This window comes from Anopheles stephensi, chromosome 2, assembly GCF_013141755.1.
Source record: "Anopheles stephensi strain Indian chromosome 2, UCI_ANSTEP_V1.0, whole genome shotgun sequence".
Classification (NCBI taxonomy): domain Eukaryota; kingdom Metazoa; phylum Arthropoda; class Insecta; order Diptera; family Culicidae; genus Anopheles; species Anopheles stephensi.
In genome coordinates, this window is record NC_050202.1 from 70,674,214 (window position 1) to 70,796,109 (window position 121,896).

Genomic DNA, 121,896 nt, shown 5'->3' on the forward strand with positions numbered 1-121,896 from the left:
CAGATCGCACGACGACCTGCATAGTCGAGGTGGCGCGCTCTCGACTCTGTTTCATTACGCACACACACACACACACACTCTGTGCCGTGCGGCGACGTGGGCCGTATATGATAAGGCAACCCTTTACCAGTTCCACTCAACAACGACGGTTAAGCAAAACAACCGGCCGAATGCTCACTGTTGCCAGGCGCGCTAATTTGATGCTCGCCGAAGTTGCCTACGAGGAGGCCTTTGGGGGTTCGCGACGAGATGCTGGCTGTGAGGAACGTACGGTGTATGATTGGTTCGCAAAACAGCTGATATAGGGTGTGAGCAACAGCACATTGGGGGATCGTCGAGCGGGTTCGCCGCTGGGGCTGGATGGGGTGGCCACGCAGTGAGGGTTGAAAAACATAAAAACTGAACGTTCTTGTGTGCTCGGCGTTGGAGGCTTGTCTCGCTGGCAACGGCACGTGATTGGTCCATTTGGTCAGGGTCGAATCGTTCCTTTGGCTGACGCAAGCTACCGGTTGTGTTCGTCAGCTTCCAAGTGCGTCCCGTACGTCTCACTTCACCGTGGGCTGACAAAAATACGACCCGCCGCGTATGGCTTGGCGTTCGTCGATCTTTCGGCGCATCGTGGGCAAAGCAGGGGACGGGCATCCCGCGGGCGTGTTGTTGATGGGAATGCCGGTTTGTTATTGTTTTGGTACGGGTTTTGCTTAATGATGAAAATGAGAGCGCGCCAGTCGGGCTTGGGAAGAAGAAAGGAAGCATAGAATCTTCTCTATGAATGCGTGTTGCGCTGTGGGGATGGATCGGGTCGCGATCACATGACAACTGGTACAATAGATTCGCCTGTTTTATACGACAACATGTTGACGATGTGCGAATGCTGTTGATCGTGCGTTTCAGCGGCCTATGAATGCTCGTTGAAGACGGGTGTACGTCAACAGGTCGAGGATCGAGTGTTACACGCGTTTCCGGTATTACGGATTGGGCTGAATATATTGTTTTTTATGCGATAACTCTGTGTTGTGATTATGCTACAAGAAATTAAGAATTGGTTAGCTAAGTACAAAACAAGGGATGTCATTGATATTGCGATTCCCACCAATATCAATTCTATTAAAAGGCTTCATTTTATTTATTCTTCCTTGGGACTCAAACGTTGCTTGTTTTGGCCTGCAATTTGAAACACCCTCGACTTTTTAACATGCTTACACGTTAAGATTTAGGATCGGAAGAAGTGGTAATACTTCTTATTCTTTGGTACTACAACCTCGAAAGGTCTGCCTGATATCGTTGTCAAGTCGGCCAAGGTCGGTCTATCAAGGTCGGTCTGCCAGTCCTACATACGCAGAGGTGTCTTCTAGTTGGGATTTGATCCCCGGTCCTGCCGTGTGAAGATCACCGTCTCGACAACCGGACCGCCCCATGTGTGTGCTGGTACTATAGAGTAAGTCTGGAATCTTACACTTATGTTTGAGTTCTGGTGATACATTCACTTTTCTAAACGTCCCTTTTCTTCAGCATGACTTTCATCATTAAATATGTCCAAAGAACACAAGAAGTCTCCAGAATAAGACTAGTTTTAGACTTAGTAATCGTTTCGTAAGCTAATATGCTACATAAGACTAGACAGCGTAGTTTTGTTTACTTTTACTTGGAAGTTCCTCCAAATCAAGAAGTTCCCCCAGCGTGCCTTTCCAGCTGCGACTGCATGTTGTTGTCGCAAGCAAGAAAGCACACAGCACAGAGCTACAGCCTCCGACGCCTCAATTACTGCTAGGGTCAAATGGTTTCGTTTGAATCTTTTTCCATGCAAAAAAGGGCATCATCAATTATTTCGAAACTCGCCGTTTGCCCGGCCCCAGTAAACAACGTGCAACTATCAGGCTATCGGGCAGTAGTTTGTTTACCGATCTGCGGGAGTCGGGAGCTACGAGTTTGTTGTTTTTCAACCGTTTAACGATGTTATCAATTTTTAACTTTTGTTTTGTTGCGAAAATAAAGAGCACAGCAATACGGCCAGGCCGTTCTTTATGAATAAAAAAAAAAAAAAAAATAAAGAGCACTCCCCACAGTCCCTCCAACTGCAATTCCTTCGAGTGAGTTCTACCGTGTGATCCCTGCACTTGATCCCGGAATTTGCTCGGAATAGCGGGCACGAGCACCATCGTCAACAGGATCGCCGCTGTTTACTGCAGCGATCGTGGGCCCTTTATCGATGGTCGGCAGGAATGCATAATACTGCGCGTGGAAGCACAAGTTGTGTATTTAAAGGTTTGGCTTAGGGTAGAAACTGTGCACACTTACACACACGTTTCGTGAAAAAACCATCGATGAAAGCGCGGCATTGAGGGTGGTCGTCGATGACTTAAGTAGCCGTAATTCTGTTCGAGCTGCACTTGTGAATCAATTTAGCGTCATATTATGCACTTCAGGGGTAATTCTTACGCTCACGGAAGATCCGTACCGATTATCTGAAGTGTCGATTGACTCAGACGAGTTATATTTACTACTTTCTTGTACCAGTTGTTGCTATTTACATTACGGGGATGGGTTGCATTACTTAGCTTGTTATTAAGGAACTGAATGATTTATATTTCCTTAAGTAAAAAATGGAAGCTCTCTATTAAAAACAACATGACATGAAGGAAGGAAATTATTCATCAGTGTTAACTATCTCAGCTGGGAAGTCACTTCTGGATGTTAAGCTGTAGAGGTGTTATACAATGACTGTTTACAGTGAAGATGAGATTTAACCCCAGGGATAGGTTCATTATTAAGTCATACACTACGCCTTCATAGATGCAAATCCACGTGTTTCTATATTTAGCTATCAAATACAATCAATAATCAATACTCGATCGGTAGTGTGATCAAGCTCCTCGAGACCCTTCGGTAACAAGTTTTTATGCCTCAGTTGCAAATTAGTTGTCCAGGAAGCGTTTAGCCACCTCGAAACTTAGTACGCTGTGCGTCACATACGCTCGAGAGATTCATCATCCGGCTAGTACTTTCCCTTTCGCTTATAAACGATTCGAAAAAAAACTCCTTGTCCAGCAACAACGACTACAACGTCATCCAGCGACGTCATTTGGAGCCGGCACGTCGGATTACCAAGCCTATGTCTCCTGACGTACAGACGATGCGCATCGGTAGTGATAAAGATTGTTGACTGTAATAATGGCACGGTTTAACTTTACGCAAATTATGCTCATATCAGCTCAATGACGTTGGTCAAGTATGTTTTAAGTGCGTTCATGACGTTCGTCTGAGTTCATGGGCTTGGCAAAAATCAAACTACAAAAAATTGGACCAATGTGAAGATGAGTTGAACGGGTGTTTTTTTTGCCTATTTTCTATATTTTAATGAGCATGTGCTATTCTACAGTCAGGGCTCATTGTACTGAAAGAATTGGGATTGTTTTGAATTAAATTTCAAGACCCACCGATTGCATGATCAAACTACGACTAACTCAAAGTCCAAAAATAGGCCTTTGAGCCTTACCCTCTCTGCAAGAGGCTCGTAAAGTGAGGCGGTGTAAAAATCCCAAAACAAAGCAATTTCATTCAAACGGTGTAATTGAGTGGGTATATTTATGGATGGTCTGTGTCGCGTATGTGTAGAGCATGCGATAGATAACTACCAAGCGTGTTATTGGTTAAGCTCATCTTCGTGTGCGCGATTGCTTATCGTGCCTTTAGTGAGTCTGTAATTGTTTTCCGGCCATCCACAAGGCTTTACGTTTTTATCACTGTTCAATTGCATTTTTATTGGCATTTTTTCCCCTGTTTGTACTTTACCTATTTTTTCCCCGTCGCGATTGTGACGCTCGAACCAAGTGGGTGTGTACCAGGTCCAACGGTCTAACATGAGCCGCAATCGGAGATGTCATCATCTATCGCCCGTTCAGGTGATGACATGGTATATGAAGATATTTCATCATGCTTGTTCGTTTGATAACAAAAGCAGACATTTTTTATAGCTTATAGATAAATTAAAATAAGCTGATACGAGATTTCGGTCACACTTGCTTACGTTTCAATAGGGAAGAATCAATTAATTGTGGTAAGCGGAAAGGGTTGATAGAAGAATTCATAATTTTAAATTTCCATAACACAAAATCACCTCTACCTGATGTTCAAAACAATCCAAAGCGAAACTGTTGGCTGCAATAGATGGACAGGATTCTTCATCGTTCAAAACAATTTTGCCCAGGCATGGACATTTGCCGGCTGATTGATTAGTTTCGTTCCGCTCGGAAAAAAGGCGTCCATTGCATCCATCCGAGGCCTTGGGGCCATTTGTTTTGTTGCAATGTCGTGAAATGTGGAAGTCTTTCTCATCCACACGAATGTCACACCAAGGACTAGGAACGATCGGCGACTACCGGTCGATCGATAAATGCACCGTTCTCGACGCTTTCGACGTGAAGCTGTAAACTGAAATCGATAAAAAGTGGGATGTGGGTGTGTTCTCGTGTGTGTTTCGCCGGACTGTTTGGTGACAAAGATTAAAAATCGCTGCTTTTCAACCGAACCCGAGCTCGAAACAATAGGGGGTGCCGCGTATATATTTATTTTCCCTATTTCTTCTGGCAGTTATTCCAGTCGACCATGACCCATCAAGGCGAATTGCAACGGGCGAAACTAACAGAAATAAAAAGCACCGTGATGCAGCATCGGTCGGACAACGATGCTCGTTAGTGCAGGGAGGGTAGGTTGGCGGTTGCCAAATGACGAGGCGCTTATATCGTGGAAAACCATTAAACCTTAATGATACTTCCTACCGCAGCTGGGCCTGTGATTACGAGGTTAAGAGTAGTTTGCAGATGATTGGTGAGGTTGATTGAAAAGCAACTGCTGGCTTCGGGTTTTGACCCGATCGAAAATGAATTTCCACAGTTGGTGTGATTGTTTTCTCACATGTGTGTCGCCAACAGATGGGTGGGGTTGGAAAATATTTGACTCCGAACTGCACGGTGAAGCGGTGCATCCCATGTAACGAAGCCACTCAACGTGTGTCAATTGACCTGTATATCATGGGAAATAATTTGCTTATTGTTGATAGGCGATACTTCAATCTGAGACTGAACTTTGGCACAAGAAGCAGTCAATCAAGGATTGGAAGGGAATGGATGTCCACATACAGGGTGTTCAGTAAGTTTGAGTGCGACTTTTCATGAGGTTGTAGTGCGCACCGTGTGCAATCTGGGGATTGTTATTGGTTACAGATATGGCCTCAAATATTGCCTGGACCATTTTAATCTAATAATTTACCGGCATGCAGGTCAGGAGTCCGGTGGCCGAGGCGATAACGGCGCCGGTCTTCACACGGCAGTTCCGAGGTTCATATCCCATCCAGACCGCCTCCTCGTACGTAGGGCTGAATACTTTACTACGGGTAAAATTAAGTCACAGGAAGCCAGATATGGCAGGCAGAGACCTCTCGAGGTTGTAGTTTTGAATAAAGTTTAAATGGAAACCTTAATTTAGACGTCCAATTTACATGATGCGGCACCGGCATTTACATGAGGGCTAGATACAACAGCGGCGCCTGTACTAACATGGCATTACCGGGGTTTAAGTGTCATCCGGGCGATTCTTCTATAGCGATGACTGACTATCCAACTTTGCGGTAACAACAAGTCTAGTAAGCCAACAATGGGAGGCATGGCCTTAAAAGGTCGTAAGGCCAAGAAAGAAGAAGAGATATTTTGAAGACTAAAAGTTCCAAAATATTAACAGTTTCCATCTTGAAGAACTTCATTTGGAGAGCATTACAATTATTATTGTTCATTTTAGGTAGATAGGTTTGAGACACGTAAGCGTAGTTCAGCTCTGCTCAACTAGGTAGGGAGATACCTGTAGTCTACATCAAGAGGTGATTTAAAAAAAACCTGCAATATCCTTTTTATTGTAGTTGTGTTAACAAGCACAGCTGATCGTGTTAGATTGATAAACAATGGCGGAAAAATTACCGAGCCAAACGTATTTACAAGACGGCTTTTGACAGGTTAATGGGCGTCGTTACCTTTGCAAATCTCCATTGGTGAGCAGTTATTACGCCAAATTCGAATAGCACTGTGGATAATATGACAAATTCAAAAAAAGACTGCAAATCTTGATGGATGAGATATGAGTCAGTAAGGATACCCGGGTGGTAGTTCGGATGCCAACAAATAAATCCTTATGCTGCTTAGACAAAAACTCCACGGGATGAAGAATCCCGGGTCAAGACTCCCCGCTTGCTGCGGTGATTCATCAGATCAGAATTTCGACGATTCTTTGACGATGACGAGTGGTTGACGAGAATAATTATTACATCCGCCATCAAAACCAAAATCAAGGCAAGTCCTCTTCTTCAACATAAATAAAAGCAATTTGACTAATAAAGACAATTTCTTTGCGGCACATCCTACACATTCCGATAACAGTTACTGTTCAGTCGTGTTTTCGGGCTCCTCCACGAGCAATCCATCGGGTTACCTTTCATACTAAGTTCACTGATTTTTGGTGAAGTTGCATTAATGTCGAAAGATGCAATCTGATTCTCTTCTGCACTCACTTTCATCGTAACACCCGGCACAAACAGCAAACGGAGTTCGGTCATATTGTTTCGATCAATGTGCAGTGCGCGCAACTTCATCGGAAAGTCGGAACTGTTCAGCGTTAGGGATCGAATTTTGTTACCGGACAGATAAAGATGCTCCAGGTGATCCAACCAAGCCATCTCCACAAAATCAACCACTGTTAGCCGATTGTTGTCCAGCGTCAGGTCGGTAAGGGTTTTAAGATTGTCCAAGCAAGCAGGAAGTTGCGACAGTTGGTTTTCTTTAAGCGAAAGTGTGGTAAGAAACGGAATTCTCCATTGACACAGTGAGAACGTTTTCAACCTATTGGAGGAAATGTCTAGCGTCTGTAGCATATCCGACGCGAAGCTTCCCGCAAACAGTCGAATTAAGTTTTGCTGCAGTTTCAAAACGCTCAACATCGCAAACGGTTGAAACAGGGTCATGCTTATGGTTTTTAACAAATTGTCTAACAAATACAATTCCTCCAACGAATCGTACACTTTGCACGGCGTCGAACGACTGTTCACCAGGGTGCGTATTTTGTTGGCGGTGAAAGTCAACGTTCGAAGCCGCGATAAATTACAGAACAGCGCCATATCGACCGCCCGGATAGCGGAATGGGTAAGTTCGATCTTTGTTAGTGCCGTTCCTCGGTATATTGTGGGCGGTACGGTCACCAAAATGCTGCTCGAAACTGCCAACACTTGCACCGGAGTCTGTGGTTCCAAATCAATTTCTCTTATACTGGTCCACGAGACACGCACCTCTAGCCGTGTAGTAGCCGCCGAAATGGTCAATGCAGACAGTGCATCGGATTCCTGTACTTTGATACTTCGCACTGCCGGTAGTGCGTGATTTAGTACCGATGTGTCGAGATGTGCCATCTGAACGTTTACGATGTCAACAAAGTGACATTTATCCGGGATGTAACTGAGAATGAAGAAGCTTTCGGCGGTGGTCAAATCAGAGATAGTGCACTTGTATCCTACGCGTCGAAATTTGGTTGCACTGATACGTGGTGCGTTTAGGAGCAGGGATAGCAAACTGCAACGATAGTAACTGTGTTTAACAGTGATTCTAGTGAGGTTTGTATGAGAAACATGCAGAGTACGAACCATACGCCAATCACACCATTAATATCCATCGAAAGCTATTCCACAAAACTGTATGACTGTTGATGTGGACCAGTCAACTAAACCGCGTGCTCACTGAGCCTTTGGATGGGTGGCAATAAACTAAGCTCAGGTGTAGTTTAAATTGTCCGATGGGATCAATTTAGTGAACTCTCCAACCTTTTTATGTATAATAAATTGCTATTCATTACTGGGTACCTCGTGCACAAATCTCGTGCTTGCGACTGGCGTTACATTATTTCTATCACATTAAATTCCAGTTCATTCTCCTATTGTTAGAATCTGGTTTAAATTTATGTAATTATCATTCTTTTCCATCATAAATATTCATGCACAAATTTGTTATTCTAGCTGTATCACTGCTTCACAGCACGGTGTCCGTCAACCAAAGTAAGGGAGGTGAAAATTAATTACTTGTGATAAGTAGGTTTCAACTTCGTTTGTTTTAGTTTCACTTCACACAAGTCGTTAGCTGTTTTGGACGTTTTGCTTTGCCTTTGCACTCGATCTTGTTGCGGGGAACTGTTTTTCGGGAAGATGTTGAACTGTTGAAAAAGTGAGATTTACAAGTACAGTGTTCGGTCTGTCCCTTCGGTCCGTTGTTGATGCTTCAATTTTGCACCTTGCTCAGTGGCGCATTAAACTGCATTGTCCGGGCTGGGTTAAGTTGTTTGGTGCAAGATACGAAACTTTACAGTGCACTTTGCTATACTTTAAGAGGAAGTATTTTTTGGTGACTTTCGTCTCTTCTCGCTGTGTATTTTCTTATCTTAATAGAGTATTTCAAAGAACTTACGTTTGCGGGTATAGAATACCGTAGTTGAGATTATTGAATTATATCCAAGCTTAATAAAAGTAAGTTTTATTATTTATGTTAATATGTAAAGCTTTTCAGTAGCTCTCATAGACCACTACAATCGAGCACCCATTAGCACACGAATAACAGGAGAAAATAAAATGCATTAAAAAAATCCAAAAAGCTGTCGTCATCACATTTTTGGCCGGTCCTTGACACTGCCTTGGATAAATCGTTGCATTCCACGAAAGAAAACAAACTTCACGCTAAAGAATGAAACTTTGCAAAAGAGTGAAAACCCTCCTCGTTTGGATAGGTGCCAACATGATGTGGTGTGGTAGTGTACGTTCTCGATGATTCCTAAACCAACCACACCCGGAAGTGAATAAGAATCTCTTTACTCAGTTATCGGTGTGGGTAGCTTCACAAGTCTTCTGCCGGAGTTTGGCATTAAGTTGATGGGTGTTGGGATAGGGTTCGGGTGCGGTTTCTAGCACATACTTTACCCAGCTAGTTGGAAAACTATCGGGATCAATGATGTATCACGTGTGTGAAAAGAAAAATTGAACAAACTAATTTGTTAAACACTAGCCTTAATAGAGCTACGTTAGGAAAAGCGAATAAAAGTCTCACACAAAGTTAAAGCTCAGCTACATGATGACTACATTTGACATGTAAATGTAAGCATGTAAATTATGTACCAAAGAAATATGCGTATTGCATGATCGTTGCATCCCCTTTCGCCACCTTGTCATGGGAACATTTGGCAGTCGGGAACAGATGCTCTACCAGCCAAGGAAACCAAGCGTCCATCTTGGACGGTGTACGCAGTCGGGCTTTAAACTCGAAAGTCTACGTCATTATTTATGGGAGCAGCGAACAAAGTGTTTGTAACATACGCGGGGGACACATTTTTCTGTGCTGGAATGTTTGAAGCTTCCTTTCATCTCGTCTTTCGGGTCTCCGCTTTGGCCCGAGAAGAACTTTCATGTTGTCTTGTGATTTTGATCTAGGAGTTTTCCCCCACACCATGGATGGTATAAATCTTATGCATTATATTCGCATGCTTGCGGATGTATGCCGGCTCTTTCGTACAATGAGGAACTACCAGATTTAGAGCTCTCTAAGGCGAGGATCGTTTGTATTCACTGATTTTTTTTTTTCGTTGGTTGCATTTACCAGTGGATATGGTTATGCTCTTTCGTTACGAAGTACAATCATAAATATGTCCTGGATGTTATATTCACTAGTTTCCCGATACCCGTTCCCATCAGGACAGATTCAAGCAGAGGAAAAATATTAAGCGGCATTTATCAACCGTCGAGCAAGTTAAGACAGGATCGTTTTTCTTTCGCCTCTGTATGGGCTCCATCTTACAAAGCTCTGTCGCCATGTATACAGATATATAGAAGCTAGTTTTGTTGAGCGGAAGGTGTGAGTAGATTTCATTCCAGGATCGTTTTGGTAATTTTTTTGAGGTCAGCAAATAGCTAATCCCAAATGTCCAACATCAATATTTATTCTAAATCAAAAATAATTTATCTTGAAGTCACTAGAACAAAACAGACTAAAATGAGCTTTATACTTCCCTTCATAATTGCCAATCAACTAACCACAGGTGCAATTAATCATTGACAGTTTAGAAGGAAGACCAATGCTGTCAATTAAAGGATTTTTTTTAACTGAAAGGATATGAAAGGATCTTCTCAAAGTATTTGCGGCGTGGAAAAGTTTCCATGATTAAAGATTGATTGCTTTCGTAAGCATCCCCGTATGTACAACAAAACAGGTGACCAACAAAAAAAGGGTGATATCTGCTGCGCGTACCTTTTGACTTTTATTTGATTGACATTTTAGATAACCTGATATGATTATGGGATGAGTAGGGGATCCATCTTTGCGGAAGGATTTTCCTTTCGTTTACTGTTTGATCCTAAGGAAGTTCTAGGCTTACCGGACATTAGACTCTAATCAAATTCCATTTAAAGAAGAGCGTGCTCCCTAGCGAGTCTTATTTCACGTACAAAAGCCTAAGCTCTGCTAGTTGTTTTGTGTAAAAATAAGCTTTCGTTTATTGTCCTATTTTACTGACTCCAAAACATATGAAAAATAAAGCTAGACGAAATGTGCAGGCAGTAGAATTGTCTGAGTTTTATGAGTGTTGCAACTTACAGCAAACCACCGTCGAATGTGCAGAGGGCAACAGGATGTTTAGTTTTCCTGCTGCAACCAAACAGCGAAGGCACGTGAGTGTTTGGTTTCGGGCACTACACACAGTTCAGATACGTGGCCATTGATAGGAAACTCTGCTCTGCTACTAGCGGCGCTAGTAGTTGGCTGGGACCGAGGCCGATAGCGCGAAAGTTTTTGATAGTTTTTCTACCATTGTTTTGTTTACTGTTTTTGCAAAACGTGCTTTTAGGTAATTCTACCGGGAGTGTCTATGTTGGTTTCGTATACCACTTTTCCGCTGAATTAGCTTGGTACGGTGCCAGCGTTTCGCGTCGTTACGGATCGTCGGCAGGCGTAGGATAAATGCAGGAAACGAACAAAAATAATAAAATTGCATCTGTCACTCCGTTTCAATCTAGTGGAGTTGTCACACGGGAAGGATACAGGATACGTCCGCATAGATTTAGCTGCCAGCCAAAACACACACCGAAGCTAGTTGCTAGTTGCCGAAAATCTCGTTCGATATAGTGATACAGGGTCCCGACTGGGGACGAGTTTGCTGGAGAGCGCCAATTGGTGAGGACAAAAATTTGATAAAGCATTCAGTTTTTCGGTTTGGTTCCATCCCACTCAGGCTCTGAAGCAATGTGTGTGTCATTTTGCAGCGGAAGCAATTATAGCTTGGGCGAAGAAGCTCCTAGTGTCCGAGCGGATCAGTTACCAGACAGGAAGTAAATTAAGTTTTACAAATTATACACGTACTTATGGCTGGTTGTGCCCTTTTGCCTGGTTTCAACACCTTCCTGCGTGCCAAAGAAAACTTTCTCAATGACAGAGTGTCACAAATGTCCGTCTACTATAATTTGCATCCGGTGGGTGTGCATGGACAAAAAAACTGCATAAATCCCACACACGATTCACCCATCAGCCTCATCAGCATCGTTTGGGTGGAAACTTTCCCATTTCCATGCTCCTGCCAACGGAAGCGGCCGCTTTGATTCAATTGGGAAAAGTTTTTCGGCACGAACGGAACTGTGTCTCTTCATTTGCACTTCCACGGCTGTGTTGTGCCCGAGTTGGTCCAAGATGATCGTAAACTTTGATCCTACCATTACTGGCCCCCGGTTGCGGTTAAAACAGGCGCACAATTTTGCAGCCGGTGACTTTGGCTGACGTGCGCTCAACCACACGAAGCACACTAAATAATGGTGTGAAAAGTTTTACGCCCGCTCCATTACTTATAATTTCTGGGGTCATAATTTCCATCGCTTTGATATCGTGCTCAGGTAGGCATCCGAGCAGGCATCCCGAGGGGCGTGCTTAATGAATTATATTATTGAACTTTTCTATTCTGGCTGTCGTTCAACTGTAGGCTTGGAATAACTCATTTTTGCTGCATGGCTCAAGATTGCGCCAAATTCTTTGTTGCCGGGAAAGAATGAAACCTAAAGCACAAAGTTTGAAACGTTTTCAATCGTTTACGTTCCACGCGTGGGGTTTTGAATATCAATATGTCTACCGTCACCAGCTAATCCCTTGCTTTCTGAGCACAATTTCACCCTTCCTTCAATCCGCAAACGTTTCGCTCTGTAGCATACACCAACACGAACTTTTCCGAACAGCGGGACAGAAATTCAAATTTTTAACCACACACGTCGGTTTGTTGCCGTTGCCAAGGCGCTGGCGGGAAATCGTGCAAACGTGTGTCTCGGCTAAACTCACCACGGCACAGACGAACCGAGGGTGGTGAGTCGTCGCAATTTCTCCCAACCAGCGTTCGGGAGTTTCGGTCGACCGAGCTGGTGAGTTACTGTGTACGACCGTTCCGTATCGTTTCAGTACTGTGCCAAATTCCATGCCGTTAAGTAACCGGACCCGTTGCGCTGGAGTATCATCCCCGGTGTCCGATCAACCGGGACGTGGGATCAATGAGCTTGCACTGGAACAATTGCTTGCTGACTGTAGGTGTGTGTGTGTGCGCGTGTTCGTGTGTGTGTGACGTTTTAGTGGGTGTGTGTATGTGTTTGTTGTAAGGATTTGCAGGATCTTTGCCTCCAATGTACGATGCTACGCAGGAAAGCGGTGCTCGTGGTGCACTTGGTGTGATAATTTGAAGTTGCCTAATTTACCAGCAAAAATTGATAAAGAGAAAGGATGGAAATATAGTGATTCTTGTACGGTTAGTGGAATTCAGAATGATTCTAGTGGTGAAAGACGCCAACGCAAGTGTGCGAAGCAATGCAGCCAAGTTTAAAAAGTGATCTTTCAATGTTCCAAAGTGAGTATCCAAGGTGTGGTTGTGTTCATAGTTGTTGATTCATTAGCACGTTTGTAAGGTTAAGGTTGAATGAGAATGTGTCAACTGTCCATCCTGTAAAGTATATTATTTGCATGTAACCCATCTAATATGTGTGATGTTTCTACTCGGAAAATCTCTTCCCGTTGAGATCATGCCCGTGGGAGAATGTCCAAAGGGTGATCGTTCCACCAGTTCAAGATCGGTCATTGATCAACGGTTCGATAGTGTTGGTGCTGGCCAGGCAAAAGGGCAATCGAGGTGGACGGCTATCGAATTTCAAGTACTTCCTGTCCGTCGATCATTCGTCCGCCGTTCGAGATGATGAATTTTCCGCATTACCTCGTGTCCTTGTGTGCTGTATAGTGGTGCTGGTGTTTTTTTCTTCTTCTTTACCACCCGTATTGAGTTCTTAATAAAAATAGCTCTCGAAAATCGAACCAGTGTTTGTGTGTGGATATGGTGCAGCGTGATGGTGTTCATAAATTAAATTAGTGGTAATTATTCGAGCGAAGGTTTGAAACTCTTTTGTGCCTAGCTTCACACGTCCGCACGGTATGTTTCATGTAATTCACCAGCTTACGGTGATGAAGACATCCGTTTTTGTTTCTTCGCGTCAAGCGGAGTCCGAAAACACAGCCATTTCCAAAAGCTCCTGTTTATTTGAAATCGATACATAAATTGCTTCAGAAATGTGTGCATAAATGCAAAATGGTGGTCAGTTGACAATTGCGCAAGGTTATGTAGCGCTGTGGGCCTTCGCCATCGCACCGATCATTGCGCAAGTGTGTGAGGAAAAACAAAATTATGTGTCGGGGTGTCGGAAAACTCTTGACTAATGCACTAAGAAAATGCTGTTTGTCATGATCGATTGTGGCGAGTGTCTAGTTACAAAACATCTCGATCATGAATATTCTCCGATCGGGTTTTAAAGGTAACGCGTGTGTGTGTGTGTGTTTTTATTTTAGTGTCGAGTGTCTGGTACGTTACGTAAACTTCAAACCCTTGTGAGCAACGAAGGCTGTAAATTTTTTCCTGCTAAACGCACAAATAACTTGTAATGAAACCGCCAGTTCCAGGAAGTGATCAGTGCCAGTACCGAACAGCCGAACCTGCCCAGTGCATTCTTCCGTTGGCCATAAAACGTGGTTGACATTGGTGACATTCTGTCGGTTTTGCTCCGGGTCGTTGTCACTTCCTGCTCGTCATCGTCGTCGCCGTCATCCGTCGTCTACGGACATGTGCAGTAAATGGATAAGATGGGAGTCGTTGCCGCAGGTGACCAAACCAACCATTCCTGCATGCTTCACAGAAGAAAGATAAATTGGATTAGTGTGAAAGTGCTGCTGCTGCCAGTGGTGTGATTGCGTACGGTGGACGCGAACAGTTGAGGATGTTTTCATTACCGTCGGTTTGACAAAAAAAAGCGATTCGCGGTCTGAATGCTTCCCGGAGGTTTCTTATAATAGCCCAATTTGTTGCACAGTTTCAGGGAGGTTTGATGTGGCTGTATTCGTGATGACGATAACACTCATTAAAAAGTTCCCTGGTAACATTAGCAGATATCAATGTAGTGACATCGAAAACCGTCTTCAGCAGCCCTCAGGACACATGTTGCAAATGCGTTGCTTTCAACCCCTAAGCTCAGCCCTACGTTGTCTACGTACACCATTCATAATACGTCAGACAAAATGATTCGCCTAGTTTAGCTTACGAGGCATGTAAAAGAAAATCGATAAGTAATTGAACCGAACGAAAAGCCACGCCGTGCGAATGCATACGTTCTCCGAGGGATAGAATGCAAATCTACCAAGCAGGACATGCATCAGGTATCTGGTGTGTGAAACCAATCGTTAGGATTGAGTATGATCAACAGTTGAACGCTAGCAATTGCACCGTAGAACCTCCCCCCCCCCCCCCCCCCCCCGGGGCGTGCAACTGTGTATGAATTTCGTAGCAACCAGCCTGCCCGCCCCGGCCGGCAGCAGTCAATCGATTGGCCTCATTTGCAGGATTAGTCCTGTCCTTCGTATGAATTTTGTATCGGAGATTTTTATTTCGCTTAAAACTCACAACTTAGCGTAAACCAAACCAACCGATGACGGGAACCGATATGAAAAGATATTAAAAATTGATATTGCTATGAGGGTGCACAGTAAAATATCAGTGTCCGATACCGATGTCAGAATTAACGAGTGTATGAATATTTTCTTGTAACAATATTCGAATGTTGAATCGTTTGTCAAACAAGAGATTCATGTGAGTTATCTCCATCTAGTTCTGGTTATCGTCCTCGATATGGGACTAATTTATCTCGTACCAGTTGCTATACACCAGCAGGATTGCATTGAACCACTTGACGAAGTATTGCCTCCTGGGTATTTCCGTTTTGATGTGAATTAATTGCCATCAAAGTGGGTATTCCAGCAAAGATAATGATCTAAAACGTACCAGAAACCGTAGCAGAAAAGATTGCTTCTGAGAAAAGAACTGAAGAAAAAAAGGAGAATCGAATCCACCCTACGGATCATATACAATATTTGAAAAATAAATAAAATACTCGTGAAGAGTACTCAGACATTTTGAAGAATTGTGTACTGCATTATAGCGCTTGAGGGTAGCTTCAAAAGAGTCGTGTAACTAACTTTAGGTTGTTACAATACCGGTTTCTGTTTCCAAATTTTATCTTAATGTTGACCAAAAAAGGGCCGATCAAAAAAAAAAACGTTAAGTGAATAACAAGTCAAATATTATCGTTTAAAATATGTCGCATTTTTCAAGACATTTTTTATATAGAAAATATGGTCTGCTTGTTGCTGGACGAGTTTGAACCCCGGTCCTGCCGTGTTAAGACCGGACCCATTATCGCCGCGGCCACCAGACCGCTCCATTCTATCTTTTTCCCAACCTTTTTACCCCATTCGAAATTAATGTTTTAACCTCCACACAAGCACAGCATCCCAATGAAGAATATTTATTTTATATTACGATTTACACGTCATATGCTAAAAGTTAAATAACTCCCAAACAAATTAAAGACAACGTTTCAATTAAACCCATAAGTTACCGCCCAGCCTTTCATCTTCCAGCCAGCTCTCGTACACTTGATTGACTAGCGCCAAAGTATACCGATTTGCAGCAAAGTATGAAATCAAAGTATGATATATGTAAACACATACATCTCGCTTGAAGCAACAACACCTTCCAAACCGAGCAAAGCGCCGAAAAAAAGGGGTTGGGATGTGCTTCGAGGTGCGAATATTTGTTTGTCTAGAAAGTTTGCTTTTGCTGGAGCGTGTATCTGGTTTTGTATTTCAGAACCCACCCCAAAAAGTATAAAAAAGGGAAAACCCCCCACAACCCAAAGGCTCCGGTTGGCAGTCGGAAAGGTGAGAGCTAGCGTCGTAAATCATCAACCTGAACCGGCGGTGAGGGCGTTTGCCAGAGAGTGGCGAAATAATCCAGAGAAGGCGTGTGTTTTTCCCCGGTGCGAAGAACAGTTTTGAACATCTTCACTGATTAATCCGGAGATGGGAAGGAGCCAGGAAATTTGACCAAGAAATTGAAATGAAGCGTAGCGTGTGGTGTGCTCTGGAACACGAAGACCAGGTCGGGTTTTTTACCTCTCAGTTTCTACCGGGTCGGTCGGTGATTCGTGCGTTGGTTGGGTTCACAATTAAGTCGCCGCTATTTCTGTGCAATTATGTTAATCGCATTAATCACTTTGAGACATCCATTTCAATTACGTTGGCTCGTTTCGAGGTACCGGAGGCCTTCCGAAACGTGCCGGTGCAGGTCATGTAACGCGACAAGGCACGATTCAGTAACGGAAGGCTTCTCGTTTTCCATTTTTTTACTTGCGTTAAGGAGTAGTAATAAAGAGTAGTGGAAAAACTGGAGGATCCTGTGTGGATAGTGATAGCATCCAAGGACCAACGCGTTATCAGCACGAACCACAAACCGCAGGCGTACTATGAGAAGTGTACAACCAGAGAGAGCTTTCATTTTATTTAATTTAAAGAAAAAATTATCACAATTTATTGCATCTTGCTCCCGTAACAGTCGGTTGAAAATGTCATACTACTACTACTACGCCACGCTCTGCATACACAATGGCCGTCGTTTTCCATTGAAGTCACGAGAGACTGTTTACATTACAACTGTCAGATTTTGCAGCGATACGTAGCGTCGTGTGGTGTCGTTTTTTTTATGCCACGCCAAATAAAGCTAACACACGGGATAGTTTACAAACCGGCACCGAATAGACGCTGTCACAATATTCAGTACGGTTGTTTGGTGCAGTAGGATTTGCATGTGCTCGCCATTGCTTGATGCAGCTCAGCAGGATGAAAGTAACGAGGCGGCGATTGGGTACAAGCAAACAACATGCACATAAATAATGTGAACACTATTTCACTATGGGCGCTACCTAAACCGTTGCCTAGACGCGGGCGTAAGTCAAATACCACCTCTTCACCAGCCCGACCATCCAGTGCCAGATTGCGGAGCCGAATGTTTTTCTTCGATTCGCGGTTGATTATATTATAATATTTCCGTTCCGTTTCCGCAAGGGCAACACATTATCTCGGCGGTAGTTGGGTGGTTCCGGGTTTGCTGCCACGATATGTTACACAGACTCTTCCAGCACTTCGGCTCGTACGCTTTTAGCTGTGCCCGGAACGTTCCGTACGGCAGAGTCACCGACGACATGGCGATGAAAAACGACCGTGTTGGTGGTGTTCGGCACCGAAGTTCCCGGTGTGTGCCGGCAAAATCGGAAAAGATGTAATAAAATCAATAACGTAATGATTATGGAAAACCCTCGCGCTACTTCCGATTGATATTGCTACCTTGCTTCCGCTGCCTGGTACCATCATCATTATCTGGCTTCCTTTCGGCTCACGGGAGATTAAGCGAATCAGCGAGCAATCGATAGCGATGCCTGGTAGATGATGGTAGGACTCGTACGATTGTTACAAGGCTTGCCAGTTGGATTGAATTTTTTATTTTTGGAAACCCGGGAGCGTTGTGTCTTGTGGTTAATATCATTAGAATTTCAGGCGTACGGCACAAATACCGGAGAAAATTCCTTACCCGTGCACGGCGATTCCAGGCCCGCCGGGAATCGATTGTTTGCAAATGTTATCAAAAGCTAATCTGTTCGTGATGTGAAAACATTGATTTTTTGGTGCGTGTGTACACGTGTGTAATTGTTTGCTCGTTTATCTGGATCAGGATGGTTTAATAAGGTTTTCCGTTCTGTAAAACAATAAATTGAAATTCAAAAAAACAATATCAATCGATCGATTTGTCTTCTGAAGTATTGAAATGTTTGCCAGTAGGTTTTAGATTGGATGGTGTAGCTAATTCAAATAAGATCAAATTTCAAATTAAACTCAAAATATAGATATGGTTCAATTGCCCACATCATCAGACATTGACTGGTGTCCCCGTGGCATTTCGCCAAACTTTGTATTTCTTTCCTTTCATTACACATTCATAGAAAAAAAAACCCGTGCGTTTTGTGAATTCTTTTGCCAAAAATCTTCGTTCGCTTCTCAGAACCATCTTCATTTGTTATTCATTGGCAGTTGGTTAGGATGCTTTTACTAAGGGTATTTAAAAAGGTAAACCACACACTCAAAGCGAAGCCAATGGTGCCGTTGCCACTTTGCTATCTTTTATCTGCATTTATGAATATGGAACCAGTGTTTGGTGGGGTGAATTTCGTTTTCCGATAAACCTTTAATTGTTGAGCGAAGCTGTATCGAGTTTAGCATAACTACCAAACCCCCTTATCTAAACCACACAGACCCGTAAGTACGGGCCAGATGGTATAATGTGTTTATACAACCAGATTGAGAAATTAAATGAAACCATCGAAGTAAGAAAACCAAACACCCCCAAGCAAAAGATCCATACCGGCCGTGGTCATGAATCGCCAGTGTTTCTTGATCCTTTAATTTCACTATACTTTCAATTTGTTCGCTGCTCAAATACATTTATTTCGTGGTCCTTTCATGCTTCGGATCTTCTTTTTTTTGTTCCTTAATTTCTAACGCCCTTCTTGCCTTATACACTAAGAACATACGATAGCTAGTGGACGGTAGTAAGCGAAAGCAAATACATCTGAAAATATGAGTCGTCCGCACGTTATCATATTTCGTTTTCGGGCCGAGATTTTGTCTGTGTCCCTAATAAACCTGACAAACGGGAAGCCACGGTTTCTAGTGTGAAGGAACGGACGGTGGGCAGATAAAGCCGCTCAAAGTGATCACCTTGGGCAAAACAGCCGCCGGTTGGCACACCGGAAAGCAAAGTAAAAACAGAGAGGCCTGCCAAGGGCAAAAAACCTTCCGAGAGGGGCTAAAATATTATCATCGCTCGCTCGTCAGGCATCGTTAGGCTGGGCCCGCTCTTTATGAACGCTCTGGAGGCAACACAAAAAGTCAAATTTTCCACCCATTTTTACATGCGATTTTTGCAATCTGGTGTCTGCGAACACCGTTTATGCGCGCGGTAGCATTGATTTGGGATTTAAAAGTATGGATATGACCACCACGGTAGGCAATGTTGAATGGTGGTAGCACTTAAGCAATATTGGTATTAGTTGTGATGCGCGAGATACGGTTTGCACGCTGGTAAAATTGAATTACCCAAAACCCGGAAGCGAGCCAAAGGGAATTTGTTTAAACGGGTGAAAAACATGCAATCAAATTACTTTGTGTAATTTGTTGTTACAGCTTATTATTCGTATAGTAAGGAAGGTCAGGATGTATTGTTGAAGAGTCTCGATTGTGACAGTTGATAATACAAACCATTCACGTCGCTAGGGAGTCCTTCTAAAATCACTAAATATTACTGCTGCGATATCTCTTTACACAAAAACTGGATCTACGATTGTAAAAAGATTAAGTAGAAATTAGAAAAACTGAAAAGAGTTGGGGAGAGAGAAGCAAAGAACAATAGAAAAGACACAGTACTGATTATTCGGCTATTGGTAAAATCAAGTCAAGGAAACCAGAATTGGCAGTCTAAGAGATATCTCGAAGTTGTAGAGAGAAAGAAGAAGAAGGACAAACAATAAGCTTCTTCTTCTTCTTCTGTGGCACTACAGCCTCGAGAGGTCTCGGCCTACCATTTCTGGCTTTCTGTGACTTAATTTTACCCGTAGAAAAGTAGTCAGCCTTTCTTACGGGGAGGCGGTCTGGATGGGATTTGAACCCCGGCCCTGCCGTGTGAAGACCGGCGCCGCTGTCGCCTCGTCCACCGGACCGCCAAACAATAAGCAGTTACCCAAATAAGAAAGAGCTAAAATGTTGATGAAATCTGGGTTTTCGGAGTTTTAAACATCTTTAAAAAAATAGTCTACGAATTTCATGAACTCTTAATATTCAAAAAGTGCCTCAGTGATGCAGCCGGCTAGCTATTATTAAGATCGTAGTTTTTATTAAGTTAAACCTCTATTTCTACTAAGTTTAGTAGGCTATTTTTGCTGGTCGGATTTTGAACATGAGATCGATTCCAGATAAAACAAGGCTCGCTATATCCTAACTGGTTTCTAATACAATTCTCCATAGAATTCCTACGAAATCCCATCAGTTTTACGCCAGTTAAAAATGCAAAAATAATTATTATTTTGTTCACACGCGTGTACCATGGCCGTACCACAACGACTAAGCTATAACTCTTGTGCTCGTGCCACTCATTAAATCGCATCGAGCGACGCCAATGGCATGCACCGAGGCTTCACGGTCGATTTGTTGTTGGCCAGGTCATATACAACAAGGTGCGATCATTATCGTCATGTTATCCGTCCGACTGGGTATGATAAATTTGAGCCCACACCCGGGTTGTGAGCCAATGCCACCTGACCGTAGCCAAGCCAATTGAGATCGTTTCGCTGCATCCGTTGGCGTTCAGCCGGCTAGCCTGAGTTAGTTTTCACTTCTTTCCTACAGAGCAAGCAGACAAATAAAAACCAGAACGCTGTACGGGGCGTCCTTATTTTCTACCCATAGATTGTCACGTTTGTGGTGGTTGTCGTCTTTTTTTTTATCGTATGCCGTTGTTGCTTTCTATGGACCATTTGATCGCCGATGTGGAGTTTTCCGCACGAATCATCGCATTCCATTTTCTCAGTGTTTTCACACAATCGTACAATCATACATCACCGGGCCCATCATCACCGCCGCGGTGTCAGCAGCCCCATGTTCGTGTGAAAAACGATTGCTCATTTGATCATATTTTTCGCCTGTCACCTGTGCCGAGCTCCACAAAGAACAGACCCAGAGTAGATATTAGTACATGGGACTGTCTGCGTAGCTAAAACTCTCCATCGTCCATCGTTAGTCCACTTTACTTCAATAAAATGGGCAGCCAGGTTGCTGCTAGCAACGAGCCAGCAACGGTTTTTTATCCTGATTGATGATGCTCGACGCGTTCACATCACGTGTTACGGATTTGTTTTCCGGACCGGACCCATTGCTGTTGAGGAGTTGGAGAGGACTCTCTCGGTTGGGGAGTTGACACCCCCGTGGGTATGATGTTGTCGGGTGAGATTTTATTTTACCTTTTCCTCACGTTGACCACAGCATAATTTGGATAAACAACCCTCCCTGAAGGTCATGTTTGTGTTCGCAGGTGAAAAAAAGAAGTTTGTAATGTTGGCCTCCCGGTGGGAAAATCGCACCCGTGATTGGAGGTTGTGCCTACGAATCTCAGATCAACTAAAACCCTGCCCAACTTGGTGGGCCAGTCCCCAGAGACGTCTGTCACCAAAAAAACTGGGCAAGTTTTGCATGCTGACGAAGGGTACGCAAGTACATTAATTCACCATATTTCATGAGCAGACACGTCGATAGAAGACTTTGACGTACTTGAACGAGGGTCAAACATCGTTGAGCGAAAAATTGAGGAACTCTTTATAAAATCTGTTAAATTAACACATCATTTACAACAAAGAATGGCATAACTGGAAGTTTTCCATAGCTCACGAACTCTTTTCCACCATTATCGTTGATAATTGAGAAAGTACACAGCGAAAAGTTTTGCAGTACCGCTTCCAACAGGTGCCAGTGGCTAATTGTTTGACACTATTCAACGACTAACAATTACTGCAGGATAATGATAAAAACTCACACACACACACACACTTTACCCTGGTAGTATGTCAATTGTTGCGGTAACTTTTTCTTTTGCCCTTTTTCCGTATACTGTACCGATCGTTCACAAGCCTGGAGGTGATTTTCACATGTCGCAAATGACGTACTTTGCGCCGCTAACTTCACCCATTTGTCGCCCAAGTTATGGATAGTTAATTAAAAACTTTCCTTTTTCACCGAGAGTTTCCGTGTTTTGTTTCCACGGGATGGGAAAGCGTATGAAAAAAAAAACAAAACAAGAGCTCGAAGTTGAAAAAAAAAACGCACTAACCGGCGAGATATTCATGGAAAAGCTGATAAACTAAGGACTAGTAGTGGCGGTAGGACAAAGTTTTGTGTTCCCAGGCGCCCTCGCCCTCGTTTGTGTCATATAAGTTGATGAAATATTCAGCAGCAAAATGCTGATGCTGATCGCATGATGAGGTACTGCCCCCAAGAGATTGTGACACCCACCGCTGTGGGGGACCGCTTTACGTGGGTAGAATTTTCACGGCACCAAGGTATCCGCACGGTATAATAAGTTAAATTAAATTTTCCCCATTCCGCATCCGAATCCGGATCGATTGATTAGTAATACGACCCCGGGGGGAGGATACTGTTGGGCATTACATATGCTTGGTGGAAAATTACAGGGGTCACATTTTCCATCCGCCCTCTCGGGGTGGTTTCTTTTTTTATCCGCGCAGTGTAGTCTTACCGAGTGCCGTTCTTAGTATCGATCGATTAATGAAGAAAGGCCATTGGAGAGGTAAAAAAATACACACAGGTAAGACGAAGAACACGCCCGTTTGGTTTGTATTTTTACGTTTCCAGCGCCCGGCTACGATTAAGCGAAACTGAACTTGATACGGCTTAATCATTGGGCCTCGGGAATTCGGGAAGCGTTGGCGGGTGTTTCGCTTCCTCCGTCATTCGTCGTCTTACTCGATATTCCTCGGTCCTATTGAAAGTCAAATCAAAGTCAGCAAAAGGACATGTATTTTTCTTTTTTAGACATGACCACCAGTGAAACTGTTCACGAGAAGTCACGACAAGATGCCCTCGGTTTGGCTGATGTTGGGTTTGTCTGTCGTAAAGGTATCCGTGACGGTTCTTGTATAACCTTTCGGTTTGCTCCATATAATTAGGTTAGGTAACGCCGGTGAAAACATTTGAACCTTTCGCTATTACATTTCCGGCGTCTCAGGTTACCGGTTTTCCGGGTTTCTAACGCCAACGTACTTGCAACAAGGGATAATGGCCACTGGCCATGCTGCTGTGCTGCACTTAAACGGAGATTATTTTTATCATTTAATCAATAAACCTATTAAGCCGGAAGACGTTTTCATCCCGGTGAATAATTCATCCAATGTTGCCAATATTTACGTACCGTCAACGTACCACGAAGGAAGATCGTTTCGCTTCAAGGAAAGTGGAAGAGGGTGGAAAAAAAGTATGACAAGGACGACGAAAGAGAACGAAAAACTGGGTATAACTAAATTTAACTAGGTGAAAATGGCACTTCAAAGAAAGGTGCGAAACAAAGATGAACTTATTTCACCGAATCCGACCAGGTCCTTCATTAGAGCTGGCAGGGAACGAGTACGGCAAAAAAGGACATCGTTACAAGACCAAGTCCACCTACAGAACCGATGGAATGCATAATAAGGTATAGGATGTAGAGATAAAAAAATGATACAATAATTGAAGGTACATTACGTGCAGGGAAGTAATTTTTAGGATTTTCTACTTGCATCAAAAGCGCTCCCCAATCTCCCTGGCTGAAGCTGGTTTGGGGGAGCCCAAAATGACAGCAGATAATAGCTACGGATGTTCGCGAAATTCCAGCGAGCTTCTCACGATAAACAAACACCCAACAGGAGCAAAAAACCGCCTACATCAGACCACAGGCTCGGCTCGGAGCCCAATAGAAAAAGTTGATCCTGATTTGTGACAGTCTGCAAAAGTTTTCCTGTGCTGCCCTTTTTTTTGCTTCTTTGCTGCTCCGCCTATAATTCCTTTTTCACTTAGCCGACTGTGCCGACCGTTGGAGGAAAAATACCAAAGATTCTCAAACAACGATTAGCGGCGGGTTTGTACGGGTGCGAGATGAAAGCACCTTCCGGCACGGCAGTTCAGTCGCACTGAAGTGCTGGAATTCGTTGCAAAATGAAATAACTTTGAAGTGCTTCCTTCTAGGCAAGGTTTCGGAAGGTTCATCCAAATTTGACATCTGTCAGTTGGAGTGATTTCTCAACACGCTTCTTCCCGTTGCGGACGCGTTTTGTCGGTTGATTCGCGTTAGGAACGGGTGGAAGCGTCGGAAGAGTTAGCTTTAAATCATCAATATTTCATGGTACATGTTACACAGGCTAATAATCGGTTTGAGGTTATGTAGAACTTGGGATTTAAGAGTTGTTTATGGGAAAGAGGATATATTCGTTATGCGTGTGGGACTTTAACTTGAAAATTTTGTGTGATGAAATTGAAGAGACTTTACCCGAATTGCTCATCCCTATTCAACCTTATGTAAGCTTCCTGATTCTTAAAAATCTTCACAAATTTAAAATTGAAAATCTTAAATCCTCACTCTTTCTTCCATTCCAGTCAACCGGAACCGATAGCAGCAGATTCGTGACGCATAAAGAGGTAAGATTTATGCATCTTTACAACATAATATTTTGCTCACAAGACAAAAGTTTTTAATCATCCACCAGAAACCGAGCTAAAGGCGATAGCAGAAAATTGGAAAACATTCTGTCGCTCGGTTTTTACAACAAGTTAATATCAGCACGTAAAATATGTCGAGGGTGTATGTACACTCCGGATCGGAACGGGAGTGTGCGTCTGCATTTTTAAATACTGCTACCTTTCCTTCACTCACACATTTCACAGCACATTTTGCGATGCTGTTGAATCCCTTCACCGAACCCTTTTTATTTTTGAGCTCGGGTAATTAATTTTCGCATTTTTATAAGAATCCTTCCATCCGTTGTCAGAGCATACAATAAGATGGGTACGGTGAAGAAGCAAAATAATAAAAAAAACACCGGAACATTTGTCGGAAACGAGTGATGTTACAAGGTTCACATTTACAAGTAGCGGAAAATGTTTATTTTGTTGGGTTGGGTGCTTTCCGATACGGACATCGCTCTATCGCTCGCTCAAAATATTGTTTCATTCCTTTAGCATGGCAAATTAATTTTGTGTTTGTTTTTTGTGTGTAAAGGAAAGGAACAACTTTGTGTTTGTCTTTTTGTTTAGATCATTCGGTAACTCAATGCTCAAACATTTACGCATCATTGAGTCGTTAAGCAATCGCGCAAAGGAACATAAGAGATTCAGCTTTCTCAGAGAATCATAAAATAATTCCATGAACTGAGAAAGTGGAAGCAAGACGTTCATTAATATTTATTGAATACAGGTTCGAGATATTTCCTAGCAAAACCTATCAGTTATTAACAAATTTTAGATCATTTCCTTAAAATGCGTTCTTCAATAATGTTTTGTCATAGTTAGTGCTACAAATAAAAGAAGATTTTGCTAAGGGTGATTTTGTAAATAACGATAGCGTAAATAACGATGGCTTCCACATGACAAATTCTCACATATCCTGAGGGATGAGCACTATGAGATATTACTTATATTATACAGGTCGAAACAGAACAAAAAGGTAACTAGTGTGTTTAAGAATAACAATACAAGTTGAAGAGATAGGTCATAATTATATTTTACTAATTATAAGAGAGTAAAAAATACTGGGCGGTCCGTTGGCAGGGATGATAACGGCGCTGATCTTCGCCCGAAAGGACCACCGTGAGATTTTCGACGAAAGGAAATCCCATCCAGACCGCCTCCCCGTACGTAAGGCTGACTACTTTACTACGGGTAAAATTAAGTCACAGAAAGACAGAAATGGCAGGCCGATACCTTTCAAAGTTGTGATGTCAAGGAAGATGAAGAAAAAGAATCGTTACTCAGTCGAAAGGTTAGTACTCCAAATTCCGCGGATTGGACTGAAAAGAAGCGAATCATGCGATATCTGATAGCTGCAACAAACTTTCGTTTGAATCCCGGTGACAAGACTGATGATCTCAAGACTTTCGCAGATGCAGATTGGGCAGGTGATCATCGGGATCGAAAGTCTAACGCTTATTGTTCTGTTAGGCACTGTAACTTCAAGTGAATATCCCTATAAACCTTTATTAGCTTGACCTTACTTATAATATTTTTTAAAAACTTGATTTTAAGATAACCACACTTTATCGGAACAACAAAAAAAACAATGGAAAAGTTACAATAGGATTTAAAAAATATATTTTTAAACCAAACTTTAAAAGTCATTTTATAGTATCATTCACTCGACAGCCGATTAATTTTTTTTCCTCAAGAGGTTGGTTGACGTATCTTCATAATAAAGGGAATGATTAGTAAAACGCAACAGAATTCATTTGAAGCTCGTTATTTACATAAATGAGTGTCAAATTAGTACCTTATCATAGGAGGACCGAATGAAAATTCGTCGAATTGAAACCATGCTTAACATCAATAAATGATGTTGGTAATCAATCAATCTATAGACAGCAACTATTTTTCATTTAGCAATATTGGCCATATTGACTGTTCCTCATGAATAAAAAAAGAAGAAAAATACTTTAATCATTGGACAAACATTTCTCTTCTATCATTCTTCTACCATAGTTTTCAAAAAAATGAATACAAATGAGTATCAAATAAGTCTGGTAAGCCATTTTATGATCAACATTTCACCAAAAAAAAATCTTGGAAAACCTTTAATTTGTAGTCTAGGGATATGCTTTAAACCGTTTCAGTTAGCCACCAAAAGCACCATGCAAACGAAAGATTTTACAGCAGCCATTTTACTTCTAACAAGCGAGAAAAAAAGATTCAGAATCCACTTGAATTGGTTGCTTGGATGTTTGTCTTTTTGCAATGTAAATAATGAATAATAAACTAGAGTTTCAATTGGACGGTTTTCCCCGCTATGCTTTAAAAATCACGAAAGAAGTTATGTTTCAACCGCGATTCAAAGTGTGTTTTTGTTTTCAAACCATTTAATTTAAAGCAACGTATTGTTCAACGATTGGTATAAATACATTTCAAAAAATCAAGAGCTTTTAATTAAACCTTTCCCAAACAAAACTGATTGAAAAGCAGTTTAAATGCTGTTCGCCAGTGGTTCTGCATATATTTACCCGGAAAAAGTCCTTTAAGCGGGAAAGTAACGAAACAGCAACAACCAGCCGCTGGTTGGGCGTAGTGGTTGTTATGATTGATGATCCAAACCGCAATACGACCAATAAGCAACAAACAAAAATGTTAATAATTTATGCACCACCGAGACGGTGCGGCACAATCAGTGCCTCGATAGAGTAGTAAAGTTGACTTTCGCTAGCACAACCACTTCAAACTGCAATCAGGTGCAGCAGCCAGCGATCGCTTGTATGAATGGTAGGTGATGAACTGATATTAATTGAATTTTAATTAGGGGCTCAATTTACTGCCACACTGCCAGCCCACTCGACAGCAACAACAAACAAAAACCATGAGAACCTTCCATCGACATCGGTTATTGATTGCAAATTTATTAGTAGTGGTATGGGTACGCGTTTATCTTCTTTTGCCTTCATCGGAGCGACTCGTATATCCTTTGTGCAATCGTGTGAAAATTCGATAACCAGATGTTAATTCCAATCATTCCGTTTATCCGTTGTGGTGAAACGGGTTTTTCCTGATGTTAGAGCCAAAAAACTGTGTGTCACTCAAATTGGTATGGCCACTAGCACTAGCTGGAATTAAATGATTGGCTTAATTTTCTATTCATTATGCACACTTCTAACAGCCTGACGTATTTCGACACATCACCATCATCATCGGGGATGATTTTGAACATACCGACAACACCGGGAGCTATGTTGTGCCTGCTAATATGCTACCCCGTCTGTAAGCAGCCAATGTTTATTCGCGTTCAAAGATGACTCGTATGAGAAGTTCTTGGTGTGCGGTTCGTCGAAAGCAAGGCATCACAGCAGTAGAAGCAGCCTGTAATCTCATGCAAACTGTTTTCACAACTGTCTTTCGATCGGGTGTCGGTAAAAGGTGTCTAGTAGATTGGTGAACCTCGGAGGCCCCCGATGTTTGTCTAGCCCTTTTTTTCCCCAAACACACACACACACACACACACACACACACACACACACACACACACACACAAATAAACAGCCGTGCGTTGATGTACGCCGGGCATAGTTTTAAACTCCGGCGACAACGAATATTTATAGGTGAAGCGGATAAACAGTTGCTGATGGGGGTTGCTGAAAAAACCCCCGGCCACGAATTCTATCACGCGACCGAGCCATCCTTAAGCAAAACATTGTTCTCGGCAGCTGTGTAAATGATGGAGCGTGCGAATCGAGCTGCTGGAGCGGCTGCTGTTGTTGTGTGAATTTTCTTCCCATTCGGCATAATTTTCACTTCAATGTTTATGCGCTGTTTGACTGTTTGCTGCCATGATGCTGATGATGGTACGTACAACCGAATTCGAATGAAAAACAAATTCCAGCCGCCAGACTATAAAATTTCGGGTGACAGAGAAAAGCGGGTTCGCTGTTATTTCATTGTGCGAGGTCGTCGTTTCTCTCGAGCCGCGGCTAGACGCGTAGGCTGGTGAAATAAAAGGAAAACTGTTTTCCCGAGGTCACCGAGAAGGCATTGATTGACTTGGTACTGTTTGTGCTAGCAAACTTGCGAGCCAAATTGTGTTTGTTTTTAGTTCCCGGGGAAGTGGTTTCGGCTGCAAGCACACACACACGCACGCATACTTGCACACGCGAGTCGAGTCGTAAAACTGCACTAAAATGGAATGGAAACGGTGGTGAATGTACTAGTCTGTGTGTGAGTGTAGCAAAACATTATTCATATGGTAGCGAACGAACCGAATGCAGTGTGTTTTGGAAGCTACGGAGGGTTCGAGGTTTTAATTCAAATCTGGATGCTCTCACAGACCGATAAACAAAACTATTTCATTATAATGTTTATATTTTCTTAAGCGGTCGTAACTGGGTGTACTAAAAACTGCGCTGCTGTTTTTTTGTTGTTCAGTAGAATAAAACCAATATTAAGGGAAGGAGTGCGGAAAATATTTCCTTTTAATAAAAGTATCTGAGGAATATATAACTTTTCATGTACCAAGAGATTCACAGGTATATAGAAGATCAGTTAACTGAAAAACTATTTACTACCAAAAACACAACCAATAGCGTTCATTGTCCAGGGTGTGATGATATATCGAAAGGATTTTTTGTACATACTTTTCATTTAACTCTCAAAGAATTATACCTCGTAAAGAAGGACATTCTGCGCATTATGATCCCAAATAAGTTTCTTGAAGGAATAATAGTCTAAACTAAAAGAAATAACCTAGATGGAAGCAACATTGATTCATTTAGTTTAACTTTTCTTTTAAATACAGTTTTTAAGCTCCTTTCTTCTTATTCGTCCTTGACACTTCAACCTTGAAATGTCTCGGCCTGCCATTTCTAACTTTCTGTGACTTGATTTTACCCGTCGCAAAGTAGTCAGCCCTGCGTACTGCGTACGTTTTAATATTTTACAATTAAATACATGATTACAATAATTAATTAAATATATGATTACAAAGATTTCCCCCTTGCTATCTATCTTTTCATCCATCTATCTTTTTCTCCTTTGCTGAACAAACTTAAAACCATTTTTAAAAGTTCTAACAAATAAAAAATGCATTTTATTACATTTAAACTCTCATTAAAAATACTTAAACAATAAGTATAGATCAATTGGCGCTTCCTAAAGCATAGAGAGGTTTAAGCTTACTGAATTCGAGATTTTAAATTTGTCATATTTAATGTTGTTGTTGATGATGATGATGATGATACACTATACAAAAAATGCTCTAAAATCAAAATAACACAATATTAATGACTCAGGAAGTGTAATGTATCATAGTAATGAATTAAATTGACACCCAAGCTTAAATCGACTAACAAGCGCACAACACTCATTGGCCACATACTGGTTACAAAATTCCAAATTTCTGACACGAAACTGAGCGCTATGATTTATTCTCCGAACGTGTCCAGTCAGGCACAAAGCACGAGGGGAGAAAAAGGTGTAAGTGACATACACGCTCGTTTAGAGTTTGGATTTAACTGTGGAAAACCAGCAAGCCTTACACCGATAGCACACTGCTGGACCAACCATCATGGACGTGTTCGGAATGGATTTAGAAGCTTAAGACGTGAAGGGCGGGTTGGAAAATAATTAAACCCAAACCATGCTCAATACCACCGATGTGTGCTGCCATATCGGTCGCTTGCGTATGTGTGTGTGTATGTTGTGTTTTTTTTTAACCCGAATTAATTAAATAATAAGCCAGCGCTTATTTTTCATTCAAATCGAGAACGCAACCCGGTTGTGTCGCCCGCAGGCTTTACCGTCACCGCAGATGAGCGTGGAAAGAGGTACTTGGAATCAGTGCCCGCTCAAGAGGGGTGGAAAAATATTGAAACAAACGCAGTCCCTTTGACACTGGCCGTACTGCCATCTGTGAGAAAAGTGTCTGTGACGATCCGGTCGTTTTTGGCTTAAGGGTACGTTTCGAAATCGAAATGGAGGCGCCCAGTACCGCATGGAAGCTGTCTTGAACGGGTAGCTGTCCGCCACGGTACGGTGTGAGTGTGTGTGTGTGTGAGTGTGAAGGCGGTCTGGTAAAAGTTTGAACCGCACGAGTGCTATCGAGCGGGCAGCACTCCTTACCTTGTAGGCGATCCCGGACGAAACCGTACCATTAGTGAAAGTGGCCCAGACGACCTCAAGCACAGACGAGCGTTTGTTGGTGAAGTTGATACAGGGCGTGGAGGGCAAAATTTTACCAGCGGGTCGCGTGGATTTCCAACGCTCAAATCCGGAGTGAGCAAGACTCAATCGACCTGTCGGAAAAGCACATCCTGCGCGCACACTCTTTCCTTCTCCCCGGCTTTGCATTTAGCCCTCGGGGCTCTGCGACGACAAAAGGATGAAGTTTTAATTGAATATGGGATTATGATGGGTTGCCTGTGTTGCGAGTCAAGCGTAAGCGGTCTACCAACATGTCCGTTCGACTTTTGCGCTGACTCGAAACGGCAACACCCGCTGTGCATGAAACCCGCCCAAAAAAGGCCGGGAGCCTTCGGTACAACAGTTGGTTCCCTAGGTCACTGTTGCTCCGGGCTGCTCCACAGCGAGTGATGGCTCACTCAGCTTGAAAGCGCAAACTTGATGATCTATTGTGTGCTGCCGAAAAATATGGATTTCAGCTACTTAAGCTTAGAAAAACAAAGGCACTAAAATAACATCACTCGTCCCAGTTCCAGTGGCCGGAGCAATTCGGAACAATAACACTTTTGACAGTTTGGCTACCGGTTTTCGTTACAATTGTGGATCAGGCTTTAAATGCCGGTAGATTAGGATTAGGATCAGCTGTGTGATTACCGTGAATAATGTACGCTCCATTATTATCCGGCCAGACTCAGATTGTATGTTTATCTTTTCCTGGAGATACAGGCATCTGTGAGGGGACCTGTGTTTTAGGTGATTAATTTCACCCGTGCTCTCACTATTATGAACATTACGATTTATGAATACTACTCAAAACAGGTTATTTATTCTAAATATTTAACGTTCCATCCATCATACCAAATTCTCCCGTAAAAGAGCTACACTATTTTACGAAAACTCTCCAACAAACTGTAACCAAATCCACGATTCCAATTAACGCCAAAGCGGACCCATAATCAACCGTTTCATGCTGTCGTTGGGCACGTGTAGTGCAATAAATCTATTAGCACGGCACAGGAAATCGGAACAGCCACTTCACAATAACTACCAGCCGGCCCAAATCCAACCCAGAGACACACACACACACACAGAGTGCCTGGGAAAACAGAGAGCGGGATATAAATTTTCAGTTCGATACTAATTGATTCTTAAAAACTAATGGCAAATCCCATCAAATCTAGCCATAAACATCGTTCCGGGTCTGGACGTACGGTTGTACAAACGGCCCTACTGCACACTTTCTACCAACGGTCACAAACAGCCACGGTTAGACAGGTTTACCAGCGGCTTGGATGGTCCAAAACCAACGGGGGTTGCTAATTTTAGCATCCACAATCAGCTTTTCTTTAAATCCTGCATCCTGCTTTTCCGTTGTTTTATGCTTCTTGCTCTTTCATCCACAAAATAGTAATCCGTCGCCATCGAACACGCTCCCGGTGACCCAAATGTATTTGTTTGAGTGCAATCGCTCAGATCGCTCGCTGGCGACAACTTAAACTTTGTTTCGGACTGTTTATCACCGATTGTTCAGTAAAGTTTTTATTATTCGTTTGTTTTTTGTTGTTGTTAATTGATACTTTTATCGGATTGCTATCAGTCAAAATGCTGCAAACATCGCACACACAACATAATAAATCCGCTTACAATCGATCTTTCCGATAGCTGTTTTGGTCAGGAAATAAATCCCAAACTACTAAATTTATCATCCTTCTTTAGAACTTGTAAAAAAACACCGCAATTTAACATAAAAAAATAGTTTGTTTATAGTTTGAAGAACAGTTTATTACATTAGGCATGGATAAACTATCGATTGATCCCGTAGGAAAGGATCGAATTATTCGCGCCTGCAGATAGGCAATACTCAACACAAAGAATATGTTAATGATAAGCGTTTAGATCAGATTAGAGTGAACCCTATTCTGAGAGAAAAAAGGTATAGAGAAACCTGAATAAATAGTTGTAAGTAAGTCTTAAAGTGAGCCCTGACCAGAGTTCAGATATAGAAAAATGATTCTTAAATAAACTGAGCTACGAACCGCATATTTTGTATTTGTTGTTTATTTTCATCTAATTATATGCTGTATCTAACATAATAAGCATAGTCAAATCTATCGCTTTATCCGCTCGCTAGTTAAAGTCAATACCCAATTGACCCCGAAATTCTGGAACACAGTGTGCAATGGCAGAACAGTTTAAAAATAATTGCGGTCCTTGCCGAGTGCCGCATGCCAATTAAATTATTGCTCCCGGACATTGGCGAGCACTTAGTCGCCCTTTTCGGTCACCAGCAACAACAACCACAAATAATGCATCGTTATTTATAGCTTTATTGAGCGAAGTAAACCGAACCTAACATCACCCCGAATGTACGATGCTTCGCGTTTCGCAGGAGAATCAAGTGGCCACTCTTGGCTCGAATTAAAAAAGATCCGATTTCAAGCAAAACGATTCTATGCATCATCCATTTTCATGATCACGAAGGTCATGAAAGGGGGTTTGCGTTATTTGGAATAGTTTGAAGGAAAACCTAGATTCGAATCGTGTGGAAAGCAGTATGTGTATTTGAAAGTGAAGCAAAAAGTAAGGGTTGATAAGGTATTCGATTTGGCATTGAGCATTATTGAATCTTAATCAAATATAGATACATCGCGACGTGGGTAAACATATACCGTCGGTTATTCGATCCGATTCCGGTACTGCAACAGAGAAGCACTGTATGCAGCACTGAAGGTGAAAGAGTAGATTCCAATCTTCTACCAAGGGTGGCCTCCAAAACCTCTTAGCGTTGACCAAACTTTGAACAAGATTTATACCATTGCTACTCTGTATCATCACCGCTATCTGCATCTTGATAGCATAGTGCCATAGAAAAAAAGTACATAACCTCACTATCAACTACGATGCCATTGAGGGACAAAACGTTACATTTTCTTGGGTTAGAAATTTGTCCCCCCAAATACCATGCAAGCCAGACTTCCCGTTTTTTTCCTGCAAGGTGTGTGTGTGTGTCTGGCGGAGTCTTCAGGACGGACGACCGGATCGATGCAACTGTCGTCGTGCTGACTGAATGCTGAGGGCAAAAATATAGATGAAGATCCCGCGAACTGCATACAGCGGAACCGTCGACAGGAATCCATTAGTAACGAACATATATTTTACATTTGCCTTCCAAATAACACACCTCTTTCGCTCTCGTACCAGTCACCCCCCTGATTTTGGGAAATGGGAAACCACTTCCCTCACTGGCAAACTCTTCAACCTCCCTCCCGTAAAAACGGGAAAGACCAACATACCGACGTGCGAACCGGCTTACCGTTATAGGTAAATGGCAAACAGTAACACGTATCGGAACCGTCGATGGACGAACGACGGAAATGGGATGGAATTTCGGCAACTCGTGTTCGGTGTTTGCATGCAATTAGCGCCCGGGCGACAACACCGTTGATGGACAGCTGGAATTTGACGCGAAATTTCGCTGACGATGGCCTCCTGAACACAAGTGAGTAAGCGGTCCAGGCAAAATCTGGCGCACACGCGAAACCAGGGGTTCGCGACGTCCTGGAAATTATGAATATTAAACTGTTTAAACACGCATCAGACTGGTGAGGACACGTTGATGGGATCGGTGAAGCGAGTTTCCTACTTCCATCTTTCAACGGCAAAAGGTTGAAAATTAAGTGATCACGCTTGTAATTGGAGTTCATGATGGTGTGAGCGTTGCGTGAGAAACGTTCCTGCTGGAGTTTGGAAAGTTTAAATGAGCTGGTTGACCTTCTTGCAAGGGTAACAAATTGTGAACAAGCTTACAATTTGTATCTTGCTGGTAAACGGTTATCAAAATCATCATTGCAATTAAAACTGTTAGTTTCTGAATCGACAAGCGTCTCCTGAAAACAAGTTTAAGTGTTTGCGCCTAACGGTAGGCAACTAGCGGAACACGACCTTAGGATTAGGAATTAGATCGAGTACAGAACTCGACTAATGTAAAATAAACGTTCAGAACTAACACTAGTGAAACAAGGATAGCTGTGTAATGATTATACGAAACCAACAAAAGCTAAGGAAACATCTAGTAAACAACATACTTCAGTTACTTTCGTTTATAGCATCTGGAAACCAAGTGTCGAAAGGCGCCATTACCATAAAGTTGCTAAACAAATGGGAACAAATTAATGGCCAAAAATTGAGCCTTCGGGGCCTTCGTTCGTTATTTTATGAAAATTTTCGCGCAATATTAACGATTGACTCTTTCACCGTGCTTGGGTTCATGCTGGCCACGCTACCATCGTCGGACGGTTGCCCAAGGACTCGACAATCCTTGACGGTAATCGATGGAGCCGATAAAAGTGCTCAGATAATCGGACCAGATTGTAGCTCCGAGTGTGCAACGGCTGCTCTTTCTCTTAGCCTGCTGGTTGGATTTTCTTGCCAAGCGTGGGATCGTTTACTGCTGCTGGTGAAGTTTCTTTTCCTTTGGTTTGTCCGCTCGAGCAAAAAAGCTTTCTGCTGGGGAGTTTTTTTTTGCCCACCAACCAAAGCGCTAATTCTCGTACAGCTGTACCAGCTGCGTTTTCACCGGCTCGTCCATCTAGCAATCGGACCCACTTTCGATCGATCATGGGGACCGCGAAAAAAACCTCAAGCACGCACAAAAACTGAGCTTCAATCATGAATAAGGCATTTTTGTGCTCGCTATAAAAAGGAAACTTCAACATTGTCGATGAGTGGCGAGCGGGCTCTGGGATGAATCGTTTGCATGATACAGTTCAGTATGTGATGTAACAGTTTCAAAACGTTTTTGAGAGGCAATTCTTTGGATAGATATCAAATAAAATTGATGTTAAAAATTATAGCAAAATTTAATTGTAGTATATATTTTGAATTCTGCCACCATTAAAAATATTGTAAAAATCTGAACTGCAAAGTCAAGAGATATCCTTCCAAACGTTCCATTCTGCCAGCAAATAAGTTTAATCAAGAACCATTTCTTTCGTCATTCGCCATCGTTTTACGTCATCGTAGCAAATGCCACGTACATCTTCTGCTGTCGCTTCCCAACGGAAGCATCAACAGTACGAGTGCATCAACGTGCCTTTCGAACCCAGCGAATCCTTTCGGTCGCGTCACGAACGATCGTGTTTGCTCGCGAAGAGCCATTATCTATGGCTGGGGCCAACCATCTACGGTTGTCATTAACCTCAAATTGGCGGAATGAAATAACGGAAGAATGCAAAGTATTTCTTCACCCGGCGCATGCCACTTCTACAGCATTTGCTTTATCCACTTAATTCACTGACGGGTTTCGCAAAAGGCATCAAACCACGGCGGGGCAGGAAGAAGTGCTAGAAATAGCTGAGTGATGAGCGTTAGGAAAAAATGTTCATCTACAATATCTGTGGCTCTCTGTCTACAGTTCAGCTATTCCTTCACATCGCCCAGAATTGGTTCAATTTTGCTCGTTAAACACATTGAATGATTCATTAGTTGAGTAATAATTCGCAAAATTGCAAATCTAGTTTAACGCTTTGTGATAAAATTAAGATTTTATAATTCCATCATGTTGCCTTGTAAATGAGATGGCTACCTTATCCAGCACGCGACATCACTAATGCATGGCTTTCAGCACACTCAAACTCACTTTAAAACTACGTGATGGGAAAGTACAAGCGATAGAGCGTTTTAAAATATGCGATGATGAAATACAAACACGGAAGAAATTATGCAGAATGAAAAAAGGGATGGACAGAACAGGTTAGGAATAATTTATATAGCGTCGGTTCACCAAGAGTCTGTACGGCATGTTCTTCTGTGGCAATTTTGCCTTGTGAAATACACGCATTTAAGAGGATCCATTTTTGTAATGCAAACACTTTTGCAGTTGAAACATATGTAAGATGGTTTGTATGAATTATTCGTTCCAAGTACTAGCCTTTGAATATCTTGTCGGGAGCTCATCCGAGGTAAATAGCTGTAGTAATCTCTTAAGAATTCTTCCAACAATTTTATCTCTGGTTTTCTTTTCAGATAGGTTTTCAGTCATTTAATCCATCGCAAAACTCACTAGTTAAAATCTAGAAACTGTGCTTCAATCATAATGTGATATTAAAAAATAAATTCTCGAAAAAAATTGTTTACATGGAAAATTATTTGTAGAGCGGCCCAAAGGTAATGGTGACAACGTCACTGGTCTTTCAAATACCACCCGGCTTTCAAATACAATCCGGACCGAGAAATGAGGATCCTCTTTCTTGGTCTAAAGACCTCTAAGGTCATGCCTGCCATTTCTGGCTTACTAGACTTATTGATACCGCAAATTGTGATACTCAGTCCTCACTATGGGGGAACGGCTCAGGTGGGATTTGAACCCCCGTCCTGCCGTGTGATGACCGGTGCCAATATTGCTCACCCACCAGACCACCCCATTACCGAAATGAGGCCTAAGTGGCATCAATAAGTCTAGTAAGTAAGAAATGCCAGACAGGACCTAAGAGTTCGTTATGTTAAGAAGATACTGAAGGTTTAAAGAAGTCAGACACCTTCAACATAAATTCGTTGGTTGTGAGGCTTGAAATTGGATCTTCAGAAATATTTGTACCTCAAACCAAATATCATAAAAAGGAATAACTAGATGGCTGCACTTACTTACCAATTTTTTCGTCGCAATGCGTTGATTGTTCATTGCAAGATTTTCTCAAAGTCCGAGCTTTTCCCTGATTTGGTCTAAGATGAAATGGGTTATTTAGTGTTCAAATTGATAAGATATCTTTTAAACAATTATATTTTTTTATACAAATATTCCAAATCATTTGGAAAGGTGTTGAGAGGAAATACAATAGCGCGTCCATTACTTCTTTGCGTATCGTAGATTGTACATCACTTTAGTATTGGAAAGCTCAGCAAACTAATCTCCCTGGCCAAACCGGATTGGATCCTTACGCAAAGAATAATCAATTTGTTGTCCATAAAATGAGACAGAGTTCAATTCTATCTGTGAATTGTCCGCTTTATCTTGAAAATTTGCGATTTCATGTTTGTCCTATCAAAACGAAAGCTTTGAACTTACTTAGAAGACTTCCCAAAGTTGATTTTGATGAGGCTTCTCAAAAATCCATACTAAATATTTCCACAGGCACAAGATTTCAACCACACCTCCGAGAATTGCCAATTTGTTGCTGTTGAGTAGTATTGTGCATGGGTGACAATGGTTCTCAATCAATAGTACCACTTGTGCAGACAGTCGCAGGGATGCAACTGCAACCCTATCCAATTTCACATAGATATCAAACCATCTGAACTAACATATCGTTTACGTTTCATGGGTTCATAGCGTTGAATCATGCTTCAAGCTGCTATTGCTGCTCCCATCCTGCTGTCCATGAAAACTTGTTATTCGACTTTGGGACGAGGACCTCAAAAAACAGCAAACCTTAACTCGTAACGTACGTACGTATTACTGGTCCATGTTACGCAAGAATTGGCTAAAGTACCATGATTTTGTGAGTGTTAAGTAACGTTTATAGGCTCACAGTAGCACCCGGTGTATGTCATGTGGTAAAAGAGAAAAGAAACCCCCTTTTCCTCCCAAGCTGCCACAAACTAACGATTCGACAACACTTGAAAGTGAACTGTAGTGAATGCAGAACAGCTTCTTGGCAGCTTTGATTGCTCGTTAAGGCTGAGGGGTAAAAAAAACCCGATCCCTTCTACAGCGCCGTAGAAACGCTGACCAAAAACCGAAATGCATTCAGCAGAAAAGATTCAACCCACAACGTCTCATCCCGAGAGCAGAGGATGCAGTAATCTTTTATGAATACATCAGCATCATTCCCACTTGCTTCCTTCGGCAGAAGGGTATGATGTTATGGGCAAAAATGTTGGACGCCGAACGAACTGCCCCGGGAACCGGGAGTTTTTGGAAAGCTTTGGCAAACTGCCTAGAACAACTTACATCAGTTGGGACAGTCAGCTGGAAGGACGAAGCAATGACCGTATAGTTGACCTGATTTCGGATGCTACCATGATGTGGATGCTGTGTCAGAAATTTTCACCCATGTCCACTGTTTGCGTGCCATTGTCATAGCAGATCCTAGCGGACGTATGGATGTAAATTGAATTCACAGTTTTTTTTTTGTGGAATGTTGTTTCGAACTCTTGAAGCAATAAAGCATCTTCCACTTTTGGAGAGTTGAAGCTTTAGGCAAGGTACGTTTGATTGAAATTTACATTCTTCTCCATATCCGGATGATGTGAGTGAACTTGGAGTTTGGGGAAAAGCTTTTTGTTATGTAAAATCAATTTTAAAGCTGGTTTTACTGCAGACATTCAAACCACTCTTCAGAAAAGAAATATTAAAATTGATGGAACCTCCAATAAAAATATACGATCGTAATGACATGTCTCGACAAGGAAGCAGTTTAACAACCTCTCGGTGATGAACAATAAAATCGATTTTGACAGAAATAGCACTCAAACAAAATGGAGTTGGGCAAGACGTCGCTTCAAGCTCAGCTTAAGCTTCTGTGTTGCCAAAGGACACAGCAACCACAATGGCTGGCCATTAAAATCATCAGCCGTTGGGCGACCCTCATTATATGGTCGTCTAGCTACTGCCAAACGGAACCATTTGTTGCTGGCATTTGAATGGAAGAATGGCTTTTTTCCCTGTTTAACAAGAGTTCTTAAAAGAACATGTCTCATTCTTGATTGAATGGATAAACTTTTAATTAATTTGTTCGTTTGAACCCAAGCCCCATACCGACCAATCTCTAGTGCGAAAACACGAACAAGCCACGTGTTTTTCCTCACTTCCGAGAGCTTTAGAACGGAAGAACGAATGTGTTTCCTTATTTGCTTAAATCTATTAACACCCCTTTTATCCCAAAACGACAAAGGCGGATCGGAAAAACAGTGCGCCGTGTTCCTTTCGCTACAGGGTATCCGCTTCCTTTTTTTTTTGAGCAGCACGCTCGTATAAACTCGGGTCGAACGACGCTCATCTAAGTCTGGTACGGTCGGTCGGTGGGTTCGTCATTTTTGCTTTCCAACGCCGTATGGGGCCACCGAGACTTGCACCGATCGGGCAGGAATCGGAAGCCGGGTAGGTCAGGATTAACAGCTCGTTAGCATAATTTAGCCACGCCACGTCTACAACGCGCTGCGTCAGCGAAGCGAATCTCGGCGGCAAATATGCACAAGAACCTGCCAGTAAAGTGACGACAATTCTTTGCAAAACCTCCACAAGGACATTTTCGTCCCCCCGTTATCCCGTGTTCCCCTTCTCCTTCTCTCCGGTTCCCAGTAACGGGTAATGATGTTTTCCGAGACTGTTTTCGAACGAGATCCATCACTCACGCCTATCGAAGGCTGTGTCGAAAATGGAACAGACTCACGGATGACGATGGCGACCATTGGGAGTGAGCCATGCTGTCGGTTTGAAAAAGATTGTTTAGGACGTAAGTGTATTTTGCTCTTTTATATATTTATGTCAACATCCTTTAAGCAGCACAGATTTTGGCTCAGCCGGCATGCCGCGAAACATTCTACCAAACGTACGCCGGAAATCAATCACTACCTCGTTCGCGGATGTTTTTGTTCAGCGAGCGCTTACCGGTTGGTGGATTTGGACGAGTTTGAACGATAAGTTTGATTACGTACGCAGGATTTTTTCCATCGACACGAATTCAAATAATACACCCCTCACACACACACAGACAAACAAAACCCGTACGTACAGGCGCAGGATGTTCAATCAATTTTTCCGGAGACGATTACACGATTGATTGATGGAGTTGCTGTGGGTAGCGATTTACCACGTTTTACCACGTGTCATCGTGAAAATTCGAAATGGTGAATTTTGCAAACATGGCACTGGACGGCGAAGAGAGAGAGATAGAGAGAGAGAGGGGAGAAAGAAAGGGAGAGAAAAACAAGACTTTATCTTCAATCTCGTTTCGGTGGTAGCTCACTAAGATAAAGTAGAAACATGTACCACACCAGACGACGTTCGGTTCGACAAGGCGGATGTCAAAAGTTGAGCGATATGCTACCGGATGCGTTGACAAGCATATGAGAAGCAGTTTGTCTAGCGGAACAGCGTACGCTCCCGGTCGTGATGGATCAAACCATGCTCTGTTAGCTGTCATTGAGACAGTTGCGCTCGACTGGACTAAAGGAAAACTTTCCTCGGAGGTCAATCAAGGAGCGATCGTGTGTGAAGCCCTGCAATGTTGCTTAAATAATCTTGATGAAACTTTGATTTGTTCGTACACGCATACCGGGGTGATTGTTATATTCGGAAACTAATCCTTGACGTGCGTTGGTAAAACGCAATTGAAACCGCACAACTAAACCCACCATAATTACCTTTCCAACTCTCGCGTACAGCTCTGGATCAAAATTTGCTTCTCATCTGTCAATCTGTTGTGGTTCAGCCTAGCCTCAGATAGTTAGGCTCAGTGTGGTGTTCTTGAGTGGGTTCTTCAGCATCCTTCCATCGACCTGCAATGTCAGACGTCTCTCCGGCGGAGGGAAGACATTCCGCTCCACCGTCCATCATTAAAAGGTCAACCATTTTGAACCGCTCGTTGTCGGCGGCAGACACTTGATTTGAAGGACCCTAGCGCAATTTTGCGCTCCTTTCACTAACCAGTGTCAGAACACCTCATTAACGGTGCACTTACGTTCTGTTCGTGGCGTCACATGGGACTTGCTTTCCCGCACGAACTTTCCGTAACAGAGAGCAGGCCGTTTTCCGTGCGATAATGTGTTAGTGAGCATGTAAATGAAGGGTGAAGAGAAGCTGCGAGAGTATGGGTGACTTTCTTTTCCAACGCAGGATATTAAGTGTCAACCTTGCCTGCAGAATGTATACAAATTTTTCATGAACCACGAAATAAAGTACAACGACAATTTGACTTGTCACAAAAATCTAATTAAGTCAGGTAGAGCCTTTGGAAGAAAATTGTCAGACATGCAAAAATGCAGAACAAAAAGCTTCCAAAAGCTTCAAAGGTGCCTTATGGTACGACTTGGAATCGTCTCATTTTATCGCTACCCTTTCAAAGACGTGTGTTTCTGTGTGTGTATGGGTGTCCACGTTTGACAATGTCGACTCTCTATTCATGGTCAGGATTGCCCGGCTTTAACTCCACTAAACCGCTTGGCTGCGCTCATGTCATCAGCATTTTTCTCACATGTCGTTTACACCGTAGCACCACACAGGATCACGTCATTATGTGTCAGCTGCAATCATAGAAGGGTGTCGAGGATTCTAACCTACCCATCCGTTCTCGGCACAGGGAAATAGATAAACGTTTGCATTCGTTCTTTCATCCGGGTGCTTCTCCTTTTCCTTCGTTCGCTCAAAGTGGCACCCGGAGCTTTCCTTCAGTTTTTCCATCCAGCGCCACACTATCGCAGTCTTTCTTTACCGAACCAGCCCGTCTTTATCTGCCTTCGCTAGCGGTAACAATAGCACTAATTAATTAATTCTGACGGCAAAAGGACGACGGCTGCGTCCGGACACGCCATGACTCTGGGAAACGGAATGAATTGCAGCGTGTGTGCTGTCCCGGAACAGGAACGTCGAACGCTCGGTGCCGGTGTGGTGACCCCAAAGACAAATGTCGATTTGTTCCACCTATGACGCAAGCAATTGAATTCACCGTCATTACAAAAGGATCTGGTACCATTTTGTGATGCCATTTTGCTTTGATGATGCCCGATGTTCAGGGGATTTGAATAGGAAAAGGATTGAGAAAAAAAAACCGGTGGAAAAGCTTCCCAGTCTCAGACACCTTGGCGAAACTGATGGGATGCGATGTGCAAATTAGACTTCGTTTGTTTCCGCCCGTAATGCATTTTGCGAAGCGGGTCCTCGTAAAAGGGGTTTCTAAGGGGTGAACTAGTGACAATGTGCAGGAAATAGTTTTACATGTGCTTGATCGGAACAAACAGCTTCTTGACGGATGCTTAACTTCAAGCGAATAAATGACCTGAGCTTGAATGTTTAATCATTCTTCTCTTTCGTAGTAATCGTTTCAAGTAGATCCAAGAGATTCTTCAGAATCATTTTGGGCAAAGGTAATTACTTACTAAAATAGTTTTATTAAGGTTGCGCTCTGTCAAGCATGGAACGGTGCAGGACTTCACATGAAAGGACCTGGGATCGATGCCCATCCAGACCGTTCCCCCGTGATCTGATCTGATTATTCATCTTCGTGGTATCTAACAGTCTTTAAATCCGTTGAAGATTATGAAGGAAAATTTAAATACTTTTTTTATCGTGTTGATCATCTTCAGCGTTGACAACCTCAATAAGCCTTTCCACCTGCTAGTCAACATTGTATGTGGAGGACATGTAAATTATTCACTTCATCCTGAGCAAAGTCATTGAAATTGATGAGTTCGGTATTAGAGATTCCAATCCAGGATAAGTGTCTATAAATCCCTTGACCCTTACCACTATACCTCGGAAAACCCGGAACCTTACAACGCTAGTTCCATTGCTTTATAATACATTAGAAACTAATGCTTTCCCCTCAACACTACTAAGTGATACAATCGCATTATTTAATAAAATATCTTTAAGCTTGTTTTTTTATCTTTCGCCTTGATTGTCCCTTGAACCCACCAATACACTTTACAAGCTCGGCATTCGAACTTCAAAAAAGCATTTCACTGCACAAATGCACCAATTCACTGCCCAAATGCATCTTTTATCCACAGATGAGATGGGTGAACCAAATGGGTGACCAAATTTTTACTCTCTCTCTCTCTCTCTCTCTCTCTCTCTGCTTTTCACATCCTGCCAAGAGTTCTATTATTTATTCAGCAGTCCCATACCAACTACAACTAGTTTCGCATTGAAAGAAAAGTTGAGCATCGGGCGCTCGCTTTTCTATCCTTTTTTATCTCTTGCCTCCATTTCTTTCCCATATAAAGACAGTAAAGTCCTGCAGCAGACAGTTTGGAGGATGGAGGATCGAGATCCATCAAGCGTTCTGACGCCATATTTCGTCCCCAGCGCTCTCATTCCCACGGTGCATTCCGGGAATCTTTGCTCACCATAACCATTGATGCCGGGTCATCAATCATGTTTATCTATCGTGGACGAGCGTCCGCTTTTCGCGTCCAGCGAAGTGTTCGTTCGGAAGCGACCAAGAAAATCAAGGGCATCGAAGCAGCCACTATAGCGAGAGATCAGTAGCCTTGTAGCCGCAGTGCAGTGACGCTATCATTGGTGGTGCGGCTTTTTTTTCTCTACTGCTTTTTTCTACCTATTTTCCGGAACCTTAAAACGCTAGTTCCATGGGCAAAAGACTGAATCTGTTCCGTGGGTGTAGTCGAATCGTTCTTCGATTTGCAAGGCGTTTATGAGGAATCAACGCCCAACTTGCATGATGAATAGTCTTTTCACAGCGATGCATCGTGCGCGTGGTTACCGGGGGAAAATCTGAAACGTTTTACCCTCGACCGTATCTGCGAGTCGAGTCTGTACGGCAGCAAATTTTTCACCGAAACAAAACCGAAAAGCAAAACCTAAAATAGAGTAGCCTTTGGCAAAACCCGATCACCCGTTGACCAGTGAATGGCACCGATAGATGAGTGTGAGTGGTTGGCGAATGACTTTCGGATATCGTTGGGCAAGGATTTGATTTCAATGCACTCCACGCCACACGAGTTCAGCCCACACCCGTTTGCACCGTACTTTCTTCCCATTTCGATTAAGCAAGCCATCTATTTTTGGTCAACACTCGGAAGCTGTTGGATTGAGCGATTGAATGCAGCGGCAATGGCTTTTTATTACATCGACATCACATTGAGAAACTTTGAGTGCAGTGTAAAATTGAACCTTGGGGGTTTCATCGCGCCAATGTAGCACTTTCTCGGACTCGGGATAGCTGGCGGATGCACAGTGCCATGAAATGAATATACTGGAGTGAGTTACATAAATGCATAGGACTCACACACACGTGCTCACACGTTGAAACATGTTCTAGGTAATGTTGTACGATTATTGGGCTTAAAGTTTGTAGTTAGTTAGGAGTGTCGAACGTCGATCTTCTTGTTTCAAATCTCGTCTTTATATCTATTATATTGAAACTAATTTTCAAATGTTATCTATTAAGTTCTATACAATAATCTAGAGATTAGTAGAGAAAGTTTCTGAGATTTCAGAATTCTTTTCAAATCAAACTGACGGAGTGCCTATATCGAATATGATGATCATTTTTGCAGGCATTACTCAACTGTGAACTGTGAACTGTTTGACTTGGGCGGCCTAGTAGCAGATGCGACAGCGGTGCCGGTCTTCACACGGCAGGGCCACAGGACTGGAACACAAAACTGATTACCCTGCTAAAACTTGTCTAGGATCTCTCAAGACTCAGCTGTCTTATTAGATATTATTGTCGATCTACACGCTTCAGAGATTCAGCTGCGACGCTCTTGGGATCCAGATATTCAAGCGTTCGAGGTCCAAATTACTTGAGCTTTATTCCTTCATACAATAAACATTGTAAACGTCATTTAAAAATTCAAGTTTTAGCTAGTTTTCAAGCCTGCATCATTTGGAAAAGGCGATGTAAGAGGTGGCCATTGGGAAATGCTTGATAAGTTTTTATATCTAAATGGAGTGTTTCAGTTGTCATTTTGAGGATCGGAGCTCAGGAAGGTTCTTATATATTCTAATAAATCACAAAGAGAGTCCAGAAGAGTTGGTCCTGGTTGGCTTTTTTTCGGTTTCGTTTAGATCAAGAGAATTAAATAAGTGCAGATACTTGCTTAATGTTGGAGCAATAGAAATGCCCTCGATTATCCGCTCGATGGATAATACATGGTTTTAAACAATTCAAAGAACAATCCGCTTAGCCAACCACAATGATTTAAACCAAATAATAGGAGCAAACTCAAGAGAAGATAGCCTCCTAATTGCTGGACAGTGTCTTTGGCTGTTTTTCTACTTGAGATTATTTTAATCCAAATGTCACGCAAACACAACGCTCAGGGCTACATGTAATCCAAAAGATTTGAACGTTGAGACAGCACAAATCTTGAAAGCGTTTCTTAGTAATCCGAACTGTTTTTTAGTGACATTAAGCATATTGCATTTTATTTATGCTGTTTCAGCATACCAACCGTTACTTCGATAGCAACCACCAAAGTGTTGACTGCACCCTAACTCCTGATAACTCTGATTACGTTGCTAAGGTTAAAACAAACAGCAGCCCAACGCCACCATCCATTCACACCACAATATCGTAACACTTCAGGCAACCCCCGTCGATGGTTGCTAGCATTAAAATTCGATTGCAATGTCCATCAGGCGGAAACCGTACCACGGACGAAACCCCATCCACGCATCACCACTTGGAAGGATAAAGCCTCCCCCCGAGTCGGTTCGGAACTTCCATCTGGTGAACTAATATTCCACGCTCGAATAGAGTAGCAAATAGCAGCCCCTGCTCGGTCGGCCTCACCATTAAGGCTCAATAAATTTATGCCATCGTTCGGGTTCGTCGCGACACTCAGCCACTCTCCGTTCCCAGCGTCCCCACCGTCCGTTCCGTTCCACGGTCATGCGAGATACGATGGTTATGATTTTTCATCGTTCGTCTACGCGCCAGTATGGGGAAAAGTGGTAGCATAAAATATGTGCCATTTATATATCGCACTCAAGTGACGACCATTATGGCTTCGGTCTACTTTTCGGCTACCGTTTTGCTGGTGGCTTCGCGCAAATCCTCCCGGCCCACGACAAATCCGTGGCGCTTCCGAGGGCTCAGCAGAATGCGCCCGGCAGCAGCAGCAGCAACAACAACAGCATCAACAAAAAACCCATCTTCGAATGGCCCTCGTGTTTGTGCCCTTCGCCCCACCGTGGTCCACCACTCAAGTGGTGAAAGATTGGAATATGATTTAGCCGTGGGATGAATATGATTTTTCACCATCCATTATTGCGCCCAACTGTGTCTGCGTGTGCCATTGTCGCCGGGATAGCACAAACTGGCGGAAGCGCTTGGCACGTTGTAGGCCGGCGGATGCGAACCTACCGGAATATGTGTGTATGCTGGTTGATGATGTGTTTTCTGTGCCGTATCTGGCTGGGCACACAATCGGTAGCACTCGGTCTGCCTACTGTTGATCATATTACATTACCGAGCTAGAGGGAGCAAGAGTCTTGAAGACGGCTAACTGATTCGTGGGAGAACGATAGAGCTATGGGGACGTGCAAGTGCTTCAGTTTCGGAAGGCTTTCAGCCGAAAGCCCCTCGAACGATGATGACAGAGTTTCCGAATCGAGCGATTGATGTCCCCGGGACAAGCGTAAACGTTAAACATCGTTATAGATTTAGTTGGTTTCGATTTATGCGCCGAGCCGTAGTTTTTCTGTTGCTTCTTCTCTCGCCGGGTCTCGTTCCATCGACCGATGCGAAGTTAGAGCGGTTTGGTTGCGAAGGTATTTCCTAGTAACCAGGAAACGGCGGCTCGATACACGCCGCCCTCTTGCCGAGATGGAGTTGCATAATTTATTCAGGGCTTCCGACGGGTTGTGGAGTATAAAATAATGAATTCCAGGACATCATATAACGCATTGGATTTTATTTATGTGATTGTTTGCGATACATTTCTATCAAAATCAATCGATGATGTTGCGTATGGAGAACCCGTTGAATATCACGATGGTTTACGCGGTTATTAGCAAAAGTGGATTTCGGAAAACAAATTTCATGAATAAATATTTTTATGTACTGTTTTAATCAGCTTGCCTCACTGCTATGACGTTGGTAATTTAAGTATAAGCCTTTTTGCTTTAAATATCCAAATTTTTGCTCTACAAGTTCTTCAATTAATATTGATTAATAATGTCACACACCGTATGTGGTATTTATGGACTATCGTATTACGTCTCTCCACCAAAATTTAGAGCAAAACTAGAGTAAATGTAAGAGTAAAATTTGTAAGAAATATTACCCCTAACATAATAGGACCAATAAATGTAACGCTCCCGACCGCAACCGTACGAAGAACGAAGCTACTGCCAAAAGTAATGAGAATCAATTTGAAACCATTCCACCGTATCCTTGCGCGCTGTGGGACAATGGTAAAAATGGCACCAATGGTCCATGTCGGAGGTCATTACTTATCTAATCTCGGCGCTGGAAGCTCATTAGCCGTTTGCCGACATGCTGGTTTTCTCGGGAAAACCTGGAAGAGACCGGCAGATTTTTATTCCTCGTCTAGGGAGCCGTTTTGGAGGACGGTTGGACGGGTCGTACAGTTCTTCGTACGTATGGTTAATAAAGTGAATTTGATTACAACATTCCCCCTAACGAGAAATACTACCCTCGGAGATAATGGGAACAAGGTAATAAGGACAGACAGAATGATTTTATTACCGGGGACAGGCAAAACAGCGCGTGTGAACTTGGTTCATTGTTTTGGACATTGATTCGTCCCTGTTGGAGGATTTGCTTTTATAATTGTGGCGGAGAGAAACGATTCTCAGAAGTGTGTGTACCATCTGGGAGTCTAAGGTGTACAACAGCCAAAACAGCGCGTGTGAACTTGGTTCATTGTTTTGGACATTGATTCGTCCCTGTTGGAGGATTTGCTTTTATAATTGTGGCGGAGAGAAACGATTCTCAGAAGTGTGTGTACCATCTGGGAGTCTAAGGTGTACCACGACGTCATCCGCATTGGAGTCGGCACCGTGGAGTTTGGAGTTGACTGAATATTGAAGAAGCTTTGGCTTTGAAACATTTTCACGAGCAATAAGATATTACCATGAATATTATATAAACTCCATAAAAATTGTACACTCACTGATACATCCACCCATGGTAGTGTCCAATGTTCAAGCGAAATAATAGTCTTCAGAACACAATTCTAGTATCCTTCTCCCGACCTAGACTAGCACTCCTATTTTTAGAACTCAATGCACGACACAAAACAACCGGCTGATGTCCATCTTTTGTGGTCAATCTTTCCGAACTATTGTGTGTAGTGCCTAGAGGATAAGCTACAATAATCGTTTTTGTACTTTAGAAAGTTGACGTTATAGGCGTAAGCATGATACAAGAGACCATTCCATTGTCGTCCAGGCAAACAATTTGTTCTATTATGAGTTTAGTACACTAGCAATACGGCCAGGCCGTTCTTTATGAATAAAAAAACAATTTGTTCTATTATGAGTTTAGTATACTTTTTTCGCGTCGCTTGTTAGGCAATGGTTTTCGGTGGGTTGAATGTTTTTTTTTCCAAAGATCTTTTTACTCCACTTATAGATTGGGAAATAGGATATTCAAAACTGATAAAAAATTTACCTTACTTCTTTAAAATCACAACCTGAAAATTGCTTTTCAGTACCACGCAGATTCTCAAGACCACCCAGACCAGCAGAAATGATAGCTATAATGGTCCGGAAACTCCGGATAATGTTCATTGGAGCCTTTCGGTAACCTTTCATTTTGGGGAAAAAAGGTACCACAACGCCTAAATCAACAAAGTCTATTTCCTCCAATTTCATCATCATCCTTTGGTGAGGTTCGCAAATTTCCGGTTCTGCGGTTTTAAACCCGCCGACTGCTTAACGCAGCCACATCTTGTCTATCAGCAATGGAATCACCCAAAACGTGTGCATCAATCTGTTTGAAAGTGGGAGGAAAGATTTCCTTCAACACTCTCTGGTTTAGCTAACTTTTCCTTCATAGATAGAGCAAAAAAGTGGATGGCTCAAGACTTCCTGGGAGTGGTTTATGGTTTCTATACCACAAAAGTTGTGTTTCTCGTAGAGCTCTCGAGATCTTCGCCCTGATTTAACGGTGTTGCTGAAACAGGTAAACTTTTTATCTTCAAGCTTTTTCTTTAAACTCACCCCGAGTTAGTTATCGCACCGCAGTCGAGCATGTGGCCACCAATTTCAGTGATTAATTGGGTGTAAAACATGATTTATTTTGGTTCGGCTTTAACGTCTTACAAATTGAGTTGAATTTAAATTTTTGTTCTTGTAATTTAATCAATAAAGTAAAATTGTTTTTCCAGCTGATTTTTCATGACTTTAAACAGCTTTTCATTGGATTTTTTTTTTGTTTTACTGCAATCTAATAATAAAAACACAACACCACACTTCGCAGCATTCACACCGCACCGATCTGCATGCGTCTCGAACAGGAATGTGTTACGAAATGTCTTACCAGCCAATACAATTCACCCCAGCCCAATTTTATGCTTTCAACCGGGCGCGTTTCCAGTGAACCCAGACCGTACCAGTAAATTCGCACATATTTTCCAAAATATTGTGCGTACAAGTGGCGTGATTTGTTCTCATAAATTGAAATTAATATGCCCATGCCCATGTGTGTTTGCGGTTGAAATTGCAATAAACACGCAGCTACATGGAGGCGCCCCTAACATGTCCGTCAGTACGGTGCGGTACGGCTGGCTATATTTACGACGTATTGTCTGTGGTATTTGTTTTCGGCTTTGTTTTTCTACACTTCCACGCATACGGGTTTGATGAAAGGGAACTCATGCATAATTGCGTCGAACTCATATATTTCATGATTAGAATTTATTTTCTTCTGCTCCATTGGAATTCTTTTCCCGGGGCATAGTGCTCAATGTATATGCTCATGTGTTGGCTCTGGGATTTGATGTATGTGTGAGTGTGTATTTGAAGAGTCTAGAGGAAGTTTCAACCATTAGTGAAATTATGCTTCTCTGTGTTTCAAGGGGTAAACAATAAGCAAAGTAGGTATGCTTAAGCAACGCCGGTGTACTGAACATTCCCGTTTGCTTGTTCCACGCATCGTAATGCTTAAATTGGTTTCGTCCTGCGACCTTCTGAAAGTCTTTTTAATTTGTACAACACCCTTCAAAGTCGTTTGTGTTGCTAGCAAAACCACAGCTTTTTATTGAAACGTTAGCAACAGCTCCAGTAACGTGTACTAACCCGTAACCGCAAAGTATACGATGTTGTTCTACTAGAAATAGACGGCGTGACAAACATCACGCCAAAGTTTTTGCACAAGCTTCCATTACTTTGTCAGTGATCACTAATTGGCGTTCGAAACACCTTTATTTGTGCGTCAAGACGTAAACGTCACTGTGGATGATTATTTGATGAGCTCTCCGTAGTGTACAAAGTAAGTTCAAGAAGTTGCACTCGTGGATAATAGAGCCTGCAGTACTTGTTAAAGAAACTTTCAAGTCTAACAAGCTTTGAAAGGCGTTACTTCTACCGCGTGAATGAAATCATGCAGCAAATGACATTTTTCTTTAGTTTTACCAGTAGCAAAGTAGTCAGCCCTGCGTACGGGGTGGTGGACTGGATGGGATTTGAATCCCGGTCTTGCCGCTCCACACAGCCTCGCATCACCTGACCCCTGTAATAGGTCCTCTACTTCCTAATTGGCACTACAACCTCGAGAAGGTTTGGTCTAAGATTGATGACTTCCTTGTAGACTAAGACGTAGATGGATATCCTGTCATGCGAATGGGAGGACAGTCCGATCCGGTCTTGCCGTGTGAAGACCTTTGCTTTGCCATCGGACCTGCCTTGATCATGGATACTATTCAGCCATGGATACTAGATCATCAACTCTAGATCATCGTCAACAGGTCAAAGATACTCGAAAATTTAACCCTTAAATATCTACCTGAAACTGAATCCTTTCTCCATTAAGTGGCATAGTCAACAAATCACATTTTCAAGAAGTAAACAGCATTCAAAAACCATTATGACAGTTGACAAAAACCCTTCATCCGAACTCTACTTCCTTCATTAAATGAGGAAAAGCCAACTGTTATGAAAGTACAGCGAACGTACCGAGGTAATTGAAAACCATTGAACTTCATACGAAATGAAACAGGGAAAGAAAGATTGTATACATTCCAGCATACCGCAAAGTACACGCACATTGTGTACGGAGAAAGTTGCACCGTTGGGTAAATTTGTGCACGCGAGGTAAATTTAGGAAGCTACTAGCTCCCGTCAACTTCCACGCTCGAAAGCATTCCCAGCATTCCTATACACCACCTCCACCATCGCAGGAAATGATGGTTCCCGGGGAATGATTTTTCGCGAGTGCACAACTTTTGCACCAGTCGCCAGCCAGTCACTTCCGCTAAAGTTCAAACAACCTTTTGACCTACTTTCCAGGGCTACCTCAGATCGAGCTTGAACCGACCAGGCAACCGAAAAAATCTCGATTGCAATATTGCGTACGACACGGAAGCGCACGATATGGAACGCTGAACAATGAAAAAGGCGGGGAAGAAATCAAACACAAAAGTGCGAAAGTAATATTTTCCACAGTTTTTTCTTCTCTTTGTCGCTCACTTATTGCTCATCTTAAGCTTTCTGGGTGTCGTGGAGTGTACAGCAGCTCGCGCGATCCGCCATTGCAGCATTGCCCTCGGTAGATGTCTGTGCTTTATTAGGCACAAAGTTAGCGACAGCGCAAACCGACAACGATAACATGCATAACGTTCAAAGTTGTTTGAACTTTTCCTGCTCCTGCTAGCTCTGCCGTGGAACCGACGTTGGTGTTCCGTTGCACAGTGTTTTTGATGTGAAAAATGTGTTCACTCTCGAGCGAAAAGCAAGATGAATCACATTCCTTCCCTAACGCGGTGGGTGTTTGACCTGCACGACAAAAGGTCCAGCGCTGGAAACGCCCGCGTAATGGCTCGATAATGGGTCCACTTTTCGTTGCCATAAACTGTCGAGATTTGATGGTTGTTCCTGTTGTTCAAGTTGCTTGCTACTTATTTGGCTGTTTGGGAGAACTGTGTTTTGCGTACGACCTATCGAAGACAACAATGCTGTCCTGGTACAAGTGTCTTCTAGACCGATGGTTCGATGTCGCCGGTAGTTGTTCGTAAAACCTCTAAATATGGGCGATACTGGTGCGTAATCACCTCATTTATCTCTCTCCCGCCCATAATCGATTGACCAAAGCAGTCCCGGAAAAGCCCAACCGTTCCCGAACTCTATTACAAAGTACATGGAACCAATAAACTTGAAGTCTTTAAAGTTGAAGTTCGGGCTCGTTCAGTTAAAGAACACACAGCTTTAAAAGTGTGGACTCAGTGAGGAAGTTTTGAAGAGACCTGTAGCAAGTAATTTCGATTGCTTGTTTTAACGAACTTGTCGTGCGCATTCTTCGAAAAGGTACGAAAATTAAATTATGTTCTTACTAACAAAAACACTCGGTAAAAAAGGGTTCCCCAAAGCCATACTGACCAAACCGATACATTTAAATTGGACCTGAGCTTCTTCGGTAACTGGAAAAGGATAAGGCTGTGTTTGCTATCGACTAAAAGACCATCCTTCAATCAACATGCGTAAGGAGTTGGGTATCGGGAATGCAGTGCCTCAAGGAAAGATAATTTTATTAAACTACCAGCAGTAGTGGGAGTCTTACTCGGCCTAAGTTTGAACGATTTCGAGCCGGATTCGCAATCAAAACCGAGCGCAATATGGGACAAACTGGCTGGGATGTAGGTTAGGCAAAGTTTTGGGAGTATGAATTTAAATTGACGAAACATTTGTCACATCCGTCCGATGTTGCTTCGGTTTTGTAAGGTAAAGGATTTACTGCGACAGAAGCTTGGAGCACAAAAAAGGGACTGAAGCGACCCAAAACGGGACCGTACCTTAGCAATCCTAGTTTTCAGTCAATCTAATTTTAGCCTTCCTCGTGTAGTCCAGCTTAGCTTTTCGTTAGGGTTCAGTTTGTTCACATGGGTAATTAGATTTGAAGGGAAGTGTTTTATTGGCCCACAAAATGTCACACACAATCAATATGTTAACCACAAACAAAACTCTCACAATAATGTCTGTATGTCACCAACACAAATCTACCGAAACCAACAAAACATAATGCTTTCTAAAATCTACTTCAATTATTCTTAAATCTAGGTTACTTGTCTGCCTTGTTTCTGGTGAGGAATGACCCAAACACCGAAACGAAGACAATTTCTAAGTATTTGGGTTAGAGAAGCGTTACCGACAGTAGTGGCAGTAACAACAAAAAACCCTTCCGATTTCCCGTTACTTGGCTATGAAGGACGAGTTTTAATAAATGTCACTTCCAGCCGGGGATCAAATGTCAACGTCGCTGAGCCGGAACACTGTACGGACACGTGCTGACCCAAACGGCCCATTCTTAGTGCGGTCCAGTTGAGATTCATTTGTGAACGGTTAGGGAAATATTTGGAGAAGCTTTTGCGTTATTAAAATTCCTTTTGCAATCAGGACGCCATTTTGGTTTGCGAAATCACTCCAGTATGGGAAAGCCCATGTGTCCAAATAAACGAATCAAATTCTTTTAGGTTGGATTATAAAGAATTTCTTTCATTTTAATTCTATATTCCCATTTTCATGTTTGTATCAACAAAAATTGTATCAACACTAATGTACATGAACAATCCTCACGAATAACCATAAACCTTGGACGAATTTTGACAATAGGCAAGCGCTCAGTTCAATTTACCCACAATATCCTCCCTGGATTTGGTAGAAAGGAAAAATTCAATTAAAAATTGAGACGCTTCTAGAATCGTCTTACCAAAGGAGACCTCAGATATGTGATGCCGTGCTGGAGGATTGAGGAATTTACATGTCATTTGCAAAAAAATAGCTGCAAAAAGGTTCCAGCAGACAGGTTCTTTTCTGCCGAATCGGTACAGGTGCAGGATCGAATTTCAACTGGAAGTACGAAGCTCCTCGGTAATCATGCTGAAACACGACACTTGGGTTTAGGCAACACATACACGAAAATACCAAACTTTGAGCAGTTAGAACAGTAAGTTAAACTGCAAATCATTCAAACTTTACTTGACTAGACATTCTCATATTTTGGTAAAAGACTCGAGAAGGCCCCCCCTAGAATCTTTTGTGTTTAGCACTGTGGCCTGTCATTTTTGTTGTACAGTGGAATTTCTGTATGGTCAAAACCCATTTGATGTAAACATTGTGCATTGTTCCTTAATACTGTTAATAGACAGCGAGTAGAACTTGATACAATACATTTTAACAAGTGGTTTGAGATTATGTTTTTCTTATTTTTCCTCCTTTGCTGAATATCAATGCAAGGTAACAAGTATTCATCGAATTACTGTTTCGTTACCGTCCGAGAACGCCGTGGATGTTTTAGGCCCGATTGTTCACCCCTAGTGCGACTGAAAACTAGTACGAAGCTCCTGTAACCCAAAATGAATGGTAGGGTTAGCGGAGAGGGGATTTTAATCAAATAATAACAATATTTTATTCAACTTTCTTCAACCAATTTTGACCACACTGAAAGCACACTGAAAGCTCACTGTGAAGCTCTCGCAACGTGTACTGCGGATTGCATACCTTTAGGCGTAAATCCTACAGCGCCTAACAAATTTTGTCAGGGGGGGGCCTTCTCGAGTCTTTTACCCATATTTTTTGTATAAATATATTTATTGAATCTCTGTGTTGATATTAACATACTTGACATTAACATAAACTTAGGCGAGAAACTTTATCCTATGGAGGTACCGTTGAGCAATACATCACAATATTTGCAAACAACATCCAGTGCCGGCTAAGTTGAATGATCGTCGCAATCGGCGCCTTCGTTCCGACACCACCGTGCACCAGTTCGGCCCGAAACCTATGCCACGGTGCATCTGTCCAGACGCGTATGTAGCGTACCACCTGATCCGGCTGCTGGGAGTTACGAAAAGAAACAAACAAACATCATCGACAATTAGATACTGCGGCGCCCCCTAGTTCCAATCGCCCCTTTTTCACCATTTACCCGTGGAGGAATGAAGGACACCAGTCTCGTGACGGGACGGAAGAAGCTAAAGAATGCTTCCCAAGTGGGCTCGATAACAACCGACTGGGACAGACACACGCGATCCGTTCTGTCGTCACGGTTGCCCCAGATGAATTCATCGCCAAGACGAGGACCGGCGTTACATTGCTGCAAGCACACTGCAAACAGCGTCACGTGAAGCAACTGCCTCGACCACATTGCACCCAGCATCGATCGCAACTGACTGGCCCCCGGCAAACTTGTGTCGCTGGCACTTGGGTAGTTTGTGAATGAAAGACGTGTTTTTGTTTTGGGTTTTGTTTTCTCCAAAGCAATGCTACCTGGCTGGTGAAAGTTGCAGTTCCTCAGACAGCGAGAAGATGCGTTTTATTTTTAACATTTAGTTTTGCATATTACACCAATAAAAAGAGCGAAAAGTGTCGATGGATATTTATTATTGAAGTATGGTATTTAAAAATAAAATAAGCACACCTTTACGGGATTTTGAACAGTAACGCCCTACCGTTCCCAATTTGCATCTGCTGAACGTCAGCCCACGAAACCACGTGCAGTTCTCGTTACATTCTCTTGTGCCAATCGATCGAACCGGTCTCGTTTGGCTCGCTGAGCTTGGGACACTGATCGGTCTCAATTTGCATTCGATGCGTGCCCGTCAATCAGGGCATCCGATGTTGCAGAGCAACCAGTGTGCAAGAGAAAGTCACAGCAGCGCGTCGGTACTTTCATCTGCTGCATTGTTACCGTTTTTTTTTTGTGTCTGTTTGCCAACAGTCTCTGTGAGGCTTAAGTTCCGAATCGGAAATTAAAATTGGCATAGTAATTATTTTTCATACGTGAGTGCGATTCCGTTCGGCGATGGTTCATGATTTTTATATCAATACAGAATCGATTTTATTTTTAGTGTTAAAAGTCTTGTTGGAGCTCGTAGTGTGAAGCGTTGGAGAGGATCGAACTATTAGCGCCTGCAGATAGACAATATTCAACACAGAGAAAAGTTTGGTCATTAACGTTTATATCAGATTAAAATAGGTATTAGAATTATTGAGTAACAGGGGTGGCCCGGTGCTCGAGATGACGGTGACACCGGTCCTCATAAGGCAGGATCGGGGTTCAAATCCTATCTGGACCGTTTCTCCGTAGAGAGAACTTGAATATCCAACTACGTGGTATCATCAGGTCTAGTAGGCCAGAAATGGCAGGTATGATTTAATGAGAGGTTGTTAGGCCAAAAGAGAGAGAGAGAGAGAGAGAGAGAGAGAGAGAGAGAGAGGACATTATAACGAAAATTTCAATAAATATTTGTAAATTTCTCTTAAAGTGAACCGCGTCCAGAGTAGAGATATAGAAGAACTATTCGAAAGTGAGCTTCAAAAACATGATGAAATCTATTTATAATAAACAACTTATTTTTATCCTTTACATAACTATCAAAATAAATTCACGAACATTACAATAAAAGCTCTATTGATTGAGTATCAGCAAATAAAATATCTTACTACTCAATTCTCAAGACATTCCTTTAAACACATCATGCCCCTAAAAGAACAGAGTATAGCAAAACCTTCGTTCAATGAAGCATAAACCAGGCATAATGTCACCGAACTTTCGTCGTGCTCCATTAGACCATCCTTGACCCTTGAACACAAAACCATTCACGAAACCCTGCCTAAGAAAGTAGTGAAGCAATACTACATACCGGTCCCGCCCCGAAAAAGCGAGGAAAACTTTCTTAATTAAACAATGTGCAGGTTTTCCCAATTAGTGGCACATTTTCTGCTTCGTTATTTTCCACAAACAAAACTAGAAGCGGTCATCGTCATGTGGAGCAAGTACCCAACCAACCAACAGATTTCCACGTACGACTCTTTCGAGCGAACGAGAGTAGTACAATTAATTTGTCATTTGAAAGTATGGAAAGTATCCTTCTGATGATTTGTTCGGTACAAATTAACGTTCTACCGGACGGTCGTTCTAAGAATTTTAATTGCGCATGGAGTTATAAATAATATAAAACTTCTTATTGTATACGTACAAACGTTTCTCGTCGCTTTAGCACAAGCACACACCTATGAGACAGGAACATAATGCTCAATGCTTCAACCGCTTTTCTTCCTCCGATTAGTACGGAACAAAGAAAAGGGTTTCCTTTCCTAGCACGCACGAATTCTTTTGATATCATGCCGACCTATTTCGAGGCGAAGGAAAATCGTTAAAAATACGGATGTGATCGAATCATCTCCGCTGCCACCGCCATTAAAGCTTCTAAATCGATTGATTCGTTGTAGTTTGGGCTTTGCTTCTCCTTTCCGGCATTCCGGGTATGTGAGCTACGCCTGAAGGATCGTAAAAAAGCACCATTTTCCTAGCGTTTCCCAACTTACGGACCCTACCGTCTTGCGACGTGTCATCCACGAGTGACATTTCGATGGAGGAACTACTCGACGAGGATGGAGTCAACGGCGATACTGTATTTCTATTCGACACGCATGATTGCTTGACAGGAATCAGTGCCACTGCAGGCAACTGTTCTGTTCGGTGCACGGAACGGGGCACGCCGACAATTTTCCAAGCATAATCACTCAACGGACACGCTTTCGGGTGTGCATGTAATCGATTCGAAACAAAACGATATGGAGGATGGTGTAGGGGTACCGATTTGCCCTACAAATATCCTTCGAAACGAGATCGTGCTCGGGCGGAACTTGAAGTCGGGTAAAGCTGATGCACGTACAAGTTGAGTGAATGAAAGGACTACTGGTAGGTTCCTTTACTTCAATTGCGTGATGGAATGCAGCTGACGTGATGCTCTTGTTGCTACAAAAATACACAAAATCATACAACAAAATAGATTTTTATTTTTGTTTACAATTATTGGAAGCTCAGAACCTAGCATGCTTTGAAGAGATGAGCTCCTGCTTCTTCGATAAACCTTGTTCTCTAAAAGGATCAATTGAAACTTAGAAAAATAAATGATATATCATCTCAATAGTACAAAACCTTACTCTGCTAGTCTATAACCAGCCGACCAGAGGCACAGGAGATCAGTCGATAAATTTAGGATGACACTTTTGACGTTTGACTCTGCCACATATGGAAAACTTATTTTTCATTGTATCCTCCCAGGATGTAATATACTTGAGAATAATTTCATGGAATAATTTCACACAGGAATAACAAGAGTAGTGATATGGATTATCGTGATTAACTGATGTGTTGATAGCCAACCTATGGACCACGAAGTAGTTTTGGTCACATTAACTCTCCAATTTAAAGATTGAAGATTTCACTAACCTTGGGCGATCCAGTGGTAGAGGCGTCGGCAGCGCCGATCGTCACTTCCAGAAAGCTAGAATTGATAGGCATGACTAAGGAGGTCACTAGGCTCACAAAAGAGAGAAAGTAAGAGGGACTTCATTACCTTCACGATTACGGAATCCTCTCAAATATTGTCTCCGTTAACGATCTTTGAAGTTGTCGTAAGCTAATGAAGACAATTATAAGGATGTAAAGTAGCTACTGTTTTATCTCGCTGACTGAAGGATATATAGACAAAAAAAACGATTTTCTTGAATTCTCAGTATGATAAACATTCAGGCCTGCAAAGCCTCTATTTCGCATTATACCTGTTACTCGGAAGACTCCGCTTGGGCATTGGCGCATATTTTGGGCTGTCAATAATTGTACATGCCATCCAAAATTGGTTAATGCTTGGAATAGACCTATTGATTATGACGATCCGGGCTGTAACAAGAGATGCCAAACTCTACATATTAAAATAAGGGAGCAGCATGACGTCGACATATCTCATCCGAAGAAACCAGGTCAAACACATTCCTTTGGCAGTATGTCATAGTTATGTCTTATTGCTACACAAGGATTGTTGTATAATCAGGCTAGAACTTGTAACAAAGGCTTAACATAGCTGGGATGTCAACACTCCAGTAGCATTATCTTTCAGCATCTCTTATAAAACCAATTAAGCCTATAATATGCACAAGTAGTTTTGCGTTTCCTTATGTAACTACCCACACAAAAAAAAACTACTCAATTTGCAATGAAGGTTAGCCCACTTGTTACGAAATGCATTCCCATACACACACAAAAAAAGCAAGTAATCGACCTCTGGTGTATTTGTTTGTTATTTGTGTATGTGTGTGTGTGTGTGTGCTGAGGGTTGGATTTCATTTCGGTTTCAATTGGAAACTCCTTCGCTAAAGTTATTGACCAGGCCAGTGAATCGTAACGGACAGCAAACGGTACCCAGTCTCTATCGTCGCCTCACGAAACGAATTTTCGGAACGATTGCATTGATTCACATGGGCACATGGGGAAAAGCGAACGGACGAACACAATTCTACCAGCGAGCGGGCCACCATGGCCCGGGATCTCCGGCAAATGATAAAAAATACATACACAGACATGAGGCGACGCACATCGAAAACGCACATCCCACAAGCGAAAGGCGACATGGACTGGGACGGACATTGGCAGGAGGAGGGTTATTCTTTTCCTTTTTGTTTGTGCTGGTGTTTGGGTGTTTGCTTTGTTATTTGTGGGCGAGGATAGCTATCCGTTGAGTCACCGATGAGTTGCTTTCGCACGGATTCGGTAAACAGGGCGGAAAATGTGAACAACTCACCGAGCCAACCAAGCCAGTGATGGTGTTATGGTTGAAAAACGGTAGTGGTCAATTTGGTCAGCGAATAGGTTAGCGATGTAGGGTGAGCTGTATTACGCAACAAGGATAAACACAGGGACAGGGAGTGAAGGATTACACTTTGAAACTTGTCCTATTTATTATGCGAAAAACAAGCTTATGAGATTGGGAAGCGTGATAGGTTATAGGCGAACAAAAAATTGAATCCTTGACTGGCTCCATAACTTTGCAAACTGTTGGAAGAAACACACCCTTTCCACGTTAAATTCCAAGTCATGCATTTATGTTTACAAACCTTGCATCATTATTTTTTTTACCTCCAGGAACAGTTATCCTTAACAAAATATTTTAAAACTATGTATTGGACTCTAAATCAAACATTTTTTTCCTTTTTTGTTACCAAAAACCTTGAGAGGACTCTGCTAGCCATTTTAGCCTTCCCGTGACTTGAATGATCTACCATCTAGAAGAAATTCGATATCAGGTACTGCCGTATAAAGTCCGGTGATTTCAAAGAATCGCCTCCACACTCCAATGCATAGCCCATATTCAAAAACAAGGCATTAACTAGCCATCAATTTCAAACTAAAATCCTTACAGCCTTGTTCCGAAATATTGTTGATTAGTCATGAAAACACTTTTCGCGAGCGTTTTGCTGTCCGCATTCTTAATTTGCAAATTACGCACACGACACATTCATTTATCATTTTTCTCTCCCAAAGCACTAAGCTCCCTAAGCTGTTTTTTCCGTCAATCATTAAGCACATTAGCAAGACGATGACGATGATGAGGAGTGCAAAAGCTTTATCCAATAAAAACCATCTCGCATCAGAATTCCCTTAAAAGCACAATTTATTGAACAACATGCGGCAGGGTCCCAGGCCACAAAAACGACACATAATAGGCTTGTTTTTCGGGGGTGACACATTTGAATAACATCGTTGAGCTTGACGGGTGCCGGTTGCTTTTTTTATTGAATCATTCATTGAATAATAATAATGACATTAAGTCGAAAGACGATTCGATGAACCTAGAACCATCGGCTCGAGTTTCTTTTGATCGAGAGTTTGAGGATGGTAGTAGCAACAACAACATAAAATGCTTTGACTAAGCCCCTGGAGAAAAAACATGAAATAAGCCATCAAATTCATTGGAGAATAATATCGATGTTGCCTCCATGCCCTGTGCAGCATCTTGTCCCGCTTCGGCGTGGGAGTGATATTTAATGATCGGATGGTGAATTCAAACACCAACCAAACGTGTTTTGTGCCGGGACCTATCGGCAGGAATCGATGCCAATAATCCTCCCAGCAAAATCCCCAAACTAAACCTGTCAAAACCGCTCACACACCATCAATCTTGGCTGGTGAAAGAAGTACCACATCTGCTTCCCCAATAATGGCAATAATGATTCCAATAAAATGACGCGGCTCGCGAACACTTCGGCGGCACTCAGCACCCGAAAGAATAAAGGAACCTCGAAAGAATTTGAATTCAGCGACAACATTCTCATCGATGACATTCCCGCAGCAGTCTTTCCACTTTCTGTGTGACCTTTCCGAGTAAGGATTTCGGGAGGAGGACCTTCAACGATACCGAATCATTCACATAATTCATCGGGAAAAATAAAACAACCCCATCGAGTAGCTGCCTTTTCCCAACACTGTGAGTTTCCCCGGAGTTTCCACGGTAGTACACGCGATGAACCGAACGCACGCAACCGTTCGATTAGTGGTGTTGGCTTCTTTTCCCACTTCTTTCGAGTGTGTGTTTACCCTTATCCAGGTATACGCTTCGATGGGGGTGATCTTGCGATTATTTATGTTTGATTTATGCATTTCCTCCCTAGTTTCTGTACTCATTTGACCAAGCGTTCCCAACGAAAAAGGAAGCCGTGCCGGATGGATAGACCCGAAATGGGCTATTAAAACGAGCTCGTTCGTTCACTTTTCGATGGCAAATCGAGGAAAAGGTTATAATCCTGTCATTAAATTCGCATTTTTTTTTTCTTTTTCCCAGTGGGTAAATCCGATCCCCTACAGCCACCATAATGACGACATTGTGCGATATTTGTTGAAAACAAATTAATGCAGCTTTTAATTCTGGTCGCCCATTTTCGCTTATCACCGTCGAATGCTAAATGTCCGCTTAACAACACACACACATATGGCTTGGCGGTAAAAGTTAATTTCGTTAGCAAAAATTATATTAAGCTCAATAAAGCCTCACAACAGATAACGGTCTTATCGATGCGGGAGACGCTTGGTGGGATTGGAAATTGAATAGAACCGAGCAAAAGCAGGTCCAAGCAGGTCCAACTCTCACCATTCATCATCGTAATTATTCTGTTTCGTGTAAAGACTCATTTGGATGGATGTGTTGCCTTTGACTTCTTTTTTTGTCCATAACTCGCTTATTTACACTTTACGCCCGTGCTCGTGCGCTATCTTCCACGGAGTGTTAATAATTTCATTAATCATGACTAACGAAGCCTTGCGGAGAGGGAACGAGCCTCGCAGGATGACAAGCAGGCACCGATATTTGGGTGCCAGCGCTCACTCAAATCGCTCATGAGATTCGTCCAGCTGTTCAGCACTTGGCAACATCGAAAACTAGCCTTTTGGTCTACATCAAGTTTTTTTTCTTTACTCTTCATTCCAGCGATCCCATCACGGTACAGCCTTCGGAACCGGAACTGGTGCGCACAGCGAGTGTGTGAGGACGCACGACATGGAGCAGTTGGCTTAGGGGGTTAGCGGACGCCTACTGAACGATGGGGACAATCGACCCCACGTCAGTTGCTTGCCGGATCAGCGCGCTGTTGATGATGATGGCGATGGCTGCATGCGCTGAAGCGCCCTCTAGCGTACGGCGAAGACGGCACCCCATTGTTTGCAGACAGCGGTCCTTCGGCCAGTCCGGGCACTAGTGATGGGTTGCGTGTGGAGACGTGTCGTGTGCAGGTGATCGAAGCGAGCCAAGCGAGGCAGAGAGAAAACGAAACGAAAGTGTCAACTCTCGTCAACCTTGGCGGGGGGATCTGTGCGACCTTTCCGCTTACGAACAGTGGGCCCGTGAACACATTCTTGTAGCAAGAAGCAATAGAAAAAAAAACCACCACAACAACATACACACAGCAAGAGGAGATCACCCGAAAGACGGTCCCCCAGATGGATAGAAACAATTCTTTTGCCTAACGATTTTTTTCTCCTCCCATCTACTTCTTTCTCTTTTTCCCCTCTGGCACGGTGCCACCGACTAAAACCTGGTGAAAAAAGGGATAACAAACATATTTCGCCAAGTGTAAAGTTTCTGGATTAGCATGGTTTGCGCGGGTTGAAGGATTCGCCAGAAGACGTGCGTTAGAGTATCCAGTGAGCAAGTGAAGTGAAGTGAGTTGCGTTCGCCTAAGTGCAAAACGCTCTAGTGGTTACGAGTACGGAGAGCTGTGCATGTGTGTCCGTGTGTGTGCGTGTGCTAAAGTGTGTATGTGATCCTAGTTCCTGCGGCCAGCCCTGGGCGTCCTGGCGTCCCGTGCGATACACGATGAAACTAAGTGTCAGTGCCTATCGAGCCCATGCATCAGCACACAAGAAAATCCTCTCCAGCAGTAGCTATCAGACACAGTTCAACTACGGAAGTACGGCGGCCGCTTCCAGCTCGGCACCGACCTCGTCGGCACTGTTTTCAGTAAGTGTGCGTGGCAAAATGGCGAAAGGTGCACAGCGGTGACAGCGAGACAGGGATTTCGCTTTCGTCTACCCTGTTTTCGTTCTTCGCCAACACACATACGCCAGCGAAGAGAAAGAAGCGTACACTGCACTGCAAATGACAATCAGCACTGTGCACAGCAACGTACTTGTCGTGTGACTGTTTTGTTGTTTTGTTTTCCATTTTTGTTCTCAAGTGTCTATGTTTGTGTTAGGCTCGTGCAAGTCTACGGGAGAGTTTTGTTTATCTTCACGATTTTTTCAATGTCTTTTTTCCAGTTTCTTGTCTCAAATTCGCACTTACTCGGATTCTTGATTTTGTGTTACGAGATTTGTTTATTTGTTTACCCTTGAATATGCTTTGTTGTTTAGCTTTTGTTTCGTCTTTTGCAACACGATGTAATATTCAAAACCCTGGGTCACATCAGTTGCACCCTGTAAATGGCACTATCTGCTGACTAGCCCACCCCCACCCCGGTATTTAACCTCCTGACTTGAGCTTTGCACATTCCTTATCGCTGATTGCAAAATGCCCTCTAAAATACTCGACGACGATAGTGCCCTTGCTTGCCTACCAGGCCATCCTCCTGATCCATCGTGTATGTCCGTGTGTATGTGGCCATACCTTAGATGCCCCGATGTGTCCGACACCAAGTTCCTGCTGTACACTTCACAACATTTGTTTTGTCCGAAATTCTACCCCAAGTAGTTCAATTCTGTGATAGTTTACACCTCTAGACCACTACCTGGTAATACTTACTTACTGCAGCAAAATGGACCTCGACCTCAACTCGTGCACTTTAAACAATCCACCAACAGTGCAACCAATCTACTGCGTTGAGTCCCATTTCCGACGACATAAAAGCAGATCTTTTCAAACATTTTCTAAGAATGTGTTTGTGTTGCTATGGTCATAAGAAGCGTTTTTTTTCTACCTTCTTGTGTCTGATCCACCATCTTACTGCAATCTGCTTCAGCAAATTGTAATTCAACCGAGCACGGTACACGCAGGAGTGCTTTCAATTGCTCCGACAGTACAGCATCTTTTCTTCGACAGCTGCACTTGAGATTACGATTTGTGCAAAAGTTTTCTTTTTTTTTGTTTCAAGATTACAGTAAGAAATGTGTGTTCTTGAGACAATCCAATCCGGCGATGGCTTGTTCCTGCATGTTCTAGTACATGGGATTTACATTCCTTTTGGGTGAATGGTCGTTATAATACAGAGCAAGCATTTGCATGCTTTTACGAAAGCAAATACTACATACTTTGTTAACGGTTGGGTTCTATGTACGTTGAAATAGAATTTTTGAAGAGCTTTTCCAGTACCCTGAGGAATAGGGAAATATTGTATAGTACTTACACAATATATTCAAAGCTTTTCATGTGACTATATGTGACAAAAAACAAGAGCATTCGAGGGATGGGTTTATGTATAATTCTAGAAATTAAAGTTCTAAAGTTTGTCAATTTAATGTTTTCATTCGTATGATAGCTTCATATCCTATTCTTACCCCTAAAACTATGCAATCGTATGTTTTCTCACTGCTGGCTTTCCTGTCAGCTACAAGCCTCGTTGCTATGTTTTTGCTATTTAAAAAAGTGAAATTCATTTTTTTGGTTACAAGAAAAAGCAACTTCCATGGTTTCTGATTTATCTTCCAATGTTTTGCTTAGGTAGAAATGCAGTTTATTCGCAGATTACTGCTAGCAATAACCAAACTGTCATGTTCATAATGTGATAAAATACGGGACGATCTTTGGCCGAGGCGATAGTGGAACCAGTCTTCACACATAATCGGGAACAATCGGGGTTCAAATCCCGTTCAGACCATCTCTTCGAACGCAGACAGCGCAGACGGCACCTTCGCTTACGTTTCGAGGTTGAAGTGTTACAGAAAAAAATTGAAGCCTACAAGGATCACTATTTTAACGATAAAACAAACAACTGTTTTATTTAAGAACGCCAAATTAATTTTAAATTAACATTTTTTTCTGTCTTTTCGTCTCTTAAACAAACACAATTTTTGTGTGGAATTTAGAAACAAAACTTTTGAAAATATTATCGACCAATTCTTTTGTGACATGAAATGTCTGCAGTCAAAATTTCTGAAAGGTCGCAAAAATATTTCAAGCTTCACTTACACTTGTTAACATTATTACCTAAAGCAAGAACAAAAGTATTTTTAAATTAATTTTCCACCAGTCAAGGCTCGTCTATGTAACTACCTAATACGTGAAACTCTGTTGAACAATATTTAATGAAGTTCATGAAATAATATAGTGTATGAAAGCTATCAAGCACCAATAGTGAACATCAATTCCTTCGCCATATTTATCCGATTATTCGGCCACTGCTGTAAGTCGATTAATATGGCGTATATTTATAACACATTAATTAAATGCTTGCCTGGACAATGTTTCATAAAGCACGGCCAAGAGCGTTTATCGATTAAGGATCCGTAGGATGTCCCACAGGCTTTCTGCCACAGCAGTCCATTTTGTTGTTGCTTTTCCTGGTCACACACACAAAAACGACACACCTACACACACGCACACCCTAACGTGCTGAATAGCTCGAGATTGAAGGGCCCGTTTCAAAAGGAGACCCCTAAACGAATACGAAATCGACATCCGGTAGACATTTCCGTCCTCACCCGAACGCGCTCGTCCTTGGCAATACAATAAGATTGGATGAAAAGCTGGCGGGAAAAAAAGAAAGAAAAATAGAAAAATAAACGAGCCAGGAAGCAGTTAGGAGGCCAGCCATCGAATCCTTTTTCCCTCTTCAGCTCGCTGCCATTGCAATATGACCTCGACTGATAAACAGTTTTCCTGAAGGATTGACGGAAGAATGTAATGACCATCCAGCTGGGGGCCGATCGATTGATTTCATGCAGATAGCGAAACGCACACACCCACACACAGCGCTCTTGTCAATGAAGGTGAAGCTGCCCTGTTTGGGGCGATTTATTTGACATTCTTTTCCAACTGAGTGAGCTGATCGGTGGGAGTGAGCTCTCTGGGAGTGAAGCAAACAACAAAAAATGGTACGAACTCGTGACAAATTGCTTTCGGTGCTTCACTTTATCGTTCACGAGCGTCGGAATGTGAGGTGGAACAGATACTTGAGAACGACTACTTCCAACGCGTTGTTCCACGCCTCCGACCGTAGGGCGAATGCTTCATAACGACATGCATTACTTCGTGTACCGCCACGGTAAACGCTCGCAGCAAGAGTCAAGTCCCCATCAAGTGCACGAGACGCAGTACGATCATCGTGGCATACGAAGACGTGATCCGGCGTAAGGTTCGCTACCGACACTTTAACGCGCCTTCCAAGACAACATACCTTCAACTGCCCGTCTACGTACAATAACGATCAAAATTAACTTGCAGTAGAATAAGAAGAAAGAAAGGTCCTTACCCACTGATATCGCTGAAGCGTGTAACGAGAGATCTCACCAACACAGTTTCTCACGAAGAAAGAAAAACCTTCGTCCCATCATTGTCGGCTCTTTGCACCGTCAGTCGATAAAACGGGTGGCATAGAAATTCACTTTAAGCCCAATAAATGTCCCCCCCCCTGGTTGTGTTCCAGGCGCAGCTTCCGGAAATGACGGTCCGGGATGGGGAAGCTGGTCGGGACGGGGTTAAGCAAGTGCTAAAGCATGTTCAGTCGACTAAAAATAACTACCCGAAACCCGAAGAAGCGACCGGTGAACGTAAAGCTATGCCTTTACCCCGTCCCTCCGATGACCGGATGGTGGGACTGTCCCGTTGCGCCTGAATGTATGTATGCATACATCAAGCGCTCAGCGGAGGAAAGCTTTGATATGGCACGCCACACGCTACAACCGTGTTGAGCACGGTGTTTTTGTGTGTGTGTGCATGTGTATACTTAGCGCATTCGCCTATACCCAGTGTTCCGTCGGAGTTGTTCGGCCTTCTTAAAGCATGGAGACGCCCAGCTATCTTCACGCCAAATTAGATTTGCCAGTCCTTTCCGGCACTCGGTTCCGGTGCCCGTGTCGGTGAGCTGTTTTCTTTAGTTTTTCACCACCGTACCTACACACACACACACAACTACCAGACAAGAAGGGACATCACCTGGACCGTTTGTTTTCTCCTCGCCTTGAAGGTGTAGCAGCCTGCAGGGGGAAGATGGCGAGCCGTCGAGCCCATTTTATCGTTCGGACGCGTCCGTCTGTCAATGGTTGCCTGCTAATGGTGGCCCACGTCGAGGTTAAACAGTAAACTGTTTTTGTTTGCTTCTATCCCTCAAGTGTCATCCAATTTAGCTACCGTACGTGAATTTATCGCCATCCGCCAACAACAATGACCAAGGGTTTTGGTCCTTCAGTTTTGCTAATAGGTCACACGGTGCTTCGCGTTTGCGTGTATGTGTGAGTGTCTTTTAATGTGACCCAGCTTCATAATTTCGTTATTATTCTGCATCTTTGTGTGTTGTGTGCTAGAAAGAACAAAACATCTTACAAAAAACCCCCAGGATGTGTTCGGGGAAGTTTATCGAATTCTTTGGCTTCCCTTTCTCGTTTCCAATGCAGACGGTGCCAAAACATTTCCGCACATCTTAAGCAACTAAAATAATAATAAGCATCCTGGAAAGTCTGGCGGGAGTGTGGGGGAGGGGGAGGAAACGAAGCACTAAGACTCAACATCATATCCGCCAGCCGATCCGTGATCCTACCGAACGATGCTCGGATGGATTATAAGCTGTATCTAATAGCGAAAGTTAGAAACGGTAGAGCGGCCCCGAGAGAATCAGCCTCCAGTACCTTGTTGCCACTTCTGCTTGTTAATTGTGCTGAAACACATGCAATCGTAATAAGTTTGCGAACTCGTCTTTATGCACAGATATTTCATCCGTATACGTACGTGGCACGTGAACTGCTCCTTCTGAAGCTGAGCGTAGATATAATGATGGGCGAGCTGGTTGTAACGTGTTCCTCGGTAATGTTCCATGTGCCAAAAGAGAATATAAAAAGAAAACATCTTATCGTTCGTTGCGTGCAGTAAAAGTTTTTCCTCGGCTGCTGTTGTTGCACGATTGTTGAAGATGTGAGATCCTTTCCTTCATATAGTAATGCTTTATGTAATGCAACGTATTTGGTGACTTCCCACTACGTATTGCCTGGGGACGGAATTTAAAAGAATTAACATCTTTTTTTTCTTTTTAAGAGCAATTTTGCGAGTGTCATTTGGGTGCAGCCAAGGGAAATGGCTGTAAAGATCATAAATTAAAACACGCTTGACCTCGCGGACAGCAAAAGTTGGCTTTGATTAATGTTGCAAAATCCCCTATCGCTCTCCTTTCCGTTTCCATCCAGATTACCATTATCAATTCATTACTACCGTTGACTTGCTTCCAGTGGATAAGCATCTAATAGAATCGCGAAACTTCTTGAGTCATTAATATTTCATGTAAAATGCCATTCCAGGAAGAACTGAATTTTCTTTTAAACTCAACTGAACTCATCTTCTTATAATTCTCCGTAACTGCTTGCTCTAGGCATTGTTGTATTATTAAGGAATAAATTCAAACTTTGATATATTCTTACCGGAAACAATTGTTATTCAACAACGCCAAAGAAAAAAAACAACAACTTTAAAATACGAAACCATGTAGCTATTACCAAGAAAAGGATACCAGGCCATCCTGCATGCCAGCAGATCTTTTGTAACGAAGGGAAAGTTTCTTCAACATTTTCCCCACGCTCAGCCTTACTCCGGAAAACACACACAGAGAAAGAGGATAACGACATTCAAAGATACATAAAACCATTAACGATGAACCATTCGGCGAAAAGTGACGCGGCTCGTCTCCGGCAAACGACATATCGACAGGCTGCTCGGTGTGCGTCGTGGCGAGATCATCATCATGATGCTACCGAACCGAATTTGCATAAACCAACATAAACTTCCGTTCCATCCCATTTACGAGCATTTTAGAAAGTTTGGTTTTTTTTCTTGCTTCCAACGAGCGAGGCCACCCAAGAAACAAGGCACAACGCAGGCTTTACACAGATTGGTGCGGCACAGACTTTGGGACGCTACCCGTGCAGAAAATGGTGTTGATGTTTGATGGTCCAATGATCATGGGCCGTAATTTTCGGGCCAAAATGTGTTGGGGCGGTTTATGTAACGATCTGTTTATTAAGCTACAAATAATAACATAATTGAGGAACGATTTGTAACGACGCCTAAATCGGTCTTGGCAACTTACTTTGGGTATTTATTCGCAGTTTCCGGTGCTGTTATTCTTACTGCTGAGGTTGCGCTGTTGGATGAGGAATATTCTTGCGAAAGCTAGAGAGTGTAATGCCTGTCTTGAGGTTTTCACAAAAAAAAACTTTTGCTTGAAGTAAAATATTTATTTTTCAACAAATTTATGAAGAAAATTTAAATATCTTTTATATTCACTATGCACAGGGTGTACCAGCTAAAATTGACAGTTCCTTGAAGAAAAAGATTTTATTTGCGACAAGTAAATCATTTAAAATTCTTTTTTTAGGAAAAAAAAGCTTGCCATACTCTTTATTAGAATTAGGTGGTCTGGTGGCCGAGGTGAAAACGGCGTCGGTCTTCATACGGCAGCACCGGAGTTCAAATTCCATTCGAACCGCCTCGGAAACGATAGATTCTTTTAATGGAGCCCGTACGCAGGGCTGACTACCTTGATACGGGTAAAATCCTCACAGAAAGCCAGAAATGGCAGGCCGAGACCTTTCGAGGTTGTAGTGCCACCGAAGAAGTAGATACTCTTTATTCGAACAATTGACCACCTTTTACATCGATAACGACCTTGATCCGACATCGGAACTTGGAACAAGCCTCCTATCGGAGGCTTTCTCCATCAGTGTCTCAGGTCACTGCCTTACTGGAATAGGCCTCAAAAACGGATATTGTTTTTGTGACTACTAGCTCTTTAGTATTGCTGAATATTCTATTGGACTATCTTTTAACTCCACCGTTAACAAAAGTCCAAGGGCCTTAGTTCTGGGGAGTTCATAGGTCTATTCCTCAAAATTGGACAGGAATGCGTTGTTCTATTTTATCTCACGGTGTTCAAGGAACGTTGCGAAACCTTCATCATGTCTTGATTTGGTTGTTTGGCGATTCATTATTATACATGTGATTTGGTTCCTCAATTTACTCACTTAACAGACGTAGTTAGCTTTCGATTGGGATATTACTTGATTTGATGTGTTAAGTCAACTGCAAATTATTACAAAAACACTACTTTCTACTTTAGTCCTTACACACCCTGTGTGTCCCTAAAATAAAGAAGGTAACGAAAAAGCGAAACAATAGTGATGAACTCGTTCTTCCATTAAAAGAATATAATATTCCTACCTCCAATGCAAATTTGGTTACCATTAAAGGAGTTCTTTTTCAACAGCACTAACGAGCGTCATTGCATTTTGATAGCCAATTCCTTTCTTTTTTATACTTTTCACCCATGTTCCCCTCCACTGAAAACGTTGTAGCATATCAAAACACATGATAAAAGAAATTCACCTACACTATAATTAATTTTCCTCCCAGCACAAAGACACACTTGACAGAGTCTCACTTGTAATGTGAAGTGAAACAAAATATCCCCCTTTTGTTTGATCGAGAGCTTTCCTTGGAGGTTTTCGTCTTCCTTCCTTCTCCTCCTCGTTTCCGGCCACCTCTTGATGAGATGAAAACAAACCCAAAGACCCCACCCGGCACATGTTTTCACCCGCGCCAATACGGGGGACAAACCCATGCACAATAGAATTTGGACAAGCGGAACGTGTCCCGTTGGTCTGAAGTTGGCGGGTTTGTTTCAACACTGAAGTTCTGATAAGGACAGGAGCGCCGGGTCGGTCGTCGTCTGTTGTCTTTCAGTTTGATCCTTTAGATGTTTCTGTGTGGGTCACTGGCATGACATGATCTGTCTGTTGCCACAAAAGCCACCCTTCGGCACTAGATGTTAAAAAAAGATAGGGAGAACCCCTTTACTCAACCGAGTAGCAAGCTTTAAAGACAACAGAACGTGTTCCCACGTGGCGTTCGGCACCTCCAGCTGCTTCGTTGTGAGAAAGGCTTATCGCCTGCAAGTGTTTGCCCTCATCGTTTCAACTCGATGAGTCATAAAGTTTCGGTCGACTCAGTATTTTCTGCTTTGTTATCAGATATAAAATAAGGAGCGAGGGGTTTAAAGTTAACCGGGCCGGAATTGAAACAGACCATATGATGTAACCGACTGTTCATAACCATTACTAATGAATGAATCCAATTTGCGTTGATAGGTTCATTATAATCGTATACTTTGATTGTGATCGGTCAACTGATTGTATAGATGTATTTAACTCTACAATTGGTTTCATTCAGAAGCGTTCAGAAATTGTGGTAATTTTTCTTTTCGTTGTGTTCAAATTATTGATAATTATAAGATCAAAAAAATCATCACATGAAATTATTCGCAAACTATGCTTAAAAAATGCACCTTTAATGAGCGAGAAACGATGCTTAATTTGTTGTAGATGATTTGGTCTTCTGCCATCAAATCAAAAATATCATGATATCAAAAATATTATTTGAAAGGTATATGAAAGAATAATACTAAATGTTTTTTGTCAATATTTTCAACATTTTATTATCGTCTTATCTATTACTATCAATACCTAGTAAAAGTAACTTTGTACTGTCCGTGGTCCACAAGCCATGTGTAGCATATTCTGTCAAGCATTTAGACAGAGACAGAGACAGAGCGGTTTAGAAGTGTCGGCAAGTCCAACTTCCAGGCGGAACGTCGATTCGATATCGCTGAAAAATATATTTCATCAACAGATTAATGTAACTAATGTAACCTATTTTGATGACCTTGATGATATAAAACATTGGTAACACTTTTGGTAAGATCGTTGGAAAGAAACCGATTCTGATATGAGTTGGAACAGTGATGGTGATAAAATGATAACTTGGGGAGCTTATTCATTTCAAAGAAAGCTTTTATTTCAACGAGCCTGAAGATGAAGGATATGTGAATGTTAAAAATTACCTTATTCCACTATGGCGACTCTTCTAAGGGTCGATACTTCATTTAGCAGCCTTAGTCCATCCTTCCTCATCGTTAGCGTAGCTATTGGACAGCTTAAACATATTTGAAAATCGTACTCTTGGATACTGAGAACTGATCGTGTTGCATACTCTAGAAACGTTACATTGGCTACAATACCTTTCATTATAACATCACTCCACATGCTTAAGACATTTTCCATTTACATGCAAAACTCATTTCTTTTCAAACAGTATTATCATTCCTTTACGGGATGCCTATTTCAGGAATTCTATTCCGTTGGCTTATTCCACCTTATTTGATATCGTCAATATTCAAAGAAATTTCGTGATGTCCTCGATAAGACCATCCCATGTACCACAAATAGAAACATCATAAACACATCCAATCTTCAAACTTCCTATACGAACCCGTCATGGGCTGAAAAGAACTATTTCATCGCAACATTTCACCCACCAACAACATACAGCCTCATCCAACCCACAACCTCAGAGCCGGTCGTCGTTCTCGAACGCACCAGGTTTGAGATTCGCGAGAAAAACATCTCAGCATTTTCTGCCTTCGTCAACAAGAAAGCTGCCTGCCCACTGCTGAAAAGCCCATGAACCAACAAAGTTTATAGCGTTGTTTTGCACACTTTCTCGAGTGTCGAAGAAGCGAAGTGCCCGCGCTCAAGGACAAACCGACGGGACACATACGTGGGGCGCACAAACGGGAAGGGCAACATTTATGGTTACACAATCTGGTAAAGCAGATTAAATTTTCATCACATTTGCATTGGCCCTGCACTGTGCTGTTGTACTGCGGCACGGTTCGTTGCAGACCGTATTTAGAGGTTGACGATTGTCTCAGCGGCAAATGGAATTGTATTGCTGGTACCTCTCGGTATGATGAGCTTCGTAAACAATGCAACGAAGGTGTGCGTGTGTGTGTGCGGAGATAGATTTTGTTTCACGAGGTATTACGAAATCCTTGAAGTTGTTAAGATATTGCCAAAAAAAATCTAAAGCACTTCTTTCTTGGAAATCATAAGCGTATACATAATGGTAACATCATTGGCTGTAATCCTTTTCTATCGACCAAGAACTGCTGCCCAACTTTTAATTGCTAATCCAATAATCGTACGTCGTAGGTGCTAAATCAGTTTTGTCCAACATTTGTTGCTGAACATCGTTCATTAACTAAACTCAATTCCACTCAGTACAGTCTACGGAATCTTTTTGTTTTTTCTCCGGACCCTGCTCTGTGGATACAATAAAACCCAACAAGAAAAGCGACAGAAAGGTTGCTTAATTGCTAATTCCGCCGTGAGCAAGGTCAACCGAGTGATTCTATGTGCCGCTGACTTCCATTAGGCGTGTGCCAGGAGCAACAATTTTATTAGCACTTTTATCGTACCTCGAGCCTTTCATTCTTCTTCCAGCGCTTACGTGACAAAAAATAATACCGAGACACTCTAGACACCGTGTTTTTTTGTGTTTTCTTCTGATTTAATGGTTATAACCCACTTTAAGTAAAAAAAAGAAGTACCATTGCCTACCCGTTCTGAGTCCTTGTCGTATACAAATCAATGAAATCCTCTGTCGTATCCAGTCGTTCGCAAGAATGTATTCATTCTCCTGCTGTAAATGGAATTAATTTGTTGTTAACTGTTCTGTTCTGTTCCAACGCTTCCCTGTTGCTTGGTGCGTGTGTTTGTAACCCGCTGTTGCTACGTGTGCCTGTTGTTCCAGCGTCCTACCGTAAATGACCTTGTGATGCTTTTCTTTTTGTGTTATTTGTCAAACGTTCTCGCCGTAAAATTTCGCTCCGAAACTTTCAAAAGACAAGATGGAATGCGACACAACAATCTCTCCAGCTTCCAGCAACTATTTGCTGACGCCTCGAACCAACTCGAAGAAGAAACAATTTCCATCATCAAGATGCTCGTGGAAATGGTTGGGCGAACTCCGTTACGGTGGGAGCTTCCGCAAGCAGTCGAAGCAACAACCGGCCACCCCGGGAGGGTCATATAGCGCGTTATTGCGCAACTGTACATATTGGCTACGTGTTTTGACAACTTTAGGCTTCTTAGAAGATGTTTCCTGTGTTACTATCTCGTTACGTTCATGTTCATTGTTCTTTCTGTTGTACTGTTTTGTTGTTCAACTTCCGACACCTCTTTTTCGTTCGCCGTGCCGATTTTCCATTAATGCGTGTGTTTGTGTACATATGTTAGCATTCCGACTTATGTTCCATGTTCCAACGGCGGCATTCGTTCTCATCTCTCTAATTGCATCTCTTTCTTTCTTTCTTTCTCTTTTTTCTCTCGCGGTATACATCTTTATAGGTATGTAAATGCGCCATATTTCGCAACGTTTCATTTCCTATTCTATCATTTTCTAAGATTGCTGCAACTCATACAGCTTGCATAACTATTGCCTTCCATTCTTTCTTTCCTCTTTTCACTTCCATTCGCTCTATTTTTCTATCTCTTTTTTCTATCTTTTTTCGTTCTAGTCTTTGAAGACACCTTAACAAAAACCAAATGCTATTAATGTAACAATTTCCTGTGTTTAGGCCTGTGTATCAAAACGAACTGTGCAAAACCGTCGATCAGGCTAGCTAAAACACGACCGCTGAACTTACAGGAACTTCATGAGTGTGTTCACATACAAACTTCGCTTCAGTTTCTAATGTTGCTGTAGTGTAAATTGGTATCTGTTGGCGCATGACATATCTAGGTGCAACGGCAACGTACGAGCTTTCACCAACGCAACGGTTTGCAATAGTGGTTCAAATGGTGCAAATAGCTTCGACCGCTTGGAGCCACCGCCAAGAATGTTAACGTTAGCGAGAAGAAAAAGAAAAAAAATCATACACCGACACGCACACGAGCCGTGTCGCCGCGAACCGTAGGATCATTTCTAGATCAACATCGTTAGCATCATCCTGCAGGGAATCGTGTACGAAAGCCAAAACCGGCCAGGATCTACGGGCATCTCTGCGGGCTTCGCAACAAAACTCGCGGACAGCGGTTGCTTCTCGTCGTCTACGTCTTTGTTTCTCTGTTTGCGTATCTGTGTGTATCTATCTCTACTTCTGCATGTCATGGAGGTCAGAAGGAAAATCAAATTTCTCATACCCTCGACCATACGCGAGGTGAAGGTATGAATGAAACTTACTTTTAATACTCTCCCCGCTCCCCCGCAAAATTGTTTTCCTCAAACACGCTCACAAAACCCGATGAAAATTAAAAGCAAATTTACCATTTTTCCGCTACAAAAAAAAGCAACCCTTTCTGCTAACGTTCTCTAGCTGTTTCTCCTTCATTGTTTTCCTCTTTGTTTTTGAACAAATGTAACGTTTTCCTCAGCATAAACTCAACTAAATAAACTCCCAAGCGCACCCAACTGTTGATTCCAATTCCGTACGTGTCGTAAATTTGATGGTTCCAATGTTATCCTTTCCGTAACGTCTGGTTTCTATGTGGTCAGTGTTGTCTAACAATTTCATTTTTCCTACTCCTGACGCTTATGCTGTTCAGTTATTTCAAAACTTCGTTATGCTTGTTCGTTAAGATGTTTCACCTATTTTATACGTGTTAACGTTTTTCATGTGAAAAGTCTTTTTTTTTATTTAAAATAAATTACTTCGACTAAAACATCCAAGGTTTTTCAAGACATATTTGTTAAAAATTGCAGCTTATTGATATTGTCAATCAGTTTCATGAGAAAACTGTCCCATCCGAATGACAATTTAATAATTCTGGATTTAAATAATGCCCATCTTTTGAGTCGATGATCAAATCGCCTACTCGCGAGGATCAAAGCCAAATAGCAACTTTATAGGCCAATTCTGGACTATAGAGCGGATGAGGTTATGAACTGAACTGAAACTTGAGAATCCAATAGCATTTAATAAGGCAATTTACTTCTGCCATACATTGTGGTTAACTACCTACAAGTCATAGCTCATCGCCTTTTACTTCCACAAACACAATACTTGGCCAAATCATAAGGATCCTCTCGAAAAGGAAATGAGTCATGATTTATGAAACAGTTTTCGTTTGCGGGTTGACTCCGGCGAAAACAACATGAATCGATAGCTTATCGGAAATTGGTTACATCTGTCACTTTTGGTTCGTTTTTGTCGTGTCCTTTTGAACCCGTACATTGCGTGCGTCCAATAAGCAAACGGAAATGGGTGTTTTGTGCATGTCACATACAAAGAAAATTTCTGGTTTTTTGTTTGCCCCACTACAAACGTATGACTGATACGGAAGGCTTTGCTGGTTGTAAAAATTAGGAGGTTTGATATCATAAAGAAGTATATGATGGTCTTCCAAACGAAAAAAACAACTCCTCTTGACTCGGTTCCTAGTAGACTCAATCCCTAGACTATAATGCCTCAACCATGCGGGAGGTTTTGAGTGAAAGCTTCCGGCGTGAAAGCTAGCTTCGATTGCGCAACTTACGCATAATTCAAGGCATCGATCGTTCTCCTTCTCCCTTATCACACAGGGCCCAAATGCTTATCACGGCGCCCGCAGTAAAAAAAAAGTTAAACAACAAGTTGACACACTTTCTAAGCAACAATAGGAACATGGAAGAACCCTCAAGATAGCGTACGGTTTGTGCCGCAAGGACAAGTTACAGACAGAAAGTTTACAACGCGTACCAGCCACACTGACTTGGCTGGTCATGTATTAGTTCCGTGGTAGAGCGTGCGTACGCCCTTTTCCAACGCCAGTCTCTCGTTCTACCGTTCGTGGCCACCATGTTGCCCGTGAGACTGTGATTTATGTTTTTCTGTCCAGTATGGTGATTCATTTCCTTAAAATATACCGTCGTTGTTTATGTACTGTGGCACCGAATGCCCACCCACCCGACGACCCGCGGTTGGTAAGCGTACAGGGAAGGAAACCAGGAATAACAATTCTCAGAAGGATTTTGGCAAACTAACGTCCTCACTGTTTTGCGAAGGACAATCAACCTAGGAAAGCAACTGCTGTTTGCCGGTAGGGTTTGGGAATTTAAATCTTTACGCATGAAATTATCCTTTCCTCCCGACGGTTTACTGTTTGTGCGTGTCATTTCCGGCAGTGTGATTTTGTGAACCAAGTTTGTCAAACATCAAGCTCCTAAAATTTGTATTATACACTTAAACTGTAGGAAAACAAAATCAATGCTAATAATCCATTGGGCAGTTCTTAAACAGCTTTTGTTCATTGCTTTTTTTAAATCAAACCTAATATTAAAATCCAATCATTCTATTGACACTTATTGTAACAATCAGGAGCTGGAGCACTTGTTGGCAGACTCTGAGCCTCAGGTATGTATTATTTTTTTGTTTAGTTCTTTGATTTGTTTTCGATGCTTTCTGCCCTAGCTATGAAGTACAAGCTCCCCGATGTTGGCTGCCTTGTGCTCCTTTTTTTTTTTTTTTGGGAGGGGTTGACAAAACTCCTTGTGTGATACTAGATAGAACCGAGTGTGTGCTTGCGTGGTTTTACTGTAGGGAAGGCTCTAGTGAAAATAATTGATCCATTGTTGCTTTGTTGGCGCTCACGTATACAATAATTACGGTAGAGAGTGTGAATGTGCAAACTGTAGCTAGAATAGGGCCAGAGCAATGGTTGGTGGATGAAAATTATTGCTCAACTTCACGTATCACGTATGAAAAGCACATGTGTGAAAAATCGAGTCTCACTGTAGGCTAGGCGTTTGGATTATCAATACACATTGAAATTTTAAAGACATCGTTTAACCTCTCAAATCAAATCTGCGATTCTCTAACAGACGAACTCTCAAACAAACCATGTCTATCGGTCGAGATCTAGTCGATTGGTATTATGGCTTCTAGTAGTTAGAGAAATCAAGCTTTTGTTTCGTCTAGTGTAACAAGTCCATACACAAAAAAATCCAGCCTGGACGTACTTTAAGAAAAAAATATGAATCGAATAGCAAATAGTGGATAGATTTCCTTCATGACAGAGATTTTAAAATTTCCGATACATTCACTGCAATCTGGTTTGCTCTAAAGTCCACAAAAAAACGCTTCGACGTCTTTTTCGTAGCTCTAGACTGACGGCAGAAATTTCGTCCAAATCGAGTTTGTGTTGTGTGTGTAAAGTTTCGTTAAGTTTCAAGCTCCTTGCACTGTCTAATCGATAGCCAATTTGACAACCATAATACCAATTTCTCGATTTAGCGAACTTTTGTCGAACGATCGTGCCTGGAAATAAGGACTTATACGTGTCACTGGCCAATGTAGGAGTAATTGGCACACCTGTTCGACCATTGTACGTAATATGTTTTTGTTTACCAAACCTCTTTTGCAACATTAGCATGCAATTAAACGATAATTAAATGCTAACAATGAACTCTTCTCGTTGAACCAGTGAACAGAGACGTCAAAATCAACTTCATCTGCTTTACGCTAATTATATTAAAACATTTCCCAACCTCTTGATTTCGATGGCCATTGGTTTTTCGAGGGAGCTTCGTAGCGGAGGAATGTTGCTTTACATGTACGCTCCCGCTACATTATCTTAATTTGACCAAACATTCTCGTAAGCATCGTCCAAACTTACATCACCCGTACCGTACAGTCCAGTGGCTCACAATATGATGTTGCTTAGTTATCTTCGGTACCATCGCCATCCAAAACACACAAACACACGCTCATCTCGAGGACAAAACAAACGTCCCATCTCCTCGATCTATGTTTCACCAAAACAGTGTTGCATAAAAACAACCACCAAACACAGCCCACGTTCGATGTACCGTGTACTGTTGACCGCTGATGAATGGATCAGGGCACCATACCTGATACTGTCGGTGGTAAAATTTTGGAGACTACAGTTTGAACAAATTTTCAAATTTTCCAACACAACCCACACACGGCCTGAATACTTGAGCTCTTGAAAAGCACCACAGCGGTTTTTGGAGGAGCGATGCCGAGGCCGACAGGCTTACTGGCGACCGATCAATACACAGCACAGGACGACGGTTGGTTGAATGTGTGGTGAATAGATAAGTTTTTGAATAATCTAGTGGATGGTTCATTTGGTTAGAGTATGCCTTTTTTTTGTCGGTTTGATCTGTTGTGAAGTATCTTAGGGGGTATGCCAAACCAATCTAAACTTCTATCTCAGGCGAACTGTTCATTTCACTCACGTGGTGTGCACATGACACACATCGATCAACGATTAATTTTGTGTATTCACCAACCTTGGTAACCGAAATTTGAATTCTTTTCAGATGCAAACAATTTATCAAACTCTGAAAACCATCCAAAACATACTGTCTCTTACCAAGAATCATCAAGTAATTGTTTCCATCGAAGGAAAAATACAAATACATTTAATACCAACCGGAAAATAATCCTACATTTAAGAATTGGGCAAAACAAATAGTAATCAATTTTCACTTCCTTCAAACTAAGCATGTTTGAACAGGACTTGAGCCATTTTGCTGCTGCGGCAATTCAAAATCAAATCGACACAAACACACAGAGTACGCCACATTTTTCCACAAACTTCACCAACACCATTGGAAAGGATGGTTCCGAGAAGATCTTACCATTTGAATTCTGAGCACCGAGAATGTTTGCCACCTTTTCCATGCTATTTTTTTGGAATTGGGAGAGTTAACTTGAACTGCAAAAGGCGTTGAATGGTGTTGTGTATGGTGTATGGAGCATTTTAAATGCAGCACATGAGTACAAGGCATTCGATTGTTCCACATTTGAGGGTTTGCTTTCTTGTTAAGCTTTTTAAACTGAATACGTTTCATTCCAAAAAATAAAAATGTTTTTAAAATAAAACAGTATGAAAAAATCAATGTCATACATGATTATTTTAAGTAAATTCTCATGACCTCATGACGATAATTTATTTTTATGAGGTTGGAAAAAAATGATGCAATTTAAAAGCAATTTATTTTTTTTTACCTCAAGTGATTTGAAAAAAAAACCCAAAAGTTTCATATTACAAGATTTAGGATAGTTTTAGGAAATCGTACCCTTAATTGACAACATATCACGATCGAATATAATTTATTTTACCAAAAAATAAACTGAAGGCAACAGATAGCATTGTAATCATTGCATAAAAAAGCAACAAAGCATGCACATCTCACTGAACAACAACCAACTCATTCCAATCGGTAAAACAACACAACAAACCAACAGACGACGACCGCACGCCAAAAGTTAACCACCAGGCGCCTCCATCGGTGGACCGGATGGTAACAAAACTGATTCCTATTTCGCTTAATGCTTCTCTTTTTCGCAGTTACCCATTCGGCCTCATTCTGGGATCAAATTGATGCCCAATTTCGCCATCTTGTCGTTACACTGAAACAAGATCGACAATAAAATCGATTTAACAGTCATTCGATATGTTTTACGAGCGGTAATGCTTGTTGGACCCAACCAAACGGGGACGGTTTACTTTTATCACGGGGTCTTTTTTTTCCAGACCCTTCTTCAAGCGAAAACGAATCATAGTGTGTTTTCGGGATGAATATGTATCCCGCGATTTGATATCAAATGACGTCCTTCAGCGATTTTTCACTGATTTACAAACAAAATTGTTTTCAGCCGTTGTTGCGCACCAGTTGCTCCGGATGTAGCGAGGTGCCGCCACAGCGAGTGATTATTGAGCAGCACGCCATCTTGAATCACACTAGCCTTTTTTTTTTGCTTATCCAATACAAGTGCCAGTATTGCTACAAACATGTGTCTTCAGTGAAATTCGAACACAAATAATACGGTTCAGTTGTTTTCTTCCACATCGGCATTGAAGCGCAAGCAAAATTATCGAAGGATGAATGCATAAAATCAAGAATCATGCTTTACTGCACATCGTTTGCTTATAGGTTCTTTTACGATCTCCTCATAAAACGAACTGTAGCTTTAACAAACCGGGGCTTGTAATGTCTTTTTGATACATTATTTCTCTGATATGTTTAAAGGTAAAATATCATTTTTAAACTGGTTTTTATAACACTTTAAAAAATCGTAAGCAAAGTGAAAAGAGTCGTCAATTTCATATTTTATTAAACATGTGAAGGCTTTCAGTTACAGCCTTTATTTTTTGCCCTGACAATATGGCCAATATTGTCTTACATCGATCTCGCTTACAGTGAGTGGTGTAGCATTTCACTAAAAGAACCAAAGGAAAATACAAAAACAAAACAACAAAAACAGCCAGACAAGTAAAACCGTCTGATCCTGTTCCCACATCGCATGGGCAAATGTTTGTAGAAATGGAATAAATTTATTTTCCGCTCTAGCACTCTACGTTAGGCCACACACGGGCGCACAAAAACGCTCCGACCGTAAGATGAAGCACGGACTTTAATATGAATGATGGATGTGATGGGTTCTTTATCCCACAAAAACCATGGTGAATACATCGCTACCGCTTTGGTTCATTGTTTTTTTTTTCCTTTATTTCAATCCAATTTACAACTTTAAACAACCTTTTCGGTCTATCCTTTGCACTCCGATTACGGTCTGATCTGTCCGCTTTAAGGTCCAGATTGGAGATTGACTGAGCGTTTGACAGCAAATAACGAACAAAGCTAACGAGCGGGAAACACACTACAGCAAACGGTTCAATTTAGACAAATTAATTATCAAACAATTTAAACCTTACCTCTAAAAGTCTCCACGTCGGTTCACGTGTGGGGACACAAACGCAAATAAAAAAAAAGGAAGTTTTGCTCCTACCGGTTCGAGCTCGTTAGTTGTCGGTTGTCTTTCGTCAGCTCGCCTACATCCATTATGAAGTTCCGTCGCTGCTGCACTGGCGCTTTTCAACAACTTCATAAATCATGCCAATAATGATTACGGCACTATCCGTTTCCAACGGCACCAGTTGCCGGTTGCTATCGTGATATGGTGCGCGAGATTGCGCGCTTTCTGTAATCAGCAAAACCGCCACCGACGAATGCAATTGCTGCTATTCAAATTTCCATTTGTGCTGCACCTGAACCAGCCATTGTGGTGTATGTTAATGAGCTGTTATAACCGAATGTGCAGCAAAAACGGCTTGAGTTTAGCTGGTTACAGCTTCATTTAAACGCGAGGGTTTTTCTAGTATAAATATGAGATATAATTTTTCAAAATTTCTAATTTAACAATTGTTATCGTTTCAAATTTAATCTCGTTAATCGATAAACTTCCCCAACGAGGTCTATTTTATTCATTCAAAACAAGAAAATAAAGTTGGATTTTTCAAATCCCCTACATTTAATAAAAAATTATAATCCTTTCTCCAAGTTTGATTACACAACACGATTAAAAACTATTGGTCAAAATGCAAATTTAATCACACCTAAGCATGTCGTGCAGTCAAACAAATCACCGAGTGCACAACCTGCCCGTTCAGCACATAAATCATGCTAACAATCTGCAAGAACAAAAAACGATCATCAAAAAATAATCCACAGCCTGCGACTGACCGGTATGTGTCGGGATGCCTGATCGTGATAACACGAACCGGCCGGGTCGAAAGCGGTTAGATAAACAAAATCCAATCCGTTTGGTTTAGCAAAGGACTCCGGCATAATGAAGGGTCACAAAAAGTCAAAACGAAGAGATGAGTCCGTACAGACACCGGACAAAAATACATACGCACCCCTTTCCAACACACCCTCATAACTTTTTATGGGACATTACACACATACGCACACACACATGACAACGCATGTGACATGTCATCTCTCTTATTGCCAATCTGTTACCCAAACCAGTGAGACTAGAGAAGCAACGGAAAACAGGAAAAGCGAGTGAAAGGTAAACCCAATCCAACCGGACCCATTTCAGTCAGTGCACGCTCAAGGCCTTTTTCCCTTTCGACCGACACACACACACTGACGCGTCTACCAAATCATCACCGAGAATTATGATTCCACAGATGCTCAGTTGCCGGACTGTGCTGCGTGACGTGGCATGTTACTGACCGACCAAGTCTCGCACACTGTCGACGATGATGTGAATGACCAGTCCAGTTGGTCAGTGTGTGACTTTTTTTGTTCTTATTGCCTTTTTGACCATCCAAAAAAAGACCAAAAAAGGATATGAAATGATAATGTGCCGAGGGAAAGGGCAAAACCCTAACGATCCACTTGTGGACCAGTGGATATCGCCCTGGGACGTCCCGGCAAATGTTGACAAACTTGTTGTCCGAAAGTGCGAATCGCGCGATCCGTTCACCCCCATAAATGCGTTCCGACAGTTTGTGTAAGTGGATTACTCTCCCACTGCACCAACAAGTGAACAATCAGGCGAATCTTCCACAGCTGTCACTGGGAGGCTGACTGTCAAAACGTATCGGTGTCGGCGGTCGACATATGTTTGAGTTCGATGCTGTAGAAACGGTATTGATTTTTAATAAAGCAAAGTACTCCCTTTTTTGAGCCTTCTCAATTGAGACATTCTTACACTGAAACTAAACTACCGACCATGCGGATGGTGATGTCACGCAATTCCAAACGGAACTCGTAGCCTTTAAGATGACCTTGACATCGAAGCAACAAGAAACTATAGTACAGCGCAGTTCCAATCCCACCACCAAGAAACAACCAGCTTGATGCCCAACTTGCGGAGACTTAAGCAATCCCATTTACATAAGCAATAAATAACAATTTGTTGAAATCGTTTCTTCGCTGTGCAACTGTGCTGCTCATGCCGGCACGCTTCACGCTTCAAAGTTTAACGCTTCATTGCATTCACGGTGTTCGTTTACGAAGGGACCGATATTGGATCGCTGCGAAGAATCTCTTGGTCCGTGGTCACTTGTTTTATTTTCGCTTCGCCGCTATCTTTGTCCCACTAGTTGCAAGTTGCTTTCAACTGCAATCACGTCATTCAAGAAAGAAAATGGCTTTATTAGTCGCGTTTAGATTTCTCCGACAAAGTGCAATGCTATTATGCCTCAGTGTGTTTCTGAAAGAATTGCTCGCCGGTGCAATGATTCCGGAAAAAGGATGCACAGAGTGTAGTGAAAAATGCATGAGCCATAAATTATTCCACGGAGAAATCATATTAATGATGCATCATCTGACAGGGCAGGACGACCAGGCCTACACCTGATGCCAGGGAGTTGCTTCCCTTTTGCTAGGGCTTACAATTTTTCCTAGGCCGTGTCCACACGAGAGCATTTTCATTCGTATAAGCCATCTATATTTCCGTATCGTATAGGTTCAAGGAAACACAGGATTTATGCGTTCCCTGTTTTAGTTGGTATGGAATGACACAAGAGATGAATATTCGACTCGTCTGTCAAAATGAAAGCATTTTAGGATGACAAAATGTTACGCTCAAGGCTGCTGGCTGTCAACCGGTCATACTACGCGACGGACGAAGCTGGGACTGTACAGAACATTTATAGTCCCAGTCCCAGTCCATACGCCTCCGAGACATGGACTCTATCCAAAACTAACGAAACCCTTTTAGCCGCGTTCGAGAGGAAGATGCTCAGAAAAAGTTTTGGCCCCGTATGTGTGGAAGACTACAATGAAGAGCTCTACAGGCTGTACGATGATCTCACTATCGTGCAGCGAATTACACTCGTCCGTCTCCGGTTGGCTGGTCACGTCATGAGAATGACTCAGGATGACCCAGATCGTCAAGTTCTTTTAGGCTTTCCATACGGACAGCGCAGGCGTGACAGGTCGAAACTGACATGGAGTGATAAACGATTGGTAGACGAAAGCGCTGGATCGTGAGTGGGTTCGAGGGCTATTGCACAACCTCGAGAGCTATCGGCTTGCCATTTCTGGCTTTTTGTGACTTGATTTAATCCGCAGCTGGATAGTCAGTCATGTGTACGTTGATCAATAATATCTTCTTTACAATATCTAAAAGAAATCGATGCACAGCAAATTTCATGGCTGGCCTTTTGCGTCAGATTTTTGACTTTTAGATCAGAAGTTGTTCCCAACCGGTGGCAGAAGAAACAGCATCAGCAGAAACATCACAATTAGAATCCTCTGGTGTTCTCCAGGCTTCAAACGAACAGTATCACAAAACAAAGTGTTTAAAAGACTGCAAGGATCATCAACACTCCTCCTATAAGTAGCTAGAGCTGTTCTAGGATCCATTGCCAACGTGAATCCAACTTCACATTTTCCTACCTAACCTTCTAAAACGCTCTCACGGTATTGCGTCAGTTTTTATTGAAAGCATCATACTCAACATTATACGAATCTTGGTGTTGGAACTCTAGTTTAATATAAGCTGCAAAACAAAACTTAAATCTACCTCCTATAACATCCTTGAAGTTTCCTTGAGGTGGATCCTTGGACAACAGTTGAGGGGTAAATCCTCACGTTCAACCTAGTGTTTTAGCATATCAAGGAGAGATCGTCCAAGATTGACACAACAGGTGTCAAAATCGCCAAATACGCTACATTAAAGCTCCTGTGTGGACACACCCTCATGTATAAAAGCGTCCTCGCAAAGGAAAAGGGATCACTTAAGAAGTTTCCTTTCCACTTGAACCAAAACACGCTTTCGTAGGAAATCTCTTCCTCTATATGGAATATTAAATAACTTCTTAAATCCTACCTCACCACACAAGCTTCCGAAGTATAATTACAAAGTTTAGTCTCAAGCAAGTGAGTGAATTTTAAGATTGGATGAGGGCAGAGTATGGCGCCCTGAGAGTTGGTAGGATCAAAACGCTTAACAAACACACCGAGAAACTCTTAACCTGCTGGTGGCTGGTGAGATCAAAGGCAAAGGAAAAATGTAGTGGAAATCTCTTGTATTCACCACTGTACAATTTTAAATTTAAAACTTTCTTGGGAAGCTTCGTACGTAATCTGAACTTTTCCAAACTCATTTTCTAACTTCCTCTTCTGCAATGCTCCAAGAAAGGCTAGACCTGCATTTGAAAATTGTTATCACAATCATACAATACAGCAACGCATTCAAGCATATTTAACAAATGATTTTATAACCATTTTTATGTTCAAAAACACTTTCTCGAGCGAGTTCCAATAAAAGCAACACACTTTCTTGTCGCGTGTTGGTTCTTCCTAGTAATACTTTCTCACATTATCCTTCCATAGAATCTACCTGAATTGATCGCTTTTACCGCTTCCTAACACATGCGTGCCTGTGTGTTCGCACGATTGTATAAGTAAGCTTTTTCTATGCAAACCGGTGCTGTAACAGGGTTATCGGTAAAGCGCCCAAAAACCTTCCAATACAATAGCCAAAAGCTGCGTATTGGGTTTTTAGGACACAAATTGAATCTTTTACCCGCTTCCTGTTCTGTCGTCTTGAGCCACCTTGAAGCCTTTCATAATGTTTCTGCCATGGTTGCAATCAATTTATGATTTTTTTTTTGTGCGTTACATTCATCCCATATCCCATCTTCGATCACAAATTTGGTATGAAAATAAATCGACAAAAAGAGAAGAGAAGCAATAGAAAAAGATTATTGTATGCCCGTTTGTGGACCGGAGCCAAGCGCAAGTACAGTAGTAAATTATAAATTATTTTCAGCCATTCGCCCTACCCACCACCAGATTTAGTTCGCCCGCAACACAAAACATTCATCACGGCACACGCCCAAAACCCCCGCAAAAGCATTCATCTTCTTTCTTTCTTCTATTTTTCCAGCAGGATAAATGTTGACATTGAGGTGTTATTTGTTGGTAACCGTCTGGTGTTAGGCTCGACGGTCAGCTTGAACGCGATTCCTTGGGCAAACGGTACGACGGTACGTTAACGGCTGCTTTCAGCGTTCAGCGCAAGGAAGCCCAGCTTGACTCCTTTTCTTGCTACCTTTTCTATTGCGATTTTCTTATTACAAAAAAATCATGTTTTAATTTGCCTGACATTGTTCCTGACGATTGTTCGAAACGTGTTTTTGTTATTGTTGTGTTGATTGCTGCTGTCAAAATCGAGTCAGTTACTCCCCACTACTTCTAAAAGTCCAGACCGTGGACGCGTGGACTGTTTGTTGCTGCGCTTACGCTACTTTTATTATTGCAACCGTTTATTTTTGGTTTGTGTTTGTTTGTTTTCCTTCTTTAATGCCAAAACGTCTACTTCTGCCATTGAAACAACTAACGACTACTTCATATGGAATGGAAAGCTGCTTGTTTCATAATGTTCTCGCTGTCCGTGGAGCAAACGGCAAACTGTTACTTGCTCTCTGCTCTTGCTTGTCGTTCATTCTTTACTCTGCTCATAATCTGTTTTATTCAGCACACAAGCTCATGTTGTTATATTAGTTTAAAGCTTCTATCCAAAATCGTTTTTCAGTTGAGAATGCAAAAGCATCGATTGTTTTCTTTAATATCTTTATATGAAATGGTAAACAAAGCTGGAAGACATTGGAAGGGTTTCAGATGTCAGGGGAATTAATAACCTTTTATCGTAAAGCTTTAAGATGATATTGTAATTGCAGCCAATGATATTCAATATGGTGTGCCAGCGCTTGGGTTAATACGTTACGTTTATACGTAAAATATCATCGGCTTCGATTACAATATAATCTGATAGCTTTACAAATCAATAACGAACCTTTATAATAAAATGAGACTGATTCCCCTATCATCTGAAACCCTTCCAATGTTATCTAGGCTTCTTACCTATTTCATGTAAAGAGTTTACTGAACAGGATCGTTGCTTTTAAGTTAACAACTGAAAACCACTGCATTTAACTTATGTAAAGTTTTTTGGTTCAAGTTTTTCTCTTTACGGATCTGGAAATAATTGACACATGTCGGAATATTTTACTTGCATGTTTTTTCTTTATTTGCACATTTATTTTACTAAGCCAATAAAAAAATGCACAATTTTTTAACAAACATTCATATGAAAATATGTATTTTGTATAAAATGTACATAATTTTAAATTATATCTCAAAAACAATTTTACATTTTGTACATTTTTTGCGATTCAAAATTTTTCCTAAAACATTTTGTAATTGGTGCTTGGGCTGATGATGAATCAGCGTCCGAATCTATTTTCTTTCGCGCCAACAACAACCCGCTGTCAGGGGTGGAGATTAATTCGTGGCACTCTCTGGAGAATGGGTCGTCGTGTCCCTTTTTGTCGCTACCAAGCGGCCAGACAACTTCAACATCGTCGGGGCAACAAAAACACATCCTTACAACGTATATTTGCTGTTCGTCCGGCTTTACATGTTATCTAGGCTTCTTACCTATTTCATGTAAAGAGTTTACTGAACAGGATCGTTGCTTTTAAGTTAACAACTGAAAACCACTGCATTTAACTTATGTAAAGTTTTTTGGTTCAAGTTTTTCTCTTTACGGATCTGGAAATAATTGACACATGTCGGAATATTTTACTTGCATGTTTTTTCTTTATTTGCACATTTATTTTACTAAGCCAATAAAAAAATTCACAATTTTTTAACAAACATTCATATGAAAATATGTATTTTGTATAAATGTACATAATTTTAAATTATATCTCAAAAACAATTTTACATTTTGTACATTTTTTGCGATTCAAAATTTTTCCTAAAACATTTTGTAAATAATTTTTAAATGAAACTCAATTCCTACGACACAAATCAATTTATAAAACATATTTCACTCTACAAAAAATTTAACCGAAAATTTTAATATGCTCAAGTCATAAAAAAAAACCCTTCCCACACATGCCGTATGTTTGGAGCATATGACGACTGTTAAGCTCCGTGTCAAATGTACACAGCCTTGCCGGAGGGAGGGCCAGATATTTGATTCGCGTATCCATCAAACCATCACCGGGATCGGGATCTGCCGTTCGGCTTTCAGCATCCTTGGGGAAGAATTTGCACGGATCCGTCAAAGCAAACGGTTGTCCAATGGAGCTGGAGAGCGGGAAAGCTCCCTGCTCACATCTGAACCGTTTTGCTGAATGCATTGAACCACAACGAAATCGCCATTGAATCGATTCACTCATCCCTTGCCGCCCGCCACAGTGTGGAATTTAATCCCGTTGGAGCAACCCTCTTTTCTTCTGGCCGGCCGAAGGGATTCAGACAATATCACACTCACACACGCTCACACACACATCCTTTCCCATCCATCCAAGCTGTGTGCCGAATCCCCCTGGTGATCGATCGATTTGGCATTCGAGTGGCATTTGAAGATTCGAAAATAATAGAATCAATCGAACCACCCCGTCTGTCCAGCGGATGTCCCTTGCCGAGACCCCTTTCTTGATGATTGTGATGAACGGGATTGAGGGACACAAACAAGAAACAAAAAAGAAGGGAAAAAGTAAAGATCTACCACAACGAGTCCATCCATGAGGACGTGCATGGAATGGGTTCGGCATTCTTTTCGACCAAACTTTTGCCTCCCAGCGGCACTAACAAAACTAACGCGAAACCCAACCAAAACTCGTCTAATAAAAATCGTTCCATCATATCATCGTTGTGCACCGATGATCGGTGGGAAATTCTTTGTCACGCACTGAACAGGAATGCTCAAATATTAACCAACGATGTATCTGGATGCCTCCGGTGGCAAAGAGTTCGTATCCGGGGCAAACATAATTAAAAGAAAATAGTTCTTCCTCTTTTTTGGGTTTTCTTGGTCTCAAGTACAATTGATTTTGGTTTTTGTGTGTTGAAACTGTCAGTGATTAAATTCTTAACGTTCTGCGTTTTGCTACACACTTTATAATGCTCGTTTGATTCTTGTTGTAGCACTGTTTCTTTTTATATCGCACCGCGTGACGCAATTTTTATATGCTTTCCCACTTCAGAAAACACTGCAAAATTTTATTGCCACTATAAATTCTTCACAATTTTGCCAACTTTACAATGCGCAACTGCTGTATATTTTGCCCAACCGCTTCTTAGCTCGCAACACGTTTGTTGGGCGAGAGCAGAATTTTATGCTCCCGACCACATTGTAGTCGTTCACCTAATTCACTAACGAAAAGATAGTATCGTTTTACGTTTCGTTTTTCGTTTTTCACTTTTTCGGTATGCTCGGTTTGCATCGTTAATTCCCCGAATAGATCCCCCGCCAGCGGCTCGTATGCAAAACTCTGCACTAGAACAGTAGTGTGTGAAAGGCGTGAGACACCATGCGCCTCCACCATGTAACGCTTGCTGCAACGCTTGCTCACTGCTCGGCCGCACTGCATTGCCTGTAAACAATAATAAATCCAAGCAAAACGTTAAACCACAAACCTCTTAAACCGCAACAAACACACAGACACAGAGCCGGCGGCAGTTAGTTTGTAGCTCGTAGCGTTTGTGTGTGTGTGCATCCACCGGCCGCTACACGTTCGCACACGTGGTTGCACTTAAAACTGCCGTTGCCGGTTTGAAATACAGCACCGGGGGAAGATACTAACTAACATGTGGTCTTTTCTTTTCATTCTTTTTACTACCTTCCTTCATTACTACTACCTCCAACAACGCCCCGCTCGAATGTTCGGTGACCTGCAGATGGACCCGACGAATCCGAGTGCAGCAGCATCCGGAGGGGCTATACTACCAACATGTTCGACCATATCGTCCGCCAGCTCACAGCTGCACCATCCGAACCCTGCGTTCGGTGGGATCGGAGGAGTCACATCCGGTCACGGTGCCACCGGAAGTGGATCCGGCGGCGGCGTCGGCGTAGATCACGCTTCGAGCCTGCTCAGTCCGACCCTGCTGTCACCGGGGACGAACACCGGCACGGCCTCGATTGCGACCTCGCGCGACGAGGAGGACGACTCGAGCAATCAGGCTTCGTCGGGCAGCAAAGGTTCCGGCCAGCGGTAAGTGATACATCCAGCGATCGAACAGGACACAAAGTGCCGATGTTGAAGCGTACCCCTTGTTTCCTGAACCCCCTTTGTACGACTGCTTCCCAAGTCCACCGTGCGCCAAAAGTCGTCGAATGGGTTGCGTTGTTTTCCCTCGAAGAGCTTGGGTCGCGCAACTGCGGGCGGAAATTGTTCAATTACCAAGCCTGCCCACAGTGAACATCCGTCCGGTTTTGGTTCGCTATGTTGTACGCACTCAACCGCACATTGTATGTATATAGGTCCTCAAAGTCCCGAATTGATTGCCAAACCCTCGCCCAACTCATTGTTCCTCATTAAATTGTCACTTCTCGAGCCGTGTTTCTCTATTGGATGTTGGTCTCTGTCAAACAAATTATAGTTACTAATTCGCTCGACATTCCCGCAAGTCCTTCCGTCGGTAGGCAACAAGAAAACACGTATAACACTAACACACACAAACACCCTCCAACACAAGCTCACATTGCAAGGCTCGGTCCACAATACAAGGACACCGGTTCGTACCGAAACACCCACCAACACCACTTGTAATCAGAAGATCTTGTTAAGCATAAGCCCGTTCAATAACGTCAGAATGCCCGGTGGTGGTTACTTAATCATAGCCCTCGGCGGCCGGGACGGACAACTAGAAATTTGACAATGGTGAACTTTGGGGAAGTGTGATCCACCAGACCATCCAGACCAAACATCCCATCCATTACTGTGGCGTACTGCAGCTGCCTGTACAGATCCGGTTCTAATTAATTGGTGCTTGGGCTGATGATGAATCAGCGTCCGAATCTATTTTCTTTCGCGCCAACAACAACCCGCTGTCAGGGGTGGAGATTAATTCGTGGTACTCTCTGGAGAATGAGTCGTCGGGTCCCTTTTTGTCGCTACCAAGCGACCAGACAACTTCAACATCGTCGGGGCAACAAAAACACATCCTTACAACGCATATTTGCTGTTCGTCCGCCATGTTTTTCCTCGGTCTCGCTTTCCCTCTCTTTCTCACCTGTTCTTGCGTTGTTGTGTTCTGTTGCGATATCTGTCGTTTTTCGCCCCCCTCGAAATGCTCTTTTGTAAATAGTCCCTTCTTTTGCCCCCACCTCTCTTTCTCTCTCTCTCCCTCTCACTGTCTCGCTCTCTATTATATTTTCCGAACTCGTATATTGTCGATGCTGAAAAACAATACCCCAAAACGCACTAGTTTCAGTCGTTCTGCGTCTCGCACACCACCGAAGGTGCACACCTCACTGGTGTCACGTACGGCCAGTGAGGACGGATGTCAGCGAGCCGACTACCAGTCGACGCAGCAACGTACCAGCGCCGGGCTGGTCCGGCGTACGCCCGTACCGGCCCACTATCAATCAATTGACCGTAGTCACAGCTTCAACGACCATGATCACGATCCGATGTCCCGATGGTATCAGTACCATCAGCAGCGTCACCCACTGTCCCGCACCGGCAGTCGCACCGGAAGTATCCCGCGTGGCCAACGCCGCCGGTACTCGCTGCGGGACGACGTCGACGACGACAACAACAACGGCAGCATGCCGACCGGACTGAATCGCATGGTGTCGTTCGAGAGTGTCGGTGGGCACAGTTCCTGCAGTGGGTTGCTCACACGCCACCGCGTAAGCCATCCGTCCGTGGCGTCCTCGTCGTTCGATCAGTTCGAGCCGGTGATTGGTTCACTCGACAGCCACCAACCATCGTACCAGCAGCAGGACGAGCTGTCGTCTGCCGCCCAGCACCAGCAGCAGCAGCTCAGCAAATCCATCTCCAACGGCACGACACGGGGCGCTCAGAGCTGGAAAAACCTACGCGCCGTCATGGCGTACTACTGTTCGTTGCGGAAAATTAAGAGGAACGGTGCCAATGCTATAAACCTTCTTATCATATTATTCGTTTTTCTGTTTTTTTTTTTTTGGTACTTTGTTATTTGGGTTCGGCACTCACTCACCGACTTCTTCGGACTTTGGACCCCATTTTTATATGTATCTTTAACAAGTTTTCTTAGACTTTTTTGGGTTTTCTTACTTACTTACTCGTCCGTTACTGTTAGCTTTCATTATCGATATGTACCGTGTCAGTTATGAAATTAATATTTCTTTTTTTTCTACAATTAACTTTATGTCTTCGATGTCACTAATATCTTGCGAAGAATTTATTTTCTGATAAATTTAACAAAATTTATTTTGCATTTTTGAATAAAAGTTGACTCGAATGGAGTACAATATGCAAGCTCTTTAAGTCTAAGCAGTTATACTAATTTTGTTCTCAAAAATCAGTATTTTCATAATCAATTTTATTAAAAGCTGTAACTAAATGTCTATGCAAACGATTGTTGTTATTAATAATTTTAGAGACATAGAATAATTAATACCGATATTTGCAAACCCCATGCAATCTATAAAATTTAGATATGAAAAATGATAAGACAAAAGGAGGAGGAACAAGCTATCCATTTTACAGCCATACATGAGATTTAACCTTTCAATTTCCTTTCTTTCAATGGTTATTTTTAAGACTTTTTTTATTTAAATTTTTGTTTCAAACTCGATTCTGTTGGCAACTTTCTTTTTTCTATATTATAATCACTTTAGTAACGTGAGTGCCTTAGCGTATCGCCAAAGTGATGGTGGGATTGGTGGGAGTTCCCGCGAATCGCCCAGCCATATCGGAACCTTCCTAGCCTAGAAATTGGCAAGCGTAGCTCGCTGTAGCGCCACCGACCATAGTCTACCATAGTCGCCCAGCTCGTGTACCAACCGACCTTTCTAATGCCCGAGTAGTTTTGTTCCACGCACGACACCATAGCACCTGAGTGCACCCGAGTCTTGTGTGTGTGTGTACGTGTGTGGTGTGTGTGTAGCCGTGTGTGTGTGTGTGCTCGTTTATGAGTTTGTGTAAGTGTGTGACAATCGATTAGATGCAAAAGAATAAAGCCACCGAAGCCACTGTCTCGCTAGAAGTAACAGCCCGCGGTGGTTCCAAGTTTCCATGGATTCAAACACGGAAAACCAATGTCCACCAGTGTCCCCAAAAACACGCATGCGAACCTTACCTGCGTATATCCTTCTTCATTTTTTTTTTTCAAATTACTTGATGGCAAAAAAACGTCAACTACCAAACCGATTCCGGATGTCGAAATTGTGCCATACGGTCACCATGTCCTCGATGTTCGATTTTGCAGAGCATCCGTGAGGTATGACCTACTGACGCAGTAGGAAAAAACGCACACACATACACACACAGACACACACACTTGGTCAGTCAGACATGTAACTCAATCCTGCAACGGCGACTCAACGCTCCATGACCGTTGCGGTCGCTTAGGGATTACGCAAGAGGATTTCCTTCCAGGGTCTGCATTCTGTCGCAGTCAGCAAGCGCTAATAAGCTTAGCCAGTGGTAACTCAAACTTATGATCCTGTTAACGGTGGCAACCGGGTATGGGAATGAACCAAAATCATGCTACAGAGACACACACACAATCTCATGCGGACATTAGAGAAGATTCTATCCCCCACGCCGAGTTTCTGCGAATTGTCCATTCTTTGCAGACCTTTAGTATGTCTAGAAGAGGTTTTTTACGTCCCTCTTTCTTCTTTTCTAACGCCGGGTCAAAGGTCGTTACGGGCAGGTTGATATCATTCCGGTGGCTATCGGTTGCACTTGCAATTGCGTCGCACCAACACACGGGCACGGGAGAGGGAGATAGCGCGAGTGTCAGGTATCACGTTAATTAAAACCCCAAAAAGGCTGGTACGCCTGCCAAAGTGGTCGAAAATGGCCGACTCTCTCCCCCATCTCACCATCTAACTTTGGCGATCGTCAGGCGAAAATGTATTATCCGAGCCGTTCGATAATGAAAAGATATTTTCACGATCTAATGAAATGTGGCCGTAAACATAAAAAAACCGCACAAGACCCTTACATGATGAGCTAACGTGATCATAATGGATGTCACCCGTTTAGCGAAGGCCAAAGGAATGTAAAAAAAGGCTAGCAAGAAGCAATAGGCCGTCGCCTTGGTTCCTGATCCGTTACAATGCGCGTCCGATCGGGCAGACGCACGGGCAGGCAGGCAAACAGGCTGATTGGAAAAGTTTTCCAATTTGTCTTCGCGAAGCCACCGAACACAGCCAGCCACCCGGACACAGGGGTCGGTCGCGCGTTTGATACAACTGCGGCATGCATGATGCCAACACGCGGCGAAGCAAATGGGAAGCAATTAAATTTCAATATTGCACCGCCGGTGGATGGCGTATGGTGCGATCGGAGTGTTTCGGAAGCGTTTAGTGTTAGGAGTAGGCGACTTTCGGCATTTTGTCGTCCCGTTTTTCCTGGTGACTTTGCCACCACACTGTGCATGGCAATGTATTCGATTTAAGATAGCATACGATAATGCGCAAATTTAAGCTTGTCGGAGCTCTGGACCTCAAGCCATGCCCACCAGCTTTGGTTTTGCTGTTTTACTACCACTAATACTACTGGTTGTGTGGTTGGGCACAAGCGGTTAACAACCATTACTTTGATGCCACAGGAGCATCAAACCGTGCCGTGTCCTGTTAGGCAAACTTTAAGATTAATTTGCCCTTCCGACGGATTCGGTTACTTTTTACATAAATTTCACCAACAAAAGCCCAACGGGCCACCGGGCTGATAGCTTCACGTTAAGGTTAACCACAATCTCCAAGTCGTTAATAAATCATCCCAACTAAGAATGGACGCTTTTTCTTCGCCAGTGCCAGCCTTCGGCATTATTCTTGTGCCTTCTGTCCAAATTTCAGTCTTTGGATGAGCTGTGCGTTAATATGTTGAAACTTTTCACATTCTCTAGCGAACGCCAGAGATAATAAAACGGAACGAAAATGGACCTAAACAGTTGTATCAAAACGTCATTCGTGCCGAAATTTAAATAAACAAACCTTCAGATGACAATCTGTTTAAGCAATCAAGAATACAAATCTCATTTAAACCGCTTCACCCTTAACAGGAGACTGTTTATCCTTGTTTTGCTGTGATTGAGTTACGAAGAATGTTGCGTTTACGGAGAAATTGGTAAAGTAAACTCGGCACGCCCTATCTGGTCCACTTGAAAGCCGATGTGGTTTAATTAAGAATAAACGAAGTCACAATCAAAGCACAAACAAACGCTACCGGCGGTTGCTGCTTTATGAGCTTATTTTGGAGGATGACATATTTTTCAACCGAGAAAATCGCCCTAATCACCAGTTTATCAACCACAAACGCAAAGGTCACATTTCATCATGCTTGATGATGGTTAGTGGATTAAATTTTATTCCACCACCTCAGTGAGCGTCTATCTTTCTTGGAGACTGGAGACTGTTTACCTTTACTGTAAGCGTCAATTTTGTCCTTTTTTCGTCAAGGTCGGAGCCAAACTAATTGACCATTTATCAGAGTTTCTGGGCTAAGGAAGCTGAACACTGAACAGAAGAGCCACTAATTAGTCACTTTGAAGAGTGAAGTTCATCATCACTTCAAGCCACTTTCCAAGACCGGGAAGCATCTTTTCATTGATTAACGGCCATTTTTCAACATGACTTGCAATAGAGTCTCTAAATTTTACTCTTAATTTTTACTCGATTTTATGGATTAAAAATGTTAGGATGTTATAGGATAGAGATTAAACTGAACTGAATGTGCTGTTACTACAATATACCTGTTTCTAGCTGTAGCGAAACTTTGCAGCAATATCTTGGAACGTTTCCAGCAATAGAAAACAAAAGATGTCCCTAGAAGCTGGCTGGATATTGCTGTAAAGTTTTAATCTAATGACACACTTATAAGTCAAGTACATGTTTTGACTTTTTTATCTCTAGCATACACTAAACCAAAACCCAAATGCTGATGCAACTCGTCACGATTGGAATTTTGTGCGTTCTTCTGTTTTTGTTGGAGTTGTTCGTTCGTCTCTCGCTGTACTACTCTTTACTTACCATTTCCGTCGTGTTCATGTTCATGTCTGTGGATAACAATGCTCTACTACTGAAAAACTACTGCCTCTCTTTAATTTAATTAAACAACCTGTCAATCTTAACTACTCTACTTTTCTATTCAAACTTCTGACTGTCCGGTGTCTGTGTGACTCTCTGTGTCTGTGTGTGTCTCTCTCTATGTGTAATGTTGTACGTTCTGTTTTAAGATGAAGTTCTCTGTTTGTGATGATGTTTTCATTTATCTTCACCTGTCGACACGTTTTGAACCGACACGCCCCCAAAAGAATCTGACCAACAGCAGCAACAGTCGCATCCACACGAATGTCCCAAAACTTTGGGCTTCAGGCAGTGAAAATTTGCAGTTCACCCTCTACTCACATGTTAGCTATTCGTATGCACACAGTATTACTACTCCAAATTAAAGACACTCTGCAAGCACACAAACACTAATCCTCACTCTATCCACGTCAACTTAAAGCACATGGGGAAGCCATCTCTGTCCACCATCTTGAACTCGAGTCTTGATCGGATCTATCACTCTCTACTCTTACTACTTCTACTTCGACTATCTGAATGTATTCTTACGTCTTGTGTCGCGTCTTGTAATGTGTCAACTAACTCATTAAATTTGGCCTCGATTTGACAAACAAAGCTAAAAACGATGTGTTTAATCCGCATCTGTCACAAACACTGACCGTGGGCTGTTTAGTTTGATGTGTTTCAAGTTATATTGGTGGGTTTAGTGGAATTTAAACGATTTTTCCAATTTTAGATGCATAGAGCTAGTCTCCTCTGATTACTTTCTCTCTCTCTCTATCTTTTGCGACGTTCTGTGTCAATCTCTCTCTCTCTCTCTTTTCTCTCAGTGTTATCAATCATTAGTGTTTTGACTTATTCCAACAGTACTACCAGCAAGAAACCTTCGATGTTCGTTCGTTCTTAACCCCTTTTTGCATTGCTACGTTTCCTTTTAGCGTAATTTCCATGTTCCCATGAGTGTGTGTATTTTGTTATTGAATCTACGTACTGTAACTTAAAACACGCACACACACCCACCAATGCTCCAACAAACCAAACTAAGCAAGAGAATTGGAAAAAAACTAAACCGCCCTGTTTGCTCGAAATTTGATCCTCACATTATGCCACCGTTACGAACCTTTCTCTCTATTACTCTTTATGTCTCTCACTCTCTGTCTCTCTCTCTTTCTCTCTAATTACTATTGCTCTTTTCGTCGTAATGTTTGTGTGCTAACGAAAAAGCGTAACCACATGTAGCCAAACCAACCAACGTCACTATCGAATAGGCAGAGTATGTTTTAACCTTTATATTCCTCTTTTCCCATTTTCTTTCCCACTGTGCGCAACTGGGGCTTTTGTTTTTGGCATTGCGAACACACGGTACACTAATCAGGACGAAGTCAAACCAACGATGGATGAAGTTACGCACGACGGTACAAATTTCCTCTGCCATGCAGAAGAAACCACCTCTCAAGCGGGAGGATTCCTTTTTGAAGCGATTCTCCACCCGTCAGATACCGGAGGCACAGGTAGGACATCCGGAGACCGGATCTCAGCAGCTGCTTGACATCCAGCTTATGATATTCTGCTCCCCAGGAAACGGTGGAAGATACCGGGTCCGAAGGTGCGACCGATGCGGAGAAAACGGTCCGACGGAGACGTCGCTTCGCCAAGATCCCGCGCACGGTCGTGAATCCGGACGAGAACTTCTACTTCTACTGGCTCATGATCGTGACGATCAGCATACTGTACAACCTGTGGACGTTGATCGTGCGGCAGAGCTTTCCGGAGCTGCAGAGCAATGCGAGCCATTTCTGGCTGTCCTGTGATTGCCTCACCGATATAGTATTCATCTTCGACGTGGCGGTACAGCTACGCACCGGCTACCTGGAGCAAGGTCTGATGGTGAGTCCGTGGAATCGTGCAGATTTGCATCACGCCCCTGTCTAGACTGCTAATGTACGACCGGTGTATCCTTATCCGTCATCCATTCGCCAATGTAGGTGTACGACTCGCGGAAGCTGGCCGGACACTATTTACGATCGCGCGCTTTCCTTCTAGACTTGGCGGCGCTAGTGCCGCTAGATATTTTACAGTTCCGGTTGGGCAGTCAGCCGATGTTGCGATTTCCAAGGTTTTTCAAAGTAAGTAGTGTTTACGTTCGGTTGACTATGATTGCTAGCTTCAATCCTCTCCCACCAGGTCTATCGAGCGGTCAAGTATTACTACATCGTAGAGAGTCGCACCGTGTGGCCTAACCTATGGCGTGTCGTCAACCTGATACACATACTGCTTATACTTGCCCACTGGTTCGGGTGCTTCTACTTCCTGCTGTCCGAGGCGGAAGGCTTCCAGGTAGGAGACCATAGCGGCTCAAGTTAAAAAAGGCACCCGGTGCTAATTTAAGACGCTGGTTCTCTTCACACAGGGCGACTGGGTGTATCCGTACCGGCCGGGCGACTACGCCACGCTCACCCGCAAATACCTCGGCAGCCTGTACTGGTCGACGCTAACGCTCACAACCATCGGTGACCTGCCGACGCCGGAAACGAATGCCGAGTAAGTTTTGTGTTGTGTGTGTGTGTGTGTGCCGTGTCACGGTACCAGCGGCCATGTTGACGTCATGTCCCCGATCACGTTGCCCGTTTTGTTTTAATTCCTACCATGTTTCTACCGTTCTTTCCCTTCTGCGCGAATGTGTTGTGCGAACGCAACCGCAGACCGTCACAATCGGCGGACGGCCCTAGATCACTTCCCCGGCGCGGCCTCAAATCCAGACTGCTGCAGTTCAACTCGGCTCGCGGGTAGGCAGCGGCTACGAACCGCACACAAGCGGGTGGTTTCATGGCCACCGCTTTTCGACTCACTTTCAATTTTCGCTGTGCAATGTTGTCCATCTCGACACCCAACTCAAAGTTTTCGAATATAATACTACCAAAACAAGGGTTCGCGAAAACATAAGGACCTCGAACAATTCTAACGCTTAGGTATTTTTCGTGACCCCCCACGATGATAGTCATGGTACTGAAAGGGTTGCGTGAAGTTTTCTGGAGGCTGTCCGTCGATTCTACCCAATGCTGCGTGTTTGTGTAGCTTTTTTTGCCTTATCGTTTTGGTCTAACCTTTTCGACTTCTGAAGGCGAGAGTAGTGGTACGAAAGCAGACACAAATTTGATTGATTAGTTTCTAGCAAAGTAAACCCACTTCTCATACAAAACAAAAAACACAAATACGAAGCATAACATATTGAGTAAGGGAAATTTCCGTAGGAAACGGATGTTTCGTAACACTCCTTAGCATCCCTACATTCTCCTCCCTCAACCATCAACCAAGCGTGAACGAAACAGATTGGCACACAAAATATGGTCATCAGAGGAAAATCGATTCCGATAACCTGGTAGCGTCGCCCGTGATAAGCCTTTTTCCATCCAGCTCCCTTTGGACCACAACAACCTAATCAAAGTTTTCGAATATCAATCCTACCCACCTGGCTGGTCTATCCGGTGGCTAAGCGCTGTTTCAATCATAAGCCAGCAGCAAATTGCGTACATCACTACTGATTGAGCCATTATTTTGTGAGATCATTTCCGTTCAGCTTGAACAGTCCTCCTACTATATCGGTGACAGCCTTCAGAGTTAACGCTATAACTTTATGAAAATCCTTTTGGTGGAAAATATTGACAGTTAAGTATGTCAAAGAGATTCAAAATTATATTCGAAAACTTTGATTGTGAGATTGTTTTAGAAACCTTTATACTATTTATGAATCTATTGAGCCATATGTTGTACAGTGCATAACATATCTGTACTTACAGTTGCCTTGTTGCTGATATCAAGATTATTTTTAAAGACTATTGATTCCTATAACACAGATTCGCTGGAGTATATCGCTCAACAAGTAGTAGTTCTTACAGTTATGTTATGCTCTGTTCATCGATCAAATGTCAGGTCTTTAATGAGCATTTATTGTTCCTCGTGTCATAGGTACGTATTCACGATAGTGAGTTACCTGATCGGTGTCTTTATCTTCGCCACCATCGTCGGTCAGGTGGGCAATGTCATCACGAATCGCAACGCCAACCGGCTAGAGTTTGAACGACTTCTGGACGGTGCCAAGACGTATATGCGACACCACAAGGTTAGTATCTAGCTCCAGAAAAAGAAGAACGGAAACCTACAACACAAAGATACTACCTGCTTAAACTACAGGTACCTGGCGGTATGAAGCGACGCGTACTCCGATGGTACGATTACAGCTGGTCCCGGGGCCGGATACAGGGTGGGGGCGATATCAATACGGCGCTCGGTCTACTTCCGGACAAGCTGAAAACCGAACTGGCCTTACATGTCAATTTAAGTGTGCTGAAAAAGGTGACAATATTTCAAGAGTGCCAGCCAGAGTTTCTGCACGATCTGGTGCTGAAAATGAAGGCGTACATCTTCACGCCGGGCGACTCGATCTGCCGGAAGGGTGAGGTCGCCCGGGAGATGTTCATCATAGCCGACGGCATCCTGGAGGTGCTGAGCGAAACCGGCAAGGTGCTGACCACGATGAAGGCCGGCGACTTTTTCGGTGAGATCGGCATCCTTAACCTGGACGGATTGAACAAGTGAGTATGGGGAGAATTCTAGAGCTCGCACATGAACCTCAACATGAATCTATGTATCCTTCCCCAAAACCAAAGACGGACAGCCGACGTGCGCTCGGTCGGCTACTCGGAACTGTTCTCGCTGTCCCGCGAAGACGTCCTGACCGCGATGAAGGACTACCCGGAAGCACAAGAGATCCTGCAGACGCTGGGTCGGAAAAGACTGATGGAGGTGCGCTGCGTCAATAAGAAGCACGCCAACAAGCACGCCGCTAAGGAACACGCCGGTGATCGTAGCTCAAATACCCACAATAACCAAGGTGATAGTAGTGATAATAGTGCCTCAAAACGTATCGTAGATAAGCTTAGGAGTGATGTTAAGGGACTAAAGAATGTTCTGCGCAAGTCCAGGTACGTAAGTCGCTGGATGTGATCGTTTACCGGGTGGGACTTGATCGTTGGTTTCGCTTCGCCTAGGACGGGAACAACCAGACGTAGCAATGAATCGATCGAGATGCAACCGCTGCACGGGAACGCGACATCGGGCGGTGGATCGGGCGGAGCGGGCAGCGGTGGCAGCGGTGGAAGCGGTGGCAACAAAACGCCCAAAACGATGCTGAAGCGCATGCCGCGCGTCAAATCGGACGACATACACACGGAGGACGAGGGCAAAGACAATGACAAGGTGCCGAGCCCGATCGGTGCCGGGCTTCCACTGCTGCAGCGGCTCCGGTTGCTCAAGGAAAAACAAGTCAGTGGATCGTTTTACACCACCACCACCACCACAACCATCACCAATCGTACACACAAGACACATCCTCACGGGCAGGGCAAGATTCTCACAGTGGACGACATTTTCATCAGCTTCACCAATCATCAACATCATCTCCATCATCATCACCATCGGCATTATCGTTACAATACATTAAACTCATACAGGGCTGTAGCAGCTCTAACAACTCGCTTGGCATAACACTCACATACACTGTCAGCAATAATATATTCGCGCTCACCTAACCAGCACCCTTGTTCATGCTTTTGCGAGACAACTCATTGACTACTCCCGTCAATCAATCACATCCGATCGTGGTTTTTTGTGCCAACCTTTCGTTCCGATGCAGTGTTGGTGTCTGTGTGTCACCCTTTGTTAGGATCTTTTTTATGCTGTGTATTAGCGCTTAGTAAGATTCCCCTCCACTTACTGTATTTAGACATCCGTTTTGAGACATTAAAAAATTGAAGAACAAACTTCCATCTTCCCGTAGATCAGTAAGTTTGAAAACGCTTCGAAAACCCTTCGATGTTAGTAACGATTGCTCGGAAGTCTCTGAGTGCGAGATCCGGTTCTCACCCTTGTTAGCACCCTTCTACCCACCGTAGGCTTCACCCCCCAGCTGTTTGCTTCGTTAGGACCCACACCCAGTTGTTACCGATGTTAGACAGCGGAAAATCCGACAATCGGAGATGCTTTCCGAACCTTTTTGCCTCCCTCAAACCTTCTACTGGCAGATACATCTCCCTGGAACAGGGCGACACTGTACCGAAATGAATCACCTGAATCACACTTGCCACGCAACCGCCACCATCTTGAGAACACCATCATTTGGGCACCACAACATCCAATCCACAGTCTCACACAACCACACGCACAACACATCATCTTCATCAGGATCATCTTCACCGTCATGTACTGTACAAATACAAAATATCCTCTAGTGCTGCCGAACCTTACTAGCGCATTCTTAGAACGTTGTTTTTTTCTCTTCTTTTCTCTCTTTTTTATTTCCACGTACCCGTGTGTATCTCTGTATACATTTGTAAATTTGTGTATGTGTTCGTCTCTCAATGTGTGTGTGTGCGTGTGTGTGTGTATTTATGTAAAATGCACGTATACCCCGCCAACATAAATAAAAACGAAACGTTTAAATCATCACCACCACTATCACAATTTGCTTCACTGCAAATATATTAAATTTGAATGAAAAAAAACTACAAAACACACACATTCTTCGCAAACTGCAACGCAAAACCGCTTATGCAAAACAAAATAAAAATAAAAAACCCCAACGCGTGAAACAAACCACGGGCAACAATTGTGCACCACCACAACAAAACATTACCGAATCAACTTGACACCACCCGCCAAAAAACTACAAAAAAACCCCCCCGAATCAAACCGATCATCAAAATCGAATGTAAACAAATCAAAAATTGAACCGAAAACCAAAAACCAAAACAAAAGGATCGCGAAGAACGAGCCGCGAAGGCGACTGCACAAATAATCTCACCGCCGCATACTCACGTAACCTCTGCCATATCACCACAGGAATCGATACAGGAAGAGCCGGAACCGGAAGTGATCGGCGCTGGGTTGCCGCTGATGCAAAGACTGAAATTGCTCAAAGCGAAAGAGGATCGGCTAGCGAAGGAAAGCCAATCGAAGGTAATGGAGCAATGGGGCCGTCCCCGGGCTGGGATTTCGTAGGTGCAGCGTCATATAAGTGATGATACGTGAACCAGCACACCGGCAGACATAACTGGGAAGTCTTTTGGGAAATTTAGTTCAAATATTTACCACGGGACACTCTTACACCAGGGACTCCTGATACATCGAGTGTGTATTTTTCCGTTGGTTGGGCGATGAGTTGATATTGAAGGGTTTCTAGCCGTTTTTATGTCATTGATGCAAACGAGGTCCCTTTCATATGGCCTTTGACTTGGGTACCGATCTTCACACGGGATAACCGGGGTTCAAATCCCAACTGTGCCATTTCCCCATCGTGTGGTCTGACTATCCAACTGAGCGGGAACAATAAGCCTTGTAAGCCAGAAATGGCGGGCACTACCTCGTTAGGCCAAGAGAGAAAACAAATACTGGAATTGTTCAATGTTTGTGTCTGCTTTCAATGTGGCCAGTTTATGTTCCGATAAGTGTTGTGTGTGACTAGCGTGACTATTGAGTTCTACTAGTTTTTTTAACTTTTTTTGTGGCGGATTTATAAAAGAGGTGAAATCTATTTGACTTAAAAAGTTTCGTAAACCCCCCGCCTTTAGCGAAATCTTTTTGGCATCTCGCATCATGTTGCCCGGCCTTTACAGAATCGCTATAAGAACTATTTTATAGTTATCAGAAGAAGGGGTATTCGCGATACTTCGCTGCCACACTCTGACTAACACTTCAACAAGCCAAGCTTTTGCAAAAACTTTATCTTATTATATTTGATCGTGAGATTGAATATATTAGTCATCAGTGCATTTGGCTATGCTTGTCCAGCTTTAAAGACTTACAAAACCAACTACAATTTTGTAGTCTTTTTGAAACTCTGCTATCTAACCAGACACGCATGCAGGGGAATTTCGCATCAATGTTGTCATGCTATGCTATTTGATTCACCAACACACTATTTGTCTGCCTCGGGTGATAAGCTTTCTAGGAAGCCGTAGCTGCGTTGAGGATACTATTCTCGCGAAGAAGCGTCGTATAAATTAGATATTCAATTCAAGCAGTCGTACGGTATTCATACTCGGTCGGATGAAGCTCCGCTAGATGAAATCGTTCGTCATGGTAGTAACTTAATTTTACATCGAGGATGACTCGGTTAAATAGGATTACCAGTATGTGTACGATGCATCGTATCAATATTGCGGCTACCACGGAACTTTTTAAAGCATCTTGTAGCAGACAACGCCGAGTGGTTCTACAGGCAGCAAACAAGAAACGGATAAATCACATAAATCACGAATGAAGCGTTCATAGAGAACACCATAAAGTACATAATTCCTTTAAAATAACTTTTTTCCATTGTAAACATCCCTAGTTTTGAGAGTACCTTGCACTAGTAACGGTTTTTCTACCCAGTTTGGCAATGTATCCACACAAGTATTCAATTGCACCTCCCGTTCTTAGTACGTTAAACCGACCAACGACGAAGCAAATATCCCCCTTCGACCACAATGGCAACGCAGTTGTTGCGTGGATCCAATGTAAACAATGTTATTATGAATGCAAATCTCATCCCTCGAGATTGTTTCGATACGAGTAGATTATCTCTAGATTTTCCGCACCTCGTCAACTTGAAGTCCGAGCACCTAGCACGCCCAGTAGAGCACCAGACAAAGTGGGCTGCTAAACTAAACCGAATACATAGTGAGAATGCGAGAATGCAAATTAATGTCTCCATACTAGCAAAAACACCATGCTCTTGTAACCCGGATACTAACCACCTTCCCTGCAAAGCAACTGCCGTCCACTGAAAAACCGACACGCGCCATGTTGTCATCGAAACTCCTTGCGACGCTCGCTAGTCCCATCCTTGTAATGTGGCCGCGCAAGTAATATTATCTTCTTCGTCCTTGTGTTTTCTCTTTTACTTTTCTTTTCTTGCGCCATTGTCGTTGTCACATCTGCCCGGACTCACAGCTGCAAGTGACATCGAACCAAACATCGAGCTCGCCTTCGATAGTGCAGAGCATGAGTCCGACGTCTCCCACGGTGAAAGCACCGCCGAGTCCGATCCTGAACACAACCGGTGTGGCGGGACACCACGCCAAACCGACGATGCGCGTGTCCTTCAAGGACCGGATTCGCAGTCTGCACCACCAAGATTCGAAACACCACGGTGAATCGAAGGCAGCATCGGTACCGGGCACGATACACGAGACCACCGACATGAAGCAGCAACTGCTTCAGAATGTAGTAGCACTCGGTAAAACAGGAACCGGGCAGCAGCAGCACCAGCAGCTACAACAGCAACATCAACCGCACCATCCCACCAAGCCATCCACCGCGCAATCCCTCAAGGATAAGATTCGCTCGCTGGGTCATCTAAAGGGGGACGATCAGTTGAAACCCTGGTCCAAGCTGAAACTTGCCACGGTGGTTAGTCTTGGTGGAAGTTACACGAGCCTCAACAACGCCGCATCCGAGGAATCGCCCATACTGAAACAGTCAAAGCGCAACCGGCTCAAAACTTCCATCCCGGCCGATCTCAACCTAAACTCGCTGGCTTCGATGACACCTCCGCCTATTTCGTCTGCACCTCCCACAACCAGCACTCCTCCGACGTCCTTCCTGCCGAACAAGATCCTGTCCTGTGCGGCGGGTGAAGCTGCTTCGGTCAGTGATAGCGAGGTGGCTAGTGGAAGCCGAACGCAACGAACCCCTGCGCCTTCTAGTTCGTCACGGGCCGTTCCGGCACGGGTACGCATGAAACCGAAGCCGATCAAACTGGTATCGAGCGAACCGAAGAGCTATCTGTCGATAGACGACCTGTCACCCGAGTACTGCGGACTACCCTTCGTCAAGAAGCTGAAGATCCTGAACGAACGCCAGAAGCTAGCCGAACTGGAGTCGGCCATCAAGACACGCAGCCTTAGTCTCGACTGTACCGATTCGAACACCAGCACCGCCAGCACACACGACCTGCTCGACCAGCTGACGCGCAGCCAGAGCGAGGGTTCCGGTATGGCGCACACGGTCCGCTCGAAGAGCGAGTCCCCCAAGCGATCCGATTCGAACGGTCTGCTGCCGCTCAGCCCCGAGTCGAACGAAACACTCGAGCGGCGCCAGCTGAAGAGCATACTGAAGAAACTGTCCGAGGACAAAGCAGCACTAGAACAACGCCCAAACCGCGACCTCAAGAAGCTGATGCGAGCGCAGACGGTCGAAGGGTACGTTGCCAGACACAGCAAATTCACCAAAAGCGTCACCTTCCATAGGAACACACTCTCTAGCCCTCCCAGCAGTGCTGCCCAGTGTGACTCTATTGAAGAACGTAGTCTTTTTCCCCTTCTTAGCGCACAAACGGCTCCCGGCACGACACCGGGCGTGCCGCATTCCATATCCTCGGTACCGCTGACCTCGTCGCACGCTGACGACCGTCTGTCGGTGACCACCGCCTCCATCGAACAGGAGCACGAACGCTACTATCAGGTGCTCCACGAGGAGCACCACCATCACGCCGAACACCACCGAGAGGAGCATCACCAGTTCCATCGGATATCTCCGACGGGGCCACCGGGACCGGATGGGCTGGGTCGAACGGTGGACGACGATGATACGCGCAGCGCTCTGGCGGTCATCAGCAATGGTGACGCGCATCGGGGCTTTCCTTACGATCCGCACGCAGATCCGGATATCGATCTAGATCCGGACGGTGTGGATCCGACGAACAGGTCTTCACTTTCCACCCTGGCCACCCAGCGTAAACTGATCAAAGGTAAGTGGTTTAGTGAAAGTCCCCCTCCCTCTTGCCAACCGCAACACTACGCCAGTGTCATCCGCAGATTATAGACGGAACCTTGTACAAGGTGTTCCCGGTTACGCAAACTGCCTATCGCTATCTCCTCTGTTTTCAGCTCTTATTTCCTGTGTATATTATTATGTGTATATTTCAGCGTTATCAAGTAAAGACATGCTTATTTTCCTTTTTCTGTTAACGACTTAGAAGCACATTAGAAGCACACCAATTATAGGGAATTAATCGAATTTCAATAATTCAACTATATATTTTCTGAAGTTGATGAACGTTTAAAGATAACATTTTCGAACTTATTTTTTGTACTGATTTGTAACACCCTTCGATAAATTGAAAAAAGTGTAGTTAGTTATTGCTTTGTTTTACAACGCATCACTCTTTTACTTATTTGTTTCTGCTAATCCAACAACAAAATTTATCCCAAACGTAACCCAAACGTATGCTTTGAAATATTAATTTTTATTGATTTAGTCTAAATTCAATCTACAATTAACCAATCAATAAAATTGGCTAGTTTATTTAAACATCAGCAATAAAATTTATAATAAACAACTGAGCAAATATCCGTCACTCGTAAAACACTTACCACTGTGCTTGCGTTATGTTTGCTGCGACAAGTAACGCTTCTCGTTACGCCCCTGAAAGTAGACCATCTAGTGCTACATAACCGTTTCGACTGATTTCAAAATTAACGGCTCATGTTTTGAAACCCGTCCCATTTTATTGATGTGTTTTTCTTTAAATATTTGTTTTTAGTGGTTTTTAGTGGCATTAAAAATATATTTTAACGAACGATCGTATGATTTTTGCATTATTTATCTTTCTGAGAGCTTATGGCCGCCTTTAACAAAATTGACAACCAGATACATATTGAACACAACAATTGATCATCTAACAAGCTTGCTTTCAATCAACGATTCCATTCGAGAGCTTATTTTATTTCGGTAGAATAGTCAAGCATGCGTGGGTGTGTGGGGTGAATATCAAAATAAACCCCATACTATCCTTTACTTGCATAAGATACCATCCAACAAGGACAATAGAAGCACTTGTGGTTCTCTTGCCGTCGCTAATCTTTTCTTTTCATCATCATCAACACTTGCAAAATGAGCCAGGCTTGTACCTCCACAACCTAGATAGCACTTATGATCGAGATTCTCGAATCACTCAGCTAATACCGATGATACCGGTGATTTAAGCTACATAGGCAAATTAGAAATCTGATGAAGTATCGGCAGAATGTCGGCTGCATACCGTTTGAAATGTTTGCTAAAGCTCTTGCTTCTCCCACTCAGAAATAGATTCTACTCCAAGTTTCTAGTGCATCAAAGGATCCTTCACCTTAGCTGCACGCTGCTTCAGTCCGACGGCTATATTTGCATGCCCCGCAGGATCATCTCATACTGCTACCCTATTAGGCATATCTTGGCATGGCAGGCTTCGCAAACGCTTGTAGTATCGATGTCCCTTTTCACAGGAAATAACTCCATTCTTTGTGCCACCCGTTCTGTTCCTCCCTCTCGCATAAAATTCTATCAAACACAAATTTCCTTTCCACATAAAACTATCCTCATCAAGCATGGGCATTTATTCCCAATGCGGCCCAGCTAGATTTGTTGTTGATTGGCTGAACTCAATGTCTGACGAGGGGAGGGAATCGAACGAAACGCATGCACCACACGCGTACCAGGCACAACGTTCTGAAGTGCCCGGTTCGAAGCCGTGGCAAACTTCTGTAAGTAAGTGGAACCAGAAACCGGAGGGCCCCAGTGCCATGTGTGATGTACCGGAGAAGCGTGTGGCAAACTTCGTTAGCCTCGGAGTGAACGAGGATGTCCGGTCCAGCTGTGCTTTCGATTATACCGATTTCCGGCCCTACCCTGCCCGACGACATCGACTCACTAGACAATCGACAACAGGCTTCGGGTCGCTTTATCGCATCTGAAACACGATAAAGAATGCCATGCACATCAAACCACACCTACACACATCACACACACACAAGCTGTAGACTATTTTCCCTGAGCTACTGCTTTCTCCGGACGCTACTACTAGCATCAGCACTCTGGACATTGTATCTGTTGTGTGGCGAACAGCTCAACACAAACTATTTGCGGACAGGATGCTCTCAAACAAAACGGACGGAAGAGCCAACTCTAATTAAGTGTTTCTATTCTTTCGTCTCCCTATCCTTGGTTTTACTTTTCCATATACTTTCCTGGCCTCGCTAACGGAAACCGCCCCTGCGTCCAAAAACGTGTGAATGCTAAATATGCTCATCGTAACGGCCCGTCTATCGCTAACTCCACGGTTCTATACTATTGCTCTCCTAACTCAATTACACGCGAGGATGTATTTGTGTCCCCGTTGTGTCTCTCCCCCTGTCCACCGTTCCATTTGCACTGCTTTACTCGTGGCACCAATTCTTCGCCGGTTCCGGTGCCGACGTTCAATATCAATTGGATACACACTACCGAATCGACACCGAACAATTCCAACTGTTCCGCCCCGTGCGCAGGTTCACTGGAGGAGCAGGAGTTTTTCGGCGAGGTGTTGCTGGGCATCAAGCAGGTCATCCAGACGCATATGAAGGAGATACAGGTGAAGTTTCAGGACGAGTTCTTCAATCTGGAGCTGGAGGTAAAGAAGCGGGATGACATCATATCAAAGCTGCAGAATCGCATCCTGGAGCTCGAGGCCGAACAGCAGCATCACGGACTAATGGTGCAACTGCCGCCCGAACAGGGTGATACGCCTTACCACAAGTCCGCATCATCTGGGTCCGGCAGTACCGGATCGTCTAATGAGTTACCATTCATGGTGAGTAACTCCAGCTGCTCCAGCAATTGTCGAACCGTTACTTAATTCCCCCTCTATTCTTTCAGCGTGGAGATTCGCTGGACACCATATTTGCCTCATCTCCACACTCCGATTCCGATGCACCACGGCAACCGAAGACACGCAGCCGAAAACCTCGCACATCACCACGCCATCGGCAGCTGCGCAATCGGCCCACCTGGGACGAGTCCACGGATCAGGATAGTTTCGATCGCAAGGACTCACCACCGCTTGGTACCGGACAGCAACCCGGTAATGGCGCATCCACCGGAGGTCTGTCTGGACCCCCACCTCCAGTACCACCGCGACGATTGTCCGCCACAGCAACGTCAACCACAACCGCCGTCACTATGTCCGCTACCACGGATCGTATTCGCAGCCCTTACCGAGACCTGGTCATTTCCGAACTTACCGGCAACATCATCTCGGACAGTGTGATCGTGAACATTGAGGCCACGTCCAGCTCGCAGTCGGAATCACAGTCCGAAACCGATCAACCCTTCGGCGAGGAGAACGAAGAGGAGGAGGAGGAGGAAGAGGAAGACGAGGAGGATGGTGAGGCGAGACAACTGATGAGACACGGTCGTCCTCGGAGACGTGAAACGGAAGATGACGATGAGGACGATGACGACGATGATGATTGTGGTGATGAGCCGGACTGTGGCGAAGAGCTAGAGGGCGAACAGGAACAGGAAGAGGAAGAAGCAGGCAACGAAGAGGAAGAGCAAGAAGAGGAAGAGCAGGAAGAGGAAGAGGAGGACGAGGAGGAGGAAGAGGAAGAGCTCAATCACAACGACTGGGAGGTGCGGATGCTGGCTGCGGAGTTGAAGAAGCGCGAAAGCATCAGCACCGACTTCCCGAGCGAACTGGACGGTGGTGGCGATGGGTTGGTGCGTCGTCGAAGCACCCGCAAACGTAGCGACACGGACACGGACGGCAGTGACGGGACGGAGCGGGACGCCTTCGGTCGACCCCGTGCCGCCAGCCTCGATCAGCACAATCTACAGCGACGGGCCGCCTTTGGACGAGCTGGCCGGGCACCGACGATTGCGGGTCCACCGTCTACCGGCGGACCGAGTGCGTCCCGGTCCCGGGGCGGTCTCTTCAAGGCGTTGAGCTTCGATCGGGACAAAGATCGTCTCTGAGAATTAAGGCTTCACTGTGAGGTGTGCATGTTTACCAGCATCACCCAGGTCGTCGTGATCGAGTGGAATGGGAATGGGCGCCGGATACTGACCAAACCGAGCGTCTCCCGGATCACGCACGGGGCGTCAAACTGAGTCCCGCACGCACGCGCAATACTACACCGCCCTGGTACTCCCGTTCAATCATCGCCCTTCCCATTAGCTGGTGCTTCCATCGGCTCAGTAGTGAGATTAACGTAACGCAATTGGCAATTTGTTTAGCAATCGTTGGAGCTGACACAACACGGTCTGTCTCTGTCTCTTTCTCTGTCTCCCAGTTCCCGTCCAGAGCAATGCAAAGCATTTTGTTGCACCGTTTTGTGTTGTTTTGCGGTTCCGAACCAGTTACCATGTCCGCTCCGGTCCGCTGGTACAGTGACCGGTAAACGCTTAGCGTTAGGTAGCAGCAGAACCATAAAGATAGATTCGTTAGAGCTTAGAAGTGGGTGGGCGCAAAGTAAAAGTCCACCTTTCTGCACGCTTTCAGGTAGCCAAAGTTCTTAGCTGTTGAAGCATGATCTTCAGCTAGTTGATACATCTAGCACAAATCAACCGGAGTACGTGATCTCCCAATGCAAGCAAGTCAAACGAACAGTTCAAGCGTGATCGATCGTACGTTCCAGTTTCAATTATCTTTCGTTTGTGTTTTCGTAAGAGCAAAGTTCGGTGAGGTAGAATTAGGAAGGTATAATTTTACTGATAGTGTAACTAGCGACAAACTATTGTAATTCGAAATTACCTTTTAATTGCGATGCGCCTGACACACGAACTTACAACACTTCTCTAGGGAGTGTATCACTGATCACTGTAGGCAGCGTAGACATCACTAAGCATACCATACCCTGCCTAGGTACTATCAAATCTACATCCACCTATTAGATTTGAAACCGAGTTAATCGTGAGATTTAAAGTCGGAAGGCTGACAGTTAATGGGGCAACGGATCTAGCTTGTATTGATAGTGTTGTGCGCTACTGCACACCAGGGACACACGATGGACCTAAACCGTAGATGGAAGTTAACGAATGCATGCGGGATGCATGGGAAGTAGCAAAAGCTTAACATATATAAATACAAACAAAAACAAATCGACCAAACAGCACGTTAGTCACCATTAGTCTAGGAGTGTGGACAGGTGATTCGAATTTTCCCGAACGAGTTCCTGAGCCGCGTCGTTTTATACCCTCTTAACTAGTTACGATAAAACCAGCTGGGTGGATGATTGTTAGGTGATGATGCGATCGTTACAAATAAATAGTTTTCGTTACGTCCCTACAGTACACTTTTTCTTTTTTGTTACTTGTTGTTACCCAATTTTAAAATATACGTTTGGACACGTTAGACTTATCGACTTACTTTGTACTTACCAAATACCACCAAAACGAAGGATGAATTTTCCTGCAGAAGAGAAACATTAGTGTAGCGATGAATATAATACTGTTAAAAAAGAAGAAGAAATAATAAATAGCACTTTAACTTTGCCAATTAGCAAAACCAAACACACACACACACAAACAGAAAACCAGGGGTGAAATATGATAGGAAGGATATAATCGCATACTACTCTAGACGGCATAGTAACACCGGTATATTCAGATTCTGATCGTGACCAAAGACCAAACCCCTCCCCGAAACACGACAGGGCACGATTGGAAGAACAAACAAAACTGGAAAAATAAACAAAATAGAAATCAAGTAAAACTAATTAAAAATACACACCCACACACTTATTTAAGTGAATAAGATAGAAATGAGGAAAAGGTATTGAAACAAGCAAACAAACAAACAAACGATGGGTAACATGAGAGGGAAGGATGATAAGCAGAACTAGTCAAACCAAAACATCAATAGCTTTAGTTTAACTAGTTTAGCAACAGATGGAAACTGTAGTTTGATCATTCTGTGTTTTGTTTGAGTTTTTCTTTAAGTAATTCTGGTTTGATTTTTTAATTTATTTTATTTAAATATTATGGTATTTTACACCTCTATTTTACTTATTAAAGCTACTAATTTTTTGTTTTTGTTTCCTTGACTGTTAAATCTAACGTAATATTTTCATTGCGATTTTCATGTACACCAGTTGCCATCTTTTGCTAAATTTGTTATGCCTCGTAATACATAAGGTAAGGGATTTGTATTTGGTAGTACTTTTAAAAATGAACACTAGTAAACCACAACTCCTCTGGCATAAGTTTGTTAGCGAGCTAGGGAGAACGAATGAGCAAGGGAACGTGTGGCGACACTAGTTAATAGCATTAAGGTGAGAGTGTGTGTGTGTGTGTGTGTGAGTGTGAGCTTGTAAAAGCATTACACACTTTTACTAGGCAGTGGTTTAGACAAGGCAAGGATAACAAAAAACAGCAACACACAAAACAAAACCGGATGGCAGATGGAGTAATGAGCGAACAATAAAAGAGACCACACTGTTTTACCCTAGCAAGGCACATACATATAAATATATATATAGAACGAACGAAACAAACTAAATAATGTTAAACAAATCAAAGCTGATTTAAAGATTACAACAAAAAACTATGTAAAAACCATACAGAACAAAACAAAAACAAACAAACAAAACAAATGAACAATTCGCAAATAAAATTTTCCCCGAAAAAGAAAACCAAGAGTCAAGATACGTTAAAACAAGACTAAAGCGTTTTAATCTTTATTCCATAGCTCGTAAGTTCGCGTTTTTTTATGTGTGTGGATCCTGGGGGCGGTCCAGTGGCCGAGGCGACAGCGGCGCCGGTCTTCACACGGCAGGGCCGGCGTGCAAATCCCATCCAGACCGCCTCCCCGTACGAAAGGCTGACTACTTTTCTACGGGTAAAATTAAGTCACAGAAAGCCAGAAATGGCAGGCCGAGACCTCTCGAGGTTGTAGTGCCAAAGAAGAAGAAGAAGGATCCTGGAAAGAATCAAATGAAACCACGGTGTGTTGCTGAGGAGGTAAGAGAATGAAATAATTATATTTCAACTTCTAATTGATAATAAACGCATCAGGCGAGAAATTAAAACCGAATTGGCTCCAGCTTTGCCCCGGTACGGTTTTGTGGTGGCGTGCCTGTAATCTGTGAATCCCATTAATTATTGATCGATGAACACTAAATCCTAAAATAGAGTCGCATTGTGGGAGGAAACATTAAAACCCAATCCCGGCCAGTTCAATGCAGCATAATGCAGTCCTATTCCTACCCCATCTGACAAATGATCATTGCAATCGAGTTTGGACGGTTTAATTACGAGCCCTGGTTCCACGCTTGGTTTTGCTAGTCTCTCGCAATTTACATTGGCGAGGTTCATTGGTTTCGTATTGTAATCGGTTGACCGCATAACGCATTTAGTGGATTGCGTTCATGCTGTACGGTCACTGTGACATTCGCACGGTGGTAAAGGCCAAATATGAAGTCACGCGTGTAATAAATTAGATTCAAAAAGAAACTCTTCTATTTATGAATCACATACATACGCAAAATTTTAAACTGCAAGCGCCCGAAAAATGTGCATTTAATCTGTCGGGAGCATTATAGCATCATTTGAAAGTTATTGACTTCCGGCCTGCAGGGACAAGCACCATTCCTGAACGTGATTCTAGCGCTTCTACCCGTTGCTAGTGTTCTACCACAGCTTCTACCGCAAGGGAACGTAGCCACGCTGATTGTAATCAGTATAAACATTATCATCACCATAAATAGATGCTCCCTGCACTGGCCAGCCGCTGCAAGACACAGGCGAAAGGCGTGAAGCGATGGCCACCATGTTTCAGCCACCCGAATAGGACGGCTAGGACGTCCTTGGCAAGGTTGGCGGAGGAAAGTCTACGCGCCTGTTGCAAGTGTACCCCCGTCTTCAGGGCCGTGTTTTTTTTTTTTGTTGCCCACTGTCCACGTTTATGAATTATTCAACGCAGTGCGTACATACGCCCTTAATTATGAGCTGCTGAGCTGCTCCAGAGCTCCGGGACCTTCCCCCCGATGTAGGAATTGTTGCACTATAAACACTGCACTTCATGCAGCAAAGGCCATCCATGTTGGCCCATTGGGTTGTGCGTCGTAGTGTTCTGGTCCATATTCGCTTCTTCTCCGATACTCCGCTCCGCTGGCTAAGGTAATAAATTCACTGAACTTTTAATTAATCGAACATGTTGGTACGGGACGGCCGGGCAGGCTACTCTGGGGCCAATCAACTACGCTACCACCCCGCGTTCATCACTGATTTGATTAATAATACATGCCACGATGATTGGCGAACCGAGCGAGCCCGGCAGAACCTGGTGAAGGATTTTTCTCCAGCGCACGTCGGAGAAAAGTATGGGATGAGAGAAGGTAGCAGCAGCAGCAGCAGCACCGGCAACGACAAAAAAAATTGTCACCAAATGACCGTCAACCGTGTGGACCGGATTGCTACCGGAGTGGTCTTGCGTGCTCGACCCTGAAAAGAAAACCACCAAGAAAGTGTGGCAAGAAAAACTACCACCATCGCTGGACCAGTGGTCTCCAGTTTTTCAATCCACCTGGTTGCCGCGGCGGATCCCGGTGTCAGCAGGACACCGTGAGGACAGCGATACGGCTGACGGACAGCTTCGGTGCTACCGGTGTTCAGCATCACCGATTTCGTACTCCGAGTGCGATAAAAAAAACGGATGGCCAGAAGCACTGATCGGATCGGACCTTGAATTGCGTGTCTGCACTTGCTCGCGGGAGAACGACGGTCCACGTCTGTGACACAATGTCGGTTAATCGCGCGCTGTGATAATTAAATTGCCCGTTTATCAATACGCTACCCTGCCGTCGTTGAGAGCAAAGTTTATGAACACCTGTGTGACATTCATTTCTATAAAGTAGCTTTTAAATTGTTTAACACCCCGTTGGTGCTTACCCTTTGCGAAATCGGTGACGGAAAGGCGATGATGAATCGGTTTCACTTTTTTGCTTCTGCACACGAGTACATGAGTTGGGGACGCTTGATTATTAGTCCAATATTCACAACCATCGATGCCCTACAATGTTGCTCGGAATTATGCGAAAAAAAACCCCACCCACCATTACAATTGTTATCAACCGTTTTCCATTCAAATGCGATCACTTCTGTTTCATTGCCGTTGGGGTGTAAATCATAGTCAGGCCGAATGAGTCAATAAATTGTATGCTGTACGTATGCTTGGCCCCTGCGAGCAGTGTGGAGCAACGGATGCAACGTAAAAAACAATTTACCAACTCATGCTTATTCCCTCCTCCGAAACACCAGCAGTAAGTTTGCGAGTGATTTATTCGATCGTTTCCAGCGCTCCAAACTGGACTATCTTGTGTGATAAAAACAAAGCAAACAGGCAGCCTCATCACGGAGCTAACGACGAACGGTGGACGTCGTTCGTCAAACCGTTGATGAGCTATAAGCATTCGCCCGGTTGATCTTTCAACGAACGCCAGCAACTAACAAAAACTGATCCACAGAAAGGAGTCGAGGAGAACGAGGGGGGAGAGCGTCGGAGGGAAAGGAGGGGGATGCAATTTAGCCTCCCCTAGTTCGCAAACCCGTTTTCCCGATCGACTTCCTTCGGGCCACACTTGCGAGCAAACATAAATGCACCGGGATTGCGATGTCGTTCATGAATCGCTCGGCACAAAATTCGACTTACCCCGGTACGGACGCTGGTCCTGATTTCGATGCACCTCAGTAATGCTTACCACAGCGCACTATCATTATACTTCATTATTAAATTCATCACAGTGCGCCATATGAATACGAAACGTGTTCTTCGGAAGTTCGATGGCTCACGCGAGGGGTGAACGGGTTTTGCGCATCGTCGGCGTGCATTTTTTTTTTTGTTTTATGGGGTGCATTCGACGATCGTTGGAATGCATTTCATTAGGTTGATTCGGTGCACTTTGAATACACTGCTTGTGTTTTGCTTTTTTACAAGCAAACTCGTTTTTTCATTAGTTTTTTTATTGTACGGGTAAAATGTCACGCAATAGAAGAAACAATCTAAGCGATTGCCTTATTGCTAAGCAAAATCAGAAACTAAAATTTTACTTCATATACAAAGCAAATCTAGTGGGTAACTTTGTTCGAAGTAATACGGTCAGGACGTTCTATCAGAATCTTCGAGGATAATCAAGTACAACGATCGCATTTGGGTCGGTCTACTCTAGCTTACGATGATAATTATGACACGACCGGTATAATCAAATGCCATTCGGATCGCTCATCCGATTCTGCTTAACCAAGGACTATCGAACCATCAGCGAGTAGCAGCAAGTAAAAAAGCGAAAAAACGATGATGATCTTGTTAAAATCGTGTTGTAGCAATATTGCATAACTTTAGGCGTTCAGATCGTCTTGTTCAAGTCTAACGATTTATCATACGTTTTATTTAATTTTTTTTAAATCAATTATGGCCCACAGAGCTGATGAAACAATGAATTAAGGTTAATTTACAATTCTTGCTTCATGGCAGATATTTCTTTCACCACGCAAGAGCTCTGCAATAATGAAGTGTGATGTGCTTAGTCAACATGTTTGATTAGACATAGTTAGTTGTATTGTATTTAGGAGCCAACAAAAGTTTTTTGGAGGCAGCCTAGTCTTTTCCATGAAGGGAGCCATCAAAAATTCTACTGACCTGACATTAATAATACCAGACCCGGTTGTGGAAGGGGTGGTCCGGTGGCCGAGGCGACAGCGGCGCCGGTCTTCACACGGCAGGGCCGATCCCATCCCAACCGCCTCCCCCCTGTATGTAGGGCTGACTACTTTACTACGGTTAAAATTAAGTCACATAAAGCCAGAAATGGCAGGCCGAGACTGCTCGAGGTTCCAAGGTGCCAAGGAAGAAGAAGAAGAAGCCGGTAGGCCTCGTTCGAGTTGTCCAACTTTTAAAATTCTTTTTAATACTGATTTGATTGCAAATTTGCAGGTTTCAAGAACTTCCAAATGATCACAAAGAAATTTCTTCTTCTTCCTTGGCACTAAAACTTAGGAAAATCTTGGTGTGCCATTCCTGGCTTCCTGTGACTTAATTTTAGCTGGATAGTCAATCTTGTGTACAGGGAGGGATCGTCCCAAGTTACTGTTCAAAAATATATTGTTATCCAAATTGTGCGAATATCATCTTTCAGAAGCAGTATAATAATATTTTTTAATTGGTTACATTCTTTTGAAAAGTCTCTTTTTCCGAATGTTCCAAATAAATCCCCTTTAGCATGAGCATGATAAAACCATTTTATGCAAAACTTGCATAATTTAAAAAAGAATTCAAAAGAATTGGAACTACGAGATAAGTTTTCGATCAATGTACTTTAAAATTTAAAATAGAATCTCAAGTTATGCCGAGCACTGCCATATGATACATATAGCAAACATAAACCGATTACATTCATTAAGAAACCTTTCCTCAAGTACTCGCGTCTTCCGCACCAACTGCAAAGCTAAGATCCCAACATCCCGGACGTACGAGGCGAGCACCGAATGCAAACACTTGTTAACTGTAATTAAAATTAAATTATAGAAATTTTCTCCACCACCAGAATGTGCGGCAAAAATGAATTATGATTCTTATTTAATGAACGCCCGGACGCCCGTCGGTACTCACGAACTGTCCGGTCGTCCGGTAGGTCGGCATGGGGAATAGCACCGGGGAAGGTAAAAACTATTAACCAGCGTTCCTTTCGCATGACAATTGGCATGTCAGTGGCGGACACCAAGTGGCGTCGAGTGACGATGACCGACAGCGGAGCATCAGTCTGGGATGGCCCGCGGAACTCGAGCACGACTTTGCTCCCGCCTAACCCAACCAGGAGAGGAATGTACCACGCCAGATGGAAAACTCGCCGTGCTCGAAGGGTTGGGCAAACGGGGAGTAAAGGGCGGAAGGCATACACAACAACTGTCTTGACGGATCGCTCAGTTTGACTGGGCCATTATTTACACTCACTTATTTATGGGCCGATTGGCTTAACCTAGCCCTAGAATCACCTGGGAACTGGAGTGTGGTGTGTTTTCCGTACTGCTTTTTTTTAAGCTCTGCTTCGGGCAATGATAATATGTGGAAGGAAAAGTACGAGACAAAGCTATCCTTCAGCCGGCCGAAGACAAAACAACATTCTCGCTAGGGTTTTGCAAATAAGCACAAGCTAATTGAAAATGCTCGTTGCACTTAGTGCGGTTGAGGTTCGTTCTGTTCAATCATTGCCAATGGTTCTTGTCGTTGTGCTGTGAAGATGTGTGGAAATGCGAGATGGAATTGACGTCCAGATCTTACTAGCTACCTTTTTCATGTTTTTTTAATGCATTTGGATAATAAATTCTGAGAATTGATACATTTTTGTACAAAAGTGTAGGTCGATTCCATAGTTTTCGTTAAGCAATATAGAGTAAATGTAGGCTCAAAGACTTAAAACAAGATGTCGTTTATGCGAACCCTTTTATCGTCGTACACTATCCAATAAAGCTTATCTCGATGAAATTTAAAATTCATCTTACTTCATCAGAACCTCACTCCTTCTGTCTATCCGTTCGTTGTAAATGCAAATAAGCTTACACTAGCTTATCAAACACTTGCCACCGGTCGTTGGCTGCCGTTGTACTAGCTACCAACATACATGTCTTATCGTCAGCATCGCCCGACGGACAGCAAATTCCATCGGAAGTGTGTGACATTGCTATCTGGTTAGGTCCCGAGAATAGGCAAGGCTCCCGGTTTTCCCTCGCTCACAAGAAGCTTATCGATGGACTGATCGATCCCATCCGGTCGGTTTTGATCGCTGTACAAATGCCTTCGCGACATTGATGGTGACATTCTCCGCCGAGTTGCCAACCGGCAGTCCGTCAGTCGCAAGAAGCAGCAGAAGAAGGACACTTGTAATCGACACATCGCTAAACACACACGCACGGGACCTTGATGCGGGCACGCACGTTCCACCGAATGTGGACATGTTGGCAGCACCAACATGGAGCAAACAACAAAATCGGCTAAACTAAGGCAACACTACCATAAGAACTTGTCCACCGGCCATCGGCTAGATGGAAATGTTGTACGCTCCCGTTTGCTGG

The 121,896-nt window shown here is 43.1% G+C and overlaps 3 protein-coding genes across 18 annotated transcripts; 1 reads left to right on the forward strand and 2 right to left on the reverse strand.

The window, feature by feature from the left end:
- Positions 1-5,712: 5,712 nt before the first annotated feature.
- Positions 5,713-7,778, reverse strand: LOC118504623 (leucine-rich repeats and immunoglobulin-like domains protein 3). The gene is made up of 2 exons (XM_036039312.1): positions 7,679-7,778; positions 5,713-7,607 (listed from the first exon to the last, which is right to left on the reverse strand). Exons 1-2 carry the CDS (start codon positions 7,705-7,707, stop codon positions 6,407-6,409), a joined length of 1,230 nt encoding a protein of 409 aa, XP_035895205.1. The 5' UTR covers positions 7,708-7,778; the 3' UTR covers positions 5,713-6,406.
- A 4,723-nt stretch (positions 7,779-12,501) lies between these two features.
- LOC118504624 lies at positions 12,502-115,478 on the forward strand. Of its 15 annotated transcripts, XM_036039323.1 has the most exons (22): positions 12,502-12,942; positions 24,711-24,752; positions 63,114-64,142; positions 78,511-78,546; positions 87,859-87,958; positions 91,665-91,981; positions 93,198-93,857; positions 99,371-99,506; positions 99,574-99,882; positions 99,981-100,121; positions 100,180-100,332; positions 100,406-100,536; positions 100,698-100,781; positions 101,962-102,115; positions 102,187-102,587; positions 102,663-102,977; positions 103,044-103,317; positions 104,809-105,009; positions 106,987-108,236; positions 108,363-108,784; positions 111,342-111,643; positions 111,709-115,478. In XM_036039323.1, exons 3-22 carry the CDS (start codon positions 64,030-64,032, stop codon positions 112,804-112,806), a joined length of 6,597 nt encoding a protein of 2,198 aa, XP_035895216.1. In that variant the 5' UTR covers positions 12,502-12,942; positions 24,711-24,752; positions 63,114-64,029; the 3' UTR covers positions 112,807-115,478. The 15 variants fall into 15 exon arrangements, with proteins under 15 accessions (XP_035895216.1, XP_035895206.1, XP_035895220.1 ...); XM_036039313.1 differs by having other exon boundaries at positions 106,987-108,784; XM_036039316.1 differs by lacking the exon at positions 12,502-12,942 and adding an exon at positions 13,859-13,894 and having other exon boundaries at positions 106,987-108,784.
- LOC118504625 lies at positions 55,494-55,997 on the reverse strand. Of its 2 annotated transcripts, none has more exons than XM_036039331.1 (2): positions 55,775-55,997; positions 55,494-55,680 (listed from the first exon to the last, which is right to left on the reverse strand). In XM_036039331.1, the coding sequence occupies exons 1-2, from the start codon at positions 55,991-55,993 to the stop codon at positions 55,501-55,503; spliced, it is 399 nt and encodes a 132-aa protein (XP_035895224.1). In that variant the 5' UTR covers positions 55,994-55,997; the 3' UTR covers positions 55,494-55,500. The 2 variants fall into 2 exon arrangements, with proteins under 2 accessions (XP_035895224.1, XP_035895223.1); XM_036039330.1 differs by having other exon boundaries at positions 55,494-55,683.
- Positions 115,479-121,896: the final 6,418 nt, after the last annotated feature.

Bases quoted from the DNA above. Each gene is read 5' to 3' on its own strand.
- LOC118504624 (XM_036039313.1), top strand. From the start codon at position 64,030: ATGCATCAGCACACAAGAAAATCCTCTCCAGCAGTAGCTATCAGACAC. The intron at 93,858-99,370 runs GAACGGTGCCAA...TACACTAATCAG, and splicing joins TCGTTGCGGAAAATTAAGAG to GACGAAGTCAAACCAACGAT. The intron at 99,507-99,573 runs GTAGGACATCCG...TCTGCTCCCCAG, and splicing joins GTCAGATACCGGAGGCACAG to GAAACGGTGGAAGATACCGG.
- LOC118504625 (XM_036039330.1), bottom strand. From the start codon at position 55,993: ATGTGGTCGAGGCAGTTGCTTCACGTGACGCTGTTTGCAGTGTGCTTG. The intron at 55,684-55,774 runs GTAAATGGTGAA...CGTAACTCCCAG, and splicing joins TGTCCTTCATTCCTCCACGG to CAGCCGGATCAGGTGGTACG.
- LOC118504623 (XM_036039312.1), bottom strand. From the start codon at position 7,707: ATGGATATTAATGGTGTGATTGGCGTATG. The intron at 7,608-7,678 runs GTTCGTACTCTG...CTATCGTTGCAG, and splicing joins AATGGTGTGATTGGCGTATG to TTTGCTATCCCTGCTCCTAA.